Genomic DNA, 144179 nt, shown 5'->3' on the forward strand with positions numbered 1-144179 from the left:
AAGAAGGGCGATCTTAGCGCGGGACCGTTAAGGAAAAGCTGAAACCATCTGCGTTGACCCGACGAAACCAAAGAAAAAATGTCAAGGGCCCAGCAGGAATCCAACCCCAGCAATCTTCCTGGCAACCAAGTACACTCTAAGGCAAAAAGGTGTTAAAAGCGTGTGTGGTTCGTCCTTTTGGGTACTAATGGGGCTGTCACAACCTATAATCTCTTTAAAGACTAAAGGCACCGTTTGTAACAGTTAGTCCCCACAGACGAGCTCAAGGGAAAAACATTTGGACCTCACATTTACACCTTAATGAATAACCGTTATTCCCAAAATTCACCTCATAGGACTAACATTAATCCTCACATTTGCACCTTTTAGGACAACTCTTAATTCACACATTTACACCTTACCGGGCAACCGTTAGTCCTCACAGTTTCACCTTGCCGGACGAACGATTTATCCACTCAAATACTCCAATCATATGAACTTCTTGTCCCCAGTTCAAACATTGTTTTTGTTTATTTTCCGCTAGGCCTAATACTTTCTTCGCCTGTTTTTCTGCGCAGTGAGCAACAAATTCAGCAGAAAGAACACGCGAAAAAGTAGTTAGCCACCTATGTGTAACTGCTTTCGCACTCACGGCAACAACGAAAGACAAAAGTGAGACTTCGAAATCTTTTATTTTTCTGCATACACATGAAGTTTCTCCATTCTTTTAAGTGAATTCAAGGTGAAGTGTACAAGTCCGGTCTCGTTGTCAAATCTTGTGCACTCCTTGTGGAGCTCCTCCGACGGAAGCGATAGATGACAGGCATTGCAGACGCCAGCGCACGCAGCCTTCGGCCTGTTGTGTTCCCACGGCTGCACGTACAGTAATGTCCTAAAAATAGTTAGACAAACGTGACAGAAGATGAAGATGCACGCATATGACAAATACGTGCACGTTAATATAAAAACATGCGTGTAAAATATGACACACTATCAACTTTACCTTCACATCTTGCACGGTCCTCTGAAGCTGCTCTGACGAAAGAGATGGATGACAGGCATCGCAGACGCCAGCGCCCACAGTCTTCAGCACGGTGTGTGCCCACGGCTGCACAATAAGTGTGTAAAATAGTGAGTCACACGTCACAGAGGATGAATACAAATGCATATGAGAAATACGTGCAAGGTGAAATGAAAACATACGTGAGATATGACATGCTAATAATTTCACACTGATGTCACACATCGTCAAAGAGTCATTTCTATCCCCGTAGCGCAACAGCTTAGGAGCGGCGGCCGCAGCCACAACTCCGCGAACCACCGTGCCGCTAACGAGTCGGCGAGTCCTAAGCGAGCGACGTCGTACAGCTCGAGCAAGTGAACGTGAGACCAAACACGGCGCTGCACGCAGAGTTTCTGCCGCCAGCGAACTTCGAACAGAAGAGCGAGCGTATGCTTGGCCGCCGCTACGAACAGCGCCGAGCTGGTTTGGAGCTAGCGCCGAAGAAATCGACGGTAATGCGGCCCTTTTCCACAAACTCGAGCGAGTGCAGCGCGCAAACCTGAGTCCGCCGCCGCGGCCAACGGACGGCGCCAAGCTGCTTGCGACCGACTGACGGGAAAGCCAACTGTAATAGCAACCTATTTTCAGAGAGTTCCAACGCTAGCGAAAGCCCCGTCAGCCCGTGCTGGTGCACTTACAGCGCGCGACATACTACAACCAAGCTGTTTACGAGAACCCTCCACGTATTTTCGATGACTCTCAACACAGTGACGAGGTCTCAGCCCAATATCGTCATCCCGGAACTCATCGCGGTGGCGAAGACCGGCGATCACTCGATAAGCGAACGTACGGGAGGCCGATAGCAATGGCGGCCAATTTCCATGGGGTCACAAAGCACAGGTGAACTGCAAACGCCGAAGCTGACCTTCGCGATGTATTTCGTGCGTGCGATTTACATACAACACGACCGAGCCCGTTGCCGCCAAGCGCGATCTGCATCGCACACGCGACAAGTTGAGTAGAATGAAAAATGATAACCTGCTTGCTTAAGAATCCAGCGCTGATTTCTGCCCTTAGTCGGACTGAAGTATATATCCGATAGGCCTGCTGTCTTCTTGGCCGCCATATTGGCTTTCCGAACTGTTGCTGTCATGTATTGGTCATGACTACTTTGAAGCCAGAGATATACAGCGCGGCGTGGTGACGTCTCGAGACTTGCTCCAGACTTCATGGGTGCAGCGAAACGTAAAAGCAGCAGCCCACGCTCATCCAAGCGTACAAACAAGCACCGCGTCGTAATTCCTAGATCGTCGAATCCAGGCGGCCGTGGTCGAGCACTCCAAAGGCGACGCAACGCGAACTGTCACCAGCAAAATACGGGGAAAGACTGAGACAGAAGAGGAGGAGAAGGACGCCTGGTCAGCTTGGCAACGCTTTTCGCACTGCCTCCAATCCCCGAGCGGTTCATCCCTTTGGAGCGTCTTTGGAGACTAAGTGGTTTGCGCGCGGCACGCTTCCCTCTGTGGTTGCTCCTCAACGGTCTATCCGTTCATCGCGCGCGCCGATTGTGCTATGTTACTCATTTTTCGGGTAATTTTACCTTAGAGTGTATTTCACCACAGAGCCACGCTAGGTCTTCCAACTGCGTTTCAAAGGGACTGTAATGATCGTGAAGCGTCCATTGGGGATTTCGTAACAGCTCACCTGTTTCATAAAGATTAGGAATGTACTTCTATGGTACAGCCGCCACGTCTTCTTAAGATTATATGTAGTTAGGCGCAATGTACTGAACGTGATTCGCAGTTTATATCAACTAAAGAACCGTGCGAACCGACATAGGAAATTTTAGTCCGAGAGGGCTAAGAAAAAAATCAGTGCATCTCCACGAAGTGAATGGCGATGTGTTGACGCATATTTGTTGTGTAAGGTACATACTGTCAAGGTTTTGTCGCCGACTACTATAAAGGACAGAAAGTTGTACGGACGGATGCATGGAGAGACGGATGCACGCGCGGATGTACAGACGAACAGAAAGACGAACGCACAGACAGATGGACCGACAGATGTACGCATAGACGGATGCGTGGACGGATGCACAAAAGAAATTTGCTGGCGATTATGTATTGTCCTGCCGTATAGTAAATGACACATAAAGTCGGTTGTTTAGACACGTCTTTTAGTTTTTTGTTTTGCTGGTGTTCAGTATCAGTTGGGCTTTCTTGGGTCTTGGTGAACGCCAACTAGGTAGGCACTAAGGTGCTTCGCCGCTAAAGGCTAGCATCAGCAGCGTTGACTAGACGAGTGCATAGAGTAAGTGTCACGGGCCCAGCAGAAATATATCCGCGACATTCTGCATGTCAATCTAACACAGAGCCACGTCATGTCTCTGAACTACTTCTTAAAAGACCAAGTATAGTTTTTTGAAACGTCAACTGCAGTTGCAGTGCTGGCTGTCTAATTTTATAAGCCAACATATGTACTCCTATAATACAGTCGTCAATTCGGGTTAACGTCAATTTTAGTTAGGGGACGTACCCTAAAATTAATTTAGGTAGTAGTTTCACAGGCTACCACCCTTGTGACCACCAGTGCTTCACATCAGCTTACCACTTCTCGTGTTGCTAATACCTACAATGCTGTTGGCATAGTTACATAGCACTAAATGTGCGTCTGTTTAACATATGTCTGCGCTTGCAATGTTTGTACATATCCGTAGCGTCATTCTGTAACTTTTCGCTTAATAAAAAAATAAAACGCAGTCCCCTTCTCTCCGCATGCTTAGCATAACATCGATTCTGAAGGTACGTGGGATCTGCCAAATTTTTCTACTCTTTCTCAAATCTTTGATTTAGTGTAGCATTACCCTCCTTATTTTTGCCTTAAGATAGACAGAGAGAGAAATAGAATAGTGTAAGATTTACTAAAGAAATTGTCACTATGAAAACGTGCACACTTTTTTATAACAACGGCGTACTGGCGATTGACTATACGTACTCACAGTGATAGCTTAGCAGTTAAGGGCAAGGTGAAACGTCAGTGGCCCGTCTACTTAGATTCAGGTGCACGTTAAAGAATCGCGGGTGGTCGAAACTTCCATAGCCGTACCCTAAGGCTTCCCTGCGAACAATAAGTTTTGGGACATAAAGCTCCAATAATTACTAAAAACCTCATGGCCGCGGGATCTATTCTGAGCCGTGGGGGCCGCACATCAATGTACCGTCTGGAAGTACAGCCGCTATACTGGTGAAAGATCAATTCACGATCTATGTTTTACGGTGCGCGTCTGAGTACACTATTACTAATTCAATACGACGTGGTTGATTTGCGTATCGATGCTAATTGTCTTCGTGCGATGGCGTGTAGCGCTAGCGAAAACCATATTTGCTCCTCGGACCTGTTGTAAGGGTAAACGTTGTACTTTTACTGTCAAAAGACACATACAGATGCAAACACGCCACTGAAGTACTTTGCGATTTTTGATTATTCAGGTACACTTATAGAAGGCAGAGGCTCCAAGGCTGGTAAGGATTTTGGTAACTAAACAAAAGAATAATAAAAATGCTTGTCGACAAGACTAAATGTGTAAACCTCCGTATGAGCCTGTTCGTTACTCTATATTCTTCACTACCACAGTTACAATGGATCATTGACTAGCTTTTTTCGGTTACTGTGAACTTATAGGGCTAAATGTTCGAGTGACTGTTCTAATAAGCGAGACACTGGCCTTCAGCTGCATAGGACAAGAAGCGAAGATTTAAAAAGTGAGTTCACTTTACTTATTTTAGGCTCTCTACTAGGGGAGTAAACAACGACATCGTCACATTGTTAGTTGACGGGGGTGACGACCCTTCACCTTCTTTTAACCGACCTTATTTACTAAATGTAACACTGCGTGGAGGAAAAACGAAGTGAACACACTTTTATGGTGAGACTTTGTGCGACATAATTGTGCGGCCTTGTGCGGTCGAGCATGTCAAGAATTCGTGTCTTGGAGAGAATACCGAGTGGAATAATAGTGCACAGCAGCATTCTTAATACAATCATGTTTGCTACATCAGAATCAGACCACTTAGCATCAGATTTGATTATGGAGTGAACTGGTATAAAAACTACTACTCCATGACGTTGGTGCACTGCTGTGTTGTATAGATGTTGCCACATCACGCATATATGTACGTACTCACACGTATAGCACCACGTCACTTTCCTATTGGTATAGAAATTGCCGTCCGCTTGCTGGTGATAGCCGCGTCATGTCGGTGAAGTTCTGGCCACCACAGGCAACTTTGGCTCTGATGCAAGTGTTCCAGTGTAAATTACGCCAATACGACATGCACTTTACTGCTGAAAACAAAAATACGTGCATTAGTAAACCCTCAAGTTTTGCTTTTGCGTTCGGGAGTACAGTAACATACCACCGTAAATTGCAGGAAAGTAAGTCGAAGCGTGCCAGAGGTTTTACTCATTTTAGCCTTACTTATGCGTGCGGCACTGCGGAAACAAGACGTAACCTGGCAGGCGTCCAGGCGGCATTTTATTCTTCATTTATCTCAGTCTCTTCCCAGCTATTTTTTTTAACAATGTATCTTTTTGGTGTTTTGTAGAAGACTTACTCTCATCATACCTAGTCGGCGGAAAACTTACTAAAAGTGGGCAACAACCGAAAGCCATTGCCAAATGCACAATAATAAAGTTATTATTTGAGCAAAAAATGCGGCAGATCCTATTCACGGCGGTGAGTCAATGTCATTGATGCAGTCAGATATAGTACCTGCCTATGTAGCATTTTGATTTCAGCCAGATCTGGCAGTGTGCATTGATTCATTTGTGCACTCTGAGTTGTGCGCATATCGATGTTTTATCTTTGGAGTTCACTACAATACTTACTAGAGAACTCTGGCGGTTTGTCTACGGAAGCTGCAACGCACGGTGCTTCAGCCAGCATGGGAATGATGCGTAATACACGAATTTGTGTAATCGTCATTCTTTCGCCTCCGTTTGGCTTCGTGGGGCCCGAATTCACTTCGCCGCAAGACGAGGCTCAGCGAGGGTTTAGCAGTTAGGCTCCACTGCATTGACCTTTAAGGCCCCTAATTGGAATCAGCTCACAAAGTTCACGACAATGCGACAAGTATGTTCGAAGCCCGCAACACGAGGATTATACAAATTCGTGTACTACCTATATCATTCTAGCAGTGGCTGAACTTTCGCAGCGTTATAGTGCTCTCAAGTTAGTTTAAGAGTGTCTATGGTCTTACCCAGCCCATTGAATACTGTACCACCTAAAGGGTAGCTGATGGTCCGATGTAGCGTAAGCTCTCAGGTCAGACCTCAAGCGTCCCTTTTATTTAAACAAAGTGCACGCTATGACATGCGATTATAAGCATGAGCACAGGTTGTCGGCGTGTTCCTAAGGGGAACAGCAATGGTCAACTATTAAGCATTCCTGAGTCATATGTCATGTGCATCGAATGGTTACGAAAACGGAGAGCCAACATTGACCACAACCGATGTTGCCCCAACAAAGCCTCTGTACAGAGTCTTTTTCCAGAGCCATTTCAATCACGAGCGTTGCTCCTGCGGTACATTATACTCGAATGTCAAACAGAACGACCAGGTTCAATTTCCGCATGAACTATGATTTCTATTCTTCACGTGCGTCTTTATGAATATGTTTTTTTCTTTCCCCCTTCACAAGTGTGTCAATGCCGGCATCGAGTTTTTGGCCACACGGGGTCATTAATGCTATATTATTAGCATTTCTAAAATCGTTTTGTTGTTCTTGTGTTGATACAGCCTACGCACCAGGCGTGGTGCATACTTGCATTACAAAGACCAGGTTAAGCTGGTATGCTGCAAACTTCACTGAGAGAAAGAGTTTTATCAAAGAACTTATAGTTAGACAAGTTGATACGGTTTCAACGTTCGCTGCGCAAGAATAGACATGGACGAACAGCAGACTGAAACGGCACGAGCGCAAACTCACATTTCAAATACATATAATCAAATACATAATTAAATACATATAATCTTCGCTCACACTCAAATACATATAATCGTCGCAAGCATACCTGGCAGCAACTATCCACGTGAACATATTAAATATGGCATGGCCCCCCAAATTTACATTCTATCATGGCACATTGAAAGCAGTGTGAAAAACCTGAACGATACGCGCCTCGCAAGGACGTAAAGATTTTGACAAATAGATAAAAGCCTTGCTGACACGCTTAACGCCTATCACCTTTATTTCTAATATTGAACGTCGATAATAATTTTACACTACTTTGTTGTCTCTCTGTTGATGTAATGAATGTATCCGATAAACAATGGATTATCCAAGCATGTACATGTAAAATTACGAAGGGCCAGCCGACTTGTCTTCCGCCAGTCGAAGACTTAAACACCTTCACTTCGTCCGACGTATCATTTTCTGCAGCTGAAGTGAACTTGTTTGAACGTGTTTGAACTAAAGTGAACTCCAGTTCATTTTGGGCGTACGGCAACAAGTGTATAAATGGAAGAAAAAAAAGTGGACAAACGCTGAATTTCAACTGGTTTTTGATCGCACAGATCACAAGCATGAAAACTAATACGAAAAAAAAATACCACGCAAAATTAAGCCTGATAACAAAAGAATCCCTTACACTTTTTTTTTTTGTTTTCTACGGTTATCAGGCTGGGTTCGGCATGGTTGCCTTGTTTGTTAGTTTTCGTGTTTGTTATTTCTGCTAAGAAAAACCAGTTGAAGTATAGCGCCTGCCTTGTGTGGATCTCTTCCGTCTATGTTAGTTGATCTACGCCCACAATTAATTCTCACCAATTAGCCCGTTTCGTTATTATTTTACGCCAGCTATGAACCACCTATCCATTCTTTGTTTTTTTTTAAATCTCTGCCTTCCTGCTTTCTCGTTTCTCTCTTTTGTTTTGTCCTATCTATCTATCTATCTATCTATCTATCTATCTATCTATCTATCTATCTATCTATCTATCTATCTATCTATCTATCTATCTATCTATCTATCTATCTATCTATCTATCTATCTATCTATCTATCTTGCCACCCACGACCTTTAGTTCTCCTGGCCGTTTCGAGATTGGTATCGATACCAAAGTTGGTGTTGAACAACATGCCGCTATGACAAGAATAGGTGACTAGTCATAACAAGAAAATCATGACATGTATGTCATGAATGTCATGATTTACAATTCTTGGTGTTGCTGCTCTTGCAGTGGTTTCCTTCACATGACAAATTGCAAAATTAGTATGGTAGAACATGACTGCATGGCGAACATAAATGACAGACCCTAACGAGAAAATTCTGACATGCATGTCATGTAAGTCATGACTACACGCCATGCTCATGGTGCAGTCGTGGTCGTTTTGTTAACTTGATATATACCAAATTTGGTGTTACGTGACGTGAATGGACGATGTCCAAACATGATAATCATGACATTCGTGTCATGTAAAACGTAACTACACGCAACGCTCATAGCGTGTTCGTGGCGGTTTCGTTAGCTTCACATATGCCAATTTAGTATCACGACACGAGAATCGACGACGAAAGTAAATGACATGTCTAAACATGATAATCATGCATTGCGTATCATGTAACACAAGACTACATGCCACGGTCATGGTGTGCTCGCGGTCGTTTTGCCAGCTTCACATATACCAAATATGCTGTTCCGTGACGTCAGTGCATGAAGAAGGTATATGACTCGTGCAAACATGATAATTTTGATATGCGCGTCATGTAAGAACATGACAACATACCAACCTCTTGTTGCGCTCGCGGCTCTTTCACTAGCTTCACATATACCAAATTTGACATTACGTGACGCGAATGTACGACGTCCAAACATGATAATCGTGACATGCGAGTCATGTAAAATATGACTAGTTGCTGCGCTGATAGCGTGCGCGCGGCCATTTCGATTGCTCCACATATACCGAAATTAGTGTCGTGTGACGTGTGTAGACAACGAAGGTAAATGACACGTCCAAACATTATAATCGAAACATGAAAGTCGTGTACGGCATAATATATGTCTGGCTCGTAACGTTGGGCTGATTTTGAAGGGACATATCAATCTTCCACATTCGTGCTTCGCATATCATAGATTCCAACTGTACGTGGGGTGTGCCAATTTTTTAAGGGGCGTTCTTGGTTCTAAAAAAGCGATTGAGAGTTTGCGCTTGTGTCGTTCTTTTCTCTGTGTCAGAATGAGAACATCCCTCTCGTTCTCCTCGTCCGTGATTATATTAGCACAGTGAACGATGAAAGAGTTTTATAAAGTGCGCCACAGCCATGTCATTTCATGGGGTACGTAAGTTATGTATTTTTGGGTTTGCTCATGTGTGCTGGGGACCATATTAGCCTTTTAAATTATTCTGTACATCCCGTGTGCGATGAGTTCCCACTTGTAGCTATCACTCATTTGGGGACTGATAATAATTGTTGGGTTTGAACGCCCCAAAACCACTGTATGATTATGAAAGGTGCCCTAGTGGAGGGTTCCGGAAATGTTGATCACCTAGGTTTTCTTAACATTCACCTAAATCTATGTGCACGATTCTCAAGCATTTTCACATTTTTGCTTCATCGAAAATGTGGCTGCCGTGGCCAGGATTCTATACCGCGACCTGCGGGTCATCAACCGAATGTCTTAGCTACTATATACAACCCCGGTGGGTCCTGTTCGAGCAATCTTGCGTCAGTATATTCCTTGCATTTACTTGTATTACTCAGTGCTCACTTCTAACGTTATGCTTCAGTTTTAGTATAGGTCGCGGCCGTTCACGAAACGCCTCTATCGACTTGAAGTGGCACGGAGACTTTCATGTTCCTTCCACTGTTCTCCAACTTGTAGAACAGCCTCATGAAAGTACCGTCAAGTTATTATGCAGGTTATGAATTCAACTTTTTTGAAGACAAAACTTTTCTGAAATGTGCAATTGCTCATACCTGTTGTCCAGCCGGTCACTATTATTCGGCAAAAACGGAGCGTTCCGATGAAGATTCTATGTTACTTTTATATTACCCAATTCTTTGTTTCCGTCATCGGTAGAAGGCATGCATATGCTTCACTTCCGTTCACAAGTGAGCAAGCCTGGGCACGTGGCTTAGTGGTCATTATGTCACTCCCGTTCGGACCGGTGGACCTGTGTATAAACCGCAGCCCCCGGGAGAAACTTTAGTATCTATTCTTCATTTCTTTGATGCGAGCTAGCTGTGGGTAACGAGAGTTTCTTTTTTTTTTTCTTGAAAAACACTATCGGCAGCCTAACGGGACCCTCGATACAGGCATCACGTATAAGCACGCATATTGTTTGGCATGCTACTTCAACAAGTTGTTTATTCTATTGTGATGTCTGTAAAACGACGCGTTGTGGCCTGCTAGCGAGGCCCCTTCGTTCATGTGCTTTTCTAAGACTATAATATTACCTCGACGCGGAAGGTTTTGCGTACATTATCTAAACTACGTTGCTTCATTGTGTGCATATTAGTTGTGACCATGTTATGTGATTAGATTCTCGTTTTCGTGCCAGTCTTTCCTCGACAAAGCCATCTTGAACCGCAAAGCTTTGCCCACTTGGCATGCGTTTGTTTTTTCCTCTATTAGCACGCAATGGCAAACAGTTCCCGTCTTCTTGCTTACTTATTTACCTTATACCACTTTTTCTGCTTACGCAAGTATGTTCTTTGTCGAACATTGTTCAAGTCCGTGTCTCGGAGCGTGAGAGGAGATGAATCGGTGACGGCTGTGAGCTAATTGCGACCAACAGGTGTACTCTGTAACTTCATTATGCAGGCCTTCCATAGAAATTTCGTTTAGAGTGCGTATACTTCATAAGATTAGTGGTGACGCTCTTTTAAAGCCCGTGAACTCTTTCGTCGGCTTATTATCGCGTTGCGAACGTGAGCTAATTGTCAGGCAGGACGTTGGGTTTGACGTAGAAGCTATACGTCTTTAACATTTTGTATATACCGGTGTACTTGATCTGACCTGTTTCTGAAACTTTCCTTGTTTCCTGATTTCACTGCTTTCCCGTTGTCCCTATACCGAAGTGTGGGAGAATACAGGAAATAGTTTCGCACGTTTCTTTTCGTCTCATCTTGATGGAATGAAACGTTATCCTATACGTAACATGCCAGAATGAGCAGTGTACGTTGTTTGACCCAAAATAACTCACTGATGCTGGGTGTAGGGGAAAATTACAAAAAAAGCTGCTAAAGAATCCAAGCGAAAAAAAACTATTGTCTTTAAAAATGGGAAGGACGCCATGCCGGTGATGTTAGGCAACGTCATTCCAGGGAAGGAGGCAAGGCACAACAAGCGTGGGAGAAGCAAGCGCGTGATACTGGACGTCCTATAGGGAACAAAGTGCGAACTGCGGGCCTGAACGCATTGATGTACTACCACTAAACAGCTGGTACTTAGTAGAAAGCACTTACGCATCACTTGAACGACTTGCAGAAAAGGTCCTTCCTCGTATAGTTTCTTGGGGCACCAAACGCGTTGTCTGCACAGCAGATAAAACACACCCCCTTTCTCGACTATGGCAGGAGAGTACACATACTGATGTGGCTTTCTCGGCAGTTCCTCAAGGGTTCGGGCGTATTTACCGCAACCCAGAGGGAATCATGGCAGCGCTCAGGGAGCCATCCGGAAATAGGTGCATAAATAGGACATATGTTCATGTATATCTCGAAAAAGTAAAAAAATAATGTAAACTTTATTTGCCCGTCAGTGCTTGCTGCACTCAGAAAACCACTGATGCAGTTTTTGGAATGACCATTTCCAGTTTTTTTTCTACTTAGAGGCCATAAATGAAGACCTCTACTATTGACAAATTACTTGAAAGCAACTTTCTGATTAACAGCACGTATGGGTATAACAAGAGAAAAAGCAAATTTGTTTTGATTTCAACCACAGTTGTGGTAATAATAAAAAGTGTTGGAGCTTAAAACGATTCTGAAGGAGGGTTTATTCTTAAATATTTTTTTCTTACGATATCCCTTTATTTATTAAACTTTGTAAGCATAAAAATAAAATGGGGCACTGTAAACAACAACAACGACGACAAGAAAAAACTCCCGTTGGGGTTTTTATCATGGTGATACGAATTTGCAAACTTACTGCGTTAGTTTTTTCCCCTATATACACGGATGCCCAACCAGCGCACGAAGTTTATATTAAAGTAAAAATTATGCGTACTACAATTATTTGACCAATACTTTATATAAAATGGGATAAATGTTATCCGAATTGCTCAAGCGGTTATTTAGGAAAACCATTTATGTGGTTTTGGTTGCATAGCTTCTCTTTGCTTTCATAGATTAGATTGCTTACACATTGCAAATATAAGTGGGCCTCACTTGCCGTAATAGTAAATAGCGACTAGACTGCTCTGCTGCTCGGCCAGACGACATAGGTTGGACTGGTGGCTAAGGCAGTCGAATTTAGATGACAGAACAATCGAGAAGGAAAACACAGGTTGGCTTTTGTTAAGACACTTGCTAATAACTTCAGGTGGTCTTAAAACTGATCTGGAGGCCCCTTTAACGGCATGCCTTATCATCACATTGTGGTTTTACCCCACATAACTTGACAATGTATCCTTCAAATGCATTAGACTCGAATAAGAGCTTATCCTAAATCTGAGCACGAACGACTGTATTCAAGTGCACATTGACATTTCGAAGAAGTGTCAAATTACCAGCATTTCGACGCAGCTCTGACGTTACAAATGTTTTTCATGAGTCGCACCTTGCCACTCTCAGCGCTTCTCTGAAAATTGCGCTGTCCTCTCCTAGCGCATCTCTGGAAGCGCCCTAAGCAAGTAGGGGCTGAAGGACATTTCAGAGTCACTCAAGCACACTGTGGTCCGACGCCCAGCATTTTAAACGCACATCAAACGGGGACTTTGTCTTCCACAGGTGTTATGATAAATTTTGCGAGGTAAAAGACAATAGAGTATGGTGTCTGGAATTTCCAGCGGCATGCCACGTGCAAGCAGATTCCACGGCTACAAGCGTGATAGCGAAGCCAGTTCTACGAAGACGAGTGACCGACCTGCAATTGAGGCGGAACAATGCGCCCATTTTTCGCCACACGTTCACAGCACCCCTCTACGGCTGGTTAGAGCTGGGAGAGTAACAGTTGATCTTGTTGAAGCTTTAACAACTTCTCCTTCCTCCTCTACCCGCTCCCCCCGCCACTCTTATGTTTTTCGTAAGAAATAACCAAGCACTGAAAAATGGGCTGTTCAAAATAAGCTTCTAGCTTGCTCTTTAGGTAGAAGCTTGGCACGTATTTACTTGTTTCCTATTTCTAGCCAGTTAGGATGCTCTGAACACTATACGCGTACCCTCCACTGTAATAATGTCTCGTGAAGATCCCATCGGGTGCGATGATGCGAGTATGAATTACTCATAAACCACCCTAAAGTTGGTTGCCTATAGGGTGTCACCATAAGAAGAATGTAATGAATGTAATGTTTGATTGATTTTCTGACAGCGAACATGCTGCAAGACGTAACGGCTCAGAAACGTTGTGATAGCGGCTAATTTTTGTGCAGGCAGAAGCAGACCTCGTTCTTGCTTGCGAAAGAACGCGCATACAAGGTTTAGTACCTAATTAACATCAGTGCCACGTTTCGCAGAGAAGTGAAGTGTTGCCAAACGAGCAGTCAAATAAGTAAATGTATACTCATTCTCGAGATGTTTATAATGAAAAAAAAATTATTTTGCAAAACGAACAGCGAAGCGAAACAAGAGACGTGTGCCTGGCCTTGAGGTCTACAAAACACACCTTGGCTTCAATTTATTTTTGCAGTGCCCGTTTCTTAATTAATTTATTTGAATACTTATTTTGGTGGAAGCCGTAGAGGCATTATTACCGTTTATTCATGTCTCAAGAACTGGTGTGATGCCCACAGAGCTTCGACTCTTCACGCAATAGCCAGAAAGCAGGAATTTAATGAATCAGGAGCAAAAAAAGATAAGAAAATTATTCTGGAGTAAGCCACGAAGGCCACTTTACCATAAAGGCATTCAGGACACCTTCGCTGTTGACAACGCAGCACAAGGCATAACGAGAGAAACATTTAACGGGAGCAAGTAGGGTGAGCTGTTGTCCTAAATATTTTGTTAAAACAAACTGAGAAAGTAAATCGGCACGCAAACATACCGTAGACGGGGCAATCAGTCCCTGTAGTTGCATAGCGTGCGAGTACTACTTGCGCTTCATCCACTGAACACGTAACTGAATTGCGAAAACAGGAAAACATGACATAGCGCTATGTTTACCGTACGCAACCTATTTGTCGATAGTTGTAGTGCTCTGGCACTACATAAGAGGTCAACATATACAGCAGGAAAGTGTCGAGCCGCATGATATCTTCCATTTTCCTGCTAGTCGTACCGAAATTAACAACAAAATTCCGCCAATATTGTCCTCGCAGTCAGGCGAGAATGCTCGGATTGATTTATTGATTCACCTGTAAACTGGTGGCATCCCAAGATAACTCCGTGTTTTAAGACAGGAGTACTTCAGGCAATTTCGTGGTCAAGGTTTACGCAGAGCACCAGAGTGAGAGAAGTAATGAGGACCGAGTGCTCTTCCTCTCCTAATTCCTTACCAGACTGACGCTATTGATTATTCTTCCCTATATTGTACGGAAGGGCCCAAATCACCGGTGTATGCAGTTCATAATATTCGATAGAGAGCATTAGAACTCAATTACGCGAGCATTTATGCCGTCTATTTCCGTTAAAATGTGGCCGTCGCATTGGATAAGTGAGCCCGCCGCCGTGGAACTTATCACCAGATCAGCACATAGCTGCTCAGCTTGAACAATGGTTTGCGAATACTAGCACGCACATGAAATCGTATACTTAAAAACATTGCTCCTCAATTCACACTACTCAGCTTTCACTTTAAGGAAATGTAACATTTGTATAGGACAGTCCTTCTGTGTGCGGATTTCCTTGACACACCTACTTTTCGAATGCCCAGTGTTCTTTAGTATCTTTCTGGGAATATTCACTTTGATGCGGTATTTTGTAAACGCAAAAGTGCTCCAAATCTCATGCTACTTGCCATTTGCCATTCAAACGTGTTTTGCTTCGATGAATTTGCCAAGCTATAGCAAAGTCGGAATTAGACAGATGTCGAAACACATCGAAATATTGATTACAAATTGTGCTAAACGAAGCGAGTGAGACAAACATCGTGTACGTAGAGCAGTACTGAAATAGTGTGAGAATTTCACAGTGTGATGGTATACCGAAACAAGTCATAACATATAAGGCCGAACAAATGCTCACAAATTCAGTGCGTTGTATAGGTTTCTCAAGGTGACGCATTGGTGGGCTCACCAGCTGTTGTGGTCCCCTTGCTAACCTGCATTATGAAAATTTTACCAATAATGTCACGGTTCGGGTCATCCGCCACATGACAAGTTTTGCACTTCATGCGGGGAATTCAGTTTTCGACTTAGGCACACCACTAACAGCGTTGATATACTCCACTACAACGCAGTAAACAACAAAACCTTGACGTTTCGTCTAAGAGGTGAATGACTGCAAGTAATGGAAATGCAGTTGTGAGGTATAAAAAAATTGGCAGATCCCACGTACAATGGGAATCGATGATGTGCTAAGCGCGAATAAGGAACGTTGATACGTCATTTTAAAGTCAGCAAAACGTTACAAGATGTACGTAAATTATGCCGTGAATTTCATGTCATGGTTATCATTAATGCGCCTGACATTTGTGTTCCTCGTTCATTCACGTCACCTCATACCAAATTTGGTATATGTGAAGTTAGCGAAACAGCCGCGAGTGTGCAATGAGCGTAGCATGTAGTTCTGTTTTAGGTGACACGCATGTCATGATTATCATTTTTGGACATGTATTTTGCGTTCGTTTTCTGTTCGCGTCACGTTATATCGAATTTCGCATAGAAGCAGTTGGCGAAACGACCGCGAGCGCATCATGAGCGTGGCATGTAGTCATGTTCTTACAAGACACGCATATTATGAGTATCATGTTTGCATCAGTCATATACCTTCATCAATCCTTCACGTCACGTAATACCAAACTCGGTATAGGTGAAGCTAGTTATGAGCGTAACATGTATTAATGTTCCTAAATGACACACATGTCATGGTTATTATCTATGGACCAGGCATACACCTTCCGAATCCATTCTGGCCAAATAAAACCAAATTTGGTATATAGAAAACTAGTGAAAGGACCATGAGCGCACCATGAGCGTGATTTGTACTCATGATTCACATCACATGCATTTCATGATTTCCACGTTAGGGCCTGTCACTTATGTTCGCCATGCAGTGATGTGATGCCATATCAGTTTGGTTTTGCAATAGGTCTTGTGAACGAAACCACCGCAAAAGCAGCAAGACCGCGACATGAAAATTGTGGCATTCATAACATGCACGTCATTATTTCGTGCTATGAGTAGTCACTTATGCTCTTTATACAGTTATGTTATGCCTAACCAATTTCGGTATAGATCCGATCATCGAAACGGCCAGGAAAGATAAAGGTCATAGGCGGCTAGATAGATAGATAGATAGATAGATAGATAGATAGATAGATAGATAGATAGATAGATAGATAGATACTGAAAGTACGTGGAGTACACAAAGAAATGCTTGGAACTTTAAAAAAATTGAAGCGCGAAAGTATAGTATAGCAGGCTATAGCTTGATGCCTAAGTTACTAAACGGCCCAATTTCTATAAGGTGGGTTGAAAGGCACAGTTCTTTTCAATGATTAACGATGTACGAATCCTGGTCTAGTGAACAAATATTTGGCATATCCCACGTACAGCTGGAATCGATGATACGCGAAGCAGGAATGAGGACTGTTGATAAGTCACATAAACATCAACGCACCGTTACGAGGTAGACGTAAATTATGCCACACATGACTTCCATGTCATGATTATTATGTTTGCGCCTGGCGTTTGTGTTCGTCGTCCAGTCAAGTCACGTATTACCAAATTTGCTACATGTGAAGCTAGCAAAATGGCCACGAGCCCGCTATGGGTGTAGCATGTAGTCGTCTTTTAGATGATACGAATGTCATAATTATCATGTTTGGACGCGTCATTTGCCTTCATCGTCAATTCACGTCACGTAATAAAAAATTTGGTATATGTTGAGCTAGCAAAACGGCCGTGAGTGCACTATGAGCGTAGCATGTAGTCATCTTTTACACGGCACGCATGTTATCATTATCATGGTTGGACGTGTCATTTACCTTCTTCGTCCACTCGCGTCACGTAATACCAAATTTGGTATACGTGAAGCTAACGAAATGACCGCAAGTGCATCATCAGCGTGGCTAGTAGTCATGTTCTTACATAACACGCATCTATTGAATATCATGTTTGCATAAGTCATATACATTTGTAATGCATTCACGTTCCGTAATACTGAATTGGTTAGCACCGCGAGTGCACCATGAGCATGGCGTATAGTCATGACTTACATGAGAATGATGGCATCATTTCCACGTTAGGGTCTGTCACCAATGTTCGCCATGCAGTCAACTCATACCATACCAGGTTTGCAATATGCCGTGTGAACATAATCACCGAAAGAACAGAGAGTCAACGAAATGTAAATATCGGCATTCAAGATGTGCATGTCACAATTTTCATGTTATATAACTTGTCACTTGTGCTCGTCATACAGTCCTGTTACGCCGCACCAATTTTCGTACAGGTACCATTATCGAAACGGCCAGTAGAGCTAAATGTTGTAGGCAGCTAGATAGATAAATAGATAGACAAATAGATAGATAGATAGATAGATAGATAGATAGATAGATAGATAGATAGATAGATAGATAGATAGATAGAATAGATAGATAGATAGATAGATAGATAGATAGATAGATAGATAGATAGATTGATAGATAGATAGATAGATAGATAGATAGATAGATAGATATGGCCAAAGTCACCGAAGTTCGCTAAGAAATCATTCGCAATTAAAATGTCAGGCCAGCGTAGATTACCCAGAACAGTCACGTCGTAAGGTTGTGCATACGCCTTGATAGAGCCCATCCTTACCTCTCCTAGGTCGCCTACTAGAATACCAGTTGTGAGGTACCTATTACCAAATTAATCATTTATAAACATTGTTGGCGCGATCAGACATTTATTATCGGGAGAGAAAGGGGTGAACCATACTTTATGTATGATGGAGCATGCGTTCGTTAGTGTGCGTTTACACATACGCAACTAAAATGAAAAATTTCCGAAAGTTTGGACTTCCCCCAGCTCTTCCCCCTAGGCTAGGCCATAAAAGAAATAATCCAAGCACATGACCACTCGTTTCCAAGATAATATGCGCGCCTGCGAAGCTGCACAGTTTGTTGTTGTTTTGGTTTATCTTGATGAGAATGAAGGATTGTGGTTGGGCCTTTTGTGACGGAGTTTTAAAGTACCAACTCGTCAAGCAATGCGTATCGGGTCACGCCTGGTGTTATTCCCCTCGTGAGTCACGCATCATTACATCTTTAAACGGGTTTTCTCGTTCTGCGTGACGCTTGTATAAGATCTATTACCAAAATCATTGAAGCGTTACCGCAGTCCCATGGTTAATAAAGGAGCGTTTGCTTGCCAGGCAGAAAGCCATGGTTCAAATTGTGCTAATTTCTTTCACAGTGTTGGCGGTAGCTGCGATGTACACTGGCAGCGGCGGCAGAAAAGTACACCACAGAGATTTTCTGTTGTTGTGAGCTCATAAAAGCTGACAATACAGATCAGATAGATATTTGGAACTAATAAGAGCTTAATGCGTAAAAAAGAAGACAAAGAATAAAAAGAGAGTAATAGCTTTACGATATAGCAACTCATGTCCAGTCAAAGCAAGTTTAGGCTTGTGCCCTTAATGCACGCGTACTTATAGGCAGGAACGGGATGGCGAAGGGCCGCTAGACACTTATACTCCCCTCGTTTCCGCTCTCAACAATGGCGTGACAAAGTAGGACAGTCGTGATTCGTAGACATTCGCTGTTTAGGCCTAATGCATTGCGCTAAATACATTTTTCGAAAAATAACAATGATCAAACTAACTCTTCCTGCACAGAGGTAGTTTATTATGCTGATTTCAAAAGCAGCGAATAAACCTCGCCTTACATTTAGACTTCTCCAAAGCATTTGACATGGGATGACGCAACGTTATGTAAGGATACGTGCAATTTGTATGATATATTAGAGGCGCAGACATTCTTTATTCACATTGCATTTACGATATCGAGCTCGGAAATTATTTATCGTTGATGAATCAGACTGCTCAGATAAAAAAAAACTGTTCAATGTGTTGTTGACAGATCTGAGCATTTTAAAACTTTTTTGCTTAATATTCACGTAATGCGCTAACGAGATCACAATAATGTAGTAGCCGAGGTGATGCAAACCTGAGCCTCTCCACAGTCAGTAACTTGAAGAGAATAGACATTGTCGCAAAACTAAATCTACATTGGCAGAAGGTTATACCATTCTATTTTACTTGCGAAATTTCAGCACAGGCTGTGCAAAAGGAGTTCCTGGGGCCTGAAGTTTATTAAATGGTTTAAGTAGTTCAAAAACAACACCTAAAGTAAACTGTGTATTGAATATAAATAATATTTCCCCCTAGGAAGACCTTTTCAAAAGAGGTCTAATGAATCTGAATGACACAAAAGTCATTAGAAGGAGAGCGAGTGTTAAGGTTGTTGTGGCTGCATTAGGCCAAATTGGTGAAATTATGGCCCACTCTTGTGACAAAAATACCGGTTGGTGCCAAGGGTATTTTTGTTGCTACAATCAACTTTTATTTGGGTGAACTTACTAGAACTTTCGATGTACTATTTAGGATAAAACAGCGAGCATGCTAAAGAAAAACGATTGTTCGCAACATTTCTGAGTACTTTTTATGCCGTGTCAACCTATGCAGCACACATGTCCTTCCCCTGCATCGAGGCATCCTACGAACATTCTTCCGTCTGAAAAGACAGAGGGAGGCGTGAGTCTCAGGAAATGTGTGGTGACGCGAGCTTCTAAATCTCCAACCACAAAATAATAGCATTGTTCGCAGTAGTTCTCAGACCAGATTAAACCTATCGACATTGATCCTTTCGACGCACACTTATTACCAGTTAGAAATCAGGTATTCTTCGTTTGGAGAACAAGTGCTGATAAAAATATTAGCAAGCTCGTGCCATTACAAAGACAGCTGCTGCGTGTAACAGGTAAACTGCCATACATTCAGGCGAAACCTTTCGGTGAGTCATCAAGGGTGAAAATTCACCTGGGCGTCGTCGTCAACCATAGTGGTGCAAAAATAATCATCTAAAGACATCAACATATGATGTGAGCGTCACGTCACCAATTGCAATATTTTGTGACTTCAGCATGACGTTGCCATGATGACACATAACGTGACGTCACACGATGACGTCACTGTATAGTATTACGCTTAGTCAAAGGCGGGTCGATGCCGGAAGCAAAACAAAAACGAAATTAAATGCAGAAAGCTTGATTTGCCATCGATACCGGGTAGCGAAATTGTAATTTTTGATTGATTTGTGGGGTTTAACGTCCCAAAATCATCATTTGATTATGAGAGACGACGTAGTGGAGGGCTCCGGAAATTTTGACCACCTGGGGTTCTTTAACGTGCACCCAAATCTGAGTACACGGACCTACAACATTTCCGCCTCCATCGGAAATGCAGCCGCCGCAGCGAAATTGTATTTTTTTTAGAACGCTTAACGCATAGCAACCACAGCGGCTTACTATTAGATACACTCTCGCAGGGACGCGCGCCGACTTGCACCTAACAATGGCCGCCGCGCCCGTGACGACATCGAAGGCAAAATAATCTCGTTCTTGGGGTGCCTTTTGAGAGAATCCCTAAAGGCTGCGCCTTTGGGGGAGATGGGAAAATTTCCGCTGTTTTGTTTTAGTAAACAGTAAACCCACCCGCTACGAGTGGAATTGTCATCGCCACCTGTGCGCGCCAACTGTTCTCGCGTTGCCGGAAAACTCGTTCGCCGTGGGGCTTGCCCATGAATATGTGGGTTGTCGCCAGTGTTTTCTGTCATCTTGCCTTGTTGCAAGGAGCGATCGCCGTCAGTGAGTTTCAGTCCTACTGTGCAGGGATTTTTTTCTTCTTTTTAAACTGTGAATACTCTCGCTTTTGAATATATCTGTTGTCGCCAGGGTCTTTAAAGCCCTCGCGTTGTCACTAGAATGATCACCGTTGTGTTGGACTCCTGGCCTTTTTTTTTTTTATTGTGGAAACAATCGCACCTGAATATGTGTGTTCCCGCCAGTGTCTTCTTTGATCGCATGATTTTGCAAGACGCGATTGCCGTAAGTTTGAGCTGTAGTGCGCATTGTATGTGTTTCTTTCCCGACCACGCTTGCCAACACAATTCACAGCCCGATGCCAGTACAAGCGGCGCATTTGAGTCGTTGGCGAACTGTGCGAACGAATCCGTTAAAGACAATGACAGTTTATCGCTTGATGGTCACCTGCTTTGTAAAAACACCACTGATGAACGTCACGCCTGCAGCTGGGCAGAGAACTACGCCTTGAAGACGAGCAAGTCATGAGACTTCGTCGAGCTAACAGCAAGATGTGAAAGGTAATAAAAAATGATGTGACATAGCCTAAAAAATTAACTAGCAACATCGTCTCTGGTGACTGAAATTTATGATTTCGGAATAATGTCAATTGATGAGCCGTCTCAATAGCCATAGCCGTGAAAGAGATGAATCGGTAGAAGGCTACACTCTTCTCATTCAGTGACTGATTTACACACGTCATTTGGGCGCCATCATTTTGGGCTGTTAAGCCGTTGTTTTCTTGTTTTTGTATATTGCGACGTGAAATAATGAAGTCATGAAACATGGCATGCTCTAACACCACCCTTTTTATGCGTATGCGTCTACCGCAGCAATTCTAGTTTTGTTGTTAAAATGGAAGACACAAAAGTTAACCGCCCAATATGACGATACCTCCTAACCAAAACAGTCCTCAGGTGATTCACAGTGGCGACGTCTTCAAACCAACACTTATGGTGCACAGCAGTGTCGTCACATGGGAAACAGAATAATGCGCATTTTTCCTTTCCTCGGTAACACTACAACTAAAGCTTATTCGAAACTAGTACAACTTGGCCACATGCTTTCGCAATTATACTACCCAAGGATGAATGTATCTTAAATTATACTAGAGCAGACACCATTAAGCTTGTACTCCGAGATTGTGAAATAGCTGAAAGGAGAAATCCACGACCCACCAGATGAACTACAGTCACAATGGAGAGTTGCACTGACTAGCTCATATCCCCACAAGCAACTTTGATTAATTAATATGTAGGGTTTAACGTCCCAAAACTACCATATGATTATAAGAGATGCCGTAGTGGAAGGCTCCAGAAATTTCAACCAGCAGGGGTGCTTCAACGTGCACCCATATCTGGGCACGCGGGCATACAGCATTGCCGCCTCCATCGAAAATGCAGCCGCCGCAGGCGGGATTCCATCCCGCGACCTGCGGATCAACAGGTCGTTGGATGTTAGACTTATTAAAGTGGAGGCCACCCATGAACCGAAAATGGCATTAACCCAACGTGACACCTGTATTAGACTGTAGTGTCAGCCCTACAGCCATAGTTGATATTACACCGACATGATGCCTTCTATGATATTTTTCAAAAAGCAGTTTCAAGACCTGCTGTGGCTCTGTAGTCAAATATTTGACTGCTGTGCAGAATGCTTAATTGTGATCCCTGTTGGTAGCCCAATTGTTATTATTTTCCATTACTTTGGCCGATGCTGTCAGTGCCAGAGTTAATTATTGCTCTCGTGTTTGAGTTAACACAAAATCTCTAAACTGTCATCACGTGCGACGCATACCGCGGTATGCCGGCATGTGTTGCCTGTGACTGCAATAAAGGGTTCAAGATGGTTTCAACAGGACTCTCACCATATGTATGTCATACCCAGACAGCAATGTTTGTCATTGTCATTCCATCCTATGCCTGTTTCAGCCATACCAAGTTAAGAAGGTGTGCTCGAGAGCACCCAGATGCAGGCGTCTAGATAGTTATAAATGCTTAAAGTGTCTTTGGTTTCCATAAGAAATGCTTTGCTCTTAAAAAGCTGCCTAACAAAAAAAATTAGCTGCTCAAGCATTTTACTGACTCACCTAAGATGGGCAAAAGGCAAATAAACATCAGAAAGACTGGGAGATGCATTGAGAGTGTGTTTCTAAAAGAACTGCTTTGTGTATAAAAAAGAATTGTTTTTGCACACTATTTTGCTCATTGTCATTGATAATTACTGCTTGATGTGAATAAATATTCACTATAGGCAAAAGAAATAGCCAGTTACAAGTGCAAGTATTTATTTTAATCTTTTGACACCTGCTATTTTCATTAATGTTTCTCACATTGCTTCCAGCCACTTTTTGCTTTTTTTCTTCTAACCAGCGCATAAAATGTTCAACAGTGTTACGCATACCACTATTCTTGGTTTAACTGGGCACCCCGCGCTGAGCCACTTTCATCAAGGCCTTCTTGTTCCAAGTTGCCAAAATTAATGCATTACCACGGAGCATCACGGGCAATAAAAAACTCGTTCAGCCACAATACGGTGTGGATCTCAAGGTAATCTAGGTGGCAGAATGCTTTCTTTAGGCTGTCAAAACTGTTTTATATTAGGGCGAATATTGCAGAAAACCACTTGCTGAACGAAACCTATGGGTTTATTTTGGAACACCCCATGTTCTCCAAGTCTGAGTAAGAAGGTACATAAAAGGATAGGCTGCATCTCTAGAAGCGAATGGTTAAGCATTGTTAACACATAGTTTAATAAGTTTTATAAAAGTGACGGTATTTTGAAAAATGTAGAATAAAAGATGTTGCTTAATCTTCTGATGTTGAAGAATTGCCTTTATTGTCACAGATCGCTTAAAATATAAAGCTTGTGGTGGAAGCAATTGCAGTTGGTGGAAGTGACCTTATCTGGAAATTAACGTAAACGGCGTCGCGTGCTTAGAGACTTCGAGTTGACAAATAACAAGTTCAAGCTAATGCATGCATGCAGTAATGTATTTCAGTACAAAACTCTCTGGGGCACAAATTGTTTTTAAAAAGAAGTACTTGCTTACCTACGATCCCTAATTCACTGGATAGTTGTTCTATGCTGGAATAAACAACACAACAGATAGACTCACAGCGAGGGGAATGTCGGCCATCCTGAGAAGGAGTCTTTGAACGGAGCTCTTCGAGTGGCTTGCCACCACCTCCCTCGTGCTTGTTTTAATAACTTCACACCAGCGTATACTTAATAAAAGTTGATTCCCAGGGAAGAACAGAACGCTGGCCTGAATTATAACGCTGGGTATTTATTTTTTTAAGTGCACGGCAAAAGAGCACAAGCACAAATGTAGTTTAACCTCACTAGATAAATGCTAGTTTCTGCAGATCTCGCGGGCACTAGCATGTGAGTGCTTGTTGTTGACGAGCACGAACACCATACAAGTGCTCACGACAGACGGAAATTCACATGCAGATGCGTAGAACACAGTACCTATTTTCTTCTTGACTTTCCTACAATACTTCCCTTTTGTGAAGTGTGGCAATTTGTCGTTCCTCGATGGAGGCAAAACGCGTTTAGATATCTCGACAGGCAGGCGAACCATCAGACCAAATGCTCGGTGGTACAGTACCACTGCAGCATTACAGTCAAACTACGCACTAAACTTGCAACTCTTTCCGAACTGTTACTACCAGAAACAAAGGTCCACGAAACATCGTGTTTCCTATATTGACCCCCACAAAGAAACAACGACATACAGGCGCCAAACGTTTCGCGCGTAAAAAAAGCGTAGGGCAGGGGGTAGTATTATTCCTCCATTTTTGGCCGGCGCGCTTTGCGGAAGCAACCTGGAAACGAGAGTAGAGTGCGGGGGCCGTTGCTAGGGGCAAGTCGTTGCGCGTGCCTGCAAAAGTGTAGCCAATAGCGAGCCCCTGTTGTTGTTATGCCTTGAGCGTTCTGCAGATTACCAATGCGCTACTGGGGACCATGCGAAACCATGTTAGGTGCACAGCCTTTGCGTTGGGGGGGGGGAAGAATTAATTTTCCGAGTGACAAAAAAAGAATAGATTTTGCCCTCAGGTCATCATAGAAGACTTTATAAGAGATCGTGCGAGTTTTCCTCACACTATTAATTTTTATTGCTGTGTGAGAAAACGCGGTAATGTTGAAGTTACTGCAATGAAAAGTCATGTTTTGTGGCGGAAACACAAGTATCGGCTAGAATGTAAGAATAATTTTTCCTTAGAATTTATAGCCAGACAGAGAGACGACAACACAAATTTCAATGCATGCAGCCGGAAACACAATTTGGTGAGGTAGTTTCTTTCTAGCAGTGTGCAGCAAGTGATACAGTTTGTGCCATCAAAATCACTAAGCCAAATAAGGGTGAATCTCTGGATGTTCAAGAGATTTCATTATCGAGTAATGTACGACTGCAAAAAAATGCTGTTATGAGAAACTGATTCCCGACACGCGTTCTTACACTGACTTTAAAATACCTGTTTAAAAGTTAACGCTTATGAAGTGTAGTTTGCGTAATATGCATAGGTATTTTTGTCGCAATATATAGCGCAGCTAGTACTACACCATGCAAGCTGAGTTACAGCAGGGCTGGCGAGAAGCTTGCTATACCTAGCTAGGCCAGGCTTTTACCCTCTCTGCTCTCTGTTTGCACCCGCTGCCATACCGGCGATACATGCTTGCTTCCTGCTTTTCTGACTTTCTTTCTTCGTTTTTCTATCTTTTCCTTCATTTTTCAAAGACGATAGTCTTTCTTGGGGACCTTCTACGGAAAAAGTTTGGTCTGCCTGTCGGTCTGCCTGTCTGTACATTTGTCTGTTTGTCCGCCCTTACCGATACCTCAAACGGCACCAAACGGCCAACCCCATCCGCAGCGCCCACCAATATTCCTCAAGACTCAGCGTTCATACTTGTGTGATTGTCAATTAAAAAGCAATTGTCGCTCATATCTGAGGCTTCATAACAACACGTCGATGTTTTGTATGTGTGCCTTTGTACTAGAGAAGGCACACACAAGTAATTCTAAGGACCATAGTGTTCATCACGCTGCGCTGACAGTGAAACGCGATGCTCAAAAAAGTGCTTCCAACGCTTTGCTAAAATGACACGGTGGTGACACCTGCCCGTCGCTTTGCGTTCTACACCTTGACATCCTTGACAAGCGCGCATCTTTCTCCGCGGGCGCGCACGCCTTCCTTCGTTTTAAAACTGCCAGATGGCGCTCGTATCTAACGTGCCTCGATGCATTCGTTCGCTTCCACTACACGCTCGAGGCACTAACGCAGCACCTGCAGAATACCAGTCACCAATTTTCTTGCGTAGAACATCAAATAAACGTTTTGTTCACTCTCTCCAGACACAAGACCATCGTCTTTCGATGACATATTCAGTGTAACATGCAGATTCGGGGCCAATTTTCGCGCCATCTTTGTAATTTTATCCTTTTATTCCCTCTTTTTTTTCTATTTATGTCATTCGCTTCCTTTCTATTTCTTTTTTCTTTCAGTCACTAAACTCGTTTTCTCGTCCACTTCCGTTCTCACTCTCACATCTTCCCTTCTTACACGCATTTCCCTTTCCCACACCTTTCTATATTACGCTGTACCCTTTGACCCGTACAGCATTCGAGGCCAGGTGATAAATGCTCCCACTAACGTAGAAGGTCCAGGCACTGGGCCGCTTGGTTCCCAACGACATGGCCATAGGCGTGCACCTGAGACGACAATTTCTCTCCAAGCCTACCGGTCATTTTGGTCTGGTGTCGAAGAGCTCGAATGTACTACACAAGTGCACCACCAGGTCTCTTGTGACTCAGCCTTGCGCGACTTAGTGCAAGCTGAACGAATGGCGATATTTTAACTGGCATGTTCAGCTTGTCATTCTATATGCTCACCCCGACGCCATTGACTTGTTGCGTTTGAACCTCGGAGCATACCGAACAGCATCTGTCGGCTACCGTAAAAGCTAGTCAGGACAAAGCACCTCGTAGTGGTTGCAGAAGCCCTGAGGTGTTACACAGGGGTGATGGGGCCAGCACCAGTCCGTAGAACTCTCCTAAAGTGAAGTTTATTTTCGTCTCATACAAGGAAAAAACCGGAGATAGAGGCTGGAGTGCGTGACAATGGCCGCGGTTTCTTACATAGCCCTATATCGATAAACGCAAGTACATAATTGCGAAGCTACCTGCATTTGCCAGCGAACCACAATGCTTCTATTAAGCATGTAGCGTAGCAAATATACAAAACAATATAAAACACAAACTGATAAAAAAATGCACGCTTTACAAAAAAAAAAAAAACTCAGATTCGAGTACTTATTTTTTTGTTTGCTCTTTGAATAATTTTGTAGTTTTTTCAATAACTACTTAATTCACGATGACAATACTATGCCGTTAATAGGCATACTCTTTCTACAAGATAACGCTCTCAAACTAGATTGGCACTGAAATCGCTATTGTCCGCAGGTGTCTTCTTTCAAACCAGCCGCGCTAAGCAAAACAGGTAGTTTGTCAGTCGAAGGATCAATGAGAGCCTAGGTTTGTCTGCATGTCTGAGAAAAAACGTTGATAAAGTTCACATACGCCGAGCGTAAAATCCTTCATCGCATCCCTAAAACCGAGACTAGACCCTTGTCTATTCTGTGACCGTCCTTTACGTAAGTAATAGGAGAACTTGAAAAACATGTCTAAGGCATTTGAGTGCTTAAAATGGTTTTATGAACCGGAATAAAGGCATCAGGCAAGTTGGCCGGCGTTTCAACCTGATAGTGTTAAATAGATCTTTTCGCGGAAAATCCGGCGCTGTCGTCAGCGTAGTTGGTAGTGAGCAGAAATTCAGCCTGTCCTTAACCGAATACTCGAGATACATGCACATAAAATAATGAAATTTCCGGATGCAAGTAAAGATCGAATCGAGATCGTTTGTGTGGCAAGCAGGTTTTCTACTACACAGCCACGCATTGGCTCGAACAAACAGCGTAAAATAACTTACTCTGCTTAGAAATGCAGTGAAAAACTGTTCATGCAGGCATTACAAACACACGCGTCCTGTACACAGGCTTCACAATACTACATGTAATGTTGCAGTAATAACGCATTTTAAAACGTGCATTGCCATCGGGCGTCGGAACAAGTTATTATTATAACGACTTCGTGGTTTGAAGCCGGCCACCCAGTGCAAAAGGCACACATGTTACTGCGCTTATTCCCATAAAACTCCGTAGTGGGTGCATAGCAAGTTCGAAAACATTTCACGTGCATAGTTTCTCGTGCTTCAAACCAAACCTAACACTGGAGGCAGCCATATCGAAAGCTGTATTGACACAAGCAACTTTCAACTTTATTGATGGCACTGCAGTAATTCACAATTTAAACTTCTCGAGCAACATCATACATTCAAAGGTGTGAATTATTGATAATTTGGTATGTGGAGTTTAACGTCTCAAAACCACCGTATGATTATGAGAGACGCCGTAGTGGAGGGCTTGGGAAGTTTTGACTACCAGGGGTTCTTAACGTCCACCCAAATCTGAGCATGCGGGCTTACAGCATTTTCGTCTCCATCGAAAATGCATCCACTGCAGCCGGGATTCAATCCCGCAACCTGCGGGTATGCAGCCGAGTACCTTAGCCACTAAACCACCGTGGCGGGGCCTTAGGAATACGAAATCGCCATGGCGTTCAACTCTTGAAGTCGAAGCTTAGAGTAGTTTGTACCACATACCTTTAACTTGCAAGCTAATTATGTAGAGGATTCAGGTCGTTGCATTAACGACAGGTGGCACGAGCATTCGAATAAAGTTAAAATCAGTCAGGCGGCTAGTTAGCCAATCATTTCAGAGATTGCATATGTTAAAAAGTGCATAGAAATTGTAATAAGTAGAATAGAAGCGACGCTCTTTATTATAGAATCACATAATATCTCAAAACTGTAAAAGAGGTGCGCCAGTGAGGCTTCCATAGCATTGCCAGTCAAAGAAATTGCCTTTTAGAGTGGGTGTACACGTGTTAGATGGTGATCTTCAAGACATGCGCTTTCTACACGTCTAGTAAAAAAATGGTCACTGTTCTCCAAATTAGGCTGTTAAAGTTTGCGCCTTGTGTGTTACATCGTCTCTCGTTGTGTCCGATTCTTTAATGCTCAATAGTATACCCACATTGGCAAATCAACATCCTCAAATAGCAACCTCGCTGACGAGCATATTGCAGGAGTCGCAGTTGAGCCACATACAATCGGCATGATTGTAAGCGGCTACTTAAACGCTCGCAAAGCTTACAAGTGGGCGTTTTGAAAAGTTCTCCACTAGAAAGCCTTAAAGCCGATTATAACTGGTACTTTTGAAAAATACGTAAAGCTTAATCGACAACTTTGACAGGCACGAGAAAACAAAAAATTGTCTTGTTGTCTCCCTTCATGCTCCATTCCACGTTGGCGTCCACCTGCGCAGAAGGAGCTTTGGGTTAATATGAATGATATTTATAAATTTATGTAGATGTTAACACAAATTGGCCTATTTGCGTTCTTTATTCCTATTACCTATGAAACCAGCTGATTCTTTTGTTATTTATTCAGTTTTAGGAGATACCCGCTATGTTATCAGTAACTTCACAAATCGCATTTTGCTCCATTTTCCAATACGAGTGCTTTCCTTTCCCTTGGTACTATTATTGGGTCTCTCCCGTACCTTCGCATGGTTGTCCTATGAAATACATGGCCTCTCATTCCATGTAGCTTTATCTCTACAAATCCTATGTTACATGAAATGCATTTTCTTTCGCAATTTGCTTCAGCAACACGAAAAGGCTGGTCACACATTGTTGATTTTTTTGTCACCTTGGTGTGGGCATGGATGAGATACGTTATTTTTACCCCTTCCTGAAGCGTCCCCGCTCACTCGGTTGGTTGAAATAAAGCGGTGCCTGCACTCTATAAAAAGTGACTTTTGTTTATGTGTCTTTACCATAAATGTCTTACAAATGAAAGTATTCAATCTCTCTGACACACTTGAAGTCGTGACGCGTTGCACCTGAAGAGTAAGAATTTCCAAGCAAAGTAACCTGACCTTGTATGAAAACTATCACGATGTTATACCAACATTTTTGTGCATTTTTATTTGAACTGTTAAGAGGCCACCTAGCCTCATCACTAGATATAATAGGAGCTCTTATGCTATGTTAATCACTATTTTAATCAAGCTTGCATGGCTTCTTAGGTGCTGTACAGGTGAGTATAAGATCGTTTGCTCACTACATTGAGATCCCTTTGTCAGTCATTGCCTTCTTATTTTTCACCTGTATATCTTGCTTACCTCTTGATTATTGCAATGCCTGGTTTCCGTGTTACTTCTTTACTGGTGCACTACTTATTTCTGCTTACTTCATTTTTCAAACATTGCACCTTACAATATCGCCTTACATTTGGCTATAGCCACCCATAGTGGCAAACCTGGTATACCAGGTTTGTCACTAATGAAATGTCGTTCATCTCACCAGTTAGAAATTTTCGTAGTTCTATAGACAATTGCAGGAAACCTCCTTACAGTTGTTTGTTTTTTTACGTCCTTGTCATTTGTACGAGCTCACCTAGTTTCTGTCTTTCACGTTATCTATAGAGTTCTTTCACTGCTTTTAAAAACAGCGCCATTGAGGTTTGGTTCACAAAGGTTTTTCGGTATATTAGTTGATGTATGAACAATGTGGCAAAACAGTACACCGTGCTGTCCCGTATACATAAGACACATTGCTTTCCTGTATATTCTGCGTGCCGTCCTCTGGCTTGTTTCACCAAATTGGGGTTCATTCATTACGTTTGTGTTTTATTCAGCAATGTTTTAGAGCTCGTTTTCCTTGCTAAAAACAATATTATTGAGATATAACGGACAAAGAAAGTGAGACAGGTTTATTTACGGAAAGTCAGCCTGCTCTAGCCCGCTACTCTGCAATGACGGAGGGGAAAAGGGAAGAGAAAGAGTAATGGATGACAATGGTGAGAAAGAGATGTAAGTATATACAATCCTTTCCAGCTGAGAAAACTGTCATACCAGCTGGACTATAACAGACAATCATGCCAAGAAAAGAAGAGGGAATGGTATTTCAAGTAAAGGGTACGAAAAAATAAATTTCCGTTTGCAGGGACCGAACCTGCAACCTTTGAGTAACGCGTCCGATGCTCTACTAACTGAGCTACCATGGCGGCTATCCCGCGGTCTTCTTTAAAAGGCATATATGTGCATTAAACGCGAGGGCATCAGTCAGAGGCACCAGTAGCCATGTGGGCGAAAGGGAAACACTCTTTTTCTGCCTGTGTGGCGTCACGTAGCAAGTGATTTTAATACGAACTGGCAGCTTAAAAATAATCCCTTGCATACAACCAAAAAGCACCAAGTCTGCTAGAACGAGACCCTCAGTATGAATGAAGAAAAAGGTACGTTTGAGAGCTCGTTTTCTTTGTTAGGCGCAATAATACTGAGATCTAACAGACAGTCATGCCAAGGAAAGTATAGCGGATGTTATTCGATGTAAATGTAATGCGAATCTGAAGAAATAAAACGTGGATGAAAAACTCGCTCGTAATATTATCACGTAATAACTCGTAAAATGATCGCGTGCTACGGGACGGCAAACAGGCAGAAAAAGACTGTTCTACACCCGCAGTCATGGCTACTGGCGCCACTGACTGACGCTCCTGCGTTTAAACCACATATACAGCCCATTAGGCGAATGGGGGGATAAGTCAGTTGATAGAGCATCCAATGAGTTATTCTGAAGTTGCAGGTTTGGTCTCTGCCCACGGCAAGTTATCTTCGTTTACTTCTCTTTCTTCACATGTAAAACAAAATTACTTTTAATAACGCGACTTTTCTTTAACTTGACATGATTGTCTGCTAGATCTTATTATTATTGTGCTCAGAATTGTTTGAATATTCCTTTATTGATAAGAATATAAAATCATTAGACGAAAAATTGGCTACATGCGAAAGAACATCTCCTACTAAATAAAAGCTGCATTACCAGCTGTAAAACAAATTAAAAATGCTTCTCTTCAGTTAGCAACATTACCCCTTTATTACTTTGAATGAAATGGTGTAGTAATATTGCACCACTGCATTTATAGTTCAATACTACAACACATGTTCATTTCATTTCTCATGACCTATTTTCTGAACAACTTGGCGTGCTTTCTGAATGGTGACTTTAACAGGTAGCCTAAGGCTTAAACTGACGTGGGCTTGACATTTCAAGGTTATTGCTGTAAATGAAAAGGCCTCTCACCTCCATGTAGTTTTTCATGAAGTCAGAAAGCACTCATGAAATTATTACATGATATGTTTTGATGAAGTGTGGCCAACTGAGAAAACATTAAAAGCTTGAACTTTTTTCCAGCTGCGTTATGGAAGACTAGCAAATCACTAGATAACGTCATATTTTTGGAACTATTTTCCATTCAGTAGCTCACCTATTTAGCAACCAACGCATGAACTGAAAAGATCAAAATGAGCGAACAGCCGCCGAATATGTGCTCTTGTTTTACCCTAGCGTCACTGCACCAAAAATACGTCATACCGATGGAAAACTTGAGAGGACGTTGAGCGTGGACTGTAGCGTGTACGACTTGCCGACCTCCAGTGGGCACGTGAGGCCGCTGTTCTTGCAGGCGTTCTTGCGGAAGCCAGGGAACGGCAACCACACTTTGTTGCTGAGCTCGCCTCGAAGCTTCATTTCCAGTTTTTGGAAGCTCTCGGCTGTACACGAGCGAAAAGAAGGCGTTAGATATTTATTTCAGCACACGGGCGTCTCAGTCTTCTACCAAAGCAACGACAAACTATTCTGAATGCGTTAGGCTGTTCTCGCTTCACAAAAATTTGAAAACAAAGTTTTGACTACCCGGGAAGTTTTAACGTCTGCTGATGTCATATGGTACATCGTCCTCTTGCAGATCGATTCCATTTTAGATGTGCCCACAGCAGCCCGTATCGATCTCACGTCTTACGGATCAACCGCCGAGCACCGTAACCACTGTAGCTTAGCTGTGGCAAAATATCTGAAAAAAGTATCTCTCAGGTATTTAACTGACAGAACTATCTCTCTGGTACTCTATTAAAAAGCGGTCTTCCTTGCACCACGCTGATGCCTCGAATAAATAAATTAATTTGTACATTGTATTGTTAAACTGTAGTGTAGGTCATTCATCAAGCACTCAGAAATTACAGCCATAATGTGCGATTTCAGTTTTGAATATTCGTAGACAGTTGCCTACGAAACTAAGAAACTTCTTCATGAAATTGTTTCCCATAATGTCCAGAGATATTGAGAGAACAATGGAGTGACCAAAAGAACATAGAAATAAATGTAGACCTCGCCTAGTGATTACAGTAAAGACCGCCTCTTTATGTAGGAAGAAAGAACGAAATTACACTGCATTGATAACCACACTGAAACTATCATTTATATATATATTATTATTATTATTATTATTATTATTATTATTATTATTATTAATAATAATAATATTGTGCCGCAATAACATTAAGTAAGTTCAAAGGTTAAAGTCATTGAACTTGAGTTTCATTATCCCACAATCATTAGCGGAGGCCGGTTTTTTTATCTGTCAAAGCTACGGTGGGTTGTTCGCGTGAAGAACTTAAGTTTCCCGTCAAAGAGTTGATTAACTTGACTTTCTTTATTATTATAACAGAAGATGCGTTTATGTTAAGATGGCTGCCGTCACAGAAAAAAAATTCTGAAGGAGTCGAGAAAATATTGTTATTTTTCGTTTTTTCAGGAATTTCGACGCATTTGTTCAAGAACCCGGTATATTGCTGTACACGCAGGATCTTTCTGTGGAACCCCACAATGGTGGTCCAGTGGCTAAGGTATACTCGGCTACTGACTCGTAGGTTGCGGGATGGAATCTTGGCTGCAGCGGGTGCATTTCCGTTGGAGGCGGAAATGCTGTAGGCCCGTGTGCTCAGATTTGGGTGCACGTTAATGAACCCCAGGTGGTCGATATTTACGGAGCCCTTCAATACGGCGTCTCTAATAATCATATCGTGCTTTTGAAATGTTAAACACCAAATATCAATCAATGAGCTGCTTTCAGTGAACGCGTTTACGCAGTTCTTTGCATACAAGGAACCAGGCAAACTTCTAAAGGTTTCTAGAACAGCCCAGCAGGTTGAATGCGGTTGAAAGACAAATAAACCTACAAGTGACCATATATATGCGAATTCTTAAAGGTCGGACAAGCTTCACACCAGAGTTGAAACACTTTTGATGATGTGATTTTATTTCTGAATAAAACAAAAATATTTAGGACATGAGGCAGCCGCATGGGATGCGTCTATCGTATCCGAGTAGACCGAGAACACGAAGAGCCGTCAAAATGCTTAATATGAACGCTTCGCAACAAGACCTTAACCGGCTTGGACTAACAGTATAGCGTTGCAAATATATCTGCATATGTTCACGGTAGTTTACGACAGCTTATGTTTAGCTTGATTTGACTGATCGACTGCTCTTTCGCTTATGTCTGACCATCTTCGCTCACTATCGACAGCCCCCAGCTATATGTTAATCGTCGCAAAGATATCTGTAAACACTTCGCGGCTCTGGCGTCAGTGTATACATGTCGCAGTCCAGGTCAGGCTGCGTGACGCTCGTGTTAAGCGTGATGAAGCATGCGCGTATAACGAAATACAGAGAAATGAATCCGTTTCGTCCCAAGGTCGAAATAATCGATGCGATGACAACTAAGTGGGATGCTATATTGTAGTATGGCTATAACAGTTACCTTCCTTGGGTTGTACCATACGTATACCCCGGCAATGCCTTAGTGTAGGGCAATAAGACCGCTCCAAGGTGAGAAACGGTTTTCGTGCAGTGACTCATCTGAACATGAAGTGGTGGCGCAGCTCCCCACCTCTTCCAGCGCTACTTCATGCCCCTTCAAGATATGCTTGGCGTTTCCTCTCTGCTACAGGAGCAATGGAAGGCAGCCCTTGCACATGCGATGCTGTTATTGCATGCGCTCTCTGTGCGATGGAATGGGCGGTTCGTTTCTTCCCAGCTTCAGCCGCATTAATTTCAAGCGCTCGCATGCTTCCCCTCACAAGAACAACATACGATGCCGGAGGCGATTTTGTCGGTTTGTACTTTAAATGGTACATGGCGGTGACGATGACGGCAAAAACTCATCAAGAGTGTCTTCACAATTTAGATCGCTGTTAAATATTTATGTTTCCTTAGATGACTAGGCTGTGAAAAAAAGCTCAACTAATGGGAAATTCGGGCATCTGTGAAGAACGGGTGTTTCCCGCAGCAACACGTCAATTGCGGTGAGACGACAAGCGGTGAGACAGCATCCAGTGCCAATCGCAGACAGCATATACCACGGAAACAATAACAGTGCTTCTCCTAAGCCGACGCACTGTCTTATGTACACTCGTAGAATTACAGGTGGTGTTGTCTCTCATGGTGAGCATGCATTCTCGGTAGATTTTCCAGCGACAAAGTGCCGTCTTACTTGCCACTTGGTTTACCAAGAGGGTCAATGGCAGGACACACCTTCAAATCAAGGCTACGATGGCACACTACGCTTTAAGACTGGTGCATGAAGACGCGCAAAGCCAGAACCCATAAGGTGCACTGTACCTAAAACGAATCATCATCTGCTTGAGTACGTTCACCGCAAGGCAAAGGCTTGTCCCATGACCCAACAATCAAAGCGGTCATGGGGTTTCTGCTGGCACGTTCTACCTGCGAACTTTTAATATTATTGGGCCACATAACTTTTGCTCTTCCCCTCGTGAGTTCACCTCCTTTGGGAATCTAGCAAATTATCCTGAATGAACAGTGGCTAACCTGCCTACGCGCCACTTGTCTGGCGCATGTTCATTCCTTCTTCTTGATTTCAACTATGATATCCTGAACCCTGGTTTGATCCCTGACGCACTCTCCTGCATTGTCTCTTAAGGTTACACATATCATTTTCCTTTCCATCGCTTGCTGCATCGCTCTCACTTTAAGCTGAACCCCCTTTAAGCTGAACCCTCCGTTAATAAGTACCGGTAAGAAGCAGCTGTAGTATACCTGACTCTTCAGGGTTAGTGGCACACTACCATTCATGATTTGAGAATGTTAGAATGTCTGCCAAATGTAATCCACGCCACCCTGATTCTTCTAGTTATTTAACTCTCATGGTTTGGCTCCGCGGTTACTACCTGTCCTAAGTAGACACATTTCTTTAGTACTTCCAACGTCTCTCCACTTATCGGAAACTGCTGTTACCTTCCGAGACTGTTGCACATTATGTTTTATGCATATAAAATTTCAGACCTACTCGTCTGTTTTCCATGTCAGGTTTGGTAATCAAGAGCTGTGATTCGTCCCCTCAGTTAATAACCAAGTCGATATTATCAGTGAATTGCAGGTGAATGAAATACTCTCCATTAACTCTGATTCCTAACTCTTTTTAATCTAGGGCCCTGAAAGCGTTCTGTCAACATGCGGTGAATAGTATGGGAGAGATAGCGTCTCCCTGCCATACACCCTTGATTCTGTCGCTTTCTTTATGGAGAACTATGGTTGCTATAGATCTGCTGTAGATTCCTTTCAGTATGTTTATGTAGTGTTCGTCGATGCGCTGATTTCGTGTTTCCTGCATTACTGCTGGTGTCTCGACAGAGCGAAACATGGTGAGTAGGGTGAATAGTATTGAAAAATAGTTTCTCCCTGCCATACACCCTTCTTTATTGGGATTCTGTCGCTTTCTTTATGGAGAACTATGGTTGCTGTGGATCCAGTGTAGATCGCTATCTGTAGGTTTATGTAGTGTTAGTCGTTGAACCAAGCCAAACGCTTTCCCGTAATCTATGAATGCTATGTATAAGGATTTGTTGCATTTCGCGCATTTTTGTATTACCTGATTAGTAGTATGAATATGGTCTAGAGGGGAGTAGCCGGTACAGAATCCTGCTTGGTGCTTTGGTTGACTAAACTCTAACGTCGTCCAAATTATGGTAGATACAGTATGAACGCGATCGCGTTAAAGAGCTTGTTTCGCAGAAATTAGGGTGTTGGCGTCGGCGTCGCCGCCGTTAATTGTGAACGAAAACTCATCATATTACGCGCGACCAAAAAGTCGAGAACGATGCAAATAAAATAAATAAATGATCCAAACCCAGTAGCAAGGCGGAGACCAAACCAGGGTTCTTGGAGTGCTAGTAAAGATTGAACACGGTTCGTCTGCTTGTCAAGCGGATGTTCCACCACATGGTCACACCTCTGCTTGTGAGAACAGAGAAAAGAACTTCCTCTGCTTGGAAAGGCACTGAAACTAGCTTCCATGCTTCACAAACGCGCGCGTGCTGTATATATAGGCTTCACAATGCAACATGAAATATCACAGTAATAATGCATTGTCAAGCGTCCATTGCCAACGGGCGTTAGAATATATGATTATTGTAATGGCCCTGTGGTTGAAAGCTGGTACACCACTACAAAAGGCAACCACGCGACTTCACATGATCCCTTAAGGCCACGTAGTTAATGCACAGCAAATTCGAACAGGTTTCTTGCACTAAGAGTTGGAAGTACGCACTGTGAACTGGATGTCGCAATCTCGTTCAACTCCTAAAAGCGAAGGTTTAGGGTCCCCTTATTTTTCGCAAATAGTTTGTAGAGAACGGACATTAAGCTGATCGGCCTGTAAATTTGCAAGTCCTTGAAGCCTTCTTTATTATACATTAAGATTGATGTTGGCATTATTTCAAGGTTCTGATACGCTCTCCGTCAAGGGACATTTTGTACACAAGGTTCCAGTTTTTCTAACACATTTTTTCCGTTATCTTTCAGCAGGTTCATTGCCACCTTATCCTCACCGGTGGCTTTGCCCTTTTTATTTCTTCGAGGGCTTTCATTACTTTTTCTGTCGTTACCGGTAGGATGTCGAATTTCTCTGTGCTATCACCGCTTCTTACAATAACATCCTGGTTGTTTCGATTGGTTCATATGTGGGATTAACGTCCCAAAAACACCCTATATTTCCGAGAAATGCTGTAGTGAAGGGCTCCGGAATTTTCAACCACCTGGGGTTCTTCACCCAAATCAGAGCACATAGACCTACAGCATTTTCACCTTCATCAAAAATGCCGCCGCCGCTGCCGGGGTTTACTGCCACGTCCGGCGGGTCAGCAGCTGAGTACCTTAGCCGCTAGATCACTGTGGCAGAGCATCCAGGTTGTTTCGGCTTCTGTACAGCTCTCTTTTGAAATCTGGCGCACTGTCAACTAACCTATTCATGTTGATTATGAATTGCCTTTTTTGTCTCTTAATGTATATATCCAATTTTTGCTTTGCACAAGTTTGCCTTTCTCTATTTTAGGCTTTTGCCACTTTTTTACAGTTGGCTCGATTCTCTCTATGTTCTGATGTCGCCTACCTTAAGCCTATTGAATGATTTCGAAAGGTCCACTAGCTATATTTTGTCGGTTGCAATTCAGGCTGTCATGGTTGGTCGTCTTTTAATCAGATTTTTCGTCTCCTGGGATACTTCGTCAGTATCCTGCCAGTGACTGTGCCTTCAATTTACGTTGAACACTATTCCTTAATACTAGTCAGATTATCTTTGTTAGTGTCAGTGCTAATGTTGGTTACGTCACGTAGAACCGCGGATCCATTCTGAAGCGAAACTCTGAAATTCTGTACTTTCTTTCTCATAGATGGCTAATTATTTAGCTCCTTGCGTATCAGTTCATGTCTTTGATTTTTTAAATCTAGAAGAATTTGAACATTTGCCATTCTATGGCCACTGCATTGGATCTTGCCAACTACTTCTACATTCTGTACAATGCCTGGGTGAGTACACATAATGTAGTCTATTTCGTTTTTAGTTTCGCCATTAAGACTACGCCACATCCGCTTACGGTTAGCCCATTTTCTTTAGAAAGTATTCAAGAATGTAAATTGTTACGTTTTGTCAACTATACTAATAACTCCCCTCCAGAATTTATAGAGCCCATGCCATATTCCCCCAATGCATGATCTCCGGACCGTGTCTTGCCTACTTTGTCACTAAAGTCGCCCATCTCTATATTATACTATGTCTTTATTAATTACTGACTGTACGTTTTCGTAAAAAGTAACAAAGTAGTTATTATACCGAGTTACTGAAAGCTTTCTGGGGTCACGAAGCCCTAGTGCCCCAGCGTGGATGACAAAGACGATACAAACCAGCGACAAAGTCCACTTGAAGCTTGAGTGGCTTGCCCTTTTTGAAATGGCAGGGCAGCTGAGGGCAGGGTTCAATCCTGATCTGCGAGAACTCGCCCCCTGCAGGTAAAAGATGCCATGGAAACATATTTTCAATACCACACGATATAACGTACACTGTGACCTTCAACAAGTGAGCTACTTCATGGCGTCACTGAGGCAGGAAAGAGATTTTTGCGCTTATTCATTAACTTCGACGTCTGACTCTTAGTGCGAAAGTAACGGTGGTGAATTGGGCACCTGCGCGCGTATGAAAGAAATAATTATTTTTTTCTCGATGAAAACCACGAACAAGCTTGAAAGAAAGAAAGAGGAGAGAGATAGGCATTTAAGGGTGTTCATGCAGAGATGTTAACCGCTTGGTATAACCAGTCTGCTACCCTACACTGGGGAAAGGAATGGGGGATATTTGAACGTTAAAGATACAAAGAAAGAGGCAGAGAAGGAGCTGGATGAAATAGAAACACAACGTCACACTCATTGGTTATTTTGTGGTGTGCAATATAACTATTATAGTGCAGGTACTTTCCATAATGCTTGTATTTCCAGTGCGTGTTCTGTGGACGCAACATTTCCTGGAACGTCGTTGTCAACTGACGTCCGCGCGACGTCTTTCATGTTATTTTTGGCTGTCACCAGCTTGTTGCAGTAGTACCAGTAATGAATATTCTTTGAGTTGGCTCGCGCTAAGTTTATACGGACGTTTCAAGTTTTGGTTGCTGAGTGGACGCCCAAACGGAAGTCGCATCCCGTGACAACCGCAACAGATCGAAAATGGGGCGTGATCAAATCAGGTTCCACACTAGCATAGCCTACAGGAAAGAAGTGTACACTGAAGAGCTCGCGTTTACATTAATAATGGAAACTAATACCCAAATATGCCAAGGAGAATATAGAGGTTTTTAAAAGAAGTAATTGTAATTTAATTGCAAAAAAGTGGATGAAAAGGCGACATGCCGTGGGGGCAGGGACCGAAACCTGGATCTGCGAATAGCGTGCTACCAACTGAGCTACTACGGTGGACTACCCCTTCCCCCCATGCTACACTTTATGGGGTATATATGTCAATCAAACATTAGAACGGCAGTTCACACTGCCTGTAGACATAATGGTGAGTGGGGAACACTTTTTTACTGCCTGTTTGGCGTCAAGTAGCTTATATAGCCTCAAAATTAGACCTTCCCCTCCCCAAGAATTTTGAGCACGGCAGAGTCTTATGAAGGGACCCACTACGGCTCTGTTGACAAACTTCCGTCATGGAAGTGATGTTGAAAATATATACTGAGACGGCAAAGCGAATAATTGGCAGATTTCACGTTTAGTAAGAATCTATGATATGCGAAGCGCGAATGAGGAAGGTTGGTATGTCACTTTAAATTCAGCACACTGTTGGGAGGCGGACGTAAATAATGCCGTACGTGACTTCCAATCATGATTACCAAGTCTCAACGTGTGATTTACCTCCACCGTCTATTCACGCCACCTGATACCAAATTCGGTATATGTGGAGCTAGTGAAATGGCGGCGAGTGCTCTATAAGCATAGCATGTAGTCATGTTTTACATGACACGCATAGCAATATTTCTATGTTTGGACACGTCATTTACCTTCGTCGTCCGTTCACGTCACGTAATACTAAATTTGGTATACGTGGAGCTAGCGAAACGGCCGCATGCACGCTATCAGGGTAGCTTGCAGTCATGTATTACATGACACGCATATCATCATTATCACGGTTAGACGTGTCATTTACCTTCGTCGTCTATTCACGTCACGTGATACCAAGATCGGTAGAGAACCATTCCATGTTTGTAAACACAGGTAAGCCGATGTCGACATTATGGGTAAAATTATAGCGACGTTCGCATGTAACTTCCGCCATAAGCGCTGGGGGCTACGATGTGCGCCAAACAAACAAAACTAAGTTGTGAGACGCGACTCACATCCAACTACAACGCAGTTCGTCGGCATACCGTTTTTTTCTTCTCGTTGATTGACTGATAACACCACATGCACCATTAAAACCCAGCAGAAACTGCGGTAGGCAGAGCGTCTTTTGCCTACCAAGACAGCGCCACCGCATTTTCGTGACGTAAGTCCGGTGGAATTTGTCTGTACGTTGAGCTGGTGAAACAGCCTCGAGCACGCTGTGAGAGTAGCATTTAGTCATGGTTTACATCACACGCATGTCAAATTCATCTTGTTTAGACATGTCATTTACCTTTGTTGTCATTCCACCCCACGTGAGCTAGTGAAAAGGCTGTGAGCGCGCTATGAGTGTAGCATTGTCATTTCTACATGATACAAATATCATGTTTATCATGTTCAGACGTGTCATTTATCTTCATCTTCCCTTCACGTCACGTAATACCAAAGTTGGTACATGTGGAGCTAGCGAAACGGCCGAGTGCGCGCTATCAGGGTAGCATGTAGTCATGTTTTACATGATATGCATATCATGATTATTTTGTTTGGGGGTGTCATTTACCTTCGTCGTCTATTCAAGCCACGTAACACCAAATTTCAAATTATTATTATTATTATTATTATTATTATTATTATTATTATTATTATTATTATTATTATTATTATTATTATTATTATTATTATTATTTTGATTATATCGCCGTCCAATTATGCAGGACTATATAGTCCCGTACCATGAGGCTCCCAGCCGGGATGCATGCTTGTTCTGCTCCTGCCCGGTTTTCGGTAAGCAGCAGTTTTTTAGCTATAAAAGTTGCTCAAAGCGTGTTCTCCTAAAGTGAACTGATGAAGAGCTGCAACTTGGAAAGTCTGGATCTCGCTCCTTTTGCTGCAAATTGTGTGAACCAAGCTATGCTAGCCTTAAGCCTAGCGAAGACGAAGTTGTGGCTTGCTGCGTTCAGGAAGGCAGCTCAGAACCCGGTTCTTTCTGCACGTGTGCCGCTGCGGGTGGCAACATCGCCGGCAACATCGCAGCCCGGACACCAGTGCTGCTGACATCACAAAACATATTGCTTCATTGTATCTCTCTTTCATCTTTTTCCGGCGCCTTCAAACTAAATTTTAGACATATTCTTTTTACTTCGAGGTTGACAAGCTAACTCTACAGGCCTTGAATGACCCTTGCATGCGGCTTCAGAGACGCCTCTACAAGCCTTTTGGTGGGTGCTGAACAACTACAAGCTTCATCCCTCTGAGCTAGTGCCAAGTGTAGAATCAGCGTGTAACGTGGAAATTCTCTACCAGATTGCTCGTGCTCCACGTACCAAGACAAACGAGTTTTTCGCTGATGTTCTTTCGTCTTATTTTCCTGTTATTTTTATTTCTGAAACTTGGCTGTACCTTGAAATTCTCTCATCTGGCTTTTCGCCCTGACCTTCACCACCTTCCGCAGCGATCGCAATTTCAGTGCAATCAAACAGGAAGGTGGTGGCACGCTGATTGCCATTGATAAGTCAGTGAAACCTGTTAGACGGAAAGATCTGAAACCTTTCGAAATATCTCTCTGGTGAAATATCGGCCTGGAACGCCAAGAAATAAAGGTTGATGGGATGATCCGATATAGCAACCAACATTTCCCTAGCTTAATTCATGATATCATGTCTTCCATTGAGCATGTGATTTCGTCTCATAGTGGGCACAAAATTATTGCTCTTGGTGACTTCAATGTGCGTAGAATAGACTGCAGCACGCTTGCCTTTTCTGATCCCTTCATCGAGAAAAAGTGCAGCCTGCTCCTATATATTCTGGTGTTTGATTCTCTACTGCAAATTAACACAATTGTCACTTGCAAAAACAACGTCTTGGATTTCTGTCCTTCAAACAATAAACCCGTTGAAGTTTCACGCTCTGGATTCTCTTTTCTTCATCCTCACAATTTTCCGCCCACAACCTAAAGTAAGATTATCTGCATGTGCCAAGAATGCAAGCTACAGCAGACATTTCAAGAAATCTCCAAGATTCACTCTCAAGAGAGGGGGCTACATAGGCTTTTATTATTACTTGTCAGCCGTTGATTGGTTCCAACTTACTGGGAAACCTGATGTTTATGGACAAGTTGAGCAGTTTAAGGAGCTTGTATTGAACAGCATGTGTTAGTCTATACCATAATATGCACCTAAACATCGTAAATACCTCCACTGGTTTTCCCCTGAAATTATAAGTGCACTGAAGCATACATATTGCGCGCTCAAGAAGGCTAAGTATTCTCTATTCAGCAAGTAGAAGGAAGAGTGCAGATTTTCTCAGCTCTCTCTAAACGCCTATGTAAACAGGAGCACAGTTTACATATTGCATTATTAGAAAAACATCTTTCTGGCAGACCAGCTGAGTTTTGGAAGCATGTAAGCAAACGGTGTACCATATGTGGGGAGTCCTACAGGCTAATGAATTCGGACGGTGTCGAAGTGCATGCCGTCGCTAAGTGTTTTCAATCGTTCTTCATCCATTTATAAGGCACCAGACTCTAGGACTCAGATAGTAGAACAGCCCAAGGCAGTTCGCACATCTAGTGGTATATCGCTGAATGAAACGCTCATCTGATTATGCAATAAGTGCTTCAAACCGTCCTCATCGTCTGACCCAGATGGCATCCCTTCCCCCATACTAAAGGCTTTTGGTAGTATGTTTGCCCCAGTACTGACTAAAATATTTGACAATTGTCTGAACTCTTCCACATTTTACAGCATGTAGAAAACTGTCGTGTTTTTCCAGCATTTAGGTAGGGCAGAAAAACTGATGTTCCTAATATCGCCCAATTTCTTTACTGTGTGGCAAGTCAAAGATCCTTGAGCTGGCTCTTCACAATTTATATATGTTAAATCGAATTATTCATTGATTTATAATCAACAGAAGTTTCTCTCTGGACGCTCAACTACCGAAAATCTGGCTAGTTTTATGACGCAAATTTTTTTATTTTTCAGAGAGGACAGGTTCATGTGGTACATTGTGATCTGTACAAACCTTTTGACTTAGTCAACCACTGACTCTTTTCGTTTAAACTTGCAAACTTTGATGTTTATTCATCTATTGTGAATCTCCTGCACAGCTGTATCCATAATATATCTTTTTATGTGGCCGCAATTGGCCAAACATCTTCCATGTACAATCTTACTAGTGAAGTAGTTTTAGAATTAGGCCCACTATTATTTTTAATTTACACTGACATTCGTTTTGCAATCCGTTAAATTCATTCAGTTAATGACTGTCGCTTGCTGCAGTCAGGTTTGTTTTTCTCCGGATGGTGGGATAACAATAACTTTTTTCTGAATATCTAAAATACCAAGTTCATGAGTATATCTAGCAAAAAATTGATCTTGTTCTTTCCATACTCTGTCAATACCATGTTCTTAAGTAACGTATATGAAGTTAATGATTTTGGTGTTCTTTTTGATAGCATGTAAAACTTTTCTCCTCACACTAAACGTGCTCTTATGCATGATATTCGTTCTCTCAGGTGCGTTTGTACAATCTCCCAAGAATTCAGTTCTTCCACAGCCTTCCACAAATTTTACACTGTAGTATGTCTTCCTCAACATGAAGATACATCTGTGATCTTGAATGACATTGCAAAATCTGCAGTGACATTATTTAGGGGGCCTAGAGAACAATAATAAGCTTATACAACCATCATTTTGCTGGAAGTAAATCTGGATCTCGTTCTAGTGCTGCCAGATTGTTATCATTGTCGTCACTACACTGCCAAAAAAATCGCGCTGACCTAATATTTTCTTACGTACTAGTGCATGGAATGATATCCTACAGTTTACTTTCTAGTTGGGTAAATTTTCAGATTTCCCGTGATTCGCTCACAGAGAATCAACAATTTCACGTACCTGTCAACTTTTTTCAACACTCTACTGCTCACAAAATACGAAGTCTCTATAATGTTAACTTCAATAGTCCTGATGTTTTTTTACAGTCCACTCTCAATGTTTTTGCGTCAGCTCTTCACTGTATTGAAATAGTTTTTCCCATGTACAGAGTCTTCTCTTGCCCGTGTTTCAGGAAGGTTGCAATATATTTGTGGCCATTGCCCTTTATTTTTCACTTTTGTTTCTGATGCACACATAGACTTTTTATTCTTCCCATTTATGGCTGATTTTTGCTGCATGTCTTCACTGTTCAATTATTTTTAAAGATTTTCTGTATGGTATTGTTGTTTTATTCTTTTATTTTGCTGCGTAGCTGCATAAAGCCCTTATGGTTGTCCCAGGGTACGTTAAAGAAGTTACCTACAACATATTATTATTATTAGCATAAGTACTAGTATTAGTCACAGATCCACAAAGCCTGTGGAGCTCCCGCAGACTCACTCATGAATTATTTTTTGCGCAGCGGACTCACTCGGACTCACGAAAATTTTTTTGAGGTGGGCACACTCCGACTCGAGGCTCGAACTTTGTCAGATTAACTTCAAGTGAATCGATCGTGAGTCTTATAAACATATAAGTAGCTTCCTAGACAGTAGTGTCAATGCTCTTTCAAACCGAAATCTTACATAATCAGAGCTCTTCTTGACACCTTTTGATCTAGTACCTTAGAATACGAGTTATGAGTGACTAAAAACCAGTAGAGACATTTGTGTGGAAAGATATGACAACAAAAGATATATTTATCTAAAATTTCTCTAGAAAAGTTGAAAGGGGAAGGTCAAACTCCCACCCAAAAAAATTAGGTAATTTACGCCGCGGTTCAATAAATATTTAAATGGCACATAAGTCAGCTTGATTATATTTAGGAACCTAGGAAATGCTGATAGTAATGCTAGAAATCAGCAAAGAAGAGCCTGGTAGTGGTGTAGTAGTTTTAGTAGGAGTAGTTGTAGTGGTAATATTGATAATCACTCATTAGCGTACATACGTGCTTATAAAATGACATGAAATAGAGGAAGTCAGTAGGGAATTTTCGAATAGGGGCCCCTAAGTTTTTTGCGCACGCACGCTTTGGGTCAAGCAGAAGCGAAGAGCTTTTCAATAAGGTTTATGGCGCTTTGAACAATCACGCAATTATCGGCCACTCGAGTACTGGCCGAGAGTAGTCACTTCAGTTGGTGCCATCGCGTTTGTGTTAGAAAAAGCTTTTGAGGCAAGCTTTGGATTTGCCGCTTATTTCGAGAAATAGTGCCCCCAACGCAAACCCCAAACTTGGTTTGGGTTTTGCGCATGCGCAGTGGCCTCAACGCCATTTCATTGGGGTCCCAAAAGTATTCAAAACCTGCCTAGTATGGTCAAGCCAGTGTAGAGACTCAAAAGTTTGCTTGATACCTCTGTGGGGCCAATACTTCAGGTTTGACGAAACATCGATGATTAGAGCAGAACTTCAAGAATCAATAATTTGTAGTAGTTTCATATCTTCAAAGTATGCTACATTTTCGCGCAGTAGTAGTTAGAGAAGCTCCTGGTATTAGCCTGGTCTTTGAAGTCCTAACGCACTTCAAAGTTCTGCTTTGACTAAGCAATTCCCAACCAATTCTCATGCAATATAACATCAGACAGACAGACAGACGGATGGACGGACGAACGGACGGACGGACAGACAGACAGACAGACAGACAGACAGACAGACAAACAGACAAACAGACAGACAGACAGATAGATAGATAGATAGATAGATAGATAGATAGATAGATAGATAAATAGATAGATAGATAGATAGATAGATAGATAGATAAATAGATAGATAGATAGATAGATAGATAGATAGATAGACGGACAGACGGACGGACGGACAGACAGACAGACAGAGAGATTAATAGATAGATAGATAGATAGATAGATAGATAGATAGATAGATAGATAGATAGATAGACAGATAGACAGACAGATAGATAGATAGATAGATAGATAGATAGATAGATAGATAGATAGATAGATAGATAGATACATAGAAATAGTGTGAGCCCTGGTTGAGCTGGCACAGATTTATCACAGTATTTAGCCCGTGGAAAACAGGCACGGAGAACAGTGTCACCCAGGCTTCAAAAGGCGGCTACAAGATATGTTGTCCGCGTTCCGTTTTCTGAGAAAAACCGAATATAGAGGGTCTGGGCAACCATTCACGCCAAAGTATCCGCAAATGAAGGAAAATAATAATGTGATGTACGTGAACCATCAAAAGAAGTTTGTTGACTCTGATTCAGGGGTCGTGCACCGGTGTGTCACTATCGTGTTGTGCTTCGTATATTAGGAAAACTGGGCACTGCCTGAATGTTATCTAAGAGAACATCGCATCTCTTTGAAAGGCACGCCTTACCCGCACATAGCTATGCAGTTCAAATATTTTAACGGCTCTTCACCGCTCTTTTATGCTCCGGAGGTTTTGTTTTAGCCCTAGCACCAAATGACTAAGGAACTAGTTAAGGTAGCCATGATAAAGGAGGTGATTGACGCATGTGTCAGCCAGCTCTCATCACAGTGGCCGGAGGGGCCGATTTATAGAGCACCTTCAGCAGTCATCAATTCAATTGGTTCTTGTTCAATACGTCTCACATAGTCACTTTTCCTGCGTTTCAAAACAGGGCGCTAAATATGACAGTGCCTCATGGCTTATATTTTATATTTCGCGGGCTTTCTGTACAGCGCGAGAAAAAATGACTACGTGAGGTGCATCGTACAAGAAACCATTCAATAAGTGGCTGCTATAGGTGCTCTGCAACTCTGTTTTCATACTTTGAATTTTACGCCAGTATCTAAAAAGCTGGGTTTTAACATGAATAGTAAGTTCTTTAGGGTGAAAATGAATATAGCCACATTAAGGTAGTAGGAAGAACATGCGTTTGGTTCGACTCTGTTTCGATGCACCCTCCATTTTTGCAGTCTCTGCTAAAGCTAAAAGGGACAGTAATAACTATGTATATGTGGCTACTCAGACAGTGTGAAGACATCAGGTTAATAAACGTGTACATACCTTGCCACCTGTAATTGTATGTTTCACAATCCTCGTACTGTATAAAAGCGCATATTACGCTACTGCGGCAACGACGTTGAGCGTTGATAAAAATATTATGATCATAAGAGTGTACTACTACACAACTCGGTATTGCATAAAAAGGTTTTTGGTTAAGACAGCACTAAATATGTATTTTCTCAAGACAAATTTTAAATTACTTTATTAATGTGGCATATACATATATACGAAAAGGTTACCTTATCGGAAAAATTGCCGTGGTGTGTACGCGAAAAGATGGTGGATAGAGTGAAAATATTTTTGGGTATGCTGGAAATGATGGTGCTTATAGTGGACAGTGGTGAGTGACATGGTATACGTTATATGGGCAAGGTGGTATAGATGCTGGAGAGTGGTGAAGAATAGCAGACAAATAGTTGCCAGTGTTCGGAGACTGTACCCGCCATTGGCGAATACGGGAAAGCACAGAGGAAATGGTGGGCGCAAAAAATGATAGTATACCACGCTGAGCCATATTGGAAAAGGTGCGCCAAACCGTCTTATTGCCATTTAAATCACTTCCGGTAGCGTTAGAATTGACATTTTTACAGGCATTCTCATAATATTTGCCTTCTCATAATATTTGAAGGTTGTGTATAGGGGTTGATTGTACTGTACGCATTTCTCTATCACCTGATTGAGAGTATGAATATTGTACATTGTAGAGCAGCCTGTACGAAATCCTGCTTGTTCTTTTGATTGATTGAATTCTAATGTTATCCTAATTTTATTAGCCATTCGTTTTGTAAATATTTTGTTCAGAATTGACAATAGGCTGATCAGCCTCTAACTTTTCAAATCCTTGAAGTCTCCTTTCTTATTAATTTAAATTCTGTTGGCGTTTTTCGAAGATTTGGTACTCTTCTTGTCAAGAGGCAATTCGTATATAAGGTGGCGAGTTTTTCTCACACAATGTCTCCGCCATTCTTTAGCAGGTCCGTTGTCACGTTATCCAAATCACCAGCTTTACCATTTCCCATTGCTTTTAGAGTTTTTATTATTTACCCTGTCGTTACTGGTAGGATGGCAAATTCATCTGGGCTAGTATTGCTTCTTACGGTATCATCCTGGTTGCTTTGGTGTCTGTTCAGCTCTATATGAACTCCTTTGCCACCTTGACTATACCATCAAAATTGATTGTAACTTTGCTCTCAATGCCCTTTAGAGCATTCATTCGATTTTTGCCTGTGCACGAGCGTGCCCTCGCAGCTTTCACGTTTTTTCACCTTTTACCGCATGTTCCATTCTCTCCATGTTATACCTTCATATGTCGGCTACCTTACGTCTATTGATTAACTACGAAAGCTCTGATAGCTCTATTTTGTCTGTTGCATTTCGGGTTTTCGTGGTTTGTCATCTCTTAATGAGATTTTTCGTCTCCTGGGACAGTTTGCCCGGGTCCTGTCTAGTGACTGCACCTCCAACTGCTCTTGAAAAATCGGGGATCATACTAGATAGATTTCCGTTCATTGTGTGAAGAATAATGTCTGTTACCTCGTTTAGAGCCACGAATTTATCATGAAGCAATACTCTGAATTCTTGTTCTGTCCCTCTCAACGCTATCCAATTAGTTGACTTCTCGCGTATAGGTTTATGCCTGTGCTTTCTTTAGGTGTAGTCAAATTCGAGCTCTTACAATTTTAAGGTCACTGCATCGAGTTTCACCAACTACATCTGCATCCTTTATGGCCGGTTATGCACACGGAATAAAGTATATTTCAATTTTAGTTTCACCATTTGGGCTCAAGCACGTCCACTTATGGTTTGCCCGTTCTCTGTAGAGGGTATTATATATCCGTATTTTATTGCGTTCTGCAAACTCAACTAATAACTCCCTTCTGGTATTCCTAAAGCCTATGCCAATCTCCCCCACTGCATGGTCTCCGGCCCGTTTCTTGCCGACTTTGGCATTAAAGTCACCCATTATTATATAGATACGCTGTCGTTACTTTATTGATTGCTGACTCTAAGTCTTCGTAGAAGCATTGAACCAAATGATCATCATGGCTCGAAGCGTCCCGCACATTTTGTTACGACACTTCCCATGTAATTGCCACATGTAATTACGATACTTGCCACCCTCCCACTGAAGCGATAGTATTCCTCTATGTTGTCAGTGATATTCCTGTGGATAAGGAACCGCACCCCTAGTTCCCTTCTGCGAACTAATTCACGGCAGTATTAATGTGTCTGCTTTTCAGCACTGTATTAGCCTCATTTTTCCTTACTTCGCTGAGCCCTACAACATCCCCAATACAACTTCTTATTCCTTGAACAGCAAAGCTGGAGATAGCGTTATAGCCTTAAACGTACCGATTAAGCAATAATGAACACTCTTTATGATATCCTTTTTGTCCGCAAATAACTACATATGCTGTAAATGACGGTGATATATGCAGAATCCGCTCATGAATGATGACAAAATGTTGAAGGTGGGATTCGGAGAATGGTGGGGGGCAAGGAGCAGCGGCAGTGCAGCTTGCCGGTTTGGTATCCCCCTTGGTAGGCTTCAGGCATCGTTCACTGAGGATTTCATTTGCCGCTGCAATGTAAGAAACTTTAGGCTGTGGTATTGTTATGTGTTTTTTTCTTCTTGCTCGGTTAGCGCTAGCGGATCATGTGTTTATTTAGCAGGGGAAGGTTGGTCACCTACTCAATTCTAACCTTCTCATGATGTTAACGATATTTCGTTCAAGAGCTATGATCAAGCTAACTCTGGCGGCCTGTAACGAAGACAAGTAATTGTCCCGGCACGAAACGCTGACACTGTTTCGTTTACGGCAGCTTGCAAAAATAATAATAACCCCGCTAATAATTGACAATATGTAGTGTTTTGTAGTGCATATACACTGCACAATGAAATACAGGTTTCAGTATTACGAAAAACACTTGAAACACACACATGAAGATATGAAAGCACATGCTTCATGTGTATGTTTATTTCTGCGTTTTAATGTGTGGTCTACACTCCGCATAAACAAGCGGGCTGTTACTATAAACCAACTAACCCGACAACATCCCGTACCTTGAACAAGGAATCACTACATGTAATTTGTTGTGCGAAAAGGTTAGTCTATGCAAGCCACATTGCTATGCTCATTACTTGAACAAAGCATTTTCTTTTTTAAAAACTATCTTTGAGTATTTTTCAGGTTGCTTAGAGAAATTTATCTCTTCGTGGTTAATTCAGTCAAAGCTACCAAGGGAATACTGTTATGCGGTGGAAAAGGTTTTCTGGAGATTTTGCTTGTATATGCAAAGGAGTAAGAACAACACCAAGAAATGTAGAAATGTGAATATCGTTATTCACTGAGTTGAACTGTTTGCTGCTCAGTGCAAACAGAGTATTATTGCCTGTTTTGCCTGACATCTCATTTGAACACAAGATAAAAAAATCGTTTTGTGTACTATACTTAAGTGCTTTGTGTAACAGGAAGATACGCTTTCAGTCGTGAAAGAAAGAGCATAAAAAGAGAAATAGTTCGCTGACAGATAATCCCGTCACCTCGGTAATTGCCACATACCTTGTACACAGCAGACTTTGTACCCACATTAGCTAGCGTCCACATTCTTGCCGCTGGAACTACTTTCCATTATTCGTTCATTATCCACCTACTAGTAATCTAGTATAAGGGCAGTTAGTAGTTTCCACCATGCCCATCATCCGTGTTGTTCAAATGGGGTACTCTCAACGCGTATGTAAAAAAATCAATAGGCAAGCAAGAAACAAATACGCTGGTGGTAATGTTGTCAAACCAATACTATTCACAGTTCCCACAATTGAATTTCTATATTTCCTGACCGATCTATGTAATCAACAATGATCCAGTTTTCGAACTAACTTGTGGGTAACGTAATTGTGCCTTCCTAATCAGTATCGGAAAGGTACATTGATATCTCTGATTTGTGCCGTTGAGCATCTCTGTACTTAAAAGAAGTTTGAAAAGGTTGTTATAGGAAAGTGACAGAACAGGTGTTCCAAAACAAACTTTCGTGCCATGCTCCATGCCCTTGGAAGCAAGTAATCATTGCAGGTTCATTCGAGCAAACACGCAGACTTCCCGCTGGAATGTTTCAGCGGCTACGGGTAGCCTTGACAATTGCTCGTGGTCAACAAAAAGTTAACACTGAACTATTTCAGGAAGCCCGCTGCTATGGAGACGCAAAAACGCAAGCAGGAAAGCATGCTGACCCTGCAAAACTAATCTAAATGAAGACATCCTCTTCTCCCCTTCTCTTTCAATTAATGGCAAATATCCGCGTTTATCCGATAATCGAAAAAAAGAGAAAGAAAGAGAAAGCTGGCCGGAAGCTGAGTGTGTAAGTGGTTAAATTTCAAATGTGAAGAGACCCTAAGAAACGCGACAGCACCGAACGCTATTTCCTCACGTTAATGAGCACCAATCAAGCTGGTCAGTCTCTGCGTTGAATAATCGGGTGCGTCTTCACGCTAAAAGGGCTCTTGCTTGTAGCTTCTGAGAGCAGGAAACCGCGACGCTCGCGTACTTACACCGATATATACGTTTGGTCTATGCGTACGCACCGCATTTTTGGTGTTCCACGACGTCGAATACGGCCGACGTGAGGTCAGCTGAAGCAGCGAGCACCAGCAGGACAGCGAAAATCCAGCGTCCGTCAGCCATCGCGACTCGTCTGTTTCTAAACCCGCGTCGTCGTCCTTCAGTGACGGCAACGGCCAGCACTCCTAAAACGAGGGGAGCCGTCGGACTGGCGTCGCTACAACGACAAGGCGATTATCGGCCGTTGGACGACGCGCAGGCAAGAAATACTGGGGGGAAAAGCAAAAGCAGTAACTCGAGAATAGAATAAAAACAAAAAAGTCGAGACTAGTGTTCGCTCAGGTGACGGTCTACTGCGCGTGCGCCGAACGCCAGCGAGCGTTAGAACCAGTTTGCGATTCGATGTCTATCGCCTGCCCCGAAGGTTCTCTGCTTTTCTTAGCGCATCGTCTGTCCGAGCTGAATCAGCCACTCCCCCCTCCTCTTCCTCCTGTTCTTTTGTGTGTTTGCCATTTTATTTTTATTCATCAGTGCTGTCGTTCTACTCTTTCGACTTTTCAGCTTTTCGTTTGGCCTCCTCGTGTGCGTGAGTCAGTGTATTCTTATTGCGGTTGACGTAGGTCCGCGTTAATTTGAGATGTGAATCCAGCGTTCCGCCTGAATGCGTTCGGCCACTTGATACTTCTTCTTCAAAGAAAACAGCGCTTGCAGAGAGCTGATCATGTGTCCTGGAAGTGTCTGTGTAACCTTATACCTGTGTCACACGTTGTACTGCTGATCACGATTAAACCTCGTCGAAATCGAATTTCTCAACTTTGATTCACTGTGCCTTTGGACGCTCGCGTAAAGGAGTCAATCAAGATCACGAAATTTGAACCGGATCATACTAGATAATTATCAAAAGTGGGAGTGTGACACCGGTATTACCGGAACGCTCACGCGGTCCACGCAGTCATGATTGAATCACATTTGTTGGTGTATGGGCTGTCCAAGGGGCACCGAATTGTACAGAAGCTTTGACTTGTAGGCGTCTTCTAAAAAGTGGCTGTCAGTCATGATCATAGTCTGAAGCAACGTACTTCAATTAAGTATGCACGACTGATTCAGCACGTTCGGGTCCGGTCATTATGTGGTCTTAAGAAAATAAGTAATGATTCTGCAGCTCTATACGTGCCAAACCCATGACGGAAGTTAGTTCTACCGAAAGCTGGTTCTTCTGTATATAAACATAGGAACAACATATATGGCATATTTCACCTCAGGCTATCAAAATGCAGTCACCCTGACAGGGAGTGATTTTGAGCTATGCGCTGTAACGAAATAACCACAATTTTTTTTTTCATTTTATTATGACATTTCATATGCGAACAATAAAATTTGATTACGAGGCACACCGTAGTGAAAGCTAAACAAACGAATTTGACCACCTCAAATTTCTGAACGTGCACCTAAAGCTATGTACGTGGTGCGTTTTGCATTTCAGTTTCATAGTGATGTTGCATACCGCAATTGAATTTTGCTATTTGTATTTACATTATAACCACTAAAAAACAAATTATGTCTATGTGAACGTTTGACTGATTGGAACGTAGGAAATGTTTTTTCTGCAACATTTTAGGGGTGAAGCTCTTAAGGGCGGGGGTCTGTCCATCCCTTGTATGTGTGTACGTGACCACCTATTGTTCCACCTCTTGCAGCTGCCCATTACTTCCTCCTTGCAAACATCCCACTATGTCTAATCACCGATCCACCACTTAAACCATAAAGCCGTTTCGATGAAGGGGGAATGGAAGCGACGTATGGCTACCACTTACGAATAATAATTTTTTGTATAAGTATATACACTGTTTGTCACGTCTTTGATGATGTATTGGGTGTTATTCGCGGAGGGTTTAGGGTTTAGTGCTGAAACCCCTCAGCGCTCCGCCCCAATCATCATCCTTTTCTCCGCGGATATTCTGTGACTTTTTTATTTTCCTAGTTAAACAGTTACCTTACAGATTGTGGCACATCTGCATGATATGAAGGAAGCCGATTCACAATATCGGTGCATCGAATGAGAGTACAAATCGTACGACAAGGCCACAATGCGGCACTCTTCTGAGCATTTCTCTTGTTCCTGATTGATCATAGGAATACGGTCGATTGTTGAGTAGCCTGTTCTAAATCTTGCTTGTATTTTTGGGTAATTGAATTCTAATGTCTTGATTTTGTTAGCAATCACCTTTGTAAATAGCTGGTATAAGACGGAAAGCAAGATGATCGGCCTGTAATTCTTCAAGTCCTTCTCATCTACTTTCTTATGTATTACGATGATGTTAGCATTCTTCCAAGATTCTGTTACTCTTCTTGTCAGGAGACACTTAGTAAACAGAGTGACTAATTTTTCTAACTCAATGTGTCCTCCATCTTTTAGTAGATTTGATGTTATCTAATCCTCACCAGCAGCTTTGCCTCTTTGCATTTCCTCTGTAGCTTCTATGACTCCTATAATTGCTGGTGGAATACCATCTGTGTTACTCAGAGTTCTTATATTAAGGTCATTGTGGTCCCTGCTACTGTACAAATGTCTGTAAAACTTCTCCACGATTTCAACTATCTAATTCATATTGGTATACTTTGCCTTCCTTGTCCCCTAAGCTGATGATATTTATTTTTTTTATTTTTTATTTATTTTTCACATACTGTTAACCCTTTGCAGGGTTATTACAGGAGTGGGAGCGAAGGGGAACAAAGAAAAACAGAAACATTCACATCAATAGTAACAATCAATTTTGGACCGAGTAGCCTTTCTCAACAAGTTCAAATTAAGGAGGCTGCATGAACGAGTTAAAGTGGTAGTGGGCGCATTATACATATTTTACACCCGTTGAAAAGAAAAGAAGGATAATAAATCATAGCTGTAAAAGTTGGTGCAAATACAAATGTTGGCAAGCAAGTCAATTCAAGGAAGTACACAAGGAAATGAAAATACAATACATACTATGTAATCAGCGTTATGATTAAGTGCTATGTGTATTTTGCAACATTGCTAGAAAGTCATCAACTGTACGCTGTTCGGCTATAAGTCGGTCAAGAGCATTCCATTCTCGAATGCATCTAGGAAAAAAAGAATAATAGAATGTGTTATTGTTGCAAGAGTACTCCTGGAGTGTGTGATCATGTGTGTGACGTGTTTGCCTTGTTGTCTTGGTTTTCACGTATTTAGCGTGGTCTATTTTAAGACAGTTGTGCAATAACAGGTATAAGAACTTTAGGCGATGAATTTTTGCTCGACTTTCGAGTGTCGGCAAATCTGCGTGGCGTAGTAATTGTGTTGGGGAGTCGAGGCGACGATATATATATCGATATATATATATATATATATATATATATATATATATATATATATATATATATATCAAAAACAATAGGGATGCTGGGTCCTGGTAAGATTATCTGTATAGGGAAGAAGACGCACGTACGAAGTGATTTTATTGACGTTTCGGACCGGCGGCCGAAACGTCAATAAAATCACTTCGTACGTGCGTCTTCTTCCCTATACGGATATATATATATATATATATATATATATATATATATATATATATATATATATATATATATATATATATATATATATATATATATATATATATATGGGTTTTTTTTGTGAGAAGTAGAGGGAATTTTATGTGTGCCCCATATAGCTGTGTCTATTTGCTCGAATGTTCGTCTGCAAATTGAGTACGTTGCAGAAGCGAATGCAGTCTTCGGATACCGATTTAAAAATCATAAGGGCCACGTTGTTACTATTTTCAACATTCCACTCTGAAAACACGTGTGCATTTTAGCCGAATCATTTGTCAATATTATAGCTACAATACTACGTGACGCTGTTTTACATTACCATCACGTTATAAAGCTATCACGCTATCACAACGAAGCTATCACGCTTGTGACCTTTGTGATAGCTTCGTTGCGTGAGTTTGTTGAAGCAGACCAGACATAAATTTTAAATATTTTCGCATTATTGTTCTAAATGCCATTGTTGTAGAGAACCCTAATTAGAATGTCATTGTGCTTGGTAATGTATGTTTTATATATTGATTGATATGTGGGGTTTAACGTCCCAAAACCACCATATGATTATGAGAGACGCCGTAGTGGAGGGCTCCGGAAATTTTGACCATCTGGGGTTCTTTAACGTGCACCCAAATCTGAGCACACGGGCCTACAAAATTTCCGCCTCCATCGGAAATGCAGCCGCCGCAGCCGGGATTTGAACCCGCGACGTGCGGGTCAGCAGCCGAGTACCTTAGCCACTAGACCACCGCGGCGGGGCTATGTTTTATATATTCGATGCACCTACCTTAAAAGGGCGATTCTTGTTTCGGTATTGGGGCCGAGCAGGAAAGGCGTGTCAACACATCTGACATCACGAAAACACTGCGACTCGCGACATACTAGCAACAGCTGCCAGTTTTTTACCAGTCACTCATGGTTTACGTTAATAACGACGAGTAAATAGTCTTCCAGTGACTAGCATCGATATCTAGGATTCAGGCTGCATGCAGGATGCAGATTTTGCAAACCAAGTGAACTTTGTCGACTCGTCATGAGAATGTTCATCGTGCTGAGATTAGCTTGCAGATGCTGAGCGACGAAAACTTTAAAATCAAAGTGAACTATTGTGTAAATATATTTTTCGGCCGGTGCGTGGACAAAGTTGTCAGTGCACACCATGGAAACAAAAAATGTCCCTTTTGGGACGCCTCAAAATTGTGTCCGTACTCCATATATGCCCACAAAAATTTTTGTTAGGCCGTGCTATCTTAGTAGCCATTGCCATCATTTGGTTGCTGAAATGCATAAACAATTACCGCAACAAAATTCACCCCTCCGCGAGAAGCTTTAGTGCCGCAGAAGCGAAACGGTAGTAAGTGCTGCATTTCGACCCTACAACTAACAGTTAGTCCGGGGACGATTTCACGGCAAGACGAGGGTGCCGTTTGCAAAACAAGGGAGGAACGGTTAGGCTACGCGGAGCAACGTTTACTCCCATGAAACTTTCCGGCACAGCGGCGACCTCTAAGGAATGGTCCGCATGCGCGTAAGGAACTAGTTCTGTAAAGAAATCAGCTGTTAACAGTTTAACTTGGTGTATATGGTTGTGACAACTATGGCAACTATGTCAAGAGCAAAGTAATATTATTTATATAGCATCTACATAAGCAAACGTGTGAGCCCCCCTTCATAAAAAAAAGGGGGGGGGGGCTTGTGCTCAAGCTGTATCAAGAGCGAGGTGTTCTCGGCAAGCTAACCTTCGTTCGTGTGGTGGTGTGTTGTGTTATCATTTATCATTAGGTGGTTGTCATTGATGCTTCTTGTGGTGCAATGAGTCGTCTTTACGCTGTGGTGAACGTGATCCGCTACTAGGATGAAGCACTGCGATACTGGCACCTACGCACCGGCTGGGATATTGCCTGAGAGTTGAGTGTACACAAGGCTGCCATCACTCCGCGAGATTTTACCTGCGTGCTCTTGATATGTAACTATCACCGCTTGCTTAACACTCACGTTGTTCGCAAACAAAACCCGTACGGCGGAGGAGCTGGCGCTACATAGCGTTGCGATTGCTGCCCCATCTGCTATATAATCACAACCGTGATATCTATAGGTCATCGAAACATGGTAGCCTCGAAGAGGGCTCAACATGAGCTGTAGCAAGTAGAGCTGTTCAATAATTGTTTTGCTTTCAGTACAGCACAAATATGCATTGTTCATCAGAAAGTTTTCCGGCTTATAAAACGAAACTTAGCTCAAACTCTTACAATGTCATATTTTGCAAGGTAAACAAGTACTTTAGGAAGGTTGGCTGTTAACAATGCATGTCTGGCTTATCTGGGCAATGCTCACAGAGGCAGTTGGTGAACACGTCGGCCAGTTCTCTTGTTTGTGGCAATGCTAGGTATGTTTTATTTTATACCTCCAAAATGAGGCGCAAGCTACACCGATAATTAAGTAGGCCCACAAGCCTATTGCAGTGAAAGAAGAGTTAAACTCGTGAATGGGTGTTTTGAACTTAACACGTTCGGAACTGATCGATTGCATTATGAGAGGTTCTGTGAAAAAGCAGCTTTCTTATAAATTTTACGCATGCGACAACTTTAACTGACCCGATAGGACGTAGCTACTTGTGCACGAACAGGTCTGTCGTAAATATAGAATGTTTCTGCAGTTACTTATTCAGCAAATCGATCACTGAGAGCATGTCGTCTTGCAAAGAAAGTCACAGTTTCCAGCTATGAGCCTACGAACATGCTCTCAGCAGCTGTCGATGGGGTGGGTGCACTTCCTGAAGTCGGATGGACGGCATCCATTCAAATAAATCATTATAGTGCATCTCTTATTGTCTCTCCGAGAGTCCAGATAAACCATTCTATCTTTTTTACTCATAAAAGTTGCGGATGTGTGCACATAATGGTTTTTCATTGCCATCATGCGCACTTGTTTGTTTTTTTAAACATTTTCTTTTTTTCTTTGAGATTGAACAGACACTCTCGCTAAGAGACGTAACCAACTACGCTCTGTACTATGAGAAGCGAGCAAGCTTGACACAGCCACGGCAAGATATATGGGAACACTTATATGAACATGCACTCATTAATTACGCAAATGCTCTCGAAGCACGCGTGCAGAAATACCTATTCAACGCATGTTACATTTTCGTGTACGTCATCACCTGATTATGCCTTCTAAACACTGAAGGCTTAAATATATCATGAGAAATTTTCTTTGCTTGAGCACCATGGCAGGACGCGCAGCGTCCAGACGATGTTGACACATGCCTCGGTCATTTTCACTCGGCTATATACTCGGTTGTCATATATTGATTAGCATACACGACAGCTGATGAAATGGTCTAAAGTTCGAATCCTGTGTAATTGTCATGAAAATTCCGTAGTTGGCTTCTGAATTTACTTTTTATGTATTGGTTGTATATGTTTTCAAACCCAATCGTCGACCTACAAGTTCTCGGTAACTCAACCAGAAATTGCAATAAATATTTTTTTTGAGAAAGGGCAACTGTTAGTCCTATCACATCAGGAGTAAGAGTTTGTCCTAACGCCGTCACTTCCTCCAAAAAAAAAGGGGAACGTTCACATCTTAACATTTCCTCCATAAACACTACTGAAGAATAAACAGTTTTTCCCCTGACAAACGCTCCCGAAAAGTCAAATCATTCTTTGGGAAGATATGGTTGTGGTAATGCAGTTACTTTGCAAAAGAACAAGTCAAAAACCCATTTTCGCCCTTTGCGGCTAAGATTGCACGTGAGCTGAGAATAAAGTCACCTTTTCTGAAGCAGTTTATGTTGAAGATCAAGAAAGTATATTATTTCAAATCAAATGCACTAAACAGTGTTATACAGAAATAACTGATGTGCCTTTCAACACACATCTCTTTATGAAGGCTTGAACATGGGGGTTTCTGTGTATTATACCACAGCAATGCGTACGTGCAGTTTAGATTTTGCTCTCTAGTTCATGACGAACCGGAAATGACAAGCATCTAAATAGATAAGAATCTGGATAGTCGCTATAAACTACCTATTGGTTCATTTTTGCCTCGAAAGAAGATGGCTATTATGTCAAGATGATACTTCATAAACAAACAGAAAGCATAACTTAGTCTTGCTTGTTTTACTTGTTGCCAATGACAAGGACACTGGTGTTAGTCTTGCTTTTTTTGAGGATATTTACTGTAGGATCTAGAACACTTCCTGATGCTTCTATGTGACGTCTCTCATTCCAATATCCGTTCCCTGAAATATTACTGGAAGCAAAGAAATTCAGGCTCTTCAATTTGGATGCTTACAATTAGCTACACGAAACTTTTGAGACGAGAACAAACAGCGCTATACACCAGAACACAGCAAGCTCAGTGCTGCTGCCATATTTAGAATGCGCGTTGCACCATTTTTTGCAAGTGCGGTGAAGCAACGCCCTTAACTGCCACGTGAGCAGACGCTCACCAAATCAAACGCGAAACTTTACACCCTGAGTACGGCTGTTAGAGCGTTTCGTAATTTTCATCTCCTAGAATATTGTGCTGTTTTTTGTTTCTGGGAGACGTCGAGAAGACCAACCTTGATAGTGTATAGAAGTCTACAGCACGTGCGTTGCAGACTGCAGAAACAACTTCATCAGGTGCGTGCTATTGCGATGGAAAGAAACGAGAACAGTGAAAAGCGTTGCTTTTGACTCAGTCAAAATGCGGCATGCCTTGGCTGTGACAAGGTAAGTTATGTGCTGTAAGCCGATGTTACCCTATACGCGTAGCGCTAGAATTCCGCTCCGGCTTGCACTCATGCACCGCATGTGCTTATCATTTGCCAGTCATACCTGGTATTATTGAAAACACACACTCTTGGGAGGGTGCTCTCCAAAGCAAGATTTTATAGTGATATGCTGGCGCCGGCTAAAAGCACAGATTCGCCTAGCGATTAACAAGGCATGTCGCAGTTGGACTGAGTCGAAAGTCATTCTTCCTGGTGTTCACGTTTCTTTGCCTCTTGACAGTAGGACGTTACGATTCTACTAAACATACGCAGTGCTTGCATGCATGCGTGGGTGTTTTTATCTCCTATATGAAGCCTGCAAAATAGTACGGCAATGAGTTTGTGTCAATTAAGAAAGACATACTTTTTTATTTATTTATTTAATATTTATAGCGCGCAAATCACTGCTGCAATGCACACAGCTGGCGTTGCGCTTGCATAAACGCACTTAGTGTACTTACTTGTACGACTTTACTGGGCTCATAACTTTTTCTGTTGATTGCAATAATTGCTTGGCAGCGGAGCTCAGCTTTTTTTGTTCCGGATGGAAACGTGTGCAATCTGAAAACACCGGATTAGCATGATTCCCGCGTCTTGTTAGGATTTTCACAGACAGTGCTGAGCAATATCTTCCTCTTGCGCTGATTATTGGGGCCCAGATGACTTCTTGCAAGAGGGAGTGACGTTAGTAGACGCGTCCTCACATTTTATAGTCCTGGAGACGCGACTTGGCATGTTCACTTGGCGCTACAGATACACGTTATAGCAGTTCAAAAGAAGATGGTGTCTGCATGCTAGAGTATGCCCCTGGAAGTCTAGGTCCCTGGGTACGAGATAGGCGTGCTCTGGTCTATAGATGCAAAAGGCGAAAAGATGCCCCAAGCACATCGCTTATGTGCGCACCTGCTAAACAGTTAAAGAAGTCAATTGGGACGTAAAGAAGCACAGGAAAAAGAGATCCTTACGTAACACATTCATATATGCAAAAGCTTGGAGGTTCCAGGTTCCTGCAGTGAACGACGATAGTTGTGTATGTTAACTAGAGGCGTGATTACTTTTTTTAAGCATTTCAGAAAAGGTCACTTTTCTCGTAGTAAGTTTAAGATACAGAGCTGCGTAGTGTATTGGGCTGGTTTGTATGTGTTCATTGTATCGAATGGTAGTGTGATCTGTAAACAATAATCGGACGACAAAACAGAGAAGGAGAAACTTTACAAGTACTTTCTGCTGCTGTGTACTGTGTGCTACAGCGATGGTGAAGTTGCATATAGCTTTTGCGCTTCACTGACATTGGTTGGATAAAGTGTTTTATGTGTTGTTTTTATTTTGGTTTTTTCGTTGTTAAACATATATCCGTTCCTTTTTCTTTTTGTACTTCAAGTGGCCGTATAGCGATTCTATTTTTCTGTCTGGTACCACGGTGTTTCTCTATTGAACGTTCGTGTTCTCGAGAATAAATGGCGAAACATCGGAGAAGAGCCGTTATAATAATCATGCGGCAGTGTTCAAGGCGTGTAAAAAAAGCTGGTCAGCAACTACACAAAGTGCGTTCAATGAACCATTTCTTCCTGCAGCAAGTGCGAAATTTCTTCACCGCCACTAAACCTCTTTTCGCGGTGGCAATATGCGATGTTCGCCAAGATGGAAACTGCGCCACCTTTGGGCTCTTCGTAAACAACGCAATACGTGCGTGTGATCCTAGAGACAGGAATCTTTATTGTAAGCTAGTCCCATGCCGTGGCTGGAGACGTATCTTGATTGGTCTTTTTGTTCGGAGCAAGATGTCAGCGTCAAACAGTAGATCGTCACGATTGTTACAGCTGAACACCCTAAAGTTCGTAAGCACCTTCGCCAACAGCACTTTCAACTCCAGCATGGCGAACTTCTGGCCTGCGAATATAGAAAATGAGAAGTGAATTCGCACTGTATAAATACCTCTAGTCTGTGCAGTGATGTTCTGAAATCATCCTTAATAAAATAATTAAGAATAAACAAAGACAATACAATGTGCACATATTCAGCCAAGATGGGACATTGATAGGTAGAATATAAATGAACAACTCCTGACCTAAATTAGCATTAACGAGACCACGTTTGTAAATATGGAAATGTATATTGATATGTCACTGTGCCTTCCAGGGTCCTAGAGACCTCTAAGATGTTATATGCGCAGTCGCTGAAGGTGGTTTTGGCTTTTTGACTTGTGTGGCTAGTTTCTGCCTAAGTTATCACTTTCCCGAAGTATTTTTAAATGTTTCTTTAAGGTTATCGTCGCAGGTCACAAAAAATATGAAAGCTCATTTGTTTGGTTGAACGCCCTAAAGTAACACAGGACCTACGAGGCGCCCTAAGGGGTTGCCTAGCATGAAGTTTGATTAGTGGAGATATTTTAAGGTGTACCTAATAATCTGCACATTAGCGCTCTTGAATACTGCCGTCGTCCGAATGCGGCTGCCACGGCCGCCTAACGAGCTCACGACGCCGTTCTGACCAACAGAAGATAACAGGCACTGAACAACAAATAGCATTATCTGGAGTTTCAATGGGCCAAAACCATGATATAAATACAAGGCTGGCCGTATAGGAGAGGGCTCCAGAAATTTTGACCTTGCGGTGCCCATTTGTGTGCACTGAACTCGTACAATGCATGGGGCCTCCAACAATTCGCTTCCATCTAAGTGCGACCACCGTGGCCAGGATGGAACTCGCGACTTTTGGTTGAGCAGCTGAGCATCGCTACAATTATTCCACCATGGAAGACGAGTTTACCGACAGCTGTGGAGATACTTTGAACATGAAAAGCAAAGAATAATCCATACACACTTCATGGTCTAAATATAGCGTCATAAGGCGTGAGAAAAGGTGGGGATAAAAATTCGATAAATTTTAAGGCAGCAATGCATGTGTTGCCTTACAACACGCATGTAACATTTACGCTTCATTTATTGCTCGTCTTTGCACCATACATATCCGGCATGATTTCATCCAACAATGCTTTTGAGTCGTACACGCAGCTGTACCCAAAGACTAAGATGTTGCGCTTTGGAGCTCAAGTTATGGGTTCCAAACCGGCCATGGCAGCGATATTTACAGCAGAATTCGTTTACTTTATTTCACTGCACATGAAACATGGCCAGGTTGGTCTCAATTATCCCGAAATATTGAACTACGACGTGCATTAAAATTTTATTATGTTGGTGTCTGAAACTAAACTTAGTTTTTATTTTTTTTCGGGTAAGCGCATCACGTGTAACTGTTTTCGAAAGGCGATATATAGGCGTTATAGCACATTTCTTCGTATGAACTGGGAGATGTATAGGCCTACACATTGGCATTTCTCGTTTCTTTATTTTTGCGTTCGTTCTCGTGGTTCACACATCTATGCCTTCACTACCTTGATTATGCCTTGAAAGATTGCTTAAATCGCTTCAGCTTTAGGAGATCGCAAAAACGTTTTTTTCAGCTTACAGTGTGATTCTTCCCACACACCCATTCGCGGTAATAAACAGGCGCGAAGGCTGCATACTCTTAACATCTCTGTGGGGGAGGGAAGGTGAACAAGGAATAAGGAGGAGAGAACAAAGGCAGGAAGATTAACCAAAAGGCAAAGTAAAATACAGTATCTTGTATTGCAAACAGGCGAGGGGATAGTTGAACAATAAGAAAGTAGAAAAAAGAAAGTGAAGAGATAACGGACGTACCATTGAAGTTGGTCACTATTTAAGTAAACTGTTACGGTAAAGTAACGGCTGCCTTTAAAAAAAACACCTCAGTAACAGTGAAGTAGTCGAAGTAAGCTGCAATGACTTCGGAGAGTGACATTGCAAAACTATTTGCTGTAATATTGCTCTTCAATCAAACCGAGCCAATATAATGGCGAGCAAAGGACTCTGTGCATTAGAGCGAAAAACGTCATAGACAGTCTGTTAAAGGGGGTTGTTCCGTCCACAGTCATCGCACAAGTGGTGGAATTTACGAGTGATATTTATGATGGAAAAAACATCATTTAGAGTAAGTGACGATTTTTTTTCTGTAACCTGCACAGATCTGTGCGCAGCATCGAAAACAACGACGTCGTAAATTGACGGAGGAGGATGCCAGAAACATATCAGTGTTACACCTGTGGCGCCGACATGAAGAAAAGCAAGCTGGTGTCTGGAAACAAGAAGCGCTTGTGGCTGATATAGGGTAGCTTCTCTGAAGGCCTTCTGTGAAACCTTCTGTGCTCCGGTATTCGCGGAATCTTTTCTTGGAAGTGTGCAATAACTATGCCTCGCAGTGCGTACATTCACAGAATTACAGAGGTACTCCAAGAGTAGAGAGACTGTGTTAATCTCCCCAGAGTTCTTCAACTCTGTGGGGAATGGGGCAGAGTTAACGGCAGAACGTACACAGTAAAAATTTTACACCCAAAAAAATGTAAAAAGGGTGCTTTGTCAATAAAGCGCCCTTTTCAACACTCTTTACTACCCATCAACGGTCGATATAAAAAAAGCACTCTTTTTGGGTTCTTGCTTCGATAGCACCCTAAAATTGGCTCTAATGGTGCTCTTGTGCCTGAGAAGGGTAGAGGTGACGATGGATCAGACAGAGTATGCAGCAAAAGAACAACAATTATTTGTATTAACTAGCGTTCTACGCACCAAAAACCACGATATGATTATGATGGTCGCCATAGTGCAGAGCTCCAGAGAATTTGACCATTTGGTGTTCTTTGCTGATATCACACAGTGCACAGGCTTCTAATAATTCGCCTCCGTGTTTATGCGACTGCCTCAGCTAGCATAAAAACCGTGACGTTCGGATTGGCGGCCGAACAACGTAGCTACTGTACGAATATATGAACCATACATTAAATGAAGGTCTAATTGACTGAGCATGTGTGAAAGTGCTCTCCGAAGACAGCAGAATGACAGCAGAAGCTAATCGCGTTTCATCTGTAATGGCAATTCACTGCAATCCATGTTACGAAAGCTTTCCTTAGCTTTGGTTATAAGCTACTTGTTTGCTTTGAAATATGTACACACACACATAATGTATGCCCGAGTATATGTGTGTTTGTGTGCGTGAGCCTGCTATTGTGTTCGTGTGTAAGCGCGATTGTGTGTACACTCACGCATGTGTGCGTGCGCGTGTATGTGTGAGTCCGTGCTTGTGTTTAGCGTGCCTGTGCACAAGTGAACGCCCATGCATGTGTGCGTTTACGGTTACGTATGTGTGGCCGAATGTGTGTATGCTTGTATGTGTCTGCACTTGTGCATGTGTGTGTGTGTGTGTATCAGCCCGTGCGCCCCCGAATTTTGTGGGGGGTGGGGCTCACTGTTTGTCAGTGTTTAAGGTCCCACAGCTGTTCAGACTGGGAGTCTATATGAGAGGCGGTTTAAAAAATGGCGTAGGTCAACACTCTGTACACGGGCCTTTAATTACACGGAAAACAGCTGCACATTCAAACAGCTGCAACGAACTTGCTGCGGTAGCTGATCAGGTACGCTGAGGCACCACTACGCTCGAAGACGTGGGTTGTGACCAATTCACGCGGAAAGCTGTAACTGCGCTTATGCACAACCATGGTTTATATTACCAACATTTAACGAGAACGTGCCTTGCCTTTGATACAAGTGCTTAGGTAGCTCATTTGGCAACCATATGAAACTTTGTATTGATCATGTGGTCAGCAAGAAGTTTGGTAACAACCTCAGCGCACTTCGCGGTGCGTGACAAGCGTTCTAAACATCCGCGACTATATATTGATTTGTATATATTGAACGCATTCAGTGTTTGTGGCACTATATACGGAATTCCCAGACACGAGCAATGCGAAAAAAAATTCCTCTGAAGAAAGGTTTAGCGATGCTTTCTCGCTAATCCCACCAAGGACAAAATAATTATGGCTTCTGGTCATTCCAGGGTTCACTTTGTATTACGTAAGTTTTGCTTGTCTATTGTTCGCCGACTGCAGTCGCATTCCGCAAAAGTACTCAAAGAACGCTAGGCTGCCAATTAAACTACGCCACTGCGTGGCTGGTGGAAAAGAAATTTGCCATTCACAAGGAGTCACTCTTGAAGCGCAATTCAATTGCCTTCCGTGTCGAAGCCGCCACCGTACGCGCCTTAGCGTTTGCCTTTCGGCGCCTTCTTGGCGTGTTTCCTGCTCACCCCGGGTAGGGTTGCCCCGGTAACGTCCGGGTAGACAGGGGAAGAGTTGCGTCGACAGCTGCGACGCCACCGCTAGTGCCTCCTTCTATCTCTGTCTCATCCGTCTTTCCAATGCGTTGCGTTGATCTGAAGTATTGGTCGCTGTGAGTTCCAGCAACAGGCGCACCTACGATAGTGGTCACGCACGGCTACATGTTCGAAGTGACGCTCAGATTAAGGAATATTCATGAAGCGGTGGAGACGGACAACATGGGCTTGTTAACGGTGAGTGTACTGTTTCCTTAGGTAGTAATTACACAGTGCTAGCTGGACGTCTGCAGCAGCTATGTGGAAGTAGGCTGCGAGCCATTTCCAACAGCATGCGTTCGGGGGGCTGTTGCAGATGCCCAAATAAAGGTGTCACTTAACGAGTTCACACTGCTATGCGCGTTGTTGTGCAAGCGCCTGCATCACTCATACAATGTGTGATGTCATCACTTATCAAGGGCGATTAGTTGCTGATCGCACAATTTCTCTACACTGCTGGAAGTGCTTGATATCATTTCAAGATGCGCTTTAGGCTGCATTGTAATAACATTTCTATCAATAATCGAGTGTGCAACGTGCTTATGCAGGTGTAAGCGTTAAAAAAAGAAAGGAAAAGAAAATATTTATGTACAAAGGCACACTGTACAAAGATGTGTTTTTTTTTCTTAAAGACGGTATAGTTTGAGGTGCTGATATGCCGCGATGCTGCCAGCACGTACGTGTTGGTATTTTAAAATATTTAGGACACGCGTCGTTAGCAACTGGTAAAGCTCTAGTAGACTTCCGGAGGCGCGTTGTTGTGGCCATTGCCATGCGTTGTTTTTCCTCGTTTCTGTTCGTGTTTTTGTGCTTTGCTTACATCTGCCATGACGCTGGGCGTTAAAACAGAATCGAGAGAGTATACGTGACTGTAGAAGCTATGTGCGGGAGCTTTAGCACAAGCCATGGCTTATGCAACGTAGGCAGCATCTCGCGCGTTGGTGTCATTCGAGCACTCGTGCTTGCCTGCATGTGTTTCTGAATACGCACAAGTTACGCTTGTAAACCCCGTGGACAGTAACCGCTAATGGTGTGCCCCTGATTGCCATCAGCGAATGGACTTCGTTGTCGAAATACGCCAGGTGCTTTTTCTGCAAGCAAGCTTTGAAGAAATTTAATAAAAAAGAAATGCTTTCATACGTGCTAGCCAGTGCCTATTGCAGGCCCATAACTCTTTAAAAACTGGACGACCTATCACAACTTTCATTAAATTACAATGAATTATATGATGATTCAATTAGGAATGACGAATTACTGTGCTAGATTACCTGCACAAAATACACGTTTGCCGCCCTAGGTCTAGAAAGCAGGCAAATGGGAAGCACAGCTTCAAATGTGGATCAGATGCCACTAACAGAGCTTTATGTGAGGGTAGAAAGAACGAGGAAATTGTTCATTTTTGATGCCCCTAAGAGGCAGTCGGAATTGTACTGGTTCCTGAATTGTCACAGTTCTTTGAATTGTTAGAGGCGTGATTGAAGTCAATAAATGTTTTAATATTTTTTACAGACCTCTTCGCTGGTGCCATGGTCAAGATCATTTCTTCTCATTTAAAAGATAAAGCAGACATGTCTTCACTATTTTTACATGAAGAGGTAAGTTTCTTGAGCGTTTTGGTTAATTTTACATGGTCTCAACATTGTACTTTAATATTGTTTTTCACACTGGCCCATTACCCTCTTTGGAATTTGATTCTTAGGTGAGTTTACGCTTTTGTTAGTGCCATTTTTAAGCTGTAGTCTTACACCTCACCTCAATCCGGCAATTTGCTGTAGGCTGAATAACTATCTTATCTAGATCATACGAAATTATCGTAATGTATGTGTTATAAGCTTCCAGTTCAGATTAATGTCAATTACACGCCATGTAATAGGATAGACACTACACATTCTTCATATACGGTGCTGCACAGAACAGCACAAACTTTATTTTATAAGAAATTATATTTATTCACATCACAGAACGAGAGGGTGCTGCTGACGTCCTGCGTAGTCTACCCCGGCTCCAGCCTAGCGCAAGCCTAGTTTCTGAACGTCCACGTAGATGACCGAAAAAATTTCCACGTCACCAATGCCGAAGAAAAAGTGACAGCACTGATGAGCTAGTTTTTTTTTTCAACATTGTCTACGGCCGCAAGGCCTTTAGCAACCGTTGTGCTAGAGCGGCTTTTTCTCACCGTGAGTTTGAAGTTTATCAGCGAAGTTGTTCAGGCAGTACGACGCTGAAAATTTTTGTGTCGCATTGCCTGAATAACTTTCTCAAGTATGGTCGTGGTAGATGAATAAATATTGTTATTTGTGTATGTTATTTAGCTGACTTCAAGTTGGGCCATTCCATTAGAAGTGTCCCAGTCATTTTGGCAACCATCTGAAATATATTTGAAAAAAAAATGTGCCCATTTACTGCATTGGAAACAGTGAACTGCTAGAATAAATCAGAGAGAAAAACTTTTTGGTCATGTGGCTGCCTTCTCAACTTTCTGGAATGCCGTGTGGGTGTCTTTTGTGGAAAATTTTGTTTTAAAGTACCACTACTTCTTTCTTCACCGCATTTCGTCTACACGTTAAGTAAATATGCTCGTTTAAGGTATTTGAAGCTAAGTAATATTATAGGCAATTTTCGTGCCACATAACCTTCCAAGAATCAAGCCAAATTGTGTTATGTTTGCATTTTCCTATTGCAATATTGCACTTTGTATAAATATGTGAGCAGTGAATACCTAATCCACAAAAGGTGTATTTTGAGGAAAAAATATTTTTAGACCTCCTAAGCTGCTAAAATTTATTTGACAATATCAGAAATTTTACAAAATTGCGATTTTAGTACTTATTGTTACGCAATTCGCACCATGATGTAGTCCAATTAAAAAATCAATTATGTGCCGAAATAGAAAGCAACTAAAGTCTCTTTATATAGAAAATCTATCAATAAAGTTTTTGTTTTAAGAAAGAAAATGTTTGAACTTTCCTAATGAGGGCATTGGGGAATTTCAAGGCGGCAGCTGTCCTATGACCAAATGAGAAGATGCCGATGTGAACTTCAAAAATCATTTTCTTTTTGAAGCAATCATTGTAGCGACAATATCAGCAATATAAAAAGAACCCTTTATGTCCTTTTGATATACAGATGAATGCTATTTTTATTGGACCACTACATGTTGCAAATTGCGGCTCAATATGCACGAAAATGGCAATTATGTGAAATTTCAGATTTTTTATTGTAATGTTCAAGACCCTGGGAGGACCTAAATTTTTTTTTTCTCAAAATAAACCTTCTTTGGAGTTAGCATTTACTGCTCAGATATTCAAACATAACGCATTTGGGCTATATTCTGGGAGGCATATGTGACAGAAACATATGTTAATTATACTGAGCTTCGAATATCTTACACAGGCACATTTACCCAAAACGGTTGTGTTCTAGTAACTGCAACTTCAGGAAGAGACAAAGGCGACAGAAAAGAGCGCTGACTGTCAACTGATTTTTATTGAAGGTGCTACGACTGCTTTTATACCGAGTTCAAGAACAGTGCTCTTGCGCGACGACACATGTGTGACCGTGAAAAAATAATCTTAACTAAGAAAAAAATACTCTCTCTCTCTCTCGGAAAGTATAAGTAAAGGTGTAGTGATGCATTGATCTTTGAGCCTTCTAGAGAAAATATGATTTTAAAATCTCTCTGAATTTTAGTTGTGGTTTTTTTTCAAAAACTGTATTTTATAAAACATTGGACTGTACTTACATTCTTTACAGTGTAGGGCCATAAGACTACCATAGTCATTCTTAACATTTACAGCATGCTGTCTTTGTTGATCATTGAAGCATTGCCCAGTTGGTCCTATGTTTGCTTTTCAACATGTTGACGGTATCTCATACACAACATTAGATTGGTATTCAGTAAATTTATTCTCGTGACGAATAGTGCAAGATTGACTATTCGTGCTGCTCTAAGTCCACACACTTTTGAAAGCTTGCAAGGGGCGGGAAACAAGTTAATACCATATCTGCAGGCTATTCTTTTCTTTTGGTTCTGTTTTTTTAACATTATTTTCTACAGTAGAGTTTCACAAACGGGTGTGATGATGCTGTTGGGATATTCGCTAGTGCTATCTGCCCAGGCGTGCTACAAATATTCTGCTTTTTTTAAAGCGGCATTCAAAATTAGTAAAAAGATGAATTGCCACCACGTGTACCACGTGTATTAAGGGCACCTTTCAGAAGTCATGTTAGTACAAGGGCGAGGTCAGCCTTAAATTCCAGATTAAAAGAGTAAAAGATTTTGGATATCCCAACAGCATCATCACACGTGTTTGCGGCCCCCCCGCGGATAATTAAATTAAAGAAAATAATATGAAAAGAGAAACAGAATGACCAAACACCTTTGCATGTTATACTGTAGGTACATATCGTGTTAACAAATTGATAAAAATAGCCACCAGATATGATATTAACTTGTTGTTTTTCGCCCCTTGAAGGCTTCCAAAAGCGTGTGTACTAAACAGCAACAGGAATAGCCAGTCTTGCACCATTCGTCACGAGAAAATATTTCATCTTCATCATCATCAGCCTGACTACGTCCACTGCAGGACAAAGGCCTCTCCCATGTTCCGCCAGTTAACTCGGTCCTGTGTTTGCTGCTGCCGATTTATACCCGCAAACTTCTTAATCTCATCTGCCCACCTAACCTTTGTTTCCCCCTAATCCGCTTGCCTTCTCTGGAAATCCAGTTAGTTACCCTTATTGACCTGCAGTTATCCTGTCTACGCGCTTCATGCCAAGCCTATATCCATTTCCTCTTCTTGATTTCAACTATGATATCCTTAACCAACGTTTGTTCCCTAATTCACTCTGCTCTCTTCTTGTCTCTTAAGGTTACACCTACCATTTTTCTTTCCATTGCTCGCTACGTCGTCTTCAATTTGAGCTGAACCCTCTTTGTAATTCTCCAACTTTCTGCTCCGTAGCTAAGTACCGGCAAGATACAGCTGTTATATACCTTCCTCTTGAGGGATAGTGGCAACCTACCTGTCACAATTTGAGAGTGCTTGCCAAATGTGCTCCACCCCATTCTTATTCTTCTAGTTACTTCAACCTCGTGGTTTGGCTCTGCGGTTATTACCTGCCCTAAATAGACATAGGCTTCTACAACTTGAAGTGTACTATTACCTATCTCGAAGCTTTGCTCTCTCGCGAGGTTGTTGTATATTACTTTCGTTTTCTGCAGATTAAGTTTAAGACCCACCTTTTTGTTCTCCTTGTCTAACTCCGAAATTATGAGTTGCAATTCGTCCCTTGAGTTACTCAGCAACGGAATGTCATCAGTGAAGCGCCGGTTACTAAGGTACTCACCATTAATTCTTATCCCAAACTGTTCTTACTCTAGGCCTCTGAAAGCTCCTGTAAGCACGTGGTGAATAGAATTGGGGAGATTATATCCCCCTGCCATACAAGTTCTTGATTGGTATTCTGTTGCTTTCTTTATCAAACACTATGGTAGCGGTTGATTCCCAGTAGATTTCTTCCAGGATGTTTATATATGCTTCATCGACGCCCTGATTCAGCAGTGCAATCATGACTGCCGGTATTTCTACTGAATCAAACGCCTTTTTTGTAATCTATGAAGGCTATGTATAGTGGTTGGCTATATTCTGAACGTTTCTCTATTACCTGATTGATAGCATGAATGTGGTCGATTGTTGAGTAGCCTGTTCGAAATCCTGCTTGTTCCTTTGGTTGATTGAATCCTAATGTTTTCTTAACTGTGTTAGCAATTACTTTTGTATATAGCTTGTATACTACAGAGAGCAAGCTGATCGGCCTGTAATTCTTCAAGTCCTTGTCATCTTTTTTCTTATGTATTAAGATGATGTTAGCGTTCTTCCAAGACTCTGGTACCCTTCCCGTCAGGAGACACCTCGTAAACAGGGTGGCTAGTTTTTCTAACACAATCTGTCCTCCATCTTTCAGCAGATCTGATGTTACCTGATCCTCACCAGCAGATTTGCCTTTTTGCATGCTCTCCAAAGCTTTTCTGACTTCTTCTATCATTACTGGTGGGGTGTCATCTGGGTTACTGCTAGTTCTTATAGTATTAAGGTCGTGGTTGTCTAGGCTACTGTACAGATCTCTGTAAAACTCCTCCGCTATTTTAACTATCCTATCCATATTGGTTGTTATTTTGCCTTCTTTGTGCCTAATGCTTTACATACGATTTTTGCTTATCCCAAGTTTCCTCTTCACTGCTTTGATGCTTCCTCTGTTCTTCAGAGCGTGTTCAATTCTCTCCATATTATACCTTCTCAGATCGGATACCTTACACTCATCAATAAACTTCGAAAGCTCTGCCAGTTGTATTTTGTCTGTTGTACTCGTGACTTTCATACTTTGACGTTTTTTAATGAGATTGTTCCTTTCCTGGGAATGCTTGCCAGTGTGCTGTCTAACTGCCGTGCCTTCAACTTCCACTGCACACTTTGTAATGATACTCGTGAGATTATCATTCATTGTATCTACGCTAAGGTTTGTTTCCTCAATAAGAGCCGAGTACCTGTTCTGAAGCGAAAATCTCAATTCTTGTACTTTCCCTCTCAGTGCTAGCTCATTGATTAGCCCCTTGCGCATCAGTTTCTGTCACTCCTTCTTCAAATCTAGGCGAATTCGAGACCGTACCATTCTATGGTCGCTGCATCGTACCTTGCCAACCACTTCCACATCCTGCGCGATGCCTGGGTGTGCACTCATTTCAACTCTATTTCGTTCTTGTTTTCACCATTAGGGCTCCTCCATGTACACTTACGGTTTACTCGTTTTCGGTCGAAGGTATTCAAAATCTGTAATTATCTGCGTTCTGCGAATTCTACTAGTATCTTTCCTCTGGCATTTCTTGTACCGATGCCATAATCTCCTACTGCCTGGTCTCCAGTATGATTCTTCTCTACCTTTGCATTAGAGTCTCCCATCAGTATAGTATACTGTGGTTTCACCTTACTCATTGCCGATTCCACGTCTTCATAGAAGCTTTCAACTGAAGCTTCATCAAGGCTGGATGTAGGCGCGTAAGCCTATACCCCCTTCGTCTTGTATCTCTTATTGAGTTTAATTACGATACCTACCACCATTTTATTAATGCTATAGTATTCCTCTATGTTGCCAGCTATGTCTCTGTGAATTAGGAACCCCATTCTCAGTTCTCTTCTGTCAGAGAAACTCCGATAGCAAAGGACGTGCCCATACTGTAGCACGGTATAGGCCTCATCTGTCCTCCTAACCTCACTGTGCCCTATTATATCCCATTTAACACCCTCTAGGTCCTCGAATAGTGCAGCTATACTAGCCTCACTTTATAAGGTTCTAGCGTTAAATGTTCCCTATTTCAGGTTCCAATGGCGGCCTGTCTGGATCTAGAGACTCTTAGCACCCTCTGGTGCATTGCAGATCTGACCACCGCCGTGGTCAGTTCCTTCGCAGCTGCTGGGGAGAGGGCCGTGAGTAAATTGAGGTATGCATGTGGGAGGTAGTGGCCAGATACTGCACCAGGGTGGCCAATCCTTCCCTGGTGAGGGAGTGCGTTGCCGGCGGTGGTCACCAGTGGGGCCACACCGCAGGCCTCTTAATGCAGTTCCTTCAACACGCAGATTTTTTTTTCGGTTGAGAACTGTGCCGCACAGGAATTCAAACCACGGACTTCTTGCATGCGAGGCGGATGCTCTAACCACTACGCCTCTAACCACAACAATGGTTCGTCATATTCTTTGATCCAGAGATTGAGTTGGTATATCCCGCATAGGAGCCCGCGTCAGGCACGCCGATAAGTAATGCGCGGATATGAAAAGCCACACATTTTTCCTTATGCAATTGGTGGACATCCAGCTCAAAGTCTGGGACATTTGGCATGGAATGACTAAGGACGCTCTCTTTTTTGAATAATGCTTTTCTGTTTACTTGTCACTAGATAATTACTCGTATGATTGCCTGTTCCGGCACGCAATCTGCAATGCCCAATTGAAGAAAATACCACAATCATATTGACGCCTTTCATGAAGCCCGAAAAGTGTTACTTTGGCTATCAGGAACTCAAGTTTCTTGTCACGTGGTGAGCCCGGGGGGTGTTAGACCAGACCCGGACATGTTGGCTGCCGTAGCTGATTTCCCTCGTCCTGGAGACAAGAAGGCTGTTCAGCGATACCTCAGACTCTGTGCCTACTACCGCCGTTTTGTCGAAGGATTGTCGAAAATTGCGGAACCTCATACAAGACTGACCGGGCCAGGTGTGTCCTTCGTATAGACGGAAGAACAACAACAAGCCTTCGTAGAGCTACCGAGTGCAGACAGCTCCAGTGCTGGCACATTCATTCTGTTGGCTTGCCAATCTACGGGATCTATCAGGCCGCCTCGCCCACTGGAGCCTCCACCTTCATGAGTACGACATAACGGTGGTCTGGGTAAAAACGACTATGGTAGTAGTCTCACGGCCGTACACTGTATATAATGTAAGTGCAGTCCTGTGTTTCAAAAAACAGGGTTTTTTAAAAAAAAATAAGAACAAAAAATCAAAGAGAGATTTTAGAAACATACTTTATCAGGAAGGTTCAAGGATCAATGCATCAGTACACCTTTACTTATTCTTTCCGAGAGAGAGCATTCTTTTCTCAGTGAAGATTATTCTGTCATGGTCACACATGTGTCGTCGCAGATGAGCACTGTTCTTGTACTCGGTATAAAAGTGTTCGTAGCACCTTCAATAGAAGACAGCGCTATTCACTCTCTTTTTTTTCCTTTCCTGAAGTTGTCGCACTGTGACAAGAACGCAACCATGACGAACCAACTCGCCCAAATTAAGCTCTTGTTACTTCTTAACATATTGACCGAGTTTGGTACAGAAAAAAGGAGCGGTACTTTTGAAATTAAATTTTGACAAACAACACCTAGACGGCATTCCAGAAAGTTCAGAAGGCAGCCACGTGACCAATAATTTTTCCCTCTTAAATAGTTTAGAAGTTCACTCTTTTTAATACAGCACAATTTTTTTTCGAATATATTTGAAAAGGTTGCTAAAATGGCTTGAACATTTGGCATGAAAGGACCCAGCTGTGTCATTAGCCATAAATATGCACTACCTCTTTCTTTAGTTTTTTTGTGTGTCTTGAGTCAGTTTCATCTTAATTTTTATATTATTCTGTTTCTGATCATTGTATTGGTTTTTAGTATTTCGCAAAACTAATATGGGCAAAAACCTGTTTTTGTTTTTATGCACATCACTTCTCGTAACCAATGGTTATACATCCAGGAATATAAAACTGAAACCACTGCGACTGTATACATTTGAAAACATTTAAAATATATATTTTCCTGTACATACCTTCTCTAGACTGATTGTGTACATTAAGGCGTATAATGTGAAATCACGGGGATTGTATGCATTTGAAAGAAGTATCAGAATATATTTGCGTGCATTTCATTTCTTGTAACCATTTGTGTACATGAAGGGGCATACTAAACTGAAACCGCGGTAATTGTATGTTTCACCCAGCCACGGTGGTCCCCCTGTAGTTATTCCTTTTAGTTGACTAATGGAAGTTGCAATGCAATTGCTCCCTGAAAGTAGGAACCCCTATAGCCCCGTTGCTCTCTTTGGCTTAGAGCACAGTAAATATAAAGTTGGCAGTGTGGGCGATATGGCAACAACGAGCATTAAGCGAAAAGTAAAACGGACACTGTGAACTGACGGTGCAGAGGATTTATTGAAAGACACCGCTGAAAAAAAAACCGGCTCTCAGTAACAATACCGAAACGGCAAGAACTATAGTGTGCTAAGTCACGTGAGTAATTAACCCTAGGAAGTGGTTGCGGACACTGTATTGTCAACACGAATGCAACGAAAACAACCGAGCTCGACTACAATATTGTTCATGTCATGCACAAGAAGCCTTATTTAGTGCGTCCATATTATCCAGTGCTGCACATTTGTTTCTTTTTCTTTTCTTTGTGTTTGTGACATTCCTCATCCTTCGTTGACTGAGCATGCGACATATTCTACCATTCTTGTACTTTCGTGTCGTATAAGCTGTCTGATTCCTATTTCGCTTTCCTTACACGCTTCTTTGAGCATACAGGCGATGCCCTGTTTTGATAAAGGGGAAATAATCTCACAAGTAGTAGTGGGTGAAGTAAATGGCCCTTGGAAATGATCGCGAAAGAAAGAAGTGCGTGTGCAGTCTTTTTCGAGAACTACCTTAACCGATGCGTTTTATCAAGAGCCCTGGCTGTTGATCTACGACAGCCAATAAAGCTCGCCTGGACCGCTGAGTGAAGTGACGTATATGTATATAAATAAATAAATAAATAAATAAATAAATAAATATATATATATATATATATATATATATATATATATATATATATATATATATATATATATATATATCGTGAGACTACCTAATTGTCACTAACTTTTTAAATACCCTAACACCCTAACCTACCGACCTCATTTTAAAAGGAAATGTGCCGTTGTGGTGTTGTAGCAGTTAGAGTGCTTGGCCGCTGACCCGAAGGTTGCGAGTTTCCTCTCCGGCCGTCGCGGTCGCATTTCGATCGAGGCGAAATAGCAGAGGCCCGTGTTCTGTGTGATGCCATTCAACGTTGAAGAGCACCAGATCGTCCCAATTTGTGGAGCCCCTCACTACAGAGTATCTCATAATGATATCGTAGTGTTGGGGCGTTAAACCCTAAATATATTATTATTATTATTATTATTATTATTATTATTATTAGTGGTAGCAGTAGTAGTAGTAGCAGCAGTAGTAGTAGTAGTACTAGTAGTAGTAGTAGTAGTAGTAGTAGTAGTAGTAGTAGTAGTATTTTAGATACACAAGAATATGCTTATGTGGAATTAGCAGCGTAAATTTGAACTATTTAAGTCCGTGCATGGAGCAGAATAGCGTGCTGATGCTTCACCGATAAGATATGTACCTACGTATGTGTATATGTGTAGGGACAAGTTATATGTCCGACTTGCAGCTGATATAATCAGTGCCAGTTCGGTAGTCAATAATCGTACATGAATGCCTATGGTAGACATGTCTTATAATATAGGCGTTTTGTTCTGGAGCCAATTTGCCTTAAAAGGGTATTGACACAAAAATTTTAGCCTCGCGTTTTTCTTCTGCAATGCGTTGCTGTAGGGCTGTTAGTCATGACACGACACATTGTTTGCTGCAGCACGCGATAGGTTAACAATTAAAGGTCCCTCATTATCGATCAGTTTCAGTTTTGGTTTGAGAGAGTTCCAAAAACTGGGTGCAACTGTCGCCACCTAGCTTGTGCAACTCTTGACCACGTCAGCACACAGAACTGTGACGCACTTCCACACGTTCCACATCAAGAATTACTTTCGAATAGGAAACAGCAGTGGGATTTCGCCAAACACAAAACTTTCTTAGCGTGCGCCACGGTCGCGCACTCGCAACCAGCCACCGAGAATTATAGACTTCGGGAACTAACGCGGCAATAGAAAAATGGTGGCTGTGACGTCATCATAACTTGTTTGTTAACCGCAGCGTGGTGACGTGAGGGAAGTAGGGGATCACTTCGGGGTCACCTCGGTGGGTGTCTATAGCGCTATGGAGTCGGTCGCTCACGCAAACTTCAAAATTATTTAAAATACCTTCCAAGCTACATTCACTGTTGATATCTTGCAGATGATATACGAATGTTCACGAGAATTGACCCCACGGCTATCTCGACCCCGAAATTTTGAGTCAGTACCCCTTTAAGGTGTAGACGTAGCACACTGTTTTTATGGTTTTTTTTAGTATACTCCGGAACGGTGGGCTACAACTCTTCACTCACCGATGCAGTTTCGAGGGCCAGCGGAAAAAGGCACAAAAGCGAAGGGGTGGTTTCGGCTGCAGTTTTCGGGCAGGAAACGGTCTGGGTCAAACGCCTCCGGGTCCGTGTAGTGGGCGGGGTCGCGGTGGATGCCGTAAGCAAACACGTAACAGGTGCACCCTTCAGGAATCGTATAGTTTCCTATGGACAGAAAAAAAAAGACTTCAGCAGGAAAGGTAGAAAAATGCTACACAGACCATGCAAAGGGAGACGCTTAAGTAGGGCCTGTTTTTGGTGCAGTATTGAATATTCGGGCAGGTGATACAAAATCTAGCAAAAAAACTGTTGCGCGTGCACTCCACAATTGTACGGCGAAATTGTAATATATGTGGACAATGCGTTGAGGACAACAAAATTAAGCTGTAATTGTTAACCAGTTACTTTACGCAAAGATAGGGAGATAAGAAGGAAAGAAGAAAATGTGGTATTGAGGTACCGATCTTTAACGGCTCAGTCAGCGATCTTCCGACCCAAGGCACGATGGTGAATATACGCATGGTTTCCTGGAAAGAAGAAAGCAAAGATCTCGAAACATGCAGAAGCAAGAAACGAGCAATGGCAGAAAACCTTACACTAAAACACTGAAACATTGGTTTAAGCAGGTGTTTTCTGTCCTAGATTTTCAGTCTGTATGCCAAACAATTGAGCCTGTAAAACACTATATTTCTGCCTTTTTATCACGTATTTTTACATAGATAACTTACTTCTTAGATATCAAAATACAAGCTGTGAATTGTTCGGGCAAAGTCCGCTAGAAAGATAGAGTATACGAATAGAACAGAATACGAATATTAGTACAAGACTACCTTCGGAAATTGAAACTATTACCGAATATAAAGCTTGCGGGTGGCTCTAATTGTAAAGAATTTTTATTGATGTTACCTAGTTAAGATAATGTGATTCACAACTGCGTGCATGCTGAACTAAGCCCACCGTGGCGTATACTGGATATGGTGCTTGATTTTCGCACGATCAATTGCAATATTAAAATTGTGTAATTTCTAAAATGGGGCAGTACCTATTATACTATGCATGGCTAAGAAAATAACGACACGTGCGAAAGCCACATCACTCTCATACTCATGTTGTACTCATACGTGCCTTTTTTTCTTGCTTTCATATCCACGACCAAAGGTGGTGGCGTATACGTATGGCGCTAACTACTTTCCTCCATAGTATGTAGGGAAAACAGCATACCATAATGTTGCCACATACACAACAAGATAACACCTCTACATTAGAAGTGTCCTTTAAAGGATGCACGCACAGTTAAACTCCATATACGAAACCTTTTTGTACGAAGTTGCCGACATAACATATAAATTTTCCTTCCCAGCTGGCATTCATAGGTTTCAATGTTGTTCTCAACCCGGATTAACGAAGAAAATTAGCCACCTAACCTGATTTGAAGAAGGTTTTTTTTAAATATTTGAGTAAAAGAGCAGTAATTTTCTTAAAACTTAGGGACAGAGTGGTCTCACTCCCTAGCGTCTGTTCTAACACTATAGCACAATAAAACTTGTCGGCCCCCTATTCACAGCCTCAACTTTATTTTGACGAGGCTGCATGCCGAACACATGCGAGCAATGCTGTCTAGATTCGGCTACCGGTAGTGCTTTCACGTATACTAAATGTCACAGGGTGTGGATGTGGTTGCCTTCGTTATTTTATGGTTTGTGCGATACATATCAGTGATCATCGCCTTGCATTTATCTTGCCACATTCATTGGCCATTTATTTGTTTACAGGTAGCCTGCCATAGCCTCATGTGACCATTACCTAGCCTGCACCAGCCATACCTGTAGCCTCTCCTCTTCCCTCATGAATAAGTGAGGCACTCAAAGTCTGGGAACACCTCCGTCCGTCAGCTTCTATGGCGTTTGGCATTTGCGCAGGATCAGCCGACGGTATAATTAATACTGTGGTAGCATGCTGTGTTAGCTTTTAGATGTCCCTACGTATATGTTGCAAAAATCGAAGGAACGAAATTTTTTTTCTCAATTTTACGAAATTCTCGGTTTCATCAAAAATTTTGCACTGGGTCATCCCTTTGGTAAAACGCGGTTAAACGGCAAAATATTGCGTAACACCGAGTAAAGCTTTACGGGACTACAAACATGGTTCCCTCGCTATATATATTGCTTTGTCTGAATGAAAATATGATTCATTCTTACGCTGTCTATGGAGACTTTGATATCAACTGCAAAGTGATTTGTATAAGGTGCCTTTGTGCTTTTGCTCAGAAAACTTACGCAGCGGAGCGATAGGTATTGTTTACTTTCTGCATAAACACTAGGAACAGACTACATCTGTTTTCCCCAGTACAAGAAATTGAAAATTATCCTTCAAATTCTAAATAATGTTAGTGTGCTCCATTATTCTTGTTTATACAGTCATCATCAGCTATAATCTTCATCTTCCTTGTGCTTGATTCTGGCCCGCACCTGCGTAATTAACGAATTTGCAGCGTGGTTCAGTTCAGTCAAATGTGAGCTCGAAACAAAAAAAAATTCATTCATTTGCAAAATATTGCGTATGAGTATATCGCACTGCCATGATACCTATATACGCGAGCGTTGAAAGCACGTAACCTTATAAGTCCAGCTATATGGGCTACTGTCGGGACCATTCTTCCCAAGCAGTGCCGATACAAAAGTACAGACACGGTTTTTTGACATCTTTTGCTGCAATAGCTGCCTGAAGTGCGACACTCCGTTTCATGGACAGGTGAATAGAGCTGGGGCCAACGTCTAGACTAAAGGAGATCGTACACAAATCGGAAACTTGTATTTTGATAGATCAGCAAACTCCAACAACAAAAGAGACTAGCATTGTCGAAATGGGGCCTTCATGAATATTTATCGCTCGGTCATTTATTATTTCATGAGTTTACTCGTATTACTGGGTAATCAGCGTGCATGAAAAGCCACATTGCAGAGTTGTATATTTGATTGTGAACTTTGCGAACGCATGTCTCCGAAAGAAAAGAGCTGACGATAGCGTTAGTAACAGACAGTTCATCCAATTGCCCGTGATTCGTGATCGGTCATCATTTGGTCAAAAGTATACAGGGAGAAAGAACGCCAACGCCCTACACCCGCTGTCTGAACGCTGGGTTCAACAGAAAGAGATGTATGATCTTTCTGGGGCAGGACAGGCACGCAGCAACCTTCAGTTTGGCTTCGATCTCGAAGCCTGATTCCGTAGTACGATTCTGTTGTTTAAAATGCACATAATGTTTGCGTGTCGTGGCTAAGCAGCTGAAGTGTCTGCGCATTACTATATTCCACTTTCAAGGTCATGCCGGTGAACCTGAAACTGGTGCGTCATTTGCTGTCTATAATTTCGGTACCCATAATTTAGCTTTGTGTTCAAACTTCTACACTTATGTGATAATATGTTTGAGTACAGCAAATATATTATACCAAATACGTTGTTTTAGATTCTAACTTCATTTTTCTATCTTTCTATATTTCATTGGATCATTCTGTTGAGTTATGATATGAAGGATATATTTTGCCCCGTGACAAATATCCACAAGAAAGTTTTCTATGTGTACGGATTCACTGATGGCGAGGACTTCTTTTGTGGCACCGCAGGTTTAAATTAGGATAATATCGTTGTAATGATTCGATACCGAGGTGTATTTCCTACTCTGAGCCGTCCTCGGTGTCTCACCAAGTAAGTATTAGTGGGAATGACAACTACAAGGTGTGCGTCTTGTTTGACTTAAGACGCTTTTGTACTAGCATTACCACTTCTTTTTACTCCATGCAGTAGAAATCACGAGAAGTAAACAAAATGCACAAAAATTCAAAATTTCCATCTATTTTTTTCAGCAGTTCTCCCGTTATTTTTTCTGTTGAACAAATAAGTTAATCGCTATCCTTGAAGTGTAACAAAGAAAGTGCCTTCACTTTCGTTTTTAGACCTCGTGCTGATTACGTCAGTGAGCGATGATGATTCTACGCACCTTCAACACACGATCCAAGTACGTAAGTTTGGTAACGTGGCTTTTCGTGATGTCTCCCGCTGCCCGCTTCCCGAACACACTGTCGAGTTCCGCATGTACCTTTCGCTGAACTCCGGGGTTGATGGCGAGTGCGAACAGTGTCCACGTAAGCGTCTGAGCCGATGTGTCGTGACCCTGAAATGAAGGTTAATTATTAAGAGTGAAAAAGGTTTATTTCTTGTGTAAAGTAAGTCTTGCCATGTGTATGGTATGTTTTGTCAATTGTTTGAAGTAGAAAATAAAGCGGGGTGGCTCCTACTGGCGATGACAAAAGCTTAAATGATGGTCGCAATAAACTGATTTTACGAACAGCTTGCGGAATAATAGGATATGAGTCTCTTGCTTCTTTTTTATGTGTTGAACGTAAGGTCATGATAGCCAATAACAGTAATAATATACAATCTATTATCAATATTTAACAACTTACAATATATTTCAAATTTTATGACAGTATATATGTCACCGTGTGCACATCAAAATTTAATAACTTTTTGAATAATATACTCTCTCTCACAAGTGCAAAACTAGTGTCTTGGTAGCGTTCAAGCCTGAATGCAGATTTGGTATCTCTGATTATACCCGAATTTCTTTTCTTTGTTCTTTTCTTTCTTCTTGCTTGCTCTACACTACCTACTGTCTTTTAGTGTGAACAGCTCCTTGATTGCGAATCAACATGAATTTCTCTATGATCGCTCAGCTATCACGAACCTGACTAAGCTTCCCAGCAAGCATGCAGACACCATCAACTATGACCTAAGCGAGGCCTTTGACGTAGTCATGCACTCACTGCTTATGGTTAACCTCAAGCACTTTCACGCTTAAACTTCAGTTGTCAGTCTCTTGCACGGTTGTGTTCTTGGTAGACATTGTTGGGTTACCGTAAATTACCAAAGGTCCTCGTCGTACAAGGCAAATAGTGGGGTTCTTCGACATTCAGCATTAAGTATGCTTTTTTGGACAGTTTATGTAGGACACATTCCTTCCAGAGCAAAATTCTTTATTTCCATATGTCGATGACCACCAGACATTTAATTACACTAGTGCCGTGCAATAAGATTTGTTTCATTTTTCTGAATGCAGCAAGAATAGTTGTTTTGCATGAATTTCTGCTAAGGCTAAAGTAATGCACTTAAATCTCGAAAAAACAAACACGATATATTTCTTCTATTCTTTTAATCTGTATCGTTGTGTAATTAAACGTTTGTGAGATCAATGACCATAGTGATTGGTATACCTTGACATTTTTCTACCCGTATTTATCACGCCGCAATGGGGAGTCTTTGTTCTATCAGCTCTTTTTGTAGACTAAATCAAGAACCCCGTGCATTTGAAAAAATTTTACACTTCGTGTGTGAGGACGCTCTCGAGCGGTGGCTATTGGGAAGTGTCGGTTGAGCGCTGGCTTTTCTGTGTAAAGAAACCCATCACATTCGTAGCAGCTTTGGTTGGGAACAATTTATATGGGTAGCGTTACTTCCATGCCATAATTCTTTGATTTCATTTGTCGATGACCTCAAGACATCTTATGACACTAGCACCATGCAATAAGATTTCTTTCATTTTTCTGAATGCAGCAAGCATAGTTATTTCGCATGAATTACTGAATATGGCAAGGCAGCCCTACATGGCATTGCCTCGCCATGTCGTCATGGACCAAATGAATAGTTAGTAGCTCAAATAAGACTGGTTCATCACCGGGCTATAGAGAAGCAACATGACATCGCGTAATAATGGACACCTGGACACTGCAGCATAGATGGAAGCGACCGAGCAGATGAAGACCCGATCTGCTCATGATGATGCCTCTTATGCAGCTATACCATTATCATGAACGGACGTCGCTACAAGGTTTCAATCACTTGCACGAGAACTGACACTCACTAAGTGGAATTCACCGGCATTCACCAACGTCCGCCTCCAGAAATTGGACCCACACCTACAGCTCCGTCTTCCATCAGGAATAACCAGAACTGAGGAGACTCTTTTGTGCCGTCTCTGGATTGAGGTGGCCTTTACCAATGCTTATTCGTTTCGAATCTGAATGAGCAGCAGCCCTATATGCGACAACTATGGCTGCGCGGAGACATTTTGACATGTTCTCTGCAAGTGTCCTCGCTTCATTGCGCCAAAAAAAGAACTGTCTAAAGTTTTAGATAGACTAGACAAACGCCAATTGTCAGAAGAAAGGGTATTAGGACACTGGCCGAAACCGTCCTCGGCACGCAAGGCATTAAGAGCGTTGTTGCGCTTCTTGGTCTTAGAGCCACACTGTAAACAGCGTCGTGGATCGTACTGCTAACTTTATCTTTTTTGATTTCCTTCAACGTCTCTTTTCTCTCATTTTTTACTCCCCTTACCCCCTTCTCCATCACAGGGTAGCCCACCAGTCCGAGAACTGACTAACCTCCCTGGCCTTCCCTCTTCCACCCTTCTCCTCCTCCTCCTCCTCCTCCTCCTCCTTACACTGTAATTTCTGTTCCCCCATTTCAATGGAATGTCATTTCTAATTTGAATGGTAAAGCCATAGTGTGGCCCCAGAAAAAAAAACTAATAGTCAAAGCTTCACGAAAACGACTAACGGTGTTCTTATAGTACCATGAAATCATAGCCATTTCGAATAATTTATCATCAACGACAACCTGCAGAGCCCAAGAAATATGTTTTCAAACCTCACAGCATCACATCTATAATGTCCTTGAGCTGCTCAGATTGATTGATTTTAAAATTACGCATAATATTGCAATTCATATCTTGTTTGTGCCTTTCTTTTTAATATTGATTGTGTTCTTTTTGTTGCATGTTACCTTAATCTGAGTCTTTTTCACTGTCCAACCAATTTTTCTGAGCCCTCGTGTGTTATGAAGTAGTTTCACACATTATTGAAGTTCATATTTCTCCGTTGTAATTTCGGTCTAACTTGCATATTATTGACTGTAAAAAAACGAGTGCATTATTGTTCATTGATATTTTTGTTGCCTATAGTAATATGCCTTGTTCTAACGACTTCACTTTTTATTCCCATATTTTGTACGTTTCTTCTTGTATACCGCCATCATTATTTTTTAATATTTTCTTTTTTTCTTCACGCTTGCGCCACCGCTTGAGCCTAAATTTTATATTAACAGTATGTGGTGTTCTACGTCCCAAACTCACATGATTTTGTGAGATGCCGTGTAGTGTAGGACTCCGGAAATTTCGACCATCTTGTGTTTTTGAGCATGCGTTGAAATCGCACAGCACACGGGCCTCTACCATTTCACCTCCGTTGAAAGGCGACTGCCGCGGCTTGAATCAAACCCGCGACCTTTGGTCAGCAGCCGAGCACGCTAGAACCTACAGTTGTTCCTCGGCACGTTTCTTACGAAAATGTTTTTAATCAAGAATCATTTAGGTATTTTTGTATTTATTTATTTGAGATTTGTCTAATTTTAGGTATCTTCATCCAAGCGAACTTCGGCGGAGGATACTCCTTCTCTTGCACTTTCCGGTCAAACCTGGCATCTGCAGCAATAAATCTGATATGTCATCGTTTTTTCCAATATTATCTCCCAAGTAACATGATAATTTGGGGATGACGCACACCCTCAATAAACCTACAGCAAAGCCATGAAGCATCATGAAATATTTGTAAGACCTTGCTCTACATAAATATGTAGAAAAGCAACGATATTCAGAGGGTGTGGGTATGAGGCACTTAGTTAACAGGGCCTTAACAGATACTTTCGAGTGTGTCATATCTCCAGAGCAGTTTCACCGTACATTTTAACGCGTGATCTGAATTGCACGTGTGCCCTTTGACAAACGTTGTAGTTGTGCGTTTGCAAAGCATATCCATGTAGAACCAGCGAGAGCAGGGCGTGGGTTTCAAAATATTCCGCGTCGAACTTGTGAAACAAAGCGACAATCGCTCACGTACTTATTTTTAAATAAACCTGCCTTACAATACTTCGAATGCGCGAGGTAACATTTACAGTCATGGTGACCGACGTACTAATTGACTTAAAAATACGGTAACTAAATAACGAGCAGTAGAGTTGCAGCAGGAACCTGGTTCGCGGACAAGAGTTTGAGCTATAAAAAAAGACACATCCACTGTTATTATACAGCCATAACAAGCCTGATTTTGAAGATCAGGCCGCATTCACCGTTTAGGTAGGATAGTGAAGAATGCAATATATATTCAATGACTATGCCGGATCTAATAGCCTGTTGCACTAATACTAACAACATTATTTCAAAACCAGTTCAGGCTGCGCCCACGACCCTTCAGGTCAGGCCCTACAAGGCACAGCGATACACTCCATATTGTACTGTCTACCGCTGTTAGTTTGAAGTGCATAATCTAGAAAGGGTTTGGTGCTGTTCGAAATCGATGAAGAGTAATGCCACCCAACAGCACGTTCTTACCGCTACAGCATCACAAATTTCAAACTGTAGCACGCGATCAGAGGCCACACGTTATGTCAGCGCATTACGATGACGATAGTCAGCGAGATCGGCGCAGACGCGCAGCGCAGCATTGGTTCTTCGTTTTGTTTGCTTGTTCATTTTTTATAATTTTGTTTGTGGTTATGAAGAGTCCAAGCGAGACAGTACGACAGGGTGTGAATTGCCAACAATGGAACAGCATCGCAGGCTACGGTTGCACTGGAGACGTTTTCTGCACTTTCTGTTATGCTTTGTGTGCTGTTTGCTAATGTGACATTTCACCATCGTTGCCAGACGCCGCCACGGCGTGCAGTAGATGCTTCAGCTAACTAGTTCAAAAAGTGCTATACTATGCAGTTGTCATCTCTCAGGCGAATCTTTAGAAAAACTTTAATCGATATAAGCGCATCTGCAGAAACGAACATGTGAACTGCTGAAGACAACAAACCCTAAATATTTTCCTCTTTTCTTTTAAGTAGCGAAAAACAAATAAACACTGATGTGTAACCTTATTGGGGGACACTAGTTCCCGGCAACCACGCTCTTACAAAAAATGCATGGTCTAGCAGGTCACTCCGAATAGTTGCAGACACAGCCAGCTGAGAAAGCGGGGCTGGTGGGGCGCGTTTACCGCTCACTTTTGCCAGGAAGATCCGTCTGCGTCGCTCTGTAAACCTTTAAGGTTACAAAAAACATGGTGGCAGGCGACAGCAGCACGTGAGGGGGGGGTCGGCAGAGGCGGAAGATGTACTCTAAACAAGAGGAAACAAAATCTAGTGTCCCTGTTCATGATGGCTTTACTACGAGCGACATCTGTTTTGTGCATTTCCGTGCTGTTTGTGCTTTAAAAAATTCGGGCCGCTAATTTACTAGGGATAGCTCGAAGTACCTGAGCCACTTTTCGGACGCATTGCGAACAAAAGTGATCCATCACTTTGACCCTTGGTCTCTATAGTACCCTTGTAGATAATCAGCGCATGCGCTCACCGCGAACATGAAGGTGTCAACCTCCTGCCTCATATCTTCCACACTGAAGATGCCCTGTCGGTAGTAGTGGGACAGCAGGTCTAAGAATGCCGGTCGCTCGGCACCAGTTTCAGTGAGGGCACTGGCAGTGTCATGTGGCACCACCAAGGTCTTGCCACCGCCACCGTCGATATCGAGAACACCTTCTTTGGCTTCGTTATTCCCCGCTGAATGCCTGGCTGCCTCGGCTTTTTGACGTTCAACTATGACCTGCATTTCGCAAAAAAAAAAAAAAAGAAAGACCTTGGTGTCGCGTCTGCCGGTAGCAAGATAATTTGTTTCTTTGTAACGCCGGCGCTTCTCGTGGGATTGTTGCTCAATCCCTCCATGACGGTGTCGCTCGTGTGATAGCGCGCACCTGACAATTGTGACATATTTTTTTTCTTTCGGCGCAACTTTGATTTAGCGATTTTGATTCACGCTTGCAAACAATCTGATACACCGTACTGACTCTGGAAATGCAGAACAATAAAAGTTTGTGTCCTTCAATGCTCATAAACTTTCTTTGTTTAGTTTTTTCTCTTACTTTTTTGTCACTACCTTATCGTAGGACAGCTCAGCTATGTCGCAATTATTTCAAATGTGAGGTATACTTAAAGCAAATCACGCTGCCTTAAGTCAGGGTGAGGTGCTTTAGTAAGTTGTGTGGAATTTTTTCTCTGTTGTACTACTTCTTTACTTTTGATTCAAAGAACAAAAAAAGGTCACAAACGGACCCGAAAGTTGGGATACTTTCACTGATTTGATGATTTCCTTAGAGATTAGGACAATGGCATGAGTAGTGCAGACAAAAACTCGGACTTCCAGATACAAACTTCTTCACGCAGGCAAGGTGGCGTTGAAGAAACAGAAAGAAAATAAGAGCTACAAATGCTTATTCTCACCATGGCACTTCGTTACTGTCCAACGCAGGTTTCCTAGACTTTTATTGCAACCAGACTAGTAGGTGCGAATGTTAATACAATATATTGAATTGAAAAATACAATACAAAAAAAAGACGCGCGACGATTAGGGTGAGGCATACACAAGCTTGTCGTGTGTGTATATGTTGATTTCCCAGCTGTGATCGTTTTGCTTTATAACTTTTATTCCCACGGGTAGTTGCAATTACTTTAGTCATAAAGCACGAACAAGCTTTGTATAGACCCAGTGTGTTGCCTGTTATACGCGTAACTAGACGTCACCTTGGTTGTGAAGCAGTGCAGCCTCTTGACCACCTCTCCGAACTTGACTCCCCTCGATGTTGCCGAGTACACCACATCGAGCCAGGTCCATGGCTGCAACACCCGCTTCATAAAGAGCTTGATGGCTCTACAGTGGATGAGAGTATGAATGGAAGATAATAAGCCGAGAAAGAAACATAAAGATCACGAAACTGCTTACAGTTCATTGACGTGCCCGAAAGGGGGAGGCTCAACTACGAAAAAGGGCCCCCTGCCCCCTGCCCTATTTCACTCACACATGCATCCTGGTAACTTGAGATGCCAATCTGACGTAAAATGTAACCATATACTGTCTTGAGTGTTTGAGCTGCTCATTATATTCATTACTGTAGATCACTCACTCGTTAAGAACAGAGCTTTTTAGATGCTGTGTTAGGCCTACTTTTACAGGTGTGCTTGTGGCAAGGTTCTTTGTAGACCAATATAATTAGGACACGCCAAAAGAGGGCCCAGAAACCTGAGAAGAGTGGTAATATTCTTAGGAAAAAGCATGCCACTAGCAGTTGGCGCATGTTATGGCTACGTGCAGATTATTACGCTGACTTATTAAGCTGTACACCCTGGGCAGCCTAAGCATGAAATAAACGCATAATGAATGAGTGGCCTGGCAAGTCAATTTTTGCTTAGAAATTTCAACAAAAAGCCGAAGAAGAAAGAAAATGGTCTGAGTTAGTAGGTGCCCTGAACTTCTCATCAGGCCCAGAGGGGGGGGGGGGTGTCTCATGAGGAGCACTTGAGGTTGGTTTTACACATTCGCCATGCTTGTACCGCATTTTCTGCTGAGTACACGCACAGCGACGCTATGCAATAGACTCGAGAAGTTTGACATCCACCCCTAAACGGAAAACAGAATCATTTCCCTCTAGTCTTCCACTAAATGCTGACCGTGTTACTCTGACAGTACTGATGTGTGCCTATTTGTAACTTAGAAGTGTGGCAGCTTGGGCTAGTTAGTATGGCATGAGCTCCGAAACTGCATAAGTGGCTAATAGGATAGTCAGGCGCTTCGATCGCCCCACCACGGCGGTCTAGTGGCTAAGGTACTCGACTGCTGACCCGCGTGTCGTGGGATTGAATCCTGGTTGTGGCGACTGCATTTCTGATGGAGGCGGAAATGTTGTAGGACCATGCGCTCAGACTTGGGTGGACTTAAAGGACACCAGGGGGTCAAAATTTTTTAAGCCATCCACTACGGCGCCTCTCATAAACATATAGTGGTTTTGGGACGTTAAAGCCCACGTTTCAATCAATTATTCCACAAATTCTATGTTGCTGCTAGCTTCCCTTCCCCCAAAAGATATCCATCCCATGTCACCATGCACCCCTTAATTTGGGATATTCCCGTGTGCTCCCAAAGGAAGTCCACCTATGCCACGTTGTTTAAACCTCCAATCTTGCTTGAAACTCTGATTTCATGCGCAAAAGCGCTTTGCCGAACGACAAACCCGGGACCATAACACCTTTCCAAATCCCTTTCACAACGTCATACCAATTGTAGTTTTACAGTGCCCTATTTTCATTAAACCCTACATATCATTATCAACGTTAAACCCCACATAGCATCATCATCATTTTCATCACCATCATCACCATTATCATCATCATCTTCTTCTTCTTCTTTGTCATCACCATCATCATCAGGCGCATTGATCATACTTGTGCGGGCAGTTTCTTGTTTATATTTTCTTACGATTGTCGTAAGTTTTCATCTTTTTCACACGTTCCCTTCATCCCAGTCCAGAAGAGTCAGCAAGCCAGGTACTCTAATAAAAGTATCTCCCTGTATTTGCTTATCCTTCTCCAATTTCAAGCTTGCCAGTTGACCTAACACAAAGTTTCGAACTGAATTATAAACATGACAGAGTTTTAAACAAGGTTCTTTGATTGTATCAAATGAACTTCACGAAATATTGATGTTTTACTTGAAAACTTTTCCGGTATTTTACTCGTTATTACGATTTTAGTTTACCTGAGTGTGGTTAGCTTCTTCAAATTCATAACATTATGACACGAGGTGATGAATTAACTAGCATGCTTCTGTCTGTCTTCTTAAAGCGAGAAGGAAAATTTAGCGGCGCCATTCCAAGTGCAAGCCATAGCGGAAAGATTGAGCTCGGCTGGCAGGCAGGCTCTTGTACGTGACTCGCGGCACGCGTTGGTCCCGTTCCCCATTGTTTTCTGGGCGTCCACTCCGAAGCATGGCGGACACCACGAACAAAGGCCGAGTTGGGACAGATGAGCTGGCGTCATTACAGTATACGTCCCTTCCTACTCCGGCTTAACGAGTTATATTAGAAGCGCAGGAAAACGATTTGATTAAACAGGCTGAATACCCACTGCTTCTTGGCAAAAAAGGATGAGGATAACACTTTACTGACACCAAGAATGGGTCTAGTGAGAGGGGTAAGTTGTCAGGGAAGAAGAAGGCGATGGTCTCTCAGGCCACACTTGGTGGCCGGAAATCCTTGTATGTCGGCGACTCCCGTGGCCCAGCCCACGACCCGCAGGTGGTCTTCCGGTCATGAGCTGCGCAGACCAGCCTCCCAACGCTCCCGTCACTCAGGCCCCACAAAGGGGGATGGGGCTTGCAAAAGTAATTTCTATGTATATGAGTGATGTCAGCTCGTGGACAGGAGCCCAGACTATAGTATACAATGGGGCAAAATTTCACACTGGTGAATTGTAAAATTGGTAAAGTGGGAGTTCAATGAGCGTGTTTGCAGTCCGCACCAAACGTTTTGCTCAGCCTGAGACAGCAACATAATGTGCGGAATTGCGGTAATGTAATGTACTTTTAATGTAGGTGAGTAGGCATTCCTGGGCGTTGCGAAAAGGGGGCAGGCCGTCCACTACTAGATCGACTATTAATCGAGCTTTTTCATGGACTATTGTATTCCCGGAATGACCACAATATTCAGGAACCCACAAAATTGTCTATATTAGATCATGAAGACGGAGGAATTGAAAGATGCGCTGGGCGGGTGCATGAATTCAACCCACAGGAAAATTAGAAATGACTGTTTTAGATCGGGGAGAATATATACTTCGCCTGGGTGTGAGCTGTTGCCAAAGCAACCGCAGCTTCGTTCACCTGAATTTGTTGAGGCATTTTATAAGAAGTGGCTCAACAAAGTAGCTTATGGGCATTATCTGATAGAGGTTAAATACGCGTAGTTAACCCGTCACAGTCGCCTCGTAGTTAAGGTGCTCGACTGCTGGCCCGAATGTCGTGGGATAAAATCCTGGCCACGCTGGCCGCATTTCAATGAAGGCGAAATGCTTGAGGTCTGCTTATCTATATATTGTTCTCGTAAAGGGGCCGTGACAACAATTTTCGCTTATATTCTCTATTATATCAGTTAATCATTGGGTGTTCACAAACAAGCTTGTGAAATTGGAGCCCATTTAGTCGAGCACCCAATATTTATTAGATATCTTTGTAAACACGCGACCGGCTCGATAGCCCGACAACATTAGCGCACTCACGAGCCGTGACTTCACAAAGCGCTTGCATTGCGAGCGTCTGTATTCTGGCCAACGATTTTGTCTCGTGGTCAGCCGCGCGTACCATGGAGCTATTACCGCTGTCTTCAGCTTCCCCCCGAAAATTATGCGATGGGCATCATTTTGGGAAGAAACAGGGACTAAAATTTAAGCAGAATGGGCAGGGACTGAAATTTAAGCAGAAGACGACGACTGCACTCTTTGAAGTATAGGACGTCACAGACACAATGACCAAAATGGCGCTCTCCAGCAGTGGGCAAGATTTATATAGCCAGTGACTGTTAGGCCTTACTTCACAATAAAATGTTGTTTTACAGTTCCTTTTTTATATACGTACAAGCATAATTGACGCTCTACGTCTATTTTTCACAGAATACCCCAATTTGGTGTGCGGCCATGTATTGACACCTCTAAACAATCCCAGGTGCTAGAAGTTTTGGAGCCCTCCCCTTGGGCATCGCTCATAATCATATTGTGACGGTAAACTGCAACAGTTATTATAATAGCGCACGTAGTTGTGAAACTTCTCATTAATTTTTTTTACTTTCTTCACGTTAAGGACGCTCATTTTTGTTTTTGTTTAGAATACCGCATTTTGATTACCTACCTTTTAGTTGTTTCACCATGCACATTTGAAGAAATCCGGCTGCACAACCTATGTAGCACGCACTCGCACTCATTTACAGAAAGGGTGCCCCAGAGAAGCGGTTTAAGTGTGGGTCCAAACGTGGCGAGAGATTTAAGTGTTTTTCCAAACCGAGACGGGAGCTTCAGAAACGCGTATGGCGCGCCAGCGGGACGCCGTGAGGGTGGATTAACTGACGTACTACGTTCATTGCCTCTTGAGTTCAGGCTCAGCTAGGCAACTTGCGACGCGTCCCATCGGTATGACGTACAGACACAACATGGTGACGTTCCCTTCTACTCTCTATTTTTCACGTAAGCACTGTGAATACTAGATGCACCACACGACAGCTTGACGACAACATTGCCGCCTAGCGTTAGGGGCGCTAGTTCTGAGTAAATAATTCCCGCAAGACGAGATGAAAAACTTAAGCAGGCAGATGTTTCAAAATACTGCAGCGAAATCAACATGATAGGGACGAAACGATTTGATGAGGAGGAACGCTAAACTTTGAACAAGATTTATTTTGAATTCGCACGTATACGTGCACGCTGTTAGGTACAGAATGTCGCCGTGGCACTGGCGTGAAAATGCCAGCTCTTTATCGAAAAGCTATATGGAAGTGACACTAACGCAACTCTCGCCGAAATCGGAGATGTACTCAGAATAAACTGTTTTAATACATTTGTTTTTTCCTCTCCATCAGATGCAAAACTCACAAGAGACGAATGGCCAGACTACAGACGCCTTCAAAGCAACACGTTCATCCACGGAATATTATTGCACCATATGCGGCAAATGTTGGACCACTATAACATCTGCCCACACTTCGATGTGGTAGATACTCTAGCGCCCCTCCTATACAGAGTGCAAAGTATGCGTCCGAAGGCTACAAGCAGCTGCAAAGATGCGGACCCAAGCCTTCTCAGTGAAGCGTGAGAGGCTGCGATCTCCCAGCCTAACCTGGTTGATTAGTGTGAACTCGGTGCTCGAGCCTGGTGGGTAGTCCAGGCCAGAGGGTTCTTGGAACAAGGGACCCTCCCAGCTTCAATCACAAGCTTTACAAAATGAATGTTTCTCTCTCTCTTGATTACAGAAGTGTGTTTCAAGTTGGGCGAGCTGTCCTGACACGCAAACAGTGGCCAGATAAAAATCCATCACGCTTTTTCTTGGCGCTCATTTTTCACAAGCTTAGCACGCTCTCTTAACCTGTCATTTACGCATTTTCCTGATTCGCCAACGTACATTTTGCCGCCGCAAAGGAGTTTCATGTACTGCCCCTTCAGCACATCGAGCAAAACGCCCCCCTGGTCCTTGTCTGTTTATTGCAGTGCAACAGTTTAAAATTTTATAGGCTACTAACACAGCCAACCTGCCCCTTGTCAGCCAACATTTTGCGCACAAGCATATCATTTCGGTGACAGAAGGGCTGCGCTTGCTACGCATTATACAATATGCAGGTGCTGAAATGTTAAGCTTATTTAAACGCCTAAGCTCATGCGAAAGTTTTCACGAAATAGCTTTATGGTTATTGAGCAACCTGGTAGTGCGAAGAGTGGCGACAGTCGAGCGCTGCTATAGCTGTAGCTCTCACTTTGGAAATATGGTGTGCCAACGATCAGCATACAAAGACACGATGTACACACGGTATCGCAAAAACCAAGCAAAGATCAGCTGTTGCCCTGCCACGTGTTTGCACCGGTAAGAAGATCGCGACACTATAGTGCAATCATAGTTGCGTTACTGCTGCCCAGTTTCCGTGCCTATTAAGTTGCGCCATACGCGCTTGTTGACACACTTGAGGATAGCAGTACTTCCTCATTCGCTGTGAATATCGAACCACAAGGAGAGGTGGTATGTCTTAATGTCTTAAAACATGAACTACAAACCAACACAAAAACAATCATATGCAGTACAATATATGATGATGATATACATAAAACAGCCATACATTGAATCTAGATTGTACAAATTTTTTTTTGTCTGATTTAAATTATGGGAAATCGCGTAATTCTGTTTTCAAGTTCCACATACACGCAGCTTTCTGTTCGTGAGAAGCTTTTTGTTATTAACTGTCCGGCTTTGGTAAAGGTACAGACAGCGTGGGGATTGGCTAAAACTTCCACTAGCGAACGATGCTTACGTTGCCGGTTTTCGGTAATATAGAAAAGACTATTGTGCTCACCAACTGACAAGGATGAAAAATTTCTGAGAACTTTGTTTCTTTTATTTTTAACCTGATTCTTAAGATCAGGGTCACGAGTAAGTATTGCTACACCTCAGTTGTTTGATATACAAGAAGTTGTCAGATCTCTCCATTCTAATCCTGTGCGGCAAAGGAATTTCCTGTGGGAGTGAACGGCAAACCCACACGAGTACTTAGACTCACGTGCACATGATGAAACCGATGGGTACGCTTCCTTGTTTAGTACAACAGGAAGCCTATGTAAAGTACAGTCAAGGAAATGTTAGGAACGATTATTTGCCCTTTTATTTGAAGCTTGGACGTGATAAAGTAAACAGTAATTCAGACGAAGCATGAAAAATTATAATGAATGAAAAAAAGGAGGAACACAAAGTTTTCATAAATAATATAGAGCTTCCACCAATGCCGTCACGCACAATCAGTTCATAATACGGGCTCGCAAGTTTCAATACGTATATATTTATTTCATTTCCTCTAGAAATGGTGCTTTCGATGCCGAAACGCGGGAATTTTAGCTGAATACATATGCCGGGCATCATTGCTCTCAATAAACATTAAAAATGCCCGCTTGGACACAATATGCATGACCGGTGACGTGCACCATAATGACCAAAGTATTTCGAATAACACACATTGCCAATTATCAGGTATTCCATATTTTGTTTTGTCCTTCATTGCCTCCCTTCGTGAAACGTCTTTGACGTCGGGGCCCCTCGTGAAGGGTGTCGACACAATCGCGCACACGTGCCGCGTCCACAAACAGCCATGACCCGTTTTCGCTTTGTTTTTTTCCTCCGTAGAAGGCCGCTTTGCGTGGTACTTTCCTTGTCACACGGTGATTGTTGGTTCTCTTCGATGCGTTTTCTTTTATTTCCGGAAAACCCTCGAGACGACTCGTTAATATACATACCCGCCCTCAGCCTCTGCGCTGCTGCCAGTCTGCAGCACCATCTGATGGTGAGGTAAGCAAACTACTTGCGACAAGAGTTTTTTACGTTTGAGAGGTGGCGCTCCCTACACAAGTTCACAAGAGTTCCTGAGTATGCTCCTTACGGGACCATATACAGTATTTTTAGAGATAAATATGGGCTGGCTACCACTGGCTCATCAAGGGTACGGGGTAGGAGGTTAAATATAACCATAATTAATTATATCTGTTGTCAGCTCAATTGGTCGTTTTCGAGTCTGCTCTAATCCGCAAAAACGGTGAAGAAATGAATTATTAAGTAAGCTCGTTCCGTTCCAGTGATTTAATCTTACTGAGCAAACTGAAATGCTGCAGTCGTGATTTTTACAGTTAGTTTCACGAGTTTATTTTTTTTTTTTACAAGCATCATATATCCTGCCCTTACCCACTTCTTTGGTTCAATCAATAACTAGTCGGCCAATGGGAACGCAGTGGCAGTGGAATAACGCTCAAAAACGCTTTATAACTGTCCTGCAGAAAACCAGAATAGTAAACTAATTAAATACAGCGATTTACAGTGGCAACTGACACCGCCCAGTTATGAGGTGTGCCAATGTTTTTATTGATATGATTGTGGAGACGGGGTCGCACAGTTCAAGAATATAACCTGGCATCCTGTATAATATGCACCTTAATTTCACGGTATTCGCTTCTTGACTTCTTTGAATCGTGGCCGATATGGCCGTGATTCAACCCGCGTTATCTCCAACTCCCCTGCATGCGCAACACCGTTACCATTTCGATATTTTTTTCATTATTTGAATGTTTATTGCTTTTTTATACTGTATACGTATACGCAAAAGATCAATAATGACATGCAATACGGAGGACCCATTCTATGGCTTTCGTTGTGTTCCCACGCTGCATTATTTACGTACAGCTATCATTGCTATTCCCGCTCCACCACGCCCACAATGGGAGGCCGGATGAAAGATAATAACCTATGCAATACTCACGTTTCTAAGTCCCGTTCGTACTCGTAAACTGCGCTCGTACTTTCCTTAGAGTGGACTTTGAGACCCATGGCAGTTTCTGTAGCAATATAAAGCAAACGTACCAACGGAAGCTTTCAGACAAGCTGTTACAACCGTTCCAGTAACACGCACACCACTTTCGCATAGATGATGCTGGAACAAATATATCTATATAGTTGTTTCAGCATCAGATATGCGAAACTGGTGTACGTGTAATCATTTGGCAGCGACCTCTCTAAGTAGTCAATGAAAAAAAAAAGAACGGAGTGCTCCAGAACACAGGACAGCAAAAAACGTTGAGGATAGGCTATTGTGCCTATCCTATCTATAGGGTTTCATTCTTTTCAGAGTTTTTTGTAGATCAACGGCCACACACTAACGCTCCAAGTCACCCCGCAGTCAAGATCTCTAAGTTATCTCTTTTGTTCAGTTGTACAGAATACAGAATAAGTAGTAGTCACCATAAAAATAATTAATCACCGTTACTTAAGAATACTATTGCCAGCACGATAAGAGACTCCCACATCCGCACGACAATACACAGAATACTGACCCTACACAGGAAGTGTTCTAGCCATATACAGTTGGAAGCAGGTGTGATTACCCAAATAATACCATCAGAAAAACAGGCCATTTCTATTGGCCAGCGCAGGTTTTTATATTACTGTTAAAGCTACGAACATTGGGTGGTAACAACAGAAAGCCGCTAGCTACTATGTTTCTTCAGAAATTTTGTATCACACTAAAACTGTTCACACTCTTCGAAATATTGCGTTATCCCATGGGTGATAACGCATCATTTTCTTGCAATAAAAATGGGAAAACGAGATAATTGTATTTGCTCCAAAGTACAATTGTATCGCACCCGTTAAAGGTGAGAACGTTAGCAGCAAGACCATTAACGCGTTAACAAACATAATAATTACTGTGGTGGTTGACGTCCCTGTTCATGTAAACTTGTGTGCCGCTGCAGAAAAGGTAATTATGAAGGCATCAAGAAATTATGGTATTTGCTTTATTTTATAAAGTTTTCAGAGCCATTTCAAGACCCTGTGTACCCAGCAATAGTGCTTCGAAAGTAATGACCAGCTGCTGTTATAGATACGCAACTCTCATCTAACCTGTTGAAAGAATGCAGTTTTCGCGTGAGGCATTGTCTGATGGACATGATCATGATAATGACGATGTGTTCGTGCATAAGCAATCAAACAGAGATTTCCATTGTTCAGTGTCATATAAGTGGCTTTCCTTGAAACAGAATGAATATGATGGTTAAATCTGTTGTCCGAGTAGATATGGTGTCTTCAGAGAAGCTATATTTTTATCAAGGTTTGCCTCGTTTGCGTATTCAGTCTACCCCCTCAAGGAGCCTCACCACAGATTGTTGACAGGGCACACTTTGAGAGCGTGGGGAACAGGTTGACGTAGGTCTCGCTCGCCAGCTGGCTCAGCTCCTGGACTAGCCGGTCACCCTGCTCGTTAATGATGGGCAGAAAATTATCCAGCACCCGAAAGTGAAACGCTGGCGTGAGTAGCTTCCGGTGTTGCCGCCAGCGGTCTCCATAGCTGCGTAAAGGCGTCGCGCACCGCAATTACAATCGCGTTCAATGAACAGAGATTAGGCCGGGGACGCTAGAGGCATTGTGTTGCATTTGCGCACGCTAGGCACTTGCCTGTCTGAAAATTTGATTGATATGTGAGGTTTAACCTCCCAAAACCACCATATGATTATAAGAGATGTCATAGTGGAGGGCTCCGGATATTTACACCACCTTTCTTGTCTAATAAAGTCTTTTTTTCATTCTATTTATTCCTTGTCTATAAAAAACAAGCAGAATTTCAATAAGCACATGCATCTTTTTTAGCCAAGGGTTCGGCAGCCACTTTAGATTTCTGATGCAAAGCTCCATTATCACACAACACAGGGATCACTTCCAGGGTAATTTTTTCAGCAGCAACTATCAGTGTGTAATATAGGGTACAGATATAGGGTATAGATTGTTCGTTGCAGCACTCCACGTCCTAAATTTAACACACACGCAAAAACGATCCAGCCAATTCGATTCATAGATGTGACTTGTGGCAGTTGAGCATAAAAATAGGAGAAAAAGAAAAACACAACACGAGTTTATTTCCATGCAGACCTATAAAAAAGATACTATTTATTGGGGTCTGGAAATAATGCGCGTAAAAGTTGACTTCACAGAACTAATCATAATTTGCTCTCATGTTAATGCAGCATGTCGTAACATTGTACTGAATACTGTACGTGCAATGGACTTCGACTTAAAAAAAAAAAAATGCTACAGCTTTGCAACAAAGGCAAAGCAAGGAACGCGATAGCATTAAATTGGAAGGTCACGACCTGATTGGAAAGCAGATCGAAACGTGCCCCGCGTTTCTCACGCACAAATTACGCACAAAATGTACTCATAAGTAGAGATGAACGCGAATAGGCGTCTCAGTTGTTACTTCGCTGTGTCTGAAAAGCACGCCCTTCTCACAAATAGAGACTGTGCAATGATTGCAGGGACCTTTGGGCACCCGGTAACTACAAGAAAATCATTCAAGGGAAAGCCTGAGGCCAGCCGAGCCGTACAATCCTCCCCGCCGCGAGATAAGGGCGCGCGAGAAAGCATCCATTCCCCCCCCCCCTCCTCACCGCGAGGCAAAGTACGGGTGGGAGAGAGCGCGCCGCGCCTTCTTGATGGTAATGCTGCAAACTCGATAGTTCTCCTCGAGATATGCCCGTATCACAATAAAATTGTTCACACTCTTCGAAATATTGCGTTATCCCCGTGGGTAAGTGGTAGATATAAATAGCTTGCGTTTAAACGTTGAAGAAGGTGCTCCATTGTGGCTCACATTCATGATGGACGCCTCGCATTCATGATGCAGAGCTCCTACGTTAGATTTCGTGCGCCGGAGTCTTTTTCTCGATTATTTTTCATCCTTGCGTTTACATATATAAAGATACATATACGGTGAGTGACGGCGACGTCGACTCCGGCGGCAATGTCCCGCAGAGAGTCTCCATATAATTTATGTCGCAGTAAAAGAAGAGAAGTGTACTATAGTCGTGTAAAGCATAGGGAACAAGGAATCTGGCTGTTCATAGAGGCCCAGCGCTGCGTTCTTTTGTGATGTTAGGTCTTTTTCTGGCACAGACAAAGTTGAGTAGAACCACAGGCTGTCACAGAGAATAAAGAATGCCCGAATCCCAGCGCCACAACTAACTTGCAATGCTTGCTGTGGCACCCCCTGTATAAGCGTGGGCTTTTCGTCAGTGATCGGCTCGCATCACGCCAGGAAACTCGGCGCAGCTGCTGTGGGAAATGTCTCCGTCGGTAGGGGTGGATTATGAGCGGAAGATTCTATTGCGTGCATTTTACCTCGATTACCTCTTAAATGAAGGATTCGAATCGTTTCCCGGATCTTTTTAGTTAACATCGTACGATGAAGCGCACTATTTTCTTGCCACCAAAAACGCCTCCGTACACTCAAGAACTCTGGCTACATAACTAATAAAATAAATCAAATGAATTCAACAGTGACATTTTCTAATGCCTTCTAATTGCAGTCTAGTGCACTCATTTTAGTTAGCATTTGGATACTACCTGCTTCAAGAAGTGGCCGTTTGTGCACATGCGACGATCTCAGTGCATGCATATATATACGCGTAAACGCCTCTTTCATGCCCTCACATTGCAAGTCTATACCGCATTGAGGCTAGTGGAGATGTATGCGTTGTATGTCGTAAGGTGTGACAAGTGGGTGGAAACTAATATTGAGCTAAAACTGTGCCTTTCAAGTATGTTAGCAGTTCTATTCGAGCACATGTTTAAGTATGCGTGACTCGTAAAGTATACCTCCTTCAATACTTCGCCGATGCCCTCGGTGGCACTTTTTTTTTTGCATTCTCTTATACCTGATCTTGTAAACAGCCAGTTAAGTGACTGAAATATTTCTTTTTCTAGAGCACTAAAGTACAGAGGCTCACGACTACGCTTTTCAAGAAGTGGCGATATTCTTAGTTGTAAGTGGAAACTGACCGCAGGAAGTTATTGGGCGCCGAGGAAAAAGGATGAACGGATTGCTGCACAGTAAAATTAACCGCGTCTTTCGCTCTTTAACCTTGCCCGCCACTTACCTGGTGAGAAGGCCTCCTGACCCCAGCCACGGGTGCATGTTGTCGTAGATAACAGACTTCTTCAGGTTCGACGTACTTGAAAGAAGTGGCTGCAATCACAATTGCGTACGCACGGCATTTCAAAAAGTCAACTTCTATAGCACTGCGTGGGGGAAAATTTGAAAATCATGCAACTCCCTACCACTACAAATATAGTGTTCCTTCTTACTTTTCGGACCGGTCACCACTTAGAACGAATTATTAGTTTCACTGATTTGTCACCCGGCAGGGAACGCTTTTATATATGCGCTATTTATTTGTATAAAGCAACGTGTACTGTGCGATATGAAGGCGCGGTAAGGAACACCAAATGGTCAAAAGTTTCGGAGCCCTCCACAACGGTGTCCCTCAGAATCATGTCGTGGTTGAGGGACGTGTAAACCACTATTTACTACTATTGTGGAATTGATATTAAATGTTTTTCACTGAACATATAGTGACTTCCAAATTGGGTGATCTCCGTAGCTCGCGCATTGCTACATCGCACAACTTATAGGTCTTATGATGCAGAAAACAGTATAACTCCTACTGGTTCCATTGATTTTCTAAACATTTGGAGCTTACTTCTTTAAGAGATTTGTATCTGATTGCCCATTCAATAATTCACGAAACGAAAGCGGTACTTTCCCGCAAAAATCACCTTGTCCTCCCTCTCTAGTCGGCGGCTCCTGAAGGTTCCGCAAGTCGCACTAAATTTAAGCACATCAGTCAAGCTGTTTCAGTATTTTTACTTCGAAAAAAAGGGAAATAACCTAGGCATCCTGAGAGCCAAGTTCACGAGACACGCACACACGCGCACACTTGCAAATATCTTTTATTCCATACAGCCTACTTTTCAGTACAGTGAGCAGCGTCTTCTAGCAGGCGCGCCACAACAAAGCACCACCAGATTGAATCCCATAAAGAATAGCGCCCGAAGAGCGCTCATTAATAAACTTCATCTTGGTATTATGCAAAAAGATCGAAGATTCATTGACATTGTCATTTGCCTTCTTTCTTAAGTAATGATCATTGCAAGTTTTCTTTGTATCGCACATGATCGATGACGGTTTCTATCGAATGTATATATAGGTTTCTTTCACAGGACTATGCCTATAGCTGTCTGCATTCGACGGAACTGTACCTAGCTGCGTGAAATGAACGTTAGTTGCAAGTCTGCGTACGCGTGCGTGTCAAGTCTAGCAGGTTATTCTGTTCTCGGTAACATGCACCAACTAGTCTAACAACAAATGATTTTTAAAATTACTTCGCAAAGTTTTTCGTGCCAGCAATAATGGTTAAGATTATCTATCTAAAAAGTTGAAGACGCCGAGATTCGGCATTCAATTATTGTTGCTATATCTCATATGTGATATCGCCGATTATGAGAAGCAAATTTATTTCTTCCAATAAGCTCTGCCTCTATACAATATGAATACCATTAAACAAATAGCAGCTCTAGATCAAAATTACTCTCAGCACAAGGACACGCAATAGTGCGAGTTTTTACGTGGATGTGATCTTCCCTAGCTGTTCTATGCTTATTCTTGTTTATTTTATTTGGAACAGCACCCAACGACTTACCTCTGCTGTCTCCGCCGTGCAGAGGAACACTATTGGATACAGCCCAGCGTAGATCTTAAACACACCCTTCGGCCGGTGAATTTCACTCAGACCCCGAATCCACTGGAAAAACTCTGCAAAAATGGCACAAACTCTTACCCCAGCCTCAAGAACACTCCTGATCAATGGCCATATAAAGGTCCGAACTCTCCATGACGGCGCGTTGTGGTTTGATGATCGCCAGTACTTGCACTCATTTGGTCTCCTAAGCAAGGACAAACTGATTCCAGGACTACTGATATTTCTCGATCTTTATCCTCTTTCCGACTTTTTAGTTCTTTAACAATACTGCGTACCTGTTCCGCTGTTTATTACACTTTCCCGCATGTAGAGAAGTGAGCCATTTCAAGTATCGTTAATTTTGTTCTTGGAGATGACCAATAACAATGACAGCCCTTCTTGCATTATAAACTCGCGAACAAGGGGTTTGATCCTTTGTGCAATTCATAGGCAATCCTTCTATATATTGCACAGCTCCCCCCGCCAACCCCGTTTTGTTACAATTTGTAGGTGCTTGTATACGCGCACATATATAAAAACACGTATGAACATACATAACAAGGGTCAGACCCCGCTCAAAACATGCTCTGCCTACACATTAATGCAACTGGAATGGCTCACCAGCCATGTAAGAAACAGGTGTAATGTATGTATTGTAAACCTATGTGTGTTGTTGTATTGCCGGGTACGTGATAAGTGCCATATATATATATATATATATATATATATATATATATATATATATATATATATATATATATATATATATATATATATATATATATATATATATATATATATATATATATATATATATATATATATATATATAGCCAACCACTATACATGACCTTCATAGATTACGAGAAGGCGTTTGATTCAGTAGAAATTTCAGCAGTCATGCAGTCACTGCGGCATCATGGCGTCAATGAAGTATATATAAACATCTTGGAAGAAATCTACAGGGGATCAAGTGCTGCTATATTGCTTCATAAAAAAGCAACAAAATACCATTCAAGAAGGGTGTAAGGCAGGGGGATACAATCTCCCCAATGCTATTTACCGCGTGCTTACAGGAGGTTTTCCGAGGCCTAGAATGGGAACAGTTACGGATAAGAGTTAATGGAGAGCACCTTAGTAACCTGCGCTTCTCCGATGACATTGCATTGCTGAGTAACTCAGGGGACGAATTGCAACTCATGATAATAGAGTTCGAGAAGGAGAGCAGAAACGTGTGTCTTAAAAATAATCTGCAGAAAACGAAAGTAATGTACAACAACCTCGGAAAAGAGCAGCGCTTCGAGATAGGTAATAGTGCACTTCAAGTCGTAAAAGACTATGTCTACTTAGAGCAGGTAATAACCGCGGAGCCGAACCACGAGATTGAAGTAACTAGAAGAATAAGAATGGGTTGGAACCCATTTGGCAAGCACTCTCAAATTATGACAGGTATATTTCCCCCGTCTCTCAAGAGGTAGGTATATAACAGCTGCATCTTGCCAGTACTTGGCTATGGAGCAGAAACCTGGAGACTTACAATGAGGGTTCAGCTTAAATTGAGGACGACGCAGCGAGCAATGGAAAGAAAAATGGTAGGTGTAACCTTAAGAGACAAGAAGAGAGCAGAGTGGATTAGAGAACAAACGAGGGTTAAGGATATCATAGTTGAAATCAAGAAAAGGAATTGGACATGAGCCAGGCATTTCACGCGCGGGCAAGATAACCGCTGGTCATTAAGGGTAACTAACTAGATTCCCAGAGAAGGCAAGCGGGTTAGGGGGAGACAGATGGTTATGTGGGCAGATGAGATTAAGAAGTTTGCGGGTATAAATTGGCAGCAGCAAGCACAGGACCGGGTTAACTGGCGGGATATGGGAGAGGCCTTTGTCCTGCAGTGGACCGAGTCAGGCTGCTGCTGCTCTGATGATGATAACACACACACACACATATATATATATATATATATATATGTATATATATATATATATATATATATATATATAAAAATATATATATATATATATATATATATATATATATATATATATAGGCAGGCATGGTGGTTGAGTGGCCGTATCGTTGCAAGTAGTCAAGTAGATCCTCCGTGAAGGGTCCCAACGTGGTTTATTTCGACGTTTCAGCCTAGAGTCTGGCCTTCATCAGGATTGAGGGTACAGTTTGTTGGTGCTCAGCTTCATGCAATCTTAAATCAGAGGAGGAGAAAAAAAGAAGGAAAGAAAAAAAAGAAGAAAAAGAAAAAAAGGTAAAAAAGAAAAGAAAAGAAAAAAAGAGAAAAGAAAAAAAGAAGAATATAAGGTGGACTGTACCGGGCGCCCCCTTTCACTCTTCCTTCCCCTTCCCCCTTCATCTCTCTGCCTTTTCTCATTTTCACCTTTAGGGTGTCTGCGCGGTCTGTGTATCCTTCTTTTCACTAACGCATTGTTCCCGAGCAGACGGCGCCTCCTGGCTCTGGCGGTATATATATATATATATATATATATATATATATATATATATATATATATATATATATATATATATATATATATATATATATATATATATATATATATATATATATATATATACATACATACATATATATATATATATATATATATATATATATATATATAAGTATATAAATGCGTGTGTGTGTGGTGTGTTTGTGTGTAAGTACATTTTTCATCCTTGCTTTGTTTCAACCAGAGGTTGCGTTCATTTTCGGGACGCTTTGCAAAGCCTAGGTACCAGTTGACCAATCTCACCGCGAGTTGCGCTATACGCCGCCGCTGCTGCAGTTCATGCCGGTACTTTTAGCACTCGGTGAGTTACGCTGCATCAACAAACTTTATCAGTCATATTTAGATGATAAGAGATGAGGCTTGAGGCGTTTCATGCTAGAACAGCAGGCTGCATGGAGCAAAAGGACTAAGATGTTCCACGTGTTTCAATGTATGTCAAACTCGACAGGAATGTGAGCGAGAGCCAATGAAGTCAGACGAATCGGCAAAAATTACGCTCTTTCAACGTGTTCTTCAAAGTGTTTGCCAGTTCAGTGCGTGTATATGAAGCAGGGTAGCTTAGGAGTACCTCATTGCATCATAACTTGCTTTCTGCGCTACCGATGGGCTGATCAGCAACATCAAAACTTCATGCAACGTGTGTTCAATGCCTTTGCTGAGGCAATCGCCGTCAGCGGTGGCGGATTGGACAAAAAGCATTTTCCGGGCCACACAGGGATTACGGCAACAGACCTCTCACCAAAAGTGATGATGACCATGGAGCGTATTGCTTGAATGAAACCTGACGCACAAACCCAGCTTAATGTGCGTGCTGCACGTGTACACAGCTTACGCCATGCAGCGCATGGCGAAAACTCTGGCGTGCCAGCATCGTATCCAACGCGGCCGCCGGAACAGTCCCACTCCTCTGAAGATGTGATAATATCATGAAATCAACGTGAAGCGGCAACACGGTAGCAAAGCTTAGCTTTCATTAGGAGCGTAGGTGCAATGCAGTTTTGAAATGAGAGGCCTAACGACGGTATCGGTGCCCAGGCGTCCACTGGGGCAGTCGCTGGCCGCAATGTGTGCGTCACCAAAGCCTCTTAAATCATCCTTTTTTTTGCAGTAAGAAATATTTTGTCGTTTACAAGACTTCTGTAACGGTAAACTGTTGGAACGGCATGCGGTCAGTTGCCATCCTATGGACGCGCTTCTAGCTTGTTTCACGGGGACCATTTCATATTCATTCACGTTTAACGCATCACTCTAATCAAAGACGTGGGTAATTGACAACACAGTGCTATTGAAAATTGTCGCTTGGACAAAGAAAGATCCGAAAAAGCTTTTTTTTATACAATTGGTTTGTTTTCGGCCACATTAGGTTCGCGGAGCTTTACGCACTTTGGGGAAGTTTTTTTCCACATACTGTAGCCTGTATCGGTCACATGCAGACGTTCACTAAAGGTGATTATTGCTCTCATGACGACAGAGTTGTGAATTCTTCTTTTAAAAAAGAACTAATGTGAATTGAGCGAAGCCACGCAAGCGCATCAACAAGCCGAGACACCCTGGCCACATGTAAACAGTGCCGACGGCGTATCTTTATCGCTACAATATGCAGTGTAACCAGAAATAAAATACCATGCACTGCAGGTGTGGACAAAGTTTTTCAACCCGTTGAATCGTCCTATGCACTGGGGATTCGTGCCAAACGCCAATATACTTGAAGCACGCTGCAAGCAGCCGCCCCAGCCACGCTTAAGTACTCCAATTAAGATGGCAGCAGTGCCTCTGTCAGAGACCGGCGCATGCGCTGATCATCTGGTGAGATCGGTATATTGTGGAAGTTGATAGGATTTTCGTCAAGCGTATGTTTGCGTAGGTGTGCCTATACAGGGTGCCCCAGCTATATTTAGCCAGAGTTAAAAAATATGCCAACACACGCAAACACGACGCTACCGAATGCCACTTGCTGACCATTATCTGGAGTTAGTCAGATTATTTTTGTGTTCTAAAATATGGTGTAATTACATCTGTTTACTAACCATTGAAGGAACAAAGATTGATAAAAATTTCATTCAGAAAGTTATAGATTGGTTTGCAAATGGTGTGTATTGTTTTGGACATTTCTATTTGCTAATTATTAGTGTTTTTCTACAAACAACAAAATCCCGCGAAATAAAAAAAGTACTCTGCGACAATCTCACTCACGTGCCAGTACGCACGATTATTCTAGTGCTCCCTAACGTTATGCGTACGAACGACCACAGGATTTGCCCCGTTATGCTGTCTGGACAAGGCCGCAACGATAGTGGTGGCTTTGCGATGAACACGTTTTGCTATCGACCACAAAAGCGAGAACCACTGTGACTGTCCTGCGCTGTTATGAATGGATGCAAGGAAAGAGTATCATTTTTGGTCACATCACACCTATTTTAACAATATATAGTAGGTTTCTTAGAAGACCACGATGCATATCCTTAGATATCCAACATTGTTTCAAGTTGATTGATTGATATGTGGGGTTTAACGTCCCAAAACCACTATATGATTATGAGAGACGCCGTAGTGGCGGACTCCGGAAATTTAGACCACCTGGGGTTCTTTATCGTGCACCCAAATCTGAGCACACGGGCCTACAACATTTCCGCCTCCATCGGAAATGCAGCCGCCGCAGCCGGGATTCGAACCCGCGCCCTGCGGGTCAGCAGCCGAGTACCTTAGCCACTAGACCACCGAACATTGTTTCAAGTGTAAGCTTTCTATGTCTACTCAATTATTCAAAACCATTACGCTGTTCACACAGTCGAATAATAAAGGAAACAAAATACGCTATATTTATTGATTTCTGGAAACCATTTCATAAGGTGTCGTATAATAATTAATTAATAAAAAAATTATTACAAAGCAATTACCAACAAGAGCTTAATTCAGGCGAGTTGGTTCATTGTGGTTGTATTGTATAACAGCACGACAACGGTAGGAAGGGACAAAATGAACAGGAAAGAGGAGTGACTGTGAACTGAATTTATTGAACGTGCTTATACTGCTTTTATACAGAGGCCAAGAACTGTGTGCTCATGTGCGATGGCACATGTGTGACCATGAATACTTGTGGCTTTCCCGATGAAAAATATGTTTTTATAATTATTATTTAATTGCCCCGCCGTGGTGGTCTAGTCGCTAAGATACTCGGCAAGGAGGTTTAAAAAAATTGCTGAAGTGGAAATTATCGCCCAAGAGTGAAGCCGTGCCTATGGCGAGGTGGCGGCTTCGGCAGCCATATTACTTGGGGCCTAACGAAGTATCACCCTTCAGTGATGAAGAATGGCACATTTTAATTTTTTTTGCAAGCCCAACGAGTTGTGCGTGGATACTTTTTCGGGTCTCATAGCGCTCCAAGTGTGTCCTAGTGTTTCTTTTTCTTCTTGGTAAGCCTGTCAGTAGAGGCAATGTCTTTAGGAGATTCGGTCATCCACACTCGTTTGTGTGTGTTATTTCGTCGGGAACAACTATCTTTTATTATAGAATTAACATAACATTTGCACTATTATATCTTGTTCCCTTGATTTTTTTGTGGGAACTACCAGAAAAGAGAATTTCTCCGACATCTTGGCAGGGCAAAAGCTGGCTTCACTACTGCTGGCAAGTTCTTGTGGTTGCTTCCAATTCAGCATTTTTTTCTTTAAACCTCCTTGGTACTCGGCTTTCAACCCGCAGGTCACGGGATCGAATACAACCTGTGGCAGCAGCATTTGCGATGGTGGCGGAAATGCTGTAGGCTCGTGTCCTCAGGTTTGAATGCACGTTAAAGAACCCCAGTTGGTAGAAATTTCCGAAGCCCTCCACTACGGCGTCTCTCATAATCATATAGTAGGTTTGGGATGTTAAACCACACATATATATCAGTCAATCTGTCTTTCATTCTACGTTCTTGAATTTTTTAAAATATCGTGTTTTATGGAACAAACGAATACATTACATTCCTTGCATTGTTCATCCATGTGGCTACCATAGCCATTCTTAACACTGTGCGCATGGTGTCTTGCTTGGTCATTGTAGCATTGGCCAGTTTCTCCTTTGTATATATTTCTACTTGTCAATGGCATCTCATACACAACATCAGATTGACATTTAGTAAACCTATTCTCGTGATGGATGTTGCATGATCGACGGTTTCTGTTTAACAGACACACACTTTCGAAAGTATTAAAGGGACGACAAATTGATTTCATATGTGGTCATTAGTTTTTTTCAAATGTGTGATACCTTATGTTCGTGTGAAGGAAACAAGTGTACACTTAAGGGCTCGTTTTGCTAGTTACACACAATATTAATGAGCTCTAATCGGCAATCATGCCAGGGAAAGTTGACGGGATGCTATATCAAATAATTGTAGTGTGAATGGGAAGAAACAAAAGTGGATAAAAACCTTGCCGTTGACAGAGACCAAATCTGCGACCTTCGAATAACGCGTCCAGTGCTCTACCAACTAAGCTACCATAGAGGCTATCCCTTTATCCACTTTATTGGGTATATATATGTGAACTAAACGTAGGAGTGTCAGTCAGTGCCACTTGTTGCCAAGACGGTGACTATAGAACACTCTTTTTCAATCTGTTTTGGCGTCACGTGGCACTTGATCTTATGAGAGGACAGCTGACCAATAATTGCTCGTATACTATCTGAAGACAACAAGTCTTCCAGAACGAGACCCTCGTTGTGAATGAAGGAAAGAAGTGTACGCTTTACACTTGTAATTTATGTTAGAAAAAACAATAATGAGATTAAACAGACAATCATGCCAAGGAAAGTACAGGGGATGTTATATGAGGTAATTGCAATGTAAATGTGAAGAAAGAAAAGTGGGTGAAAACATTAATTGCCGTGGGCAGGGACCGTGCCTGCAACCTTCAAATAACGCGTCAAATTTTCGGCCTGTTGGCCTGACGTACTACGTGGTCTTATTGCGAATGAGCAGATAACCATTATTATTTGGTCAGCTGCCCACTCAAACTAAGATCTAAGATTATATGTTACCTGATGCCAAAACAGGCAGAAGAAGATTGTTCTATTTTCACCGTTTTAGCTACAGGTGTCGCTGACGGACGCTTCCACGTTTAAGTCATAGGATATATATATATATATATATATATATATATATATATATATATATATATATATATATATATATATATATATATATATCTGACTTAAACATGCGCTCTCACGCTCTCACGTATCTAGCTAGATAGGATGCCTTTATTTTGTTTATAGTCGTGTAACAATGGCACCACTATTGTTTACAATACCAGCACCAGCAGTGGTAGGCATGTAAAGTATGCCGTACACGACTTCTAGGTTATGATGGTCATGTATACGCCTGACATTTGTGTTTGTCGTCAGTTCACGTCATGTAATACTGAATTTGGTATATGTAAAGCTAGAGAAGCGGCCGCGAGTGCGCTAAGAGCGTAGCATGTAGACATGTTTTACATGACACGCTCCTGTGGAAAATTCTATTTGGACATGTCGGTTACCTTCGTCGTCTATTTATGTCACGTGCTAAGAAACTTGGTATATGTGGAGCTATTGAAATGGCCGCGAGCGCACTATGAGCGTAGCCTGTAGTCATGTTTTACATGGCACGCATATCATGACTATCATGCTTGTAAATTTGATTTACCTTCGTCGTCTATTCACGTCACAGAATACCAAATTTGGTATATGTTAAGAGAGTGAAACAGCCGCGAGCGCATCATGAGCTTGGTATGAAGTCATGCATGCTCTTGCATTACACGCAAGTCATGATTATTATGTTGCACCAGTCATATACCATCATCACCCATTCACGTCTCGTAATACCAAATTTGTTAAATGTGAAGCTAGCGGAAAGACCACGAGCGCACCATGAACGTGGCTTGTAGTCTATCGTATATGACATGCAGATCATGACTTCCACGTCAGGGTCGTCTGTAATTTGTTTTCGTCATGCAGTCATGTCATACCTTACCACTTTTGCAATATGTCCACCGGAAGAGCAGCAAGGCCATGACGTGTAAGTCACGTCGTTAATGACATAAATATCATAAGTGTCAAGTTATATGACTAGTCATTTATGCGCGACATACAGTCTTGTGATGCCATACAATTTTTGGTATAGATCCCACTATTGAAACAGCTAGTAGAGCGAACAATTGAACAGCGGTTAGATAGATAGATAGATATATATATATACAGCTATAGATAGATAGATAGATAGAGATAGATAGATAGATAGATGAGATAGATAGATAGATAGATAGATAGATAGATAGATAGATAGATAGATAGATAGATAGATAGATAGATAGATAGATAGATAGATAGATAGATAGATAGATATGGTCGCTGATGTACGCTAAGAAACGCTTCGCACTTAAGAGAAAAATTTTCACCACATGTATTCAGGCCGCCCTTCTGAATCATGTAGCACAAGGGTCCGGTCAGTCTAACAAACCAAAGTAAAAGAACAAAGGATGCTGGATGTTCCAGCAGCATCACAATGTCCACTTGCAAAACTTTTCTGTGGAAAGTAAAGTTCAACAAAAGAGGACTAAAAGAAAAACGGAATTACCAAAGACATTTGCATGCGATACCAGACGTATACTGTCAATGTTTTATGTAAGTGAACATGGGAGCGCGTGGCCTGCGTGCTCCGGCGGCTGCTTGCAGCGCGTTCAAGCGGGAGTGGAAGCAACCACTGTCTCTTCTCGCGTCATCTCGCTGTGAGCAAAACAACCATTCAGTGCTGATATGGAACCGGCGGCAAGATTGAAATCTTCTCCCTCTTTACGGTGATTACTGGCGCTTGCGTAATCGCCTTGAGGGGGGAAAGGGTATGAATCTTGCCAGCGGTTGTCAGCAATGACTGCTTGTTTGGTGGCAGAACAATCCGCTCATGTGAAATATTGTGACAAACCCAGTATTTAACGCTAAGAGGTATCTTATCTTGATGATCAAGTGTGTCTAAATAAGGATTTGGCAAATGTTATTACATGCTGCAAAAAGTGGCAAGTGCAAATTAATATTTGATGCGACTCTTTTTATACGAATAATCAACAATAGAGAGCTTTAATTTATGCATATGTTGTGGATAATATATCACTATTAGAGGTAACACAACAAGTATTCAGATGAGCGGTTGACTAATAAGATTTCTTGTAATAAGCGCATGCGTACTGTTGTGTCTAGTTTTTTGCGCAAACTGTTTTTCTTGAGGCGCTCATTGAAATCTTGTACGCCTACTGTTTGTTTAATAACATACAACTCCTACTCTCGACCATTGTGGGAATATAAATGGTTATTCAGGGCACATTCACTGTATATAATAATAGAAAAAGAAGAACGCATACCGCATACAGTAGTCTGGTTCCATTTCAATTCCCACCGCCGCACAATTGTGACTGAGCTACTTAGACGAAGGCCACTACCTCCACGGACGGTGCGCCACCATGTTTGTCGTTTCAGTTATCTGTTTCAGCCCGTAAATGGTAAGTAAACTGCTAACACTTGCAATATTTTACTCATTCATCAGGTTATCATAAGAGATGCTTTAACTATAGCTTCTATTAACTCAAAGAATAACTGTTTTAAATATTATTTCCTAGGACAATAACAGATACGAACAATTTAATGCTGAAACTGTTATGCTAAACAACTGAGCAATGTTAGAAAAATATATGAATACAGGATGAATTTGTGTTTTTTGATTTCATGTGTTCGTTAGCAGTGTTATTTGAAATAAATCCAAACGTTTAAACAATTATTCCAATTGTTATGAACTTGTACGTGCTAAAATGCTTGTAAATTTTTATGCATAGCCACACTGGCAAGATCTGTTAGCAGATCACTGTAGCTAAAATAAATAAATATATAAAAACAAATAAGCTGTTCTCAGCTTCTAGTCCTGACTACCGTCGCCTATTTTCACACGAAAAGACAAACGAGTGATAGTTTGGTTTTTAATCTATTTATTTGTTTATTGACTAACAGCCATAATTTCCTTTTCCTTTTCACGCATCGGTATACTCCAAATTGTAGAATACTATTTTCATCAACCCTACGCCAAATATCGCTAATAGAAAAGTGATGATGCGGAACAGCATAGACCTTCGAACACAGACATTGTTTTACTCAAGTGCTAATCGTGCTACTATTGCAGAAAATACACAATTTCATATAATAAGGAAAACAAGGCACTCACCCACTGTGCTTCCGGCTCGCTTGGGATTTGTAGACAGAGAATGCAAGAAATAGCGCGGTGTAAAAAGCAGAGCACAACAGCCTCCTGGACCTGGAATGTCTTTGAGGCTCCTGAATAACTCATACTGGTGCCAGCACCACAGCACTAACTTTGCGGCACCGTAAGCAAGCAGGAGGGCCGCGAGGGCTCTACAGGAAAGCCAGAGCCACAGCGAATAGGTTCGAACCGACGCCACTGTATTCATCATAGCTTCGAGAGTACGGCTGCCCAGACTTTGTCCTGGGCTCGCGGGTCGGATGCGGCGCAGTGGGGCCAGACTGCCTTCATCACCACCGTAGCGCCATGCCAAGAAGTCGAATAGGGAAATGAGCATGCGACTAGGAGGGAAAACCTGTAGGCTGCCTGTTGGCTCGCGCATAGCAGGACGATGCTGGGCCGAGTGGTGACGAATGGTACTTTCTTTATGTCTCGCTTCGTTTGTCTTTCCCGGCACTTTTTTTTCGGCAGCCATAAATTGCCCGGCAGTCTGCGAGAATATCTGATAATGGAGTGAAACGGCGTGACGGTCAACACGGGCCGCTCCTTCGAGGCGTCGATACGTGTTGACGGCACGCCGGCCGAGCGTACACGCTCGCTGATCTTGCACCATTTGCTTTTCTTCGAGTGATCCACCAAGCTTTCGCTCTTTCAGAGTGGTATCTTCGCCTAAAGCTAGGCTTTCCTTTCGGTCTCAGGAACCGTTTGTACTAAAAAAGAATGAAAAAAATATAAACTTCAAATTACCATTACACATTGCAGGTGACAGTGTCTGCGACGCGATTCATACTTGTTTCGTGCCTCGCAAAAAGATGAAGGTACGTGAGCGACCATATTCACACCGAAAGCACCGAGTCCAGTCTCTCTCTCTGTGTACCGAAGCTCCCAAAGCGCACAGAGTGCAAACATGCCTGGCTGGCTGGCGGTGTTTGTTCTTTCGCGAGAAAGAGGAATGTTTGCTTGCTGCCGGTGAATATTTTCCGTCGACCAGACAGTTTCCGTACCATGAAATCTTCCGTTCCTGTAGACGATCCTATTCGTAACACACAGACAATCATTCCCATTCTAGTTTTTCTTTTATTGCGGACCGTGGCCAGCGCCTAAATTTTCCTGTGCTTTCAAGAACTTCTTTGGAGCTAATCGTGCCCCTGAGAAAAACAATTGCTTAGCTACCTGAGGCAATTGAATGCTTTTTTAAAGATTACCCACCATTTCATCTCGTAATGGCCTCAGATGGCAGAAAACGAAGTATTTCTGCGCTTATTCACAAATACAGGTTGATTTTAAAGAGAACGGGAAAATAAATAAAAAAGGTTCGTTCGAAATAGCACAGTGCGATCGGGCATAACGCAAGCACATTGTATTAAAAAAAACTAACAGAACACGCAAATTGTTTTTTTAGTAGTATCATGCTCCTCCATTTAAGATAATTACACTTTGGGAAGTACGCATCTTGGTACAGTGCTAGATTATAAATACCTCGGCGTCTATTTTTCATCTAACCTAACCTGGAAACGTCAGATTGAACACGTGTCCTTTTCTGCTTCCCGCATGCTCAACTTTCTAAAACGCAACTTCAGTGATGCTCCTCCAAAAGTTAAAGAACTTTTATATTTCACCAACGTAAGATCCATTACGGAGTACGCCTGCGCCATGTGGGACCCACAATTTGAAAATTTATGTACACTGCTAGAACGCGTCCAGAACCGCGCCGCCCGATTTGTAACTAAAAATTATAGTTTTCGCACTAGCATTACATTACTTAAATCAGAGTTGGGATGGGAAACACTAAGTAAATGTCGGTTGCATCACAAACTTGAACTACTATATCGTATTTATTTCTATAAGACTGGTCTTGATCCTAAAATGTTCTTACTAACCCCGCACTTTGTATCTAAGCGACGCGACCATGAATAGAAAATTCGTGAAATTGATTGCCGTACTGATGTGTACAAGGGTTCTTTCTTTCCCCATTCAATTGAGGCCTGGAATAAACTACCAGGTATTATTGTTAATTGTACATCTGATGCTATGTTTCACACGTTTTTGTCGCACATGTAAATTTTTCATTGTGGCACTGCTTGTACATTTGACGCGCTATTGTGCAGATTTGTACCACTTATTCTCATGTCAGTTCTCTTTTTTCCTTTTCTTTTTTTTCCCATATGATGAATCGTATTCATGTATTTGCATATACCCCCCTGCTGTAATGCCTTGTTGGTGCTGCAGGTAAAATGAATAAATAAATAAATAAATAAATAAATAAATAAATAAATAAGCTATGAACTTCAACATGGTGCGCATAGCACAAAAGGTCCCAACGAGTGGCCCCAACACACAATAATGCGCTTTACAAAGTATACCAGTCATTGATGCCGAAACATTGTTTACTTTTGTCTTCTTTTATGTTGATGTCAGTTTACAGCGTTGTGGCTTTTGCTATGCAAATCGTGTTTAAGACTCTTGTCGAACCCGTTTGGACTCTTAATCAGTGGATTATACGCTAGCAAACTTGTTTTTGTCTTTGAGTTGGCGAATTCTAGTATCACAGCCTTCACAGCCTTATGCACATCTGACCTAGTATACTGAGTCATTATATACCAGGGGTGAACGAACATTCAGTGCTTAAAATATTCGGCTTGAATGGTTCGGTATTCGATTCGATTCGCAACTCTGTATTTGAACACACACTGCATAGCAAGTTTTGCAAGCAGTACATAGTACTAAACTTCAGAAAATTCGGTGAATTTGATGCACAAAGAAACAAATTCACAGCGTAGCGTGTATAATTTATGAAATAAATAGTTATTTCTTTTTTATAATGTAAATTTACACTTTCTTACATTAATAGGGGCCATAAAAAACCTGCATGCTATAGGCAACTTGAGAAGCTCTTGGCTCCCTTTTTTTATAGCGGCAGTAGGTGGCGGAGGAGGCATAAGTAACGGGGTTGAGTTTAACAGTGAAGATTTCGTCAAAATATGGGAAAATAAACAATACAAGTAAATTGTAGGATATAATACACAGCACATAAAAATAGGTTTGGGTGTGGGAACCGCCTCTTTCGGACAACGTAATCTGAATACATCTTCAAGCACACACCTTGCAAAGGCAGTGATGACGCCTACCAAAAGAAAAAGGAAAAAAGCTTGCCACATAACAGAAAGAAACAAGACTGCCCATTGTCTCTAGCGATAATGAAGCAGGGCCTTCCCATTCAAAGACAACTGAGCAGGAAGGTATACCTTATTCAGAATGAATAAGTAGTCGGGATGTAGATATGGATGCTCGCCTTCTGAGACGCACCAGATGACCTATAATAGCAAATTCTATAATTCTTCTAATACACACACAAAAATGTTAGAAAGAACCTGGAACTCAATATGACTTTCGGAAAGATAGTATTTTAAATCAAGCACTTGCTGCTGCCTGCCTGCCATCACAGAGTGCCTCAGGGTACTTCAGTGGAACTGCTGTTCAATTCTATCTGCACCTAAAGACTTATTATACCTAATTTCTCAAAAGTCTTCTGACCTTATAATGCCACAAGGAACTTGGCTGTGAGCTGATCAAAACTTCTATTTAAAAACTATCGTTGCTTTCGACTGGACAGAGACTCACGTGGTGGAAGATTATTTTTTTCATCTCATCCCAAATTTGTCTTGAAGCACAATTAGGTTAATATTATTATAACACGATCATGAAGTATTGGTTCTGAAAATTCTTTTTCTTGGCTGCGCGCCACTATCAGCAGTTCATAAGTACTTTGCAACTGGGACACAAGAGGCAAGAGCTTTTGACGTGACTGTGAGTTTTAGCAGAAACAGTATACTATTTGCGAGAGATTTCAATTCACATCACGTATCCTGGAGGTTCCGAACTGATTTACCGGGAAAACGGTTGTGGGACTGCACTAATCGGAATAACCTTATTTGTTTAAATTGCAGAATTCCCCCATTTGTTGGATGTGATTCGAGGTCTGTCTTAGATTTGGCATTTGCTAGCTCAAATATGACTATATCGTCTTGGACTGTTCTTAATACCGCTGCAAGTAGTGATCACCTTCCCCTGGTATTTGAATTCAGCATTCCTTTAGTGACGGTAGACCACCAGGTGCAAATTTTTCTAGACTACTTTACATTTAAAAAGAATTTACTGTCAACGTTGTCTCCTTTGCTCAGTGAGGAACGAATGTTAAAGTTATGAGCCTTTGCTCCACTTTAAAGCGTAGCATTAAAAATCACAGTCCACTATATTTTCAACGAAAAAAAAATTCATACTATCTGGTTGAATTTGGATTGTACTAGAGATTATAGACGCTGGAAAGCTGGATGGAAAAAACTTCTTACCGACCAATGTCCTACTAATTAGAAAAATTATTTGTATGCTAAAGCTACGTTGAAGAGAACAGTGTCATTAGCGAAAGGCGATTATGAAGGAAAATGTTATAGCTATCTATCCAAGGGCGGCTACAAGAAAAGTCTATTCATATTTCTCATTAATTGTAAAGCTGATTCAGCACCGGTAATTGTTGACTCAGTTATCCTTTCTCCAAAGTATTTGGAAAATATAATAAATGAAATTTCATTATAATCACAGAAGAGATTTACATCACATATAAAAATAAGGTGGTAATACCTTCATACGGGATTGAGTTTGTTGAAGTAAGTAGAAATGAACTTGCACACGTCATTCGTTTTCTGCCAAACACAAGTCCTCCAACAAATGCTGCTACTTCAGGAATATTAAAACATTACTCAAAATCTCTCCTGAATACCTTAACTTTTTGAACCACTCACTTTGAAGCAGTTGGATACCTCCTGACTGGAGGAGGTATACCTTAACTTTTTGAACCACTCACTTTGAAGCAGTTGGATACCTCCTGACTGGAGACTTGCAAATAATACCGCTTCTTAGAAAACAGGGACTAGGAATGCAGATGTACAGCAATAGGTCAATCACTTTAACATCAGAAGCAGTTAATAGAAAGAATACTTTAGATGAAAATTATCAAGTTGATAACAGATAAGACAATACTGAACACGTGCCAGGTTGTATTTAGACCAGGTTCTCAATATGGTGGGCGCACGTCAATTTAGAGGCTCGTATAGAGCTTGCTCGCCAAAGACGATAATATGCGGCCATAGTAACTCCAATTTAACCAAGACATATAAAGTGTTGAACATGATATGCTAATCAATGCACCTAAGGAATTAAAACTCCCGCAGTTTATAATAAATTGTCTGTATCAATTTTTAAAAGATAAAATGTTCTACTGATCCTAACGAGGTGTTTCAACGTCTCAGTATAACCAAACGAGAGGTGCTCCTCAGGGCTCTGTTCTTCCGCCATTATATTTAACATTTTGTCAAGCTCAATACCACTTTGTTATAACGTGTAACTATATGTATATGCAGATGACATTGCGTTTTTTAAAGCTGACTGTGATATTCACTTACTGCATTTACCTTTACAGTTTTATATGGCCACTTCGGAAACCTGGTTTCTGGATATTCATATGAACATGAACGTAACTAGAAGTGCTGTGAGCGTTTTTCTATTGGACGGGCGAGTTAATATTTCTCTTCAGGACCATCAAGAAATAATTCCCTAAGTTCACTGTATTGAATATCTGCGTGTATTGTACCGTCAAAAACTGAGCTGGCGTAATCCCACTGAACGAATAAAAATTAAGGCTACAAGCGCCGTTGGAATGATACGTAGACTTGGCCGGCTCCGTTCGGCTTTTGCCGAGATACGCTGATCATTGTTCACTTTATGTCCGTTCGTCCAATTCTTGAATTTGGATGTGTATTATTCTCTGGTGGACCAGCATACAAAATAAACCCCGTGATTCTCTTAGAGCTGGCAGCTCTTCGAAGTTGTGCAGAGTGCCGGAATTCACACCAACAATGTTTCGTATCATGAAGCTCGGATACTCACTCTTGCTTCTAGAATATGCGTTTTAGCAGTTAAAACCTATTTAAAATTTTCTGAGTTCACTTTAAAAGTCAGCTGTTTGTATTCTTTGACGAACCAGGTATCTTTTTCAATGGTCATTGGTACCGTGAATACAAACCCCAAGTATTGTTTGTTCAAACACGTCTAGATGCTCTAACTGTTAATATATTCAAGATAATAGCTTCTGACAAACTAATCTCCAAAGTGCAATTATAACTTCACGATATTCTCTCAATGAGAATATCGTGCCCTCTAACTATTTCATTTGCCTATTGAAGAACACATGTCTCTTATAGGCGCTAATATAGTAATTGCAACGAATGCTTCTGTGAGTGGCGAGACAACAGGTGTGGGAATTTTTTTCTCTCTCATTATTCTGGTATTTTTCTGTACGTATCTCAGATTAAACACCTATATTTAAAGCGGAATAAACGGCTGTTATATTAGCTCTTCGAAAACTTCCTGCGACTAATTCGATAGCTGTGTTAGTGACTGACTCGTTATTCATATGTTCGTTTTTATCAACGTCGTCGGCATCAGCAGTACTAGATACATATAAATAATTGATTCTAGCAAACACTCTTCTAGTGCGAATGATATCAGTGCCAGGCTACCGTAGTAAACTTATAAATGAGATGGCTGAGTCATTCGCGTGAGCATCCCTTGATCTTCCGATTGTGCCAGTCATGCCTCTAACAAGACAAGACAACAGTGTAACTGTGTAAATGTGACGACTCTTGGAAAAAGAAGTTGAGAGAAAGTTAATTGAGTGCTATGTGTTCTCCCTTCAGTTCACTCTACCGGTTGCGCTGAATTTCCCCTATTATCATGCTGTTGTACCAACACGCCCAATCCTACAGTTTTGTAATTTTTGACGCTGTTTTAAACAGCGGTGCTGCTTGTGTCAGCCGTTGAGGGAATCCTGCGCGTGTACCTGCGAAGTGCCCGCTGAATGCTGCTACGGTTCAGCTGCCTGTGCTCGGGACCAGACGGACCATCACGCAACAACACGCACATCGCTGCCTCGTGTCCTGGTCCCATATCGCCTGTGCCGTGGGAGCCGCCGCTGTGCAATCTCGCAAAAGTGATTCCAGGACGCATCATAGCGCCACCCCATCATCTATAAAAGGCCTCGGCAGTTGGCAGCAGACGAGATTCGCAGCCAGTTCCACTGTGCTAAGCGGTTTTTTCGCCATTGCAGGTGAATCTGCAGTGCTCCAGGCGCAATTTTTTTCGCAATTCCGACCAGGCTGCAAATCCCCAAACTTATACAGTGCATGATTATTAGGCACAAATGGGCAACGAACTATGTTCATATCGTGCCAGGATTAGCTGTTTTGTCGCGCATAGCAGAAATACGAAGTCGTGTTCACCCATGTGGCTGCGACCATCATCAACGTTTAGGTGATGTAGTGGTGGGGGACGACTGTGTTTTGTTATGTGTAGCCCACCTGATTATATGTGCTGAGGACGTGGAAAAAAACCGAGGTCGTGCAGTGATAAAGTAAATCAGGTGGTAATTTTGCTCAAAGAACTCTCCGCTACTAATAATAAGTATCAAAAGGATGTATCCACTATACTCAAGGATATTCATTTGAACATCACAGATGTGAAAAAAAAACGACTGTCACAAATAGAACAACACTTAGAAGGAGTAGACAGCGTTCACAGAGATCTAACTGCAATGGGCTCACTCTTGCAGAAAACTCGGAATCAGATCAAAACCATTGAAACAATACAACTTGACCAAACAAATATTGTCGTGGAAGATTTGAACAACTGAATGCGCAGGAATAACTTGATATTCAAAGGAATTCCTGAGAAAAATTCGAAAAATGGACAGACACGGAAAAACTAATCACAGAATTACTGACGAAAACCTTCGATGTTCAGCCTGACGCAATTGAATGCGCTCACATACTCGTGCAAGAAAAGCCGGGATATAATCACCCCATAATAGTAAAGCTTCTGAACTTTTAGGATAAAAACCAACCCGTGTACTCAGATTTGGGTGCACGTTAAAGAACCCCAGGTTGTCAAAATTTCCGGAGACCTCCACTACGGCGTCTCTCAAATTCATAAGGTGGTTTTGGGACGTTAAACCCCACAAATCTAAATCTAGGATAAAAACCAAATTTTAAACAATGCCTTCAAACATAAAGACAGTGCTTCTGTCCGGGTATGTGTAGAAGAAGATTATTCGCCGCGCCTGCGTAATATTAGAAAAAAGCTTCATGAGCTCGCTCGGGCGAACCACCAACCGAATGAGAAATTCAAGCTTTCAAGCTGGTTTTTTATAAGCTATTTCTTGCTAACAAGCACCATGTGTTTGATTCCACCGTAAAAAAAGTGGTAGTGCTCCCAGATCACCGTCCTTGTGAGACAAACAAATGAAGCGAAAAAATACATCCCAGTCATTCCTTATTGATTGTAGTATCAAACTTTTGAAACCTTTTAATTAAACAAGAACACCCGCACACTTTCATTGAATGCTGTTCCGCGGATGTAGTCTTCAGTACTTAGGCTTGGCTGACTACTGACATAGCTGACAGTGAGATATCGCTATCGAAAAGCTTTATTTATTTAGAAAAGGTAGATATACATCCTGCGGTGGTGGCGTCATTATTGCTGTTAATAAGAATTTGAGAGGGCATATTATAGACACTTTGTGTGACGCCGAAACATTGTGGATCGCACTGCAGTTACGACCTTCTGTAACTTGCATTGACGAAGATTGCTATCGGCAACCCAGTTCTATTCATTTTGTTGAACTGTTTTATGAATCACTAAACGTTATTCAGACCAAATACCCGTCATCAGAAATTATAGTTGCAGGAGATTTTAACTATCCCGGAATCGACTGGCTGCGATGCAAACCTATTTATGGCGCAAGAAAACATGAATGCCGGCACTTCCTTGATGTTCTTTCTTTGTTTAGTTTAAGCCACATGTTGACATGTCCCTCTCGTGGTATTTCACTGTTAGATCTTTTGCTGACTACAGACCCACGAAGCATGGTATTGCGAGTCCTTGATTGCATGAGTGACCACAATGTTATCCACTGCGAGTACACCATAAAATGTAAAAAACCATGCAAAACAAAGAAAACAATATACCACCTCAACAGAGCCAATGCCCATGGGTAAAATAGTGACCTAATGGCATTTTCCAGGCAGTTTTTATGACATTTCATGGTCATGATACAAATGAAAACTGGTGGATCCTTGAAGATGCGTTACATAAACTTAAGGAACAACACATACCAAAGATCACCATTGCGCCTTCAAGCAGAAATACGTGGTTTACAAATCAAGTGAAAGGCTTCATAAATAAGAAAAAAAAGAATGTACCTAAAAGCGAAACGTTCGAATGCGACCAACGACTGGGAATGCTATCGTGAACAGTCAAGACTGTGAAAAGCGGAAATCGATGCACTGAAAGGGAAGTTTTACACGTACGACTAGTCACAAGTTAAAAAAAACAACTCAATAAAGTTTCGGGAAATAGTGAATGCGAAATTATCAACTTCGTCTGTTGTGTCAATAACGAAGAACGGTGAGCCGCTTTTGCTGTCCGAAGTTGCAGACAAACCAAACAACTATTTTTGTACAATTTTTACATCAAAAGAACTAATACCACCGAATCTCTAGATCTTCAAAATAAATGCTGTAATGCCTGACCTAATCTTCATTTGGGAGAGTGTACAGGCTGCTATAGACCGCATTCCAGTAAGCTCTGCTCCCGGACCAGATAACATCTGCGCAAAAATGTTGAAACTAACAAAAACGGCTATTTCACCTATTTTAGTTGCCATTTTTAAGCAATCGGTTGATTGCTAACACCTTAAAAACTGCGCGCGTGGTTAATAATTTCAACTCCGGCGATTCATCCTTTGTATCTTACTACAGGCGCATTTCACTAACGAGCATATGCTGTAAATTGCTAGAGCACATCATATCATCCACTGTCATGACAATTCAATCGGAACGAAATTTCGTTTTCAACAGTCATCACGGTTTCTTTCACGGTCGTTGATGTGAAACTCAACTGTTTGAATTGATAACGGATTTACACGAAGCCATTCACGCTGGTTTTAAAATAAACGCTCTATTCATTGATTTTACAAAAGCATTTGAGAAGGTTCCACACATCCACTTAACAATGAAGTTAACGAATCTGAACACGAACAGCAAAATTATTGAATCGATAATTAATTTTCTGACCGACCACAGCCAGCCAGTTTATGTCAATGAACATATATAGTCACTTTCACATGTAAAGTTTGGTGTTCCTTAGGAATCAGTCCTCGGACCAATTTTCTTTCTCATTTACATAGACGACATTGGACATGGTTTATCATCTACAATCAGATTATTTGCAGATGACTGCATCATTTACAGAAACATTGGCAGCACCAAAGCTAACGAGTCATTACAGTCCAATCTTCATAAACTCGCACTTTGCTGTGACCAGTGGCAAATGCAAATCAACACCTCTAAAACTAAGGTTATGACATTTACAAGAGCACATAAAATACAACTGAGCCAATATAAAATTCAAGGTGTCCACATTGAAAAAGTATCCATGTTTAAATACCTCAGAATTCATTTATCAACTGATATATTATAATATGAGCACATAAATATGATAACAGTAAGGCGTCGAAAACACTTGGATTTATTAAAAGAAACCTGTACTTGGCGAACTCTACCACTAAAAATCTAGCATACATTACACTTGCCTGTTTAAAGATTGCATATGCATCCATCATCTAGAACCTACATCAATCATATCTCATCGATCAACTCGAATCAATACAAAATAGAGCTGCAAGATTTATGACCAAGCAGTATTCTCGAAACTACAGCATTAGACATATTTAACACTCAATTGCATTACCCCCTCTTGAAAAACGCAAACTGTCGTCACTGTTGTCTCATTTTCATACATTTTATCATAGTAAATTTTGTTTTCGTGAAGCCCACATAAACACACCTTATAAAATTTTGAAACGTGTTGATGACCAATTAAATATACAGGCTTTCTTTGCACGCACAAACCTGTATCAGCAATCACCATTACTTCAAGCCATATATCACTGGAACACACTAACAGGGTACAACGCTTCAATCATTGATGATGATGCTTTTCTAAATGAGTTGAATATTTTCTTGCACATACGGCTAATTCATTTATGTGTGTTTTTTGTATGTATTTATGTTTATTCTTCTTTCATTGTTACTGTATTTCTTTTTTATTGAAACTTTCTGTATATTCATTTATACTTTTTCGCACTATTGCCGTGCCCCTCTTATTGAGTTTTCATTCATGTCTTCATTTTTTTGTTTCTGCATATTTGCCTTCAGAACGGTATTTAATTTGTTTACCATTTTTTTATTAATGTATAACAATATTTTGATTTGATAATTTATTGTACAACTAAAACTCCCTTATGTATTGCCAGAATAGTCCTTTAGGGTATATATGAATTAAAAACAACGGCTTTTATAACAGCAGCGAGGTTCAGAAAACTTTTACTTCTTGAAGACTCATCAAAGATTACAATACCGAATCCAGATTTTTTGCATCTGCACTTTGCATGACATAATAATTGGTGTCCCACGTGTAAATCGGAAGTTTCTTGATGATATGAGGGGTTTGGCATTCCAAAACTACCATGTGATTATGAGAGACGCTGTAGTGGAAGGCTCCGAAAATTTCGACCATCATGGGTTCTTTAACGTGCACCCAAATCAGAGCCCACGGGCCTACAGCATTTTCGCCTCCATCGAAAATGCGTCCGCTGCAGCCCGGATTTGATCCCGTGACTTGCGGGTCAGCGGCCGAGTATCTTAGCCACTAGATCACCGCGGTGGGGCAAAATTGTAAGTCTTCGTAACCAAAACGCGATGGCGTGTAGCGCCTCCTCATTTCTACTTCTATGCATTCCCACTGTGCGCAAGCTGTAACGATCCTGAAAATATTGACCATCGTCTTCTCACATGCCACCGTTTCAAAAATAAAACAAAAAATCGTTTCGAAATTTTATTCTAAAAACTAGGAATTTCACTTCCTACTCCGAATCTTGGGTCTTTGGGGCTGCTTCGTTAGGACTGAGCGACTAGAACGTCTTTAGGGTCCTCTGCAAATTCCTAGTTGACACAAGGATATTACCTTGTTTAGCCATTGATCAGCTCTCAATTTTTTACTAACCAATCTTACTTATAGTATTTTATTATTACGTGATAACGACTAGACCTTCAGAGGAATTCCATATAGTGATTACGCCTCAGTTTAAAAAATCCAATTTTTTTCTTTTTTCACCTTTTTTAACATTGTGCCAAAATAATCCCATCTTGTCAAAACAAAGTAATAGTATTTCTCTAGCTTGGATGAATCGACGTTGTTGACTTACATTAACAGCCGGATTCTCAGGCAATACCCCTTAGTGAGTAAGAGCCACCAGACAGGATCAAGTAAGCAAGCAAGTAAGACCCGAAAGTAGAGACAAGTAAGCGCTAAATTTGTTTATTGCATGCACCTCCCACTATTTCATAAAACATGCAAAAATACAAGTCACCTTGCACGTGTGCTCAATTCTCAGGACGTCATTTTTTCCCGACAAAAAATGATAATTAGCTCACCCACAAGTGTCCAATCGTGCTACAGCTTTGGCTTCTTTTTTTCTTATGTGAGTCGATTCCAAGAATAGCCGATAATATTATCACTATACGTAATAAGAGTGTCCCCAAAATCTTCAGAATGCGCCTCTAGGCACTCTCCACCTGAAAGCATGTTTCTCGCGTTGTAGCTTTGTTCGCGTAATTTGTCATTCAGGCAACGTACAGTGTGGCCAATATTTCCTGCATCGCAATGAGGACTTGTTCACTACAATGCAAGCAGAATCTACAGATCCGATTTGAAGCTTCTTATCACAAACTAATGGAGCGACGTTTTTGGGCGAGTCACTTAGCTCCCCTAAATTTTTTGGCACAGAAATTGCGACGCGTAGTACATTAGCCTGCTGGCCCACGTTTGTTTTCAAGTTTTGAGAAATTGTGCACAGAGTAAGCACGCTATCAACTTCCTTGTCGGGAAGGGAAATTACGTTCTTTGATTTAAAAACACGTGTAAGATTACTTGAGTTTTCATGCGCATGTATGACTTATATGCACGTGCGCAAAAACAATGATCAAGGTTTTAATGTAGTAACTTCATGTTACTGACAATATCGTAAAAGAATGAGAGGAGGTGGGGTTGTTGTAGGTCTTTGCGACCACCTGCGCGATTTTTTTTCTGCTCTGTTTTTACGAAACGCATTGCGTTACATGTTGCAGATGGACTAACAAACTCCCTGACTGAGTCACTTACAAATGCGTGTGCACTAAAAATGGTGTGCGCTGACATGCGCAGAGGTTTCGCCATTTCGGGACAGCCTTGTGGGCTCTAGCAACAATAAAATTTGGCTTAAACACCCAAGAATAATTGTTCGCCCCTTTCATCATAGACACGTCGATTCACAAGCAGCAAAACTGCGCACATTAGCTGGCATACAGTGGTTGTGCACTATGCCACAACTACCGTACGAGAATACGCTTTTAATTAATTTTCCCTAGACATGCTCTCAAACGCGTACAAAGCGATACAGCTATTCGTAGAACTATCACAGCCTTTATATACTGTTTAGCTTTGAAAACGCGGCAACAGTCAGTCGAATAATTTATGTTGGTCAGCGTCACGTCAGCGCTGATGCAATCAGTATTTAAATACTGAATCTTTTACATTTGAACAGAAAATTCAGAACTCCAGGTGGTCACAGAATACTGAACACCACAAAGCGGAAGCAGTTTCAGCATTAAGCTGCTGCATGTCTCACGTGCAGCTGCACGTTGTTCCTGCTTGCGGACGCGCATGCCAGGGCCCACCTTTTTGAGTTTGAAAGGCGTGTTGATGACGCTTCTTGGCCGCTGTTGTGACGACATGCAATACGCGCCTTCATGGCCCTACTTTTTATTCGTGCGAATGGTGGAAAGGCGACGTGGATGAAGTATAAGCACAGTACATGCGTTAACACTACTTTTATTTATTTTTTCTTTCACTCACGCAATGTCACAATGATAAGGTTCAACAATTACATGCACTGGTATGACCATGCTTTAGATTGAAGCTCAGATTGACTTAAAGAGTTGTTTTCTGGGGTTTTACGTGGATAAGTAGACTTCGCGCATATTTGCCTAATACATCGAATCCGTTCACTATTATTTCGATGATATAGAACGAAGATCAACAATATAATCTCACCCGATTGTTTATATGGCTTCATTTGTGATTACAAATAATTTGGCGAAGGAGTATAATGAACTGTCAAGTAGTTATGTCGGATAAACAAAAATCACCGCATGCGTAAACGTCTCATGCTGCGATTTGTTCGCTAGGTCGATGTAACACTGCACATTTGCACAGATGAGTTATTAGCCGGGGCTCGCCAATACTTAGCGAAGGCAAAAGAAAAGTACACATGTATACATACTCAACTGTTGGTGACAAGACCTACTGACTACTCGGAAGGCCCCGTGAAAAACACATTTTCGTGACATGAGCGGTCAAAAGGGCCACTGTCCATGTCGCACACAACCGCTGGGTCCAGTCGCACTGGTACCCCCATTGGTTTCCGTAGTCTGTCATGCACGCTGTCGTCCGTAGAACGTAGCCACTGCCAGAAGCCCTCCATGAAGCTAGGGTGCTCTTCGACGACATGTTTTGCGACAGAACCACTGTGTAATGTCGCGTCGCCGCCAGTGTTGATTGTAGCGCACTCCACTTCGATTAGCTGCACGTCCAAAGGATCGGTGTTGACTGAGTAGTACGGAAAAACCGAGAAGCCGTCACTACTTAGTAAAGCCTCCTTGCTACCAGGCAGCCGTCGCAGTGGAGCTGCCTGAAAACTGGCAGAGGTGGTGACAGAGGTCATCGTCGCGTAGGTCGTTGAAGCGTCATCAGACGCCGAGGATTCCTGTACCTTGCGGTTACTGTCTTGAGGTCCACGCAGAACGTCCAGACTCGCAGGGGTGGTGATTTCGACTGCTTCGACCTGACAGGTGTTTCTAGCAGGGGAAGCCGTCGCACTGGGAGTCCCTGGCGGCTGACGGACAACGTACGCGTCCTCGACCCGGCGAAACAGCTTCTGCCACAATTTTCTGAAAAAGCCGGCTCTGCGGACGTTAGTTTCCATGGCGGAACGCTGGCACACAGTGCTGTACTGGGGTTTCGTGCAGAGGAGAAGTATTCCAGGGTTCGCTACAGCAATTCGCTACCATCCACCATTTGACCGAGCTTGACGACGACGTAGTTGGCTGCACGCCACTATCTTGAAATATGATATCAATGAACGACGTCGTCTTTCGAGAAGGGCGGGGTCAACTTGATTAGATCCGGGAGATGATAGCAGATCAGCCGAATGTCGAAAATGAAGCGCTGCAAGCACATGTTCGATTGAAGATAAGGGAAGCTGCCACACCATCCTCAAGCAAGCCGCATTCGAGCATGCACGTAAAAGATTAGGTGGGAACTAGTGATCTAAAATACGCCATCTTGATTCATCTGTTTGACTGAGACGCACTTTAATGCCTTTGAATTGGCTCATCTGGTAGTTCAGATGCAGTGAAAAAATGACAAGTGTTCTTCTGATATACTTGTGTTGAAGACCTGAATGTTGCAGACTCAACAGCTTTGTGGCGCACGAAAATTGTGCGCTTTGCGATTGCCACTATCATACCTCTACAGTATGAGCTGGCTATCCTAAATAAGACATATTTCTTTTTGTGTGTGTTATGAAAAAATCGCCAACACAAGCTATGTGGCGGAGCACAAGTGTACGCTTAGCGATAACCGTTATCATATCTCTCCAGTATGAGCTAGCTTTCTTATATAACACAGCGGGATGAACATTGGCGAGACTGTGTATAAACAAGAGATGCGCGACAATGTCACTGTGTGTTTCAGTCTAAGAGAATGTCTGCTGGAGTTGCGATATTATGCCACCCGCTTGAATTTCGAGCTATCTCATCAAAAGTGATATAACTGCGTGTGGATTGGTGCTATTTTTTTTCTGTGATTCCGTCATCGAATTCAAAGTCTGCCTTTGATATGCACAGTAATTGATAGCTCCGTGCTTACTTTAACAGCATTGAAGTTTCTCATACGGAATAAATACGTAGCACATAAGTGTTTCTTGCATTAGGTCCCCATTGGTACCTGCCAGCTACAACTGCGTATCGTACCCATAGCGTGCGCACTGTTCTCCGTTCGGGGGGGGGGGGGGCAAAATTCACCATCGGTGCCTTTCGCCCTCCTGATCGAGCTAAAATATGAGCTTCGCGATGGATGTAAAGATAAAAATGAAGCGATGACGTGCTTGTCACGATGGCGTGCCTACACTCTCCGAATGTGCGGCGGTGAAAATGGGAAGTGAACACAACTCTCGGAATGTAACAGTGGTGGTCCTCTCCCACCATATCGTTCAAAACCGGCTTATCCATCATCTTGCACCCTGAACAATTACGGCAGAAGTCGGACTGAAAAAGTGAAGGGGCAGTCTGGCGCTGCTCAAACATTAGTAAGGAGAGGGGGGATGCCTTCCACGCGCGTATGCCTATGCAGCAGTGCGCACGAACCATATAAGCAGAAGCGGCCAGGAAAGCAGAGGCAGCCTCCAAGACAAGTGCGCTGGTTGAAACGTGCCGGCTCCAATAAACCCCCTGTTCACGAACTTTTCATGGTTATTGCGTGAGGTTGCGTGATATCAGTCAAGTATTGTTGCGTGTTCATTCTGAGAATATGACAGGGGACTAGTTACGTGGTATTACGGGAATATTTTGTCGCATGGCTAGTTGTTACGTGAATTTAGGTCATGTGACTAGCTGTTGCGTTATTGTAGTCAGCCAACTAGATGCTGCGCAATGTTAAGTGATTTTTATTCACGTGACTAATTGTTACGTGGTTGATTGTAGTTCTGCGACAAGTTTTAATGTGCTCTTACTCCTTATTTTAGTCACGTAACTACATGTTACGGTGTTTTACGTGATTTTTGTCCCTACGTTACTTTTTGCGCGATGTTGCGTAATTTTTAGTGATGTAACAGGCGTGCCCATCATAGTTATTGTATTCTACGCTCGACTAATTGGCTCCGGCGCTGTAGGTGCGAAGCAAAAGAGGAACAAGAGGACGAAGCGAGTGTATGCTGGTTCATGAAGGATGGTAATCTCTGTTCGCGCTACTCGGCATAGCTAAAAGCTTGCACTTAAACGCTTTCGAAGAAGCCGCGATAAATAAACGTAACAGCCAAGAAGCAGGGAAAGTGATCAAAAATATTTAGCGGTACAGAATTTTATTTCAACGCTTATGCATGAAGAAACTGTGGATAGCTTACCTGCATGGGTGCTTTCTCCTGCCATTGCAGCATGAAAAGCTTTTCGAGCATATGTGGTGTCATAATCTTTTATTAAATGTACGACCACCACAGACGACCGCCACATGGCAAGTGATTAGTTCTGGCGATAGCTTTGTTTTACTTTGGCCGCACGGGTTGTTCGCGTCTTTTATATGCAGGTTATGCTCGCGTTGCAGTGACCAATGTCGCTGAATTTTTAAAGAAATATGTTTCGTTATGTCTTAGAGTGGTTGCAGAAGCAGTAAGATGAAAAAAGAACTGGTTGTACATATTTCTTACGTTTATTTCGTATGTCACAGACTACAGAAAGTTGGAAATTTCGATACGCCACACGTGTTGTTTTCACGACGATAAATAAGCTAGGGAATATTTGTGAGCCTGCGCCGAGAAAAAAATTGGAGTTGTAGATAGCAGGTAAGAAGGATTCTGACATTTGTTTCATGAAGTACACCCACAAAATCCCTGACTGCCGTGCAGGTGAGGTGTATAAGGTTCATTTCAGCTGCGGCCGTAAACGCGTACAGTAGACGGGATGGTATTTTACCCGAGATAATTTGAATGTAAAAGATTCCTATATGGCGGCAAACTTTATTATCTATCTTTACACTCTGAAGACAGTAAGTGCTCGCCAGAACTCGGTGAATGCGTAGTTTCATACTGCAAAAAGAATGAGGAAACCCGTCCCGTGATTAAAGCATACATTGTAGATGAAAGTAGTTGTGCATGTGTGAGCTAACTTGTAATTAACTTGCATATAAAATAGATTCAAATGTTTTTACAGTTATTGTCCACGCAAGCGGCCACGGGTGCCTAATCGATAGGCTCGCATATTGCATTGGCATGTACAGATAAGTTTTCGTGCCTTCTTTCTTTTCGGTCATTGTGCGCCTCTGCAATAGTTAACCGGCGTAGACTTTTTTCTTGTGTCTGTGTTTTTACGCCCTATGTTTCAGAAAGAATACTTATCACTAACTTAGCTCTCTATTATTCTAAAACCTTTTTTTAGTTGCAGAAAGTCTCCTTGGCTATTGTCACAAACGAGTGCTCAACGAAGCGCGCGTCAGAGAATTTTAACTGCTACGTGAAATTGCGGCACTAGCAGACGCGACATAAACCAGCGTAAAAAAAGAAATACGCGTTATAGGACGCCTCTAAGGCACCGCTTCTCGCCTTCGAACGCTCCATAGTCATGCCGACCAAGCTCTTTGTATCTACCACCCAGTGAACTCAAGAAACATCGAGAAAGAAGGAGTGAGTCACTCCCTGGTTGCGTCACGAGTCGTGGATACTTCGAGAAAAGCACCGCTCATTCCCCAGCTTTTGCTGTGTGGCGCGCCGTCGAAACACCTAGAACCTAGGGCGAGTGCATATAAACCAGCAGTGGAGGAAGTCACATCCGCGGTTGAAGAGGTTTCGTACCAGTGGGTGAAGGCTTGCCCTAAAAGCTGGAGAAAAGTGTTTGTTTACCGCCCGTGGGTGAAGACGTGTTCTGCAGGCGCAAGTGGGTGGGTGGCCGACGTGTTCCCGGCGACGAAGGTTTATTATAGAAGAACTGACATTTGGCGACGCGAAAGTTTTCAAGATAAACTTCTGATGCAGTGGGTTCACAATCTGCACTGGACTTTCAGTGAGTGTTTCTTGAAGAGAAGCATTCAAGCTTTGTTTCAAAAACTTTGGGCTGGATACTTTTGACGTACATTTTAGTCTATAAGTGTCTTGGTTATTTGATGCATGAGATTGCATTGTAGCGCGTATTGTTGTTTGTGCCCGTTGTTTTGAGCGTATCTTGTTGTGTTGTGTAGCCAGTTGTATTAAGTACCTTGTAATTAGTGACGTATTGTTTTGGATTATTGCCGAGTGTGCATGTTTGTAGGTTCGTTGTTCTGCCTTATCTGAGAATATACTTTTCTTTTTGTTATCAACTCTCGGCTCTGCCTCTTTCTCACGACCACAGCCGGCTTTCGCTGATACCCCAAAAGGGACTAATTTTAAATTGTCCATGCTTTCATGGTGCATTTTTTATTGGGGAGAAGGGGGAGGTGGCTCGTCCGCTTTTGGACTATTACAAGACATATTTACAACACCAGCGACAATTATTTTGACTAATTACAAGACCAGACTAATTACAAGACCAGTGACAATTATTTTGGCGTCAGCGACATGAACTGTTTGGTGCACAGTGTGCCTAAATACGGAAAAAGAGCCTCGAGTCGTTGATAGTGTCCTCGGAACAATTTTTGTGGGTTGACCAGTGTTCACGCTAACGAGTGTACAAAGTGTTTCCATAGTCTGAGTTAGGCAGAGATCATCTGCACGCGGCGTGGCTTTATTTGAGAGACACCACAGATCTCGAATCGTTAGTAGCTCTTGGTGAGAAGATGGCTGTTTCTGGAGTCGCACTAAGAAGTGAATGAGCTGGAAGGAGAAAGATGTGGCGGAAAGAGAGATGTTGGCTGTTCAGAGGGTGAAAGAAGCATGATAGCAGTAATTCAAATTGTAGCTAGAAAGAGAAATGCTGAAAGCTGAGAGAGTGAAAAAAAAGACAGGCGAAAGAGAGGCAGTGGCAATCTTAGGAGGCTGATAGAAAAAGGCAGCGGCAGCATGAGGTGGAACTCAAATGGCTCCGTTTGCAGCAGTGAAGTGAAACTCCCGTCTAGACTACAGTTGAGAGCAGCAAAAGGGAAGGTAATAGCTTCCGTTTGAATCCAAGCAAACTTCTCGTATAATTTGACGAGAGGAAGGACGACCTTTACGCGTACCTTCACAGATTTGAGATGATTTGTAAGAGCCAGAATTGGCAATAGCATCAATGAGCAACTGCTTTAAGTACTTGCTTTGGCGGCAAAGCGCTCAGTGTCTACGATAGGCCAACCGATGTAGCTATCGATGCAAAAGTGAAAGCTGCTTTGCTTAAGCAATTCAGATTCACTGTCTGAGGCTTCCGATACAAATTTCGGACGAAAAAACTAGCTGATGGTGAGAGGGCTGCGCACTGCACCGCCCGACTTAGCCATCATATCCACAGATTATTCGAGCTTTCATGGACAGCACAGGAAAACGCTGAACATAGAGGGCTCCTTACGAGGGAGCAATTTCTCTCGCGTTGCCACCAAAGCCTGTCGTTGTACTTGAAAGAGAGGAGAACTAAGTCACTTGATTGGCCGATCAATTCTTGGAAACAAAAGGTGACACACTTTTGGCCAAAGTTAATCAGTTGTGTCTCAAAGATTCGAAGAAATTAGTTCTCGTAGAAAAGAAGCGTGCACGAGAGAGTGTTACGCGATGTTTTCTGTGTAACCCATCGCGCCAACAGTTGTCGACCATCTTTACGAGTCCAACTGTAACAAAATGTTTTAAGTTTGGTCAGACGCGACCCAAGGCCGACGCATGTCGCAACGAAGTGAGTAAAACCCGCCACGTAGCCTGAACGCATGCGCCACCGAAAGACGAAGATACGAGCGATGGATTTGTGGAGATCGAAAGAGGGAAGAAACTTCGTATTGTGGGTGTTGTCATGTGAAAGCGTGAAGCAGGTGTTCCTGCAGGGATGCCGACACAGCCTGGTTAAATGGCGGGAAAGAGGATCACAGTGTTAAGAGACTGTTGACGCACGACTGCTATCGTGCGGAGTACCTTCGCACATGACAGCAAATTAACAGGCAAAACGAGGCCAGTTTTGCCTGTTAACTTGCTGTCACGTACTAAGGTACTCAGTTAACAGGCAAAACGAGGCCGGTTTGCATAGTTGAAATTTTCGTTAGGATGTTCCTGAGGCTGAGAAAAGCTGAGATTGAGGTTTAGACACCTTACTTCAGCGGGAAAGATACTGCCTTGTGCATGACGACCGCCTGTGTGACCTCATCATCAGAAAAATTGACATAGCATGAGGGCCGAACAATCTAAAACGTTGGGGAGAATAACTGAAGATGGAGCTCTCGTCAACGAAGGAACTACGATATACAGTGAAGGAGAATACCGCGAAGCATGTCACCTGAGCTCAACCTGTGGTGCAAAGGAAGTCTAATCATGAGGTCATCGTGTCCTACCTGAAAACGTGCAATGCAGGTGAAATTCCAGCAAAACGACAGCCGTAAACAAAGATTGAAAATTTGTCGAAGATGGCTAGCCAGGCCCAAAGCCGCGTCATGTACCAGCTGGCGAGAAACCTGCAGCGGCCAGTTAAATATGATGACACTTATGCACTGTCGAAAATGTCAACAATAACAGGGCGCCACCTCAAATAATGTCGTTCGAAACGGCTGTATACACGGGGCTTGAAATCATGTAACTAATGTTTTATTGGTATGAATGCCGCATAGCAAATGTCTTGTGATGAATTGTGCCTCGAACGCCGTTTTTAGCATTTTACCTAAGTGGATCTGCATGTGCGTGAAAAAGTTGGAAAAGTTTATTTATCGTATTATATGCCATTGATATGATTACCTTATCGCCTGCCGCAGCACATGCCTGTGACACCATGCAAGGTCATGGGCTTGCAGTCCAATGCACCGTTTCTATGGCCCGAAATCCGATAGAGTTGAAGAAAGAGCCACGGTGGAGCTTATCACATAGCAAATCAATTGAAATGTCAGCACAGCCAGACAGCGCCAAACGGCTTGCATGTAACAAGAAGCATGATACACGCAACAGAACCCAGCGTTATTATTTTAAGATTAAAAATTTCAATAAATAAATGGGTATATTGTAACAATCATTGAAACGAGGTTGCCTGCTTGACTGACACTAATTTCTATTTGATAGTTGTGCACATAACTATGCAAGTCTAACATCTTAAGCAAAGGATGTTATTCATTCTAATAGTCAAGTTTTTGCGAGTATTTATTGCTCTTTCATATGAATGTGCTCTTTAGAATTGTAGCTGCGCCAGGTTTCATTATGTATGAAACGTTTCACAGAATATAACTTCGCACAACAGTTGGATTGTGAAATTGCGCCCAGTTACATTTCGCTCAAGTTTCAAAGTATATTTTTTGAAACCCACTTGCATACCAAGAAAAACCCTTAATTTCAGGGCCTAATATGGGTGTTTACTAGTGCAATGATTTACCTTATTGCAGTTTAATGTTACAGCATACCGAAACCCACCCGAAATTAATCAGCCGAGCCAAGAAGGGTGGTTCAACCAAGAGGAAAACGTCACAGCTTCCAATCTTGGCCGAGGCAAGATTCCTCGAAGTCACAGGATCAGCACAATAACATATCCGCACATATGTATATACCTTTTTCAATTTGTGTAATCCTCTTAAAAGAAACCTTCAGGAACAATACCCATTATATTGTCACTTTAATTAGTGTATATGACAGTGATGATGATATGATATGTGGGGATTAACGTCCCAAAACCATCATGTAATTATTAGAAACGCCGTACTGGGGGCTCAGGAAATGTTGACCACCAGGGGTTCTTTAACGTGCACCCAAATCTGAGCACACGGGCCTACAGCATTTCTACCTCCATCGGAAATGCAGCCGCCGTAGCCGGGATTCAATCCCGCGACCTGCGGGTCAGCAGCCGAGTACCTTAGTCACTAGACCACCGCGGCGGGGCTACAACTGTGATGATAAAACTGCGTAGCTTGTAATGAAAAAGTCTTTTCGACGCTCAACTGCAGGGTAGTACGCGTTATTACACACACACACGCACACACACACACACACACACAACCATATATATATAATTATATATATATTTCCTTTTTCTTCTGTTTGTTGTTGGTCTTCGCTTTGGTTCTTGAACATGTACAACCTGCATTATTGCTATTACTACGTTGTTTTTATGGACGTAGTTAATATATAAGCTATTTTTGTATACTTCTGCGAATTGTTGAAGTTTCGCTCTTGTAATTATTTATCAAGTGTTGTTTCTTGTTTATGATAGGAAACGTGCGCCCCCTCCCCACTTGCTCTGTAATGTGAAACCCAGGGGGTAACATAAATAAATAAATTACTCCTCTCAACATGTCTCCTTAAAATTACTTGTGTGCATCTGATATACGCGAACACCGTTTCGAATTCAGATATGCATGAAAGGTGGGCAAATTTGCACTAGCGACCTTTTTCATTATAATTAATAATATAGTGAGAATATCAAGTGATTCTTTTTCATTTTAACACAACAAAAAATAACACAAAGACTCCACATGAATGAGACATCAATGCTGCGCAAGCCTGCCTCATTTCTGTAATGATTATACAATGATGGCGCTGTCTGACTAGGAGCTCTTGCTGCCTTTCTTCAGCTTGATACATACTATTATTGATATGGCTTGACACTTGTGTATAACAAACCTAAAGGACAGGTCCTAATGTGCAATTCATGACATTTGTCTCAGGTACAGCATGAATGTATCAGCTGGTCTCGGGGTTCTCGCTACAGCCTAAGTAAATCAATATATACGGAAATTGGTTGGGTGGGTCTTTTCTGCATGACAAACATAAATGACACATGGTAACATCAAGATTATGATATATATGTCACAGATGACATCGCTTACATATTACGCTCAAGTTACCTTCGTGGCCCTGTCGCTAGCTTGATATCTTCCTAATTTGGAATCACCTGACGTAACTTTATGACGAGCATGAATGACAGCTGCTTGCATGGAAATCATGATATACATGTCATACTTGGCATAACTTACATGCCATTCTCATAATGCGCAAACGGACATTTTGCTGGCTTAATTAGCAGTAAAACTGGTGTTGCGCCACATGACTTCATGGAGAAAATAGGTGAATGGTAGTAACTAAAAAATCACGGCATGAACGTCATAATTTTCAAGCGACGCTCATAAGCCGGTTGTTGCAGATTCATTAGCTTGAAATATATCATACGTTTTATTTTGTCCCCTGATAATATGACAAATATAGTTGCCGCTACAGATCTTTTTTTATCTTTTTATGTTCACACTAAGTGTCTAGTACAGGAGAAAGCAGGCCTATAACCCCATTTAGATAGAAAAGGCATCTCAAGTAAAATAAATTCTCTTCAGCAGGAAGGAAGGAAGGAAGAGAAGAAGGAAGGAAGAGCCTGAAATCTGTGGCACACACCAACGATGAGGGATCGGACAAGAATCGGGTAGTTCCGACGAAGTACTAGTAATGTATGAGCTCACGCCATTTAAACTAATGAGATGTATCAAGCGAAAAAAATATATGAGAAACTGACAATTAGAAACAATGGATATAAAAAATGAACCAGATAATTTCAGTAACGAAAATAAATTACCGAATGAAGAAAACAATCTGGAAAGAACAATTTTAGGAGTAATAACATGTTTTACAGTCTGAGTCTCTTTGAAGCTTCAATAAGCTCCTGAAAAGCATCGGCAACTTTCTCGTTACTCAGTTCTAAGAGACAAAGCTCCCAAATAAAGTACAATTGAAGTGTGTAACTGCAATTTTACGAGACGGAATACGGCATCTAAAGTAATTTTGCGCAATGCGGCGTATCTTTTACAATATATCAGATTCTGGTCTGTTATCTCAAGGACTCCACAAACCCAAAAATTAGGAGAAGCAACCACACCAGCTCTGTGTAGACAAAATTTAGGATAAGGAGTTTGACACCTCAGCCTAGTGATTGAAACATCAATTACACGCGTGTGATGTTGATGATGATACGTGGAGTTTAACGTTCCAAAACCAGTATATGATTATGAGAGATGCCGTAGTGGAGGGCTCCAGAAATTTCGACCACCTGTGGTTCTTTAACATGCACCCATCTCTGAGCACACAGGCCTACAGCATTTCCCCCTCCATTGTAATATGCAGCCGCCGCAGCTGGGATTAGATCCAGCGACCTGTTTGTGAGCAGCCGAGTACCTTAGCTACTAGACCACCGCGGCGGGGCAACTACACTCGTGTGACATATTTTACTATTCCAACCGTGATTGAGGTGCTGAAATTATAAGGTGTTTATTATGGACGGTAAATAAAATGCTTTTGTAACATCATTTTTCTCCTAAGTCGAGCCAATATACTGAATTTATAAGCGGGTAATACACGAATAACTGGGTTATTCAACGGTGACTTTACTAACGCATCCGCCATTTCGTTGAGGAAGAATCGTTTATGCCCAGGTACCCAAACCAGTTTATTGAGCTGTATATACGGTGGAAGTAAAGATTTCAAAAAACTCAGCACTTGGTAGTTCTCATTTGCAGTGAGAGAAGAACACACTAACCGCGAATCAGTCAAGATTACCGTCGAACTAGTTGATGCTGCTAATTTGCGGAGAGCTAAAGGTATCGTAAAAATTCTGCTACAAAATTGGCACAAAATTTGGAATTTGTAGTGAAAATTGCAAATTTAGAATAGGGGCGAATATTCCAACTCTACATTTTTGTTAATTTTGCGATATTCCGTCGCAATGACTGTCCTTATCGGCGAATGAACTAGACAATCACTCAGAATAGAATTTAAAATGCGGTCCGACATTAGTTTTGCCTGCTTAGAAAAAATTTTCTCAAACTGTATTTTATTAGAGCGTTTCTTATCACTGATCAGAGATACGGCACTAGTGTCGACACTTAAGTTGTCTAGAATGATCTGTGTAAGGAGAACTTGAGGCGTGTGATATCTCGGCCAGTGGGCTCCAAAGAACAACTCGGGCTGGTAGATGAAAATTGTTTCGGAACGCCTTAATAGGGACTCATAAATCTTTAAAAGTAGTTGTACCGATATCAATTTGAAACGCAATTCAAGTGATAGGAGTGTAGCTTCCAAACATCATTATTACAAATTTAGAAAGACTTTTTATGGCTACGAATTTAGGCAGACCTAAACACAGATGCAAGACTTGCCTTTCAAGCGTTAAAAGAGGGCCAAGCATATAAGCAGGAGCGGTAGCGTTTAATATGCATCCGAATTCAAGAAGCGGGCGAACTTACATGCAATATATCGACTAAGGCGTTTGGCTTAGCATGCCAAATTGACAATGACTAATCTTGTGTAACAAACCACGTGAACATTCTTTGATGCTTTGTATTCGATGTGTGCCTTCGAAGACATAGAGCGATAGTATAACACACCGAGATATTTCATTTGCTCTCTTTTTGTATTATGCTCTAATGATAACTCAGCGATATATGAATGGGGTCTTCAAAAAAAATGGCAGTACGGAGCATTTTCGAACCTTTAGATGCAGGTGTATTTCATCAAGCCACCTTTCTAGAGCTGATAGTTGTGACTATAATACCTGGTTTAGATTGTCAATATTGTCGGCCGCAGCAAAAAATGCGATGTCATTCGCATAAACATATGCGTGTACATCCTGATGTCGGCGTATAGAACTCATTATTTTAATAAATACAACGGGAGAAAAGACTGCCGCTTGCCGAACTCCTCTTATACGTAGCAGAAGAAGTGCCGCTTTGGGAACAATAAAACGTCATATAACGCAAGAATTCCTCAATCCATGCCTTATTGTAATTCGAAAATTTCATGTTGTGCAAGTGATTAATTAAAACAACATTCTCAACGCTGTCATGCGCTTTTACGATGTCCAACGTAACTAATGCGGCATATTTTATTTCACGCCGATCTAACTGTATGCGACTCTCAATATATGCCTGCCATAGAGTACCCTGATCTGAAAAAGAAAATGAGATTAATTTATATTTTTTTGCTGATGAACTTTATTACACGAATGTTTAACACTCGTTCAATCAATTCCACAAATTTCGAGGTGAGCGTATCGGGCCTAATGTTGTCCAGTTGATTAAGCAGTGGTACCAACTTAGCTTTTTTCCAAGCCTGAGGAAGCCATGCCATTCTTATGGAGTAGTTGATAACATCCAATAAAATTTTTTGAGATTTTTGATTTGTCATTTTCAACAGCGCCAACGTGACTTTGCCTGGGCCCGGAGCAACTGATGGATTGCCATCTACTACCTCTGTTAATTCAGACCTGGAATTTCTATGAAGTCGCTGTCACTTGGGGCACGCTTTGGTATTGAGGGTAACTGGGGAGAAAAGTGCTGTTCTAACCCCCTATTTATTATATAACAAATATTTTATTCCTCCGAATCTTTGATTTCCTCTCTGAAACAATCATCATTCCACCACGGTGAATTACCATTAATTTTCACAGATGCAATCGTAAATTCTAATTTTTCGCGGGAATTCCGTAGATCTGTCATTAAGAGTTAATAGCTCATAGCTTTTGACTTCTTGCTTGTATCTGATGAAGACGTTAATGAAGAAAGCAAAGAATTTTAACCAAGTGTAATTTATAAACGCAAGTGCACAAGAAGCTACTGAAACTACCGGAATTCTTATTTCATAAGTAATCGGCATACGATTGCTGTTTATTTCACAGTTAACCACAGACCAACCCGAAATATAAAGGCTGGCGCTTGCAAAAGTTACATCCACTGAAGAAGATGTGGTACCTCTCAAGTACGTTGGGCTTCTTGAATGTAAACATCAGTAGCCACTATTAAGTCACTATTGTTTAGCAGCCACTTTTTTGTTTCTTTTCTTTTTTTCTCTTACTTTAGCACCGTTTATAAATGAAAACGTGAAGAGTAGCTGTAACCTGTATGCTAAAAGAGAGAAAAAAAATCTTCTATCAACTCCCCTAACTCTCGCCAATGTAGCCAATATTCTATTTCTATGCACATATTCGGTATGCAAATATTCTGCATTCCGTTCGTCTCAGCCTGTTATTGTCTTCAAGTGACTAATACAGTCATATACTCCTATGGAGTCATATACTCATGTAATATCCTATGTACTAATGAACTCTTATTATTAATTTAGGTTTTTGTTATGAACTGCAGTACGTGAAACTTGTCAGCGAAATATTATCAGATTTCTGAAAATCATTTGTACAGTTTGGTTTTTGAGTTTTGATACAATCCTTCTTTCATACTGTTTTATTGAACGCCTTCATGAGCGCACATAGTTCATGTTGCTACGGTATGAACTTGCTGTCCTTGCCTCAAGTCAGAGTTTCTGCGCTTGAGGGCAGTCAAAAGAAACAACGGGGCAGATGAAAATAAATTTCGTCGTTGCACTGCATGAACATGTGTACGATTTTATCGTACACGCACGTACGTCTCACTCGACTGTGTATGGGACACTCCGAACAGATGCTCCTGGTGTCGTCCAAAAAAAATTGAGCTTTTTTAGAAACTGGGAAGCCACTTTCCACAGAAATACGCATTGTCGCCAGCTGCATCGCCAGTTGAGTAGTCAAGTAAGCTTTCCTCTCATTTTTGGGTTCATGTGCCTCTGCGTGTTTGTATGTTGGAAGGGTGGCAGATCGCGCTAGTTGCTGCTCAGGATAAAAACGTATAGCGCCTAAAGAAACACAAGATTCTTGAAAAAGAGGAATGCAGACAAGTGCTAACTTCAGACTGAGCTTTATTTTGAAACCAGAGGTACATATATGCGAGTAAAGGTACACACGTGTTAATCACACATCTACAGAAAGAACAGCACGTGCACAAAAAGGCAAGGGAGCAAGAAAAAATACAACGTCAAAGATCCCGAAAATAACCTGGCCGATGTCACTGCGTGCGTGCATTTGCACCTTCCAAAAACGCAACTTCTTTATCACAGAGTGAAATAGATGGCTATTTCACGCAGAAGCATTTCTCCCTCTTTATCTGAGCCACCTCTACAGCGATATCGGTGCGCCCATTACTGTGCCGGTGCAAAGCAGACGTGTTATCAAACACCGGACCCCACCCACTGATCGCAGCGTGGGCATAGCCTTATGGGCTTACTTTATTAAGAGGGAAAAAAGAGCACGCAATTAATACGCTGTTGAAAGTAGCGCACAGAGATATCGCTTGAATATGCGCACATGTGCCTCATTGACATCGTGATAATTAGGGGAGTAGTTTAGGAGTTACAAATGTATTCATGACGAATCAAGTAATTGTCACTAAGAAAAAA

At 42.1% G+C, this 144179-nt stretch overlaps 2 protein-coding genes across 3 annotated transcripts; both read right to left on the bottom strand.

The window, feature by feature from the left end:
• Positions 1–29022: 29022 nt before the first annotated feature.
• On the bottom strand, positions 29023–53170 carry LOC119161156 (NPC intracellular cholesterol transporter 2). Its single transcript, XM_037413508.2, has 4 exons — positions 52889–53170; positions 39376–39474; positions 32710–32888; positions 29023–29586 (listed from the first exon to the last, which is right to left on the bottom strand). The coding sequence occupies exons 1-4, from the start codon at positions 52986–52988 to the stop codon at positions 29503–29505; spliced, it is 462 nt and encodes a 153-aa protein (XP_037269405.2). The 5' UTR covers positions 52989–53170; the 3' UTR covers positions 29023–29502.
• A 9705-nt stretch (positions 53171–62875) lies between these two features.
• On the bottom strand, positions 62876–115659 carry LOC119161155 (cytochrome P450 4V2). Of its 2 annotated transcripts, XM_037413507.2 has the most exons (11): positions 114806–115657; positions 104015–104127; positions 102413–102501; positions 99638–99828; positions 98245–98320; positions 89948–90074; positions 88724–88972; positions 83270–83443; positions 79733–79799; positions 79258–79437; positions 62876–63078 (listed from the first exon to the last, which is right to left on the bottom strand). In XM_037413507.2, exons 1-11 carry the CDS (start codon positions 115452–115454, stop codon positions 62903–62905), a joined length of 2091 nt encoding a protein of 696 aa, XP_037269404.2. In that variant the 5' UTR covers positions 115455–115657; the 3' UTR covers positions 62876–62902. The 2 variants fall into 2 exon arrangements, with proteins under 2 accessions (XP_037269404.2, XP_075735954.1); XM_075879839.1 differs by lacking the exon at positions 79733–79799 and having other exon boundaries at positions 114806–115659.
• Positions 115660–144179: the final 28520 nt, after the last annotated feature.

The sequence above is a fragment of the Rhipicephalus microplus genome, chromosome X, assembly GCF_043290135.1.
Source record: "Rhipicephalus microplus isolate Deutch F79 chromosome X, USDA_Rmic, whole genome shotgun sequence".
In the NCBI taxonomy this organism is placed as follows: domain Eukaryota; kingdom Metazoa; phylum Arthropoda; class Arachnida; order Ixodida; family Ixodidae; genus Rhipicephalus; species Rhipicephalus microplus.

Excerpts from the sequence above, each read along its gene's own strand:
- LOC119161156 (XM_037413508.2), bottom strand. The coding sequence starts at position 52,988 with ATGGCTGACGGACGCTGGATTTTCGCTGTCCTGCTGGTGCTCGCTGCT. Across the intron at positions 39,475-52,888 it reads CGTGGAACACCAAAAATGCG|GGGGCGAGTTCTCGCAGATC; the intron begins GTGCGTACGCAT and ends TTTTACCTGCAG. Across the intron at positions 29,587-32,709 it reads TCCTCTCAAGTTTTCCATCG|GTGGACGCCAACGTGGAATG; the intron begins GTATGACGTATT and ends CCTTCTGCGCAG.
- LOC119161155 (XM_037413507.2), bottom strand. The coding sequence starts at position 115,454 with ATGGTGCAAGATCAGCGAGCGTGTACGCTCGGCCGGCGTGCCGTCAAC. Across the intron at positions 104,128-114,805 it reads GCGAGCCGGAAGCACAGTGG|AGTTTTTCCAGTGGATTCGG; the intron begins GTGAGTGCCTTG and ends CCATTTTTGCAG. Across the intron at positions 79,438-79,732 it reads GACTGAGCCGTTAAAGATCG|GAAACTATACGATTCCTGAA; the intron begins GTACCTCAATAC and ends TTCTGTCCATAG.